The 144179-nt window shown below is 39.7% G+C and overlaps 1 protein-coding gene across 5 annotated transcripts; it reads right to left on the bottom strand.

Moving 5' to 3' along the window:
• Positions 1 to 28123: 28123 nt before the first annotated feature.
• trps1 (trichorhinophalangeal syndrome I) lies at positions 28124 to 130811 on the bottom strand. Of its 5 annotated transcripts, none has more exons than XM_057354849.1 (7): positions 130468 to 130811; positions 125296 to 125610; positions 102600 to 103453; positions 98695 to 99788; positions 91332 to 91953; positions 40012 to 40134; positions 28124 to 31766 (listed from the first exon to the last, which is right to left on the bottom strand). In XM_057354849.1, exons 2-7 carry the CDS (start codon positions 125306 to 125308, stop codon positions 30627 to 30629), a joined length of 3846 nt encoding a protein of 1281 aa, XP_057210832.1. In that variant the 5' UTR covers positions 125309 to 125610; positions 130468 to 130811; the 3' UTR covers positions 28124 to 30626. The 5 variants fall into 5 exon arrangements, with proteins under 5 accessions (XP_057210832.1, XP_057210835.1, XP_057210834.1 ...); XM_057354852.1 differs by lacking the exon at positions 130468 to 130811 and adding an exon at positions 130197 to 130399; XM_057354851.1 differs by lacking the exon at positions 130468 to 130811 and adding an exon at positions 129666 to 130170.
• Between the last annotated feature and the right edge of the window lie 13368 nt (positions 130812 to 144179).

Below are 144179 nucleotides of genomic sequence, written 5' to 3'. Positions count from 1 at the left end.
CCTTTCAGAGAAGCTGGCAGCGTAGAAACTACTGCCAGGTATCTCTCCATGGGTATAAAGAACCGTAGACCAGGGCTACAGGATTCAATTTGCATATCACCCTCCGCGTTCCAGCGGCGTGGTCTTCACGATGATTGTGTCTCACATTCAGTTGCACGACTGGTTCGTGAAGATTGATCTGAAAGATGCATACTTTCATATAGAGATCCTGCCACAACACAGGAAATTCCTGAGGTTCGCTTTCGGGGGCGAAGCCTGCCAGTATCGGGTTCTTCCATTCGGCCTTGCCTTGTCACCCCGCACATACACGAAATGCATGGATGCAGCTCTGGCTCCTCTGCGACTCCAGCGCATCCACATTTCCAATTACATAGACTGGCTGGTTTTAGCTCAGTCTCTGGAGCTAGCGCTTTGACATCGGGATGTCGTCCCAGCTCATCTCAAAGCTCTCGGGTTAAGACTCCACGCCACAAAGTGTTCTCTCCCCTACACAAAATACAACGTATTTGGGGATAATATGGGACTTGACCGTGATGCAGGCACAACTGTCTCCTGCACGTGTCGAATCTGTCCAGAGCACCCTGAGGAGCATCAGGCTAGGCCAGAAAGTGACAAATCATCACTTTCAAAGAGTTCTAAGTCTCATGGCGACGGTTTCCACAGTGATACCTCTGGGCCTCCTGCATATGAGACCGTTTCAGTTGTGGCTCACAGCCAGGGGGTTTCATCCAAGGGCCAACCCCCAGAGGCATATAAGGGTGACGCGCCAGTGGCTTCGCACCCTTTCTATGTGGTTCAGACCTCGGTTTGTGACTTTAGGTCCCACTCTCGGTCCGTGTTGTCGTCGCAAGATGCTAACGGCAGATTAGGGGTGGGTGCGGTCTTAGATGGCCGTCCAGCCCAAGGGATCTGGAGAGGTCATCTTCTCGATTGGCACATCAATTGCCTCGAAATAATGGCTGTATTTCGGGCCCTGAAATACTCCCTCCGGCAGTTACGAGGCTACCATGTCCTAGTGCGGGTGGACAACACTTCAGTAGTCTCGTACATAAATCACCAGGGCGGGCTGCGGTCGCGCCACATGAACAAACTGGCCAAGCAGATCCTGCCCTGGGCAGAGGGCAAATTCCTGTCCCTCAGAGCGATTCACATCCCGGGGCATATGAATGTGGGAGCAGACTTCCTGTCCAGACAAGCTGTGACAAACGGGGAATGGAAACTCCACCCCGAAGTAGTAAAACAAATTTGGGAAAGATTTTACGAAGCAGAGGTGGACCTCTTTGCTACGCAGGAGACAGCACAATGTCCCCTCTACTTCTCTCTGACTCATCCAGCTCCCCTGGGTCTGGACACTATGGTCCATACGTTGCCCAGACTGTGACTTTACGCATTTCCTCTGATAGCTCTGCTCCCGGGAGTCCTTGCGAAGGTCCGTCAACAGGGGTCTCGCCTCTTATTGATAGCTCCCCGTTGGCCAACCAGAATCTGGTTCTTGGACATAGTATCCCTCCTCGACGACCCGCCATGGGCGATCCTAGTCAGGAGAGATCTTTTGTCTCAGGTGCAGGGGACAGTGTTTCATCCCCGTCCCGAGCTCTGGAACCTCCATGCCTGGCCCCTGAAGGGCACCAGCTGAGAGGAGCTGGGCTTCCACCTGATGTAGTAGAGACTATTCTAAGTGCTAGGGCTCCCTCCACTAGAAGTAGCTACGCCCTTAGATGGAGCGTTTTTGACAGATGGTGCATCGCACACCATGCAGACCCAATTCACTGCCAGATTGTTTCAGTGTTTGAGTTTCTGCAAGAGAAACTGTCCTCAGGGACAAGCCCCGGTACTCTCAGGGTTTATGTGGCCGCCATTTCGGCCTGCAACGCCCTGATTGATGGGGTTTCTGTGGGAAAACACCCTTTAGTCACCCGCTTTATTCGTGGAGCGAGGTGGCTGATGCCTTCTTCTAGACAGACAGTCCCTTCATGGGACTTAGTGATAGTGCTCGAGGGTCTGGTTAGCGCCCCTTTCAAACCTATGGAGTCAGCGCATGTCAGGCTTCTGACCTTTAAAATGTTTTTTCTAATGGCAATCACCTCTCTTAAGAGAATCAGAGATTTACAGGCGCTCTCGACCTCGCCGTCCTGTTTAATTTTTGCCCCTGGGATGGTCAAAGCTATTCTGCATCCTCACCCTAGTTATCTGCCTAAAGTTCCGTTCTCCACTGTGCATCCAGTTGTTCTTGAGGCCTTCTGCCCACCGCCGTTCACGACGTCGGAGCAGGAACGATTACACCTACTGTGTCCAGTACGTGCTCTTCAGACTTACATCCACCGCACTAGCCAGTGGCGTAAATCAGAGCAGCTTTTCATATGCTATGGGAGCCGCAACAAAGGGGCGGCTGCCACCAAGCAAACAATGTCACATTGGGTGAGGGATACTATTGCTCTGGCCTATGAGGCGTGCGGTCAAGCTTCACCTCTAGGAGTCAGAGCTCATTCAACAATGGGGGTTTCATCTTCTATGGCCTTAGCAAGAGGTGTCCCCTTGCAGCAAGTGTGTGATGCGGCGGGCTGGTCCTCTCCGCACACATTTGTCAGATTTTATAGTCTGGATGTCCATGCTACTCCAGGCTCACGTGTCCTGGAGTCTACATCCCAGAGTCATATCTGAGGCCTCCTCTCGGATTGTGCACAAACGCCACTCAACCTTGGGGGGTCCAGACACTTCCAGTGCGGCGGCGTTGGTATTCTCGTTCCCATAGCGTTTGAAATGCAGCATCGAGTGTAGCTTTTGATAGGGAACATCTCGGGTTACTTGGCTGTAACCCTGTTCCCTGAAAAAGCGGGAACGAGATGCTGCGCCTCAATGCCGCACTGTAGGCGTGCCCGGACGTCCTTTCAGACAAAGTTGGAACCTGATGACGCTTCCGTGTTCACGCGTATTTATAACCTGCAGGTGCTGGTGTAATTAGCCACGTCACCTGCCGAGGTTATTTAAAGCCAAAAAAGTTTGGCGTGTGTGACACACGTGCTTCACAACCGGTCGAACAAAGACTGTTCACATAGCGTTTGAAACGCAGCATCTCGTTCCCACTTTTTCAGGGAACAGGGTAACAGCCAAGTAACCCGAGACGTTTTTGCCAATAAATGCCTTTAAAACTTAAGATATGCTAACTTAATATATCCAGTATACCGAAGAAACATGTGGAAAAATAATCTACAAATACAGAAGCAGCTAACTTTGCAAAACACAAAATTAATGTCACTGCCAATACTTTTGGCCATGACTATATTCCTTTAGTTTCACTTAAAAAAATCACTTTGACCAACCAATTGGTCTGCATTGCAGTTTGAAAAGTAACATGTTTTCCTTTTTGTCTCCCCTTGCATTAAAGAAACCTTCTGCACTCAATGAAACATATATTGCCTAAACACATCGACTGAATTCGCCATTACAGGAGCCATTCTTTTGCTGTTTTTGAAGCTTTGATTATGTGTTTTGGGTGTTTAACAATGGATGTTCATGTTTCTAGTTTCAAAAAACGCTTTATATTTCACATATTTCAAGTCTATTGTTCACCGCTGTCCCTCTTCTAACAAAAACGACTGGATTTCTTCCGGTCTATATAAAATCCCTCCTTCCAAAACGCTCTGATTGGTAAAGCTGACCAGGTCTGTTGTGATTGGTTCCCCGCTTAGAGCATGTGTCTGAAGATGTCCCACCCATACCATATCAGCGAGCTTACGCTTCTCAGGCTGTTAATTGGTCGGTCCCCCTCTCAGTGCACGTGTATTCATAAGCTTTGGCTTTTAGCAATAAACAGTAACAAATTGGGATCCAAGATGGCGTCCGTCCTGCTAGGTTTGCTTTCGTTGTACTCTGCTGCCAAATCTACTTTTAACAGCCAGACAAAACTATTTTAAAAGTTGTTACGTGCGTATATTTCTATAGGCTAAGTACTTAAAAGTGACCCTTGGAGTTTTAATTATGAAAAGTACTGCAGACAAAAGGAAAGAAAAGGAGATGACGCGTGCCTCACGTGTGTCTGATAGCATAAACTTCCACAACTATGTGTCTCCCGGTGAAACTCCCTTATCTACTCCGCTTCCAGAGAGCCCTGGTAAGCCCCCTTCAAAAAAGGGCAAAGCAGAACATGACGCTGTGATCGCCACTCTTTCTCAGCTGATTAATGATTGATCGGATGCCCTGGAGAAAATGGTGTGAGACAACGCTCTTAAGAATGAAGGTCTAAAAAAAGCGGTGGATATTGTATGTGCCGAGCTAAATGACATAAAGGGAAAGGTTGGCCTCTTCGAGACTAGAGCTCTGTGAGAAAAGAATAGCCCACCTGGAGAGATACTCTCACCGTTGGAACTTGCGTCTGTATGTTGTACCTGAAAAAGAAAAAGAAAATGTTTGAGCTGAATCCATCCGTATCCGTGTGTCCACCTTTCCAGTGGAAAGTAAAACTCTTCCAGATGGGATTGACACTGTTCATCGCATTTGGAAGAAACTTTCAAACACCCCAAGGCCTCGAGCGATCATCATCCAGTTTCCGTCACGTGTGCTGAGAGATGGTGTGTGGAGAGTGTCGAAATTGTCAGAGTTTCTGCGGGCAAACAGTCTTCGGTTTACTGAGGATCTTACTGCCTTTGACAGGGAAAAGAGGAAGCTGCTTTGGCCAATTATTGAAAAGGTCTGCAAGAAGGGGAAAGGGGCGTATTTCGTGGGCCACCGTGCATTCATCGAAGGGTCTGAAATTAACCCCGTGTAAGCTTGTTCTTTTCGTAATTTTATGAGACTTTTTTCAAGTTCTGTTTTTTTATATGGCACAGGACACTTTGGCGGCTGTAAACTTACTTGATTTAGCTTTGTTGTCAGCTGCATCTGCGCTTTCTACTTCAGTAAATTCTAGATTATTATTCTCTGTTCATTGTTAAGAGTTCTATTTGTATGTCAATTTCTGTTATTTCTCTTAATGCCAGGGGTTTAAGGGACATTACTAAGCGGAAAGCCCTGTTCTTGTATGCTAAATCCTTTAAGACTGATTTTGGTTTTTTTCAAGAGTCGCACTCCGTTGTTAGGGATACTGCGTTTTGGAAAAACCAGTGGAACAATGACATTTGGATGGCTCACGGTTCAGAGCATTCAGCTGGAGTTTTGATTTTGAAAAATCTTTTTGTTGGCGACATTTTGCACCATTTCAGTGATCCGAATGGGCATTTTTTTGCTTTTTGTCATCTGTTTGAACAATACTGTGGTAATATTAGTTAATATTTAAGGTTATAATGGCTCGGTTGAGAATGACTTGCTTTTTGAAGCGATAGAAGGGAAAATTCTACTGTGGCTTAATACATACATCTTCAGGTTTCTTTTTTTCAAGACCTAGAGCTTCTTAATGGAAACTTAATTCTTCTTTGCTTAAGTATGACCAATTGAGGGCGGGGGGGGTTATTTCTGATTAATTATTACTGGATCAAAGTGCAAAAAGAAAAAGAAGATAGTGTCAATTGGGAGCTTCTTAAACACAAAGTTAGCAGACATGTTAGAGATTTTGGTAGTCATTTGACTAAACTTAAAAGACAGGAAGAGAAGTTGGTTATATCTAAAATAACGTCTCTTTGTCATAAAATGCAGGAAGGTATGTCAGAAGCTGAGCAAATAGAACTTGCTGATTTGCAGATTAAGTTAGACACAATTTATAAATATAAGGCAGAGGGCTGTTTTATTCGCTCTAGAAGAAGATGGCTAGAGCAAGGAGAACAAAGTACAGCATGTTTTTTTAGAATGGAAAAGAATATTTCTAGAAATTTAACTATTAACTCCTTAAATGTTAATGGTACCCTTACATCTGACCCTAAAGAAATCAGCTCATTTTGTGCAAACTTCTATTCTACTCTACAATTCTAAATATTGCAAGAACTCAGCAGCATCTTTCTTCCAGTCTTTGGAGAATGTTAGGTTACTATCATATGAAAATAAAATAATCTGTGATGGTGATATATCTATTGATTAAGTAATTGAATCTATTGAGGCTCTTAAGAACAATAAGTCTCCCGGTACTGATGGGCTGACAGCCGAATTTTACAAAGAATTTGTTAAAGAGTTAGCACCTTTTTTGCTGAAGACTTATTTGGAAAGTATTACTTCGGAAACACTCCCACCTACCTTATCACAAGGGTTACTTACTTTAATACCTAAACCTAGGAAAGATATTCTCTTGATTGACAATTGGCGTCCAATTTGTTTGTTAAATTGTGATTATAAGATATTAGCTTTGTTACTGGCAAAAAGACTCAAATGTGTAATGTGCTCTATAATAGATGTAACTCAGTCAGGCTTTAGCGAAAGAGACACATTGCTAACAATATTCAGTAATTGTTAAAGTTAGGAAAAAGTTGAATTCTTGGCTCCAGAGAGATCTGTCCTTACGAGGAAGATCTCTCCTTGCCAAAGCTGAGGGTATTTCTAGATTGACTTACCCAGCTCTTTCTTTGCATGTCGACAAATCTATTTGTGTAGAGGTGGACAGGATGCTTTTTAATTTCTTATGGAAACACAATAGACATTACATTAAAAAATCTGTGGTCATAAACAGTTTTGATCAAGGGGGTCTTAATTTTCTTGATTTTGCTTCTCTCAATAATACTTTCATGATTAATTGGTTGAGGCAATTCTTGTATGAATCTGGATCCTTATGGAATGCAATTCCTAATTATGTTTTTTCTAAGGTTGGTGGTCTCCCCTTTTTGTTGGTGTGCAATTATAATTTCTCTAAATTGCCTGTTAAATTATCAAATTTCCATAAACAGGTGATTTTGGCCTGGCATTTAATCTACAAGCACAACTTTAGTCCCCACAGCTATTTTATTTGGAATAACCAAGATATACAGTACAAAAACAAATCTTTTTTTTTCAGATTGGTTTAACAACAATATTCTTTTGGTTTCTCAATTTATAAATTCAAAGGGTTACTTGCTTTCTTATTCTGAATTTCTTTCTAGATATCGTATACCCGTCACCCCACGCGACTTTGCTATAGTGTTGGATGCCATCCCCAGTGGAGTTATTACACTTTTAAAAAACTCAGCAGATTATTTACATTCTTCTATCTCTTGGAAAAATCCATATGAAACAGCAATAGGAAAGATTTGTTTTTTGTCCAGTCCCTCTCTCAGAAATAAAAAAATTAGGCAACTCTTTCAGAAAGAAATAATTACTGTCCCCTCTGTAATATTTTACTGGAGCAATTCTTTTGAAGATATCCGTTGGAAAAAAGTGTGGTCTTTACCAAACAAATATTTAATTACGAATAAGGTTAAAGAGATATATTTTAAATTGCTGCATCGGGTTTACCCTGTCAATCTTTATATTAAAAAAATGCTTCCTGGGGTCAATCCTCTCTGCTCCTTTTGTGGTGTGAAAGATGAGTCTGTTTGTCATCTCTTTTGGGATTGTATCCATGTAGTTACTTTTGGGAAAAAAATTTGTTTGTTTGCAAGTGCTTCTATCTTGGACAATTTTTCTTTGGAGTTTAAAGACATCTTATTTGGTTTTTATAAAGTTTTTTTATACATAAGTGCACATTTTTGTCCATTAAACCTTTATTTTTTGTAGAGATTTGAAATGTTATTTGGAAATAATAATAATGATAATAATCATTATTATGATTATTATTATATTTTATTTTATTTGACTATTATATTACTTTTTCCTCTTCGTTTGTTCTTTGTTTTTCTTTTTTTACTTATACTGTTTCTATTATCTGTTATGGTTGTTATTGTTTATTCTGTTTTGAGTTTAAACGAATAAAAGCGTACAAAATAATAATAATAATAATAAATAAACAGTAACAATGGCGTCAATTTCACTTCATCTGTTAAACACATGCGGATCGATCGAAGGATAACAGAGCTCTGCTAGTACATGTGCAAACGTCAATCTTTGTTAGAGATCGCAATTTTTTTCCTACTATGGCAAGGGAAATGACACCGGACCGATTGGGTCAGACCGGTTATATTAATTAACACTAATAACAGAAGCGTTAGTTTTGCCTTTTTATATTGGAACTAAGTTGGATAATAAAACAAGCAGAGTGACTAGGAAACATTTGCAAGCAGGACTTCAAAGCACACACACACACACACAATATCAGTGCATTACACAGAACAGCTTTCACAGCCGATGTTAAAGTCATGGAAGCTGTTATTTGACCATTGGTTATCTTAGAATGTGTGTAGCTGAATTCTTATTACCAGCTGTAGGACTGTGATGAAAGTGAAATGAATTAATTGCGCGGCTCAGTTAAATGTTTACAATCTCTGAAAACCAAACACTACTCCAGCGGCTCTTCTCTAAGGAAGGCCTCGCCCCTTTTTTGGCGTATTCCTTTGGGCAGAGGTTTTTCAAAAACTCGAAATAGTGACAACATTTACCAGCCATTCTCTGTAGTCCTTGAAAAGCGAATTCTGTTAAAGACAATATCTCGCTTGGCATTGAACTTTGAGCTTTATCTTTTTGCAGATATTGTTTATGCTCTAACAGCAACATTACAAACTAACTAAAGTTTGAAAATTGCCATCAAGGGGAATGGCCGCTTTAAAACTGTGAAAATGTTTGCGCCACTCTTGAAGTTAAATGTGAATGTGGTAGCAAGAATGCACGCAAAGTTCAATCAGGCAATTATACGCTGAAGCAAAGAGCCTTGAAAACTGAAGAAAGCAAACAACAAATTTAAAAGGCTGTATTTTTACTGAAATATAGCTGAAGACTATTCGTTGTTGGATTGCTCAAACAATAAACAATGAATAAACATGAGAATCTTGAATAATCAACAAATATATTACAAACCCGATTCCAAAAAAGTTGGGACACTGTACAAATTGTGAATAAAAAAGGAATGCAATAATTTACGAATCTCATAAACTTATATTTTATTCACAATAGAATATAGATAACATATCAAATGTTGAAAGTGAGACATTTTGAAATGTCATGCCAAATATTGGCTCATTTTGGATTTCATGAGAGCTACACATTCCAAAAAAGTTGGGACAGGTAGCAATAAGAGGCTGGAAAAGTTAAATGTACATATAAGGAACAGCTGGAGGACCAATTTGCAACTTATTAGGTCAATTGGCAACATGATTGGGTATAAAAAGAGCCTCTAAGAGTGGCAGTGTCTCTCAGAAGTCAAGATGGGCAGAGGATCACCAATTCCCCCAATGCTGCGGCGAAAAATAGTGGAGCAATATCAGAAAGGAGTTTCTCAGAGAAAAATTGCAAAGAGTTTGAAGTTATCATCATCTACAGTGCATAATATCATCCAAAGATTCAGAGAATCTGGAACAATCTCTGTGCATAAAGGTCAAGGCCGGAAAACCATACTGGATGCCCGTGATCTTCGGGCCCTTAGACGGCACTGCATCACATACAGGAATGATACTGTAATGGAAATCACAACATGGGCTCAGGAATACTTCCAGAAAACATTGTCGGTGAACACAATCCACCGAGCCATTCGCCGTTGCCGGCTAAAACTCTATAGGTCAAAAAAGAAGCCATATCTAAACATGATCCAGAAGCGCAGGCGTTTTCTCTGGGCCAAGGCTCATTTAAAATGGACTGTGGCAAAGTGGAAAACTGTTCTGTGGTCAGACGAATCAAAATTTGAAGTTCTTTTTGGAAAACTGGGACGCCGTGTCATCCGGACTAAAGAGGACAAGGACAACCCAAGTTATTATCAGCGCTCAGTTCAGAAGCCTGCATCTCTGATGGTATGGGGTTGCATGAGTGCGTGTAGCATGGGCAGCTTACACATCTGGAAAGGCACCATCAATGCTGAAAGGTATATCCAAGTTCTAGAACAACATATGCTCCCATCCAGACGTCGTCTCTTTCAGGGAAGACCTTGCATTTTTCAACATGACAATGCCAGACCACATACTGCATCAATTACAACATCATGGCTGCGTAGAAGAAGGATCCGGGTACTGAAATGGCCAGCCTGCAGTCCAGATCTTTCACCCATAGAAGACATTTGGCGCATCATAAAGAGGAAGATGCGACAAAGAAGACCTAAGACAGTCGAGCAACTAGAAGCCTGTATTAGACAAGAATGGGACAACATTCCTATTCCTAAACTTGAGCAACTTGTCTCCTCAGTCCCCAGACGTTTGCAGACTGTTATAAAAAGAAGAGGGGATGCCACACAGTGGTAAACATGGCCTTGTCCCAACTTTTTTGAGATGTGTTGATGCCATGAAATTTAAAATCAACTTATTTTTCCCTTAAAATGATACATTCTCTCAGTTTAAACATTTGATATGTCATCTATGTTGTATTCTGAATAAAATATTGAAATTTGAAACTTCCACATCATTGCATTCTGTTTTTATTCACAATTTGTACAGTGTCCCAACTTTTTTGGAATCGGGTTTGTACAATCTAAAATCTTACATTAAGCATTATGTGCATGTTTTTTATTTTACAGTAACAGATGACAATTTCATTTCATTTAACAAATACTGCAATTTAAGAGTAAACCAAAAACAGCACAAAATCTCACAACCACAGCAATTTCTTAACAAAACAGAAACTTTACTGTATACTTGACCCCCGCACTGTGCCCATCATCAAACTCTGTCAACAGACATCAAATGGTTCACAGAAGTAGTGAAACATACAGAAAGTTTTTAGTGACCTCTTTCATTTCACATAGCAGGTGGGAGGACGGTCAACCAAATCACTCTAATTTATTCCTCACTTAATGTCCTACTGCTTTAAGTGGATTTAATGAGCTCTACGGTATCTGATCACATGATCACTCCGTCCACCACACTCGATGCTGACTCTAAGCTCTCGACTTTTAATGCGATCTCACACGGAGCCGTCTAATCCTACCTGTGTGCATACCTCAAAGATGCCAACTCAGAACGCGGATGCTGAGCGGATGTGTGTTTTACAGGCAAAGATCAAGGAGGCACTCCACTAATTACGATTGCCTGCTGAGGGTGTGAAGGTGAGAAAGAAAAGCTAGGGTATAGAGTTGGGGTAGAGCGAGCTAGATGCTTATTGTGGGAGGAATGTCAACACTTGACCTCTGCATGGACAGCCATTACCTAGTGTTACACATTTTTGGAGCCATAACAAGCGTTTAAAAACTGTCCTGCTTGTAATAAGGATGGGTACTGTGGTTGTCAAAAATGCCTGACTTGGATAATGCCTCGAAAAACATGATTAGTTAAAACTGGATTACATTACACTACTACACAACAGCTCTAATTTTCCCCTCTGAGTTTACAGATTTCACAGAAAAATCACGTAGTGCACGATGGCAAAGACATTTTAACTGGCAATACGAGTATGTGAGTCCTGGTCTTGTAGGTTACAGTTTTAATTGGTTAAGTTCTCTGGGGTGCCTTCCTGGAAACAGATTTGACATTTGCTTTTCAGAGTTTGGCATTTCTGTTTGTGCAAATACAGTAATTGGAAGGAATTTACTACATTAGTAGTTGTGAAACAATAGTCGAGAAAGCCACTGCCCGAAATTCACTGAAAAACTCAGATTGCCCAAGTTACTGGCCTGTTGCTTTGTTTGTTACTGCATGTGTCAAATCGGTTTTCTCATTGGGGACGGATTAGGGAGGGGTGTCTGGACTGTTGTGGCACATGCAGCCCACAGTGGTAAATAAACTGACCGTGGGTGGTTCAGGGTTATTTGGGACGTAAACCCAGGGTTTACAATGCCCTTGGACAACATATTAAATGATTCAGCTAAGGACTTTTCAAACAAATTATAAAAAAACCCAATACATCAGCACTTACTCTATCGGCATCCAAAAAGTCTAACAGGTATGTCATCACGTGCATGCATCTTAAAGATGTTTATGCCAGATTTACTAACAGTTGCGGCAGCGCAAACGCTTCTTTTGTCGTAAAAAAAACTACTGTTGGTATTTACTAAAGACATGCAGCGAAAATTTGAGCTGAAAATGCCTGGACACAGCTGTTTTTGTGGCTGACTTTATTGCATATGCATGCAGCATTTGTAGGAGTTTCCTCTTCAGATGCAAACTTTATGGAAGGAGAGTAAATGAATTGCGCAATGCGATTTACTGAGGTTTGCACCAGTATTTGTGGCTTTATTTAACACCCAAAAAAGCATGTCTTAAATCCTGCACAAATTTTTGTTGCTCTTGGTAGCGTCGGTCCTAATGGGAATGAGATATTATTATTACATTATGTTTTTTAAAGTGCGTCTTGCAAGTAAATCACCTGCAGACATTTTCACTCCCATCTGCGCTTTGTTGAAATTGCGCTCTCAGGCCATTTTGCCCTGTTTAGTAAATCTGGCCCCTAAATTGTAAATGATCATAAAAAAACTTTGGAGATAACAAGTACCCTGTTCATGAAGATATGGTTATTGATATTCCCAACATACCTTCCCTTAAAGTAAGAACATTCACCCCTGACTGAAAAAAAACTATTTCTTTATGCTGTACAGAGGGGAGCGACTAAGGCAACCAATTAAATTTAGAGCAAATCAAAGTGCTGATCACCAAGGATTAGCTAGCTTGCTTTCTTGTTTCACTGTTGAAGATCTGTATCTAAATGGTAACAATGGCTTTGTTCAAACACTCAAATGTGTGAGCCCCATACAAGAAAGTTCCGCTAAACTGTAAGTTTAGCAAAAAATTTGTCTTTAATTTTAACAACGACTATCATTGTTTGGCATTAAACCATAGTAAAAGCAGGCAACTGAGCGAGTGCTTTTAATTCCCACCAGTTGGGCTTTAAAACATCTACAATAGAGAATCAGACAAAGTAGTCTAACCATTTTTGACCCTGTGACAAATGAGGTCAATTCAATAATTTTCATCCTTTTCATGTTTTCAGCATAATATAAACATACTCATACCGGAAAAGACCAAAGCCGAACAACACACATGTATTTAAAGAACCAAGACCCAGATAAGCAGAATAATTAGTTTTGGCAGAGACAGGAACTTCCTTTAAAATTACACAGTCTACCCCGATTGTTTATTTGTTGTGAAAATCCAATTCCAATTCAATTTTGAGCCTACTTAACTTTCATGAGCTTATTCTTATAAATGTTTTAAAAAAGTGTCTGAATTCGATGCACAGAATTCTAGATGAAAGACAAAAAAATAAACAGAATCTCAGTGGGGGAAATGACGGTGTAAACAAACCTATTCATGACAATCCTTATGTATGTGAGTGAATGGACGCAAACACACACACACACACAAAATAAATAAATGACTGTGTTTGTGTCTTAATAGGTAAGACAACGTAGTCTCTATCTAGTAATGCATTGACACATCAGTCAGGTTAGTGCATGAGGAGACTGAGATGAGACCTAGAGAGCAAACAGAGCTTTGCATTAAGCATTTAATTAAACTCCAGCCTGGTGACACCCTGCATTAGTCAGGCTGCCGAGATGCCACTGAGATAAATGAGGTGTGGATTTTTTAAACTTTGTTCATGATAACTTCTCATTAATACTGAGCATAATTAATGCTGGCATTCAGCGCACGAGATCCACTAATTATAGAGATGCCTCTTTACACACACCTGATGAAATATGTGCAGCAGAAGAAGAGTCAGAACTGCAAGGCATCATGGGTTGGCAAACGATCATGCATCTCATCTCTTCCAACACCAGGAGAATTATGTCTCAACGGCAAAAAGGATACGGTCATGTTTTGGGACAGTGATGTCTGTTGAAGAACAGTGCAAATACTGCCACGGGAAAAAAAATAGAAACCATTCCAAATCTTCATTTAAACGGCATTTTTAGCTGTATTGTGGCCATTCCTGTCATGATCCTGCCTCACCTTGTCATGCTTTTCTAGTCTTGTGGCAGGATCATGACAGTCCCACGTGTTTTGTGTAGTAGCGCATGGTCATTGTTTGTTTATGATGGCCATGTGCTCTCCTGTCTCGTCTCTTGACCCCGCCCCCTCGTTTAGCTTCCTGCCAGTGTTTCATTCCCCATACCTGCCTAGTGTAATTATCCCTTGTTAGTTCCCCTATTTAATGCCCTGGTGTTTGCTGTCCTGTGCGGTTTCGTTTGGTTTTGTAGATGTACTTACCTCATGTCCTGGTTCTTGAATCTCTAGTTTTGCCCATCTCCTGTTCGGCTTTCGGCAGAGGGATGACAACGTGCGGGTTTTCGCCTGGGACTTCCTGGCCACGCCATGGGGATGGACTTTAATGAGACAGAGCTCTTTAACTGCTCTTTAGCTCTTTAACTGCTGCCCTCGGAGACGGAGATGGGCTTCCACCTCATTGGCCTCTGTCCCGGGGGACTGTGCCATGGCCGTCTTGTCCTTGGGGGACTCAGCACCGTCCGTCCCGAACCCCGCAGATCCTGTTCCACCAACCAGTCTTCGTGGCAAGCGCGGGAGGAGGGAGTCATGGTGGTCGGCAACTGGTGGCTCCTGCTCTGAGCCAGCCATGCTCATCATGACAGTCCCACGTGTTTTGTGTGGAAGCGAATGGTCATTGCTTGTTTATGATGGCCATGTGCTCTCCATTCCCAACACCTGCCTAGTGTAATTATCCTTTGTTAGTTCCCCTATTTAATGCCCTGTTTGCTGTCCTGTGCTATTTCGTTTTGGTTGCTTTGTTTCGTTTCGTTGCATTACCTTGACTAACAAACATACTTACCTTGTGTCCTAGTTTTGAATACCCTGTCAAGTCTAGTTCCTGTAACGTGTTTAGTTTTCCTGTTGCTCTTGTGTTTTCCCCACTCATGGGAAGTCTTTGTTTTCAAGTTTATCTTTGTGCAGTTCTCATTTTACCCCCATTGTGAGCTTTTGTTTTGTTTAAATAAAGTTTAAGTTTTTGTACCCACTGCCTGCACTTGGGTTCTCCTCCTTGACGATCGTGACAATTCCAGTGCAGTGTCTGTTGAGTTTCAACAAAATCAAACCTCAGGAGTGACAAAGTCATCCAACAGCAATGAGAAAGACTGACAGCATGACAAGACACATGAAAACTGTGATTAAAACCAAGGTTGTCACATACAACTATTCACAAGGAAAAACTAAAATTAGAGATGCACCGATTGCAATTTTCTTTGCCGATTTCCGATTTTATTACAAGTGAAACCTGCCGATTCCGATTTTCTATCCACAAACTATAATTGACAGTATACTGTATATAAAACCATAATAACTTTTCTTCAATACACATTTTTTCTATTTTCATTGAATAAACGATTGAACATTACAATTTCCCCAAATTTCCCTAAATGCAGTTCTCCAAGCTCATTAAATTACAGAATCTTCTCTTTCCCAAACAACTCTTAAATTGAAGAACTCTGTGACTGAAAAGAAGTACAAATAATAAAATATAACTAAACATGTCACTTAATTTACCTTTTTCATTTTTGTACTCATCTCACAAAGGTCTAAGATAACTATAAAATACTTCAACTTTATTCTCGTCTGTTTCTGTTTATGAAACTAACATTGCTTTATTTCATTTTTTCTGAAATGTAAAATAAATTGTCTTTATCTTGTGTCTGTAGGATTAAAAGAAGTGGGTTGATTTTTGCTGCAACTTCAATAAAAAAGTTAAAATCTTATGAGTGAATTCTACTCTAAGCATGTATATGTATGTGCAGTTTTTTGTGTTAGTAAAGAACTCAATCAGATATATATCACATATATTGGTTGATTTATTCACTTTTTTATATTTTGGATTTTTAATAACAAGTAGAAGTCGTGTTGAATGTCATTTTACCTAGGTGAAATGACCACAGTTTTAACGTAAGACAAGGAATCAGGATGAATGGAATTTACGTTTGTTTTACACAGAGAAAACGACTTCAATATGAGTTTAGCATGATGCTAATAGCATCACTGTTAGCATACATACCCCATGTAGACGGAGCAGCGCGAGATGAACTACAGTCTGTACAGTACATGATGCGTGTGCACGCGCGTGCAGTCAGCGGATATGAGAGAAGCGCGTCAGTCAGCAGAGACTCGCGGTCCGGTGGACCCACATGCGAGTATAAACGAGCCGTGAAAGACAGAATGTGCGCGCGCACGTTTACATGTTTACTTGCGGCTTTGAGTGTACTGACGGCTGTGACGTTCTTGCCCGCATCACGAGCAACAGAAGATCGGCTTGGAATCGGCGAGACGTGAGACTGACCGGCCGGTCACCGGTCGGGCCGATCATAAGAAAAACCGGCCGATTCCGGTCTCTGGCCGGTCAATCGGTGCACCTCTAACTAAAATTGTATTTGAAAGGGTCTCTTAATTTTTTTCCACGGCTTTATGTCCTCAATAAGATATCTAGAGTCTTACTGTATCAAGATAGGTGTAAAAAGAATTACATTACAAATATAACTGATACATTTGCATTGACCATATAAAGACATTTCCTTAAAAAATGAATATTTCAATAACTGCAGCAATGACATTTCACTCACATTTGCTTCAAGTTGCATGTTTTTCAAGCATGAATGCAACAAGACCTTCTAATGTTTCAGAACAGACAAATGTAGAGGAATCATAAACTGCTTATAGCGCTCTGAACCACATGTTCAACCAGCATTACAAGCAAGCACTGTCTCGTCTCAAATGCAATAAGACCCTCTTAACATCTAGTTACAGTAACTCCACATTCAAAAAATGCTACTATTGTGTCTATTATACTAAATCACAATGTCAAAAAAGGTTGTGCGGTACAGCGATTTCACTACGTGTTAAAGTGCATCAGTGTCATGACGGACACAAGTGTTGCCACTTATAAAAACACAGCAATATTTAATAACCAAAATAAACAATTCATCCACCAAATAATAGTTGATTATCCTGCAATGATGCTAACAGCAAGCTACCTGATTTATAAAAGGACTCCGGTGGCCAAACCATACAGCAACTTTACAAGCACATCGATATAAAATTGTGCACTCACAGGTGTGCTTTTACAGTCCTTACACCATAGCGTCACAGGCTGCTCATCCAAACAGAATTTGGATTGAGAACGATCCGCTTCATAAAACGCTGTTATGCATGCCGGTCAGCCTCACTGCTGATGGACCTGCATAATTGACTATTGGCCAGTCAAGCCCAGTTATGCTCTAATGTGCATCGCCCTTGCATTGCAGTTGACACAAATTCAACATTCAAACTCAGTCCAGCATCTGCAGAGATGTTAGCAGGACGGTTTGATTTTATTAGTTTAATAATAAGTTGGACGGGGGAATTTTAACAAGCTTTATCCACACCCGCGCGTCTTCCTTTGGCCAATCTGATTTTAATTGTCAGCATATTTTGTGTGGCAGACCTGTTATGCTTAACAGAGAACAATTAGGGGAAGAGACCGCTATGACAAAACCTGCTACAGGATATTAACTACTTATTTCCGTGCAGCCCCACGACTGCAAATACAGTATGTCGCTTAATAACTTAATTACAGGACAAATTGCCGTTTGCTCCAGAAATGGTTTCGTTGTGAAACAACGTCCTGCGAAAGGATGAAACATAGCAGTGGAAATCAAAGTCAACGCTAGCAGATAAATGTATTTGGGACAGTGTCTGCTCTTTTACAACCAGACCCCAGAATTGTCAGCGTACTCTTTATTAGCTGAGCTCACAAATGTCAAATCTATATACTGTGCACTGTCACTAGTGCTTACCAGTCGTTTTTCACTGGCGTGCTTATGGCCTCTGGAATCCCAGATAAACAGGTCATCATCGCATCCGGGCCGCTTCTTTCATCTCTGAGGTCAAAGAGCTTATTACCTCTCCGAGAGGTTAATAAATAACAGTACTCAGAACGAAACAATAAATAAATAAATAGAAAAATACTGCCGGAGAATGACTAGCCCCCGCTCTCACAAAAAAAGTATGAATTGCTTTTCCCGCTCGTGACCTTCCGCAAAATTATTGCTGTCAGTGGCTAAGTGATAACTCCTTCAAATGGTTTTGTTTTAAAGAAAATCAAACCGTACATAATTTCTATGCTGGCTACCTTTCAATAAATGCATCGCCAGCTAGTGTTCCACCTCCAGCCTGGCTGTCTGACGCCTGTCATTCAGTGTCAGGAAGTTCAGGAGCCACACTCATAAATCATTAATGTCGGAGCCATGTGGCTGTTGTCACGCTGAGTTGTTCCCTCTAGGGAAAATATGGTCGCCGGTGACTCGTGATATTAGAGGAATTGGCATTCTTCATCGCAAGACCCGTATAGATGTGACCGTCAGACCCCATCTCAACTTCATATGGGCTGTTACTCAAAAAGAATGAGGTGCTAATTAGAAAATGCAGACTGAACGGCAGGGTGGAGAAATGAACTAAGGTTAACAGGACTCTTTGATATACAGTACTTGTATGAACATCATATAGTAGATGATAACCTTAGGGAATGAAATGAAAATGTTTCAGAACAGGCAAATTTAATGTATACAAAAACATTCCTGAACTTGTTGCTCTGCTTATGCTCATACTGTAGGTGATATTATTTCTGCTACTGATTTTATGAATTTGGTTAATATTTATAAACCTCAGGCACTGCTGTCAAGCTGTCTGGATTCTGACAATGCTGTTTCTATAGAGTATGTATTTTAGAGTATGTGGCATTGCCAGATAAAGGTCAAAAATCTATGCGGTCTTTAATTCCTGCCACTTTTTAGAGAACATACAGGCCTTACACAGACTTTTATTAAAGAAACTGTATCTTTCATCCAGATTTTCTGGGTGGGTACTATGGAGTGGTTCTGATAGCTGTATTTTAACATTCACATGTAGATCATTTGACTATTTCTTTACTGGAAATACAGACAGTATCAGAAAAATAGCCATTTAGGGTTAAGCGTACAGTATATATTGCTGCTGTCCTTCTGAAACCAAAACTTGAACTCAGTACATTCAAGATTTGTTCATTGTAAAGCAAACTGGGCTGAATGCCCCTTTTCCTTAAAACTGTAAAGTATTTTATGGTTTATTCCACTTGTATCTAACAGATATCGTGTCATCTTATTGCAGCCCCCAACAGCTCATCTTTTGATAGTGCCAAGAACAGCTAAACTAACTGAAAGAAAAACATTTTTTAGCTGGCGCCCAGGCTTTGAAATAACCTTCCTAGCAACATTCAAAGTCCAGATTACCTAAATCATCTGTTTAGTCAGGCTTCAGGCATCTAATACAGCTGAACTAAGTTGTTTGTTTTTTTCCATTCCTCTTTTCACATATTTGGACACCCATCCTGAGGTACACTACTCTAACTTCTGTCATGCCCTCCATCAATCTCAACACTGTGCCCCATCTGCCATCCCAGAGTCTCATTTAATGTCAGCCAGAGCTCGTCTCCATCATAAACTCTCTACATTGTTCCTATTGCGTTTCATAAAGTATTTTAGTAAGCATTTTTACAGTAACTCAGACACATAGTGAATAACATTTAATACGCACACATTTTTTAGAATATGTAACAAATGAGGTGGATTTCAAAAGGTTTGGGTCCTTCCTAGGTTTTCCCTAATCTACCTACACCTATACCTACATTAAAGCAGACATTATACATTTCTCTCATTTTGGCTTTGCATCATTATTATCAGTGGTTCATGTGACACAGAAATGGGATCCGTTTAACCTACAACAATCAATATGGCACCCCGTTGTTGCAGTTTTGACTGCTATGCACTTAGCTTGTTAAATATCATAAATAAAACATGTGGACAGCATTTCAAAACAAAAACAGCATTTTCCAACTCATCTAATGGCGATGTGGGCTTAAGAAAGGTTTTCTTGTCAATGTCACCGCTGGCTGCTCTCTGGGGGGGGTTTTGAAGACTCTGTTCTTTGTACTGTATACGTATTGTGAAAAGTGCTACACAAACAAATGTAATTCTAAAAGTAATCTGTAAAGAGAACAAAATCAGTGACTTTACCTTATTTACAACCTTTAAGAAGTGAATAATGGCATTTTACCATTTTTCAATTTTTTTTTCAATTTTACAATTAAGCAGTGACAGATAGTGTAGATACATTCATAATACGCTTGACTAATTCCTGATCATATTTATCGCATTCTGTTCTACCTCTCAAAACTTGACTGCCGATGACAATAGATGACAATAGCTGTACAAGCTGAACTAAATGAAGGGCACTGAATAAGGTGTAGGCCTACTGTGTATCAATGAGCGCTGGCACTTTGGAACGCCTGCGCAGCCATACAAAGTTCAGTCGAGTAGCCGTGTTTGGCCAAGATAAAAGCCTGTGCGCAGAGTACATAATCATCCCGTTATGATAAAGCCCATTGTTTACAATTGTCCATTGTGACTAAATTATAAAACGGCAGCAGATACAATATCTTCTCTTCACTTGAGGCGCAACAGTGAAGCATCACAAAGTTATTTCTGCTTATCGGTGAATGGGACAGTGTCCTCGCTGCTCATTGAAAGGTATGTTTTGACTCCATGCAAACTCAGATGATGGGAGAAGGTTATAGAGTTAGAAAATGTTTTTAGGGAACGGAAAGGCAGCAGCAAACATAAAGAAGAGTGCCAGAGCGGCATTACATTCTGTTGCATAAGTGCACTTCAGTGATGTTGCTGGCTTAAGACAAGATTCATTTATTAATTGGGGTTCTGAATAAACTTTATGCTAGATAATTGCCCACAATCCAAACCTACTGCGAGTTTAGTGTCAAAATGTGCCGCATGGCTGCAGAACAATCTTTAACATTTTGCTCAGAACAAGGAAGTGCTCCGGAACACAGGGCAGAAATATTAATCTTTATACAAAGTCAAAGGAATTGCTCACAATTCTGTCATCATCATCCTCATTCAAACCGGTATGACTTTAATTTCTCTGTGAAACACAAAAGAAGTAATTTTATTGGTGTACTGTTTTCACCCGTTTCCATGCAATAGCTTCAAAAGGATGCAAAAGATTCACTAAAGTATCTACAGTAAGTTGTCCATAACTTGTGTGCTCCAATCTCTATTCATTAAAACTGGATAAAAACACCAGTACATTGAGGACGAGTAAATGCGTACAGATAATCCTTAAAAGGTGCTAAGAGCTATTCCTTTGACTTTGAAACTGTCTGGAAAACCAAATAAACAGTAACTTTACAAATACAAAATGTCAATATAAGCATTTGAATCTGCTTAAATCAGCCGAACTCCATTTCTCCACCCCAGATGACCCGAGTGTCATGTTGGACAAAGATGTTTGATATTCAAGGAGTTTCCTCCATCTTTGACAGAATATTGTTTACATGCAAAGCAACCTCTTTTGGCTGATAGATAATCGAACTGTTCGCCAAGGGCACGGCACTGATGAAAACTAAGCAAGGGAAGGAAAATGCCTTTGCCAGTCATGAGCTGATTTGAGGCTTACACCAATCTAGATTTTTCTAGCCAGTGCAGCAGTCATAAAATGAAGGCAAGTATAAAGTAGTCAACTAGTAGCAAAAAATTGTGTATTAACAAAAACATGGGGACATATATTTACCTTATTTGAGCGTTGTGTGCACGCCCATGTGCCTTATGGCTCGTGTTCTCCTGAAAATCATTAACTTGCATCACATAAATCCTTTCATTTGAAAACTAATTATTTGTTACTGTAAGTATATCTCACATACTGAACAGCAAAAGCATGATGCTTTTCAACTATAAGACGATGGATTTGCTGTAGTTTCCTTAAACCACATTTTCATAGAGGAATAAAGGATTATATATGAAGATGAGTGTCTGAAATGTCTTCGCAGGATTTTTCACCAGAGACTTTTACATAGTATTGTATCTAACTCTATGAGCCCTGAGGTCATTCAAACCCACCAGCATCAAAGCCATCCTGCCATCAAACCCCTGACTATGAAGCCACTTCAATCGGAGTGGCAGTTATTCTGCCAGTATCCCACAGTTTGGAGAATGGACTAGCAGTGTGCAGAAAGGAGTCTTAAGAGGGTTGTCTTCAAAGACACTGTCCTCTGTCCTGTCTCTTCAACATCTAGCTACTGTTCAAGAACACTGAGGTCAGAGACCTTTCCTCGAGGTTTGGATGGCCTTTGACATTCAGGTTGAGTAAAGAAGTACTGGGACCAAACCTAGGACGAGCATTGGGGAAAAACAGTGAGCACAAACACTACAACATGAAACACACACAAATTCTTTAAAGTCACCGTCCATGTCTGATGGCCTTTGGACTAGCAAAATCTCTGAATAAACCTGCCTCATGATGAAAACGCAAGGCATTGGCAATTCATTTAAAAGATTAGTTTAGTAAAAGTGACAATCTAATTGCCAAACACATAACCAGGGGTGTATTCCTGAAAGCAGGGTTAACTTACCACCATCTTAACCCAAAACCTGCTTACCCTGATCATGTTTGTTCATGATAAGAGTTAGTTCAATCAACCTCCCGAAAGATACCCAGAGTTAACGCACGCTCACAGAAACAACATGAAGACATTGTCAATGGATCACAGAGTTCACGAGTCACCATGGATACGGCCGGGAAGCTTAAAGTTTTTGACTGTAAAACAACGTTATAAATCAGAGGTGTTTTCACAGAAGACTTAAATCTGCATCAGTGTATAAGTGTATATAGTGCGGGATAAAAATCATAAAATAAAATAATTTAAGTTATGTGTTTATAAAACTTTAAACGCTATAAATTAATTATTTAATTAAGTACAGTATATAAATATTATAAAATATATGTATAATATTATAGTATAAAATATTTTATACTATAATATTTAAAATATATACTCATCATGGCTATTTTTGTTACATAAACTGTAGATTTGTTGAGATGTTTGTAACTGTTATTTTAACGTGTCTACCGTGGTATTTTACCAAAATTGTGTTGTGTATATGTATTTGATCACATTGCTAATTTTGAAGGCAGTATTAAACCTTTTTTTTGTTCTTTCTCTGTATGTTCCTTAAAAAAATCTACCTTTATTTGGTTTTCTGAAAACTGACTATGCATTGTATCAGCTTTATTTGCAACAGTTGCTGATGTAATCATATTAATGGAGACTCTTTTAATTCTAGAAACTACATTGGTCATAATTTTGGAAAAATTTGTGTAATGCTTTTTAGTACACTACACTATGTATGATAATTAATTTGCAGCAGAGGATGAAGGTCTGCTGTGACAGAGGTAGAGGTTTAAAATGTTAGGCCCAGTCACATGTCCAATATATCATGCAACCTATATATACTGTATATCCCTTTCAAATACACATACATTTGTTTTTTTGTTTGTTTCTGTTGACTTTGTTTGCTAAAAGGCCATGGCTTTCCAAATGTTAAAAGAGGTGGAAACGGCCTATCCTGAAAGTCTAATTGTAATTTGGAGAAAGGCCTTTAAATTGTAACAATATCCTCAGATGAGGAACGATGCCACACAGAGAGCTGAAGTAGTAAAGGGTGATTTTAATGAGTCCAGGCAAACTGAGTACTGTTCAGGTATTCTTTGAGTAAACAGCCAAGGGAACAAAGTAATAATCCAACAAATAACATCCACGGAATTCACAGGCAAAATATAATCCAACAAATAGCACCCACAGAATAGGCTTGTGCAAGCTAATTCAAAGCGAGTCCAATGTAGCGCATAAATTAAGTCAGAATACAACTAGACTGGACAATTAACATGACAAAACACTGGGATTAAATAGAGTCCATGGGATGGGGTTCAGATGGAGTGTAATGATGATCGTCAGGTGCACGGTAATCAATGAGGTCAGAGGGGTGCAGTGCATGATGGGAAATGTAGTCCTGGGGTTAAAAGTCCGGTGACAGTGATCATGCGTGATGGGGAAGTGGCTTTTGTACAGGGGGCATGGCTGACGAAGGCGGGGCAAACGTTACATCAATACTAAACTGTAGGAGGAGGCTGAGGATCAGAAAGACAATTTTAAGGAATACAGTTAGTATGAAAAACCTTAAGTCTAAGTTTTTTATGTTTTTTCATGTAAATGGATATAAAATTATAATAAGAATTTAAATATGTGAACAGTATGCAATAGGTGATCCCATTGGGGGTCACCTAATAAAGCCTTGGAAACCTGCCAGCCTGGAAATCGAACTTGCAACCTTTGAGTTTTAAATCTGGCTCTCTAACCATTGGGCCACAACTATCTTTGACCCAATGCATCAAATATTGCCTAATAAGTGGACAAGAGTAATGATATGCAATTGCTCTGGAGTTAAAATACTTCACTATTAACATCCTTTAACTGTTGGAAATTGTAAGGTGTATATATTTATCCAGTGATATTTGGAGATGTTTTAATAAACCTAATTCAAAGTATATACAGTATTTAATATAAATACATAACGTTTAACAATAACAGCTCACATTATTTTATTTAAAGATTATTTCATTTTAAAAGGTTAATGATAAAGTTAATAACACAATTAGTTGTGAATGCTGAATTGCGATGGGTGAGATTGGAAATGTAATTGTAATATTGTATTATTGTAAAATTATAATATATTATAGGTAATCTGTGCTTCCACGCCCACTTGACACTCATTAAAAGCGCACACATGCGCAGACAACCCCTAAAGCTTAGTAAAATTTCCTTAAAATGAACTAACCCTGGAACATAACCTGCTCCGGAGCAGGTCAGCTTCAGGGAGTACGTTGCTATGGTTACTTACATACCCTGAAAGTTATCTCCGTTTTTGGAACCGAAAGTTGAGGTTATCAGCTAACTAACCCTTAAATTTACCTGGTATGTCACATAACCAGCTTTCTGGAATAACCCCCAGGGTCCAAATTTAACAGCAAATGCAAGTACATTTTGGGGGGCAAATAAACAAAGCACAGTTATTCAAGACCTACGTTGGTAACTTTACCAGGAACCGCAACATATCAGTGATAGTCTGAAACTGTGAATTTTAATTAGGAAGAAACCCTGTTGCAGTTAAAATGAGAGGACAATATCATTCAGCATATCGCTAATACTAAACATATGGACAATACGCTGTTTTGGTAAGAACAATTAAAATACAGTACTCTTTGAAGCAAGAGTACACGTGTTGTGTTTATTTATCAGCAACTGACAGGATAAACAACCACGAGCAGCTTATTTTATTATTATAAGTAGCTTCAGCAATAAACTCTCACATTATTCAGCTATTTTAAAATAAGGTTGTTTCTTACATGTTTGCTCATTCTGGGACAATATCCCCACAGATAAGTCCAGTTTGGTCACACGTTCCTGCAAGGTGTTTGACTGGTTGGACCAATTTGCCTCAAAGCAGCGCTGCACAAATGATTGGCGTATGATATCAAAGAACCGCGAAAGCTTGAATCACATGGAGCTGTCGAATCGCTCTTGCGGTACTTTTTCTATGCAACAAGACAAATACATTCAAACAACAACATAAATATACAATAAAACAAACAGCAAGATGGGTTACATAAAATTATAAAAAAGTAAAAATAAAATAAAAATATATATCCACATGCATGTATACGAATATATACACACACAAACATAAATACTATACAATCTTATAAGTACTACACCACAAAAGAGTCTTACAAGCAATTATATTTTTAGAGTTTCTTGCTCTCGCGGTATTGATTAGTATGCGCTGCACTGCATGATGTCGAACACATCTGACTATGGTCACTCGGTAGGCAATTGTCACGATTTGCGTGGACAGAACCCAAGCGCAGGCAACAAGGGGTTAACACCAAGGGAATATTTAATAAATAACAAAAACGAAACAAAAAACCCACGATGGGGTAAACTTAACAAAACAGGAAAATGAACAGGACGAAGACTGATATACACTAAACAACACTAAACATCACTGGACAAAACTAAACCAAAAACTTACTAAACTTGACGGAGAAACTAAACAGGAACATGAACATGAAAACCAAGAGCGCTCGGGAGACATAGAACGCAACACATGAGCACAGGACAAAGAAACATGAGGGCATTTTAAAGGGAAGACAAATGAGGGATAATGACACAGGTGGGAAACATTAGACACGGCAGGGATCAATACATGAAACGAGAGGGGCGGGGCCAATGACGAAACACGAGAAAGAAAGCACATGAGATGTCAAAACATAAACAACTCATGGCTTTCTCACAAAAAACCTAAGGGCTCCGTCCCGATCCTGCCACACGACTAGAAATAAAGAACCAGGAAGGCAGGACCATGACAGGCAATACTTGACTTGACAATGCATCTTCTTAAACTAAATCATGATGTATCTTTACATATTTTTGTGGGAAATAGAATTGGTGAATTGAATGAAATCAGAATTTTGATATTACATGCTTTAATACTTTTTTCTTGAACTTGGGTGAGCTTCTGTAGATTGCACACGCACCTCAAGACTATTAAATGATTGACCAGCCCCATTCTGCTCGCCTAATGGCTGGAATACACTACAAGACTTTTAAAATCTGAACAGATTTTTTTTTAAACTAGACATCATACAATTGCAGACTTTTTGAAAGTTAAAGATAGAAACACACTAAGAGATCAAACCTGCAGACTGGCACAGACTTTCTGCAACAAGTCCAGACTGAAAATATGGGCAAAATCTGAGCAAGTCTTGTAGTGTATTCTAGCCTTAAGCTTGATTGTGTGAACTCAGGTGTTAGACAAATAAATATATAAATAACAAATAAATAAATAGCCGCTAATAAGTGTTACACAGTGAGAACTTTAAAACATTTTATAAATAACACCATTTTAGTGTCTTTTACTCACAAAACAAAAAGTAGATACGAACATTCATACTTTTATTAGTACAGATGTAACAGGCTGTTTAAAATATAACACTTTGTAACATCTTTTTGCCATATTCCGTTCAGACTGTTCTGTTCAGCAATCTGTCCCTCACATTTATCCAGTGACGGGCTATTTATTTTCAGTTAAGAAAGGAGTAAGTTAAACTGAGAATGTGAAACATGAACTTACCTCACCTTAGCATTTAGACTTGTTATAGCAAAGCTCCCCTTTACCACAGGCGATGCTTTCAAGAGTAAAATTTACCAAGATTCTAAGAAAACACTTTCAGCTTCAGTTTTTATGTGCCTGTGATAAAAATGTTAGGCCTATTTTACTCCAAATATCTGTCACACTCTAACCCCTAATGACCCCTTAACAAAGCACATGAATTTAAAAAAAAATCTGATATTCTTTCACCTACTTTGCGTCAGACCTCCATCTCACTTCTAAAAGTTGAACTTTTAACATTCTGTACCATTCGATATGTAGTAAATGATGAATAGTGGCTGCCATGCTCTCCTGTGGCCCGGCCAAAGATCCGATGATGTAAGTGTTGATGCGTGCTGTGGGCTGAGGCATTCATCCATGTGAGGTCCCAAATGCAATGTAGAGAAAGGGTCCTTCTTGCTGCTTGGTTTCAATAAATTATTTTTTGCACTAAGAAGAAAGTTTTGAGTTCTACAACTTACAGTGTGATGTTACAGTACAATAAACTCAAAAATATTGAATTTGTCATGTCATGACCCCCTTAAATGTTAGGAACACAAGACTAGACTTTTAGTGAAGATGCATATGCAAACTATGCATTGTAGCCACATCAAATCAAATAAAAAATTCTTCTTATAAGTGCTAAAGACTGGCATCCTGCTTCCTACAGTCAACCTAGCCCTTACTGGCTGTATATAATGAGCCCTTAACCAACAGCTTTGTAGGACAAGAGAAAAAACAACTGGACAGCGATCAATAGTAGTTTCACACAGTGCTGTGAGAGGTCAGAGGTTTCATTTGGATTGTATGTCATGTGACTCGGAGAACGAACAATCATCTGACTTAAGTTCATCAAGCATCAAAAGGTTAGATCTAGCTTTCCACATTGAACAGGATAATCAATAGACCCGGGTATGTTTAGAGTAATGGTCACTCAAAGCATTTGAATTCGTGGATTGAAACAAATGAAATTGACTTTTTGTTAAATAAAATGAAGCTACGGTGCAGTTGTGAACACACAGGTTAATAGCAGTTTTCTGATTCAGTCATACTTAAATAAATGGATAAAAATAAAACTTTAATTTGTTTTATGCTACATAAGAAACATTCAGAAGACACAATAAGTGAAGATGCACACAGCAAATTGCTAAAATGTTTTATTTTATTAATTATCATTATTATTATCATTGTCATTATTATTATTCAAGTTTAGATGTAACAGACATCTTTGCCATCTTTGTTGAATCTTTTTTGCATGTAAAAACCTACCACACACAAAAACAAAAGGAAACAAAAAATAGTTAAGGTGACAGCTGAAAAAAATCCTAAATCATCATCTATGCACTTTAAATGCAGCAAGTGTAAAAACAATAACATTCTAAGAATAATGGTTAAAACATTTACATATTTATGCCCTTCGCAGTGACCTTGGCCAAACGAGCTTCCAGGCTCCATCAAATAGTCAATGTTTCAATATTGCCAAGACCTTCACAAAATAGGCAAGATCTCTTTCATTTATTATAATGCAGTACCTGTACTTAGCATGCTAATAACACATTTCATCTTCCTTCCTTTGCAATAAACAGAGTAACTGAAGTGCAAGCATTAACATTTTCAAATTAAAATGAAAATTGCCATTAAGAGAAAGAAAATACTAAAAAATAAAGAATTCCTTATGTTATTTAATACCCGACTGGATAAATGGTCTGGTGAAAAGCGACGATTTAAACAATATCAGTTATTTTTCAAGAGGCATTTGCAGTTAAGCAGCGTTGTAAGGCTAGTTTCAGAGAAACATACAGAAAGCAAATTGGAGACATTGAGCCTGAATCTCTCCCCAGTTTATATAAATAATGTCTGCATTAAATCAGACCAGGTCCAACTTATTGAACCCATGAAAGAGGCGTGTAGGACAAGTACAACAAAAATGCAGGCTAAAGTTGCAAACAAAACCAGAATCTGCCAAGGGAGTCCAAATAATTTCTGTAAAAACATGTTTTTCTTTCCCTCCATTAAAATAAAATGGAAAGCTGTAAAAAATATATAAACGTCTTTGTAATATGCCAAGCTGTTGACTTGATAAATAATGTCTGGAATTAGAGATTATTTCTGAGCTCATTATTATTTAAAAATAGACGTTTTTAAATTGTTTGGGTGGACGGTCGTCCACTCTAGATAATAATTCGCAAAAGAAGCATAGAGCAAAACACAGATGGGTGAAACTAGACTATAAATAATAATGTTATGTCTCTTTGAGACAACTGCTATTGAAAGGCACCAGAAACACCTGAAATTATTTCATCAACACTACACTTTGAACAAAAATTCAAAGGTGTTTCCAATTCCACTAATGCCGAGCACAGAAAATGTTCTGGGATTTAGAGGTGTCATAACATTTTGACTCACTGGATGCTATTTGTGTTTGTATTGTAGAGCTCTGGCTCTTAAAAATAACAAAATAAAGCACAGCCTGATTGGCTTCCCTTGAAGCATCAGAAGAGCAGAGAAACATACAGGAAGACTTCAGTCCAATACAACAAGCTACTTCATCAACTATGAAGCACAAGTACATGAAACAGAAAGAGACAATGCTTGGAATGAATAGTGCCCTTTGGTGGCCAAAGATAAAAAACGTAGTTCTTTTGTTTAATGTCCCACCTTTGGAGGAAAGGAAATGTAATAGGAAATGTATTTTGATGTCTTACTGTTTTCGTGGAAAAAAAAAGAGTTTACTATAACATGTGTTGCTTCATTACGTTGTTTGCTACATTTGCAAATGTAAACGTTTTTCAGAGCCGAGCTCAGGGCCCTTATTCAGATGCAATGTTGCATATCAACATTTCATGTAGAAAATACTTTGTACAATATCAGGCACTGATAATATGATTTACTATTAACAACCTAGAAAAAAATATTTTTTATTCCTTCCCAAACTTCTAGAGTAATAAGAATTGCATCCCAGCAACTAAGGCAGCAGCTTAAAAGTTTTGATGACTCGAGTTACGAAATCCTACCTCTGAAACCAAACAAACACGAAACCATAAGACATTTAGTATAATGTTAACTAGACAGAAAGACTTAACTAATGTTGTCTATTTCAGCCATACACATTCCCTGAGGATGCTGGATGTTTGTTTGAGGACGACGATCATTTATCCTGTTGCCATAGTGACAGACGGCTGCCACGTTTTTCCTATGTTGAGCCACACATGCAGAAACATCCTCATTGTTTTTCGTCAGGTAAGAGAACTTTCCATGAATGTGTGAATACACACCACAACAATGAAACAAACAAACAATAATTAAATTTGAGTAGATGTACCTTGCTTGCTGAACTGCCTTGTCGAAATTACTTATCTGGATTAAAGAAAATATATCTAGAGAGTAGCTACTTGTACCGATTTCTTCAAAAGCAGTTCAAAAGTTCTTAAATGGAACTCATTTTTGTCTGTATGAGAGAGAGAGCTCCCACAGAAATGCTATGCTGATTGAAGTTCCTTCCGTTGGTTGCTTAGGCACCATGATCCATCTTGGCACATTTTGAGCAAAAAGTTAAATGCATCCATGTCGTACATTGGTTTCTTATTGGGTCTCTTATTGGGTTTCCTCACTGCTCTAGTTGTACTAGGACTGCAAGTAAACTAGGCCATAAAGCTCATTGGTTGGAGGGGTTGCCGTTTGCCTCGGGGGCTGCCCGATGGAGGCCTCGCTGGATGTGTGTGGTGAAATCGTACTTATCAGTGCAAGCATGCAGGCAGATACTGCACTGGAATGGCCCACCATCGCCATGGCAACTCATGTGCAGAGCGTAGAGTACCTCGTCCAGGAAGACGATGCCACAGTGGGCACATTTGCTGGAGAGATCATCCTGTGTGGCCTGATCCACCTTTTCCGGTTTGGCGACTTGCGAAGCAGAACTGTCCTCGTCGACGTCTTCTTGCCGTTCCATCTCCTGTTCTGAGATGGGCGAGGCACGTTTCTCACCCGTGGCTGTTTCCTTGGCAACGAGGGCCCCGTTGGGTGTCGGACTGGGTTTGGAATGTTTGATGGCCAGATCGAGTGGAGTGTCGCTCTCGGGTCCAGCAGGGGGCGGTGGTGGAAAATGAGGCGGTAAAGTGAAGGTGGGGTAAGGCACAAAACTTTGGCACGGATTGGGTAGGCCGGCCACGTGGCCCAAGTAGTGGCCCGGGTTGCCTGGCACGGACATCTTGTACTTAGTCCAGAAACGCAACCAGTCCGCTTCATTTTGCAGGTCGCTGTGGAGGAACGGAAGGCTGAAGAAAGGGTATTGATACTTTTCGATAGGGCTCCCAGGGGGTGAGTAACTGGCCTGCTTGGACGGACGCATGTACTTCTCGATAGGGCTGCCCCGCTCTGAGCCACCCTTACCGTCCCCGCTCTGGGGTCCCGCACTAAGCCCGTTCCCCTCTGCCCCTCCGTCTGCAGGGCTTTTGTGCATATGCAGGGGAGGCATACGCTTGTGGATCTCCAGCGTCTGGTTGACGAGGAAGGCATGTGTGGATCGGGGACTAGGATGACTTTTGGGACCGGAGGGACCGTAAGCTTCGTACTTGCCCAGCTGAACTTGGGCCTCGGCACGTGACCCATCGGATCCTGGCTCCTCAGACCTTCTCTCTAAGGGGCTGCCGTTGAGACGTTCCTCGCTGTTCACGCGCTGCTGCTTGGACCCCACCTGCTCAGATGGTACGGGTTCAGGGTTGAGGCGCTTGCGTGTCCGTCGCCGGATGATCTGCTCACCGTTGTTTTGCTTGATAATGTTCAGCGGTCTGGGGGTCTGAAACAGAGACATGCAAATGTTCATTTTCTGCTAAACTGAAGTGATACAATTCAACAATATAATAAAACGTTGAACCATGGTTAAATTGTGTTTTTACTTTTTTATTGTCAATGACCGTGATATTAAAAACCACGATTATCAATACTGTGTTAATTCTACATGTATGATAATATCATAAATAATTCTGCACCCGATTAAAGTTACCACAACGATAACCATGAAGTGAAAAATCTGATACTGTGACAGCCCTATATGCAACACAAATGTTAAAACCACCAACACAAAAAAATAAGATTAAAAACAGGCTTGCGCTTTACCTACGGTAATACAAATTATGAAAGAGCAATCGTTCCGTGTAGTTAAATGTGTTTTGTCATTTTCCTTTATGTTAAATTACTTCCTACGTTCCCAGTTTAATATGCAGAGGAAAGCGAGCCATAGCCCGTCTTTCTGAAAAGTGTAAACAGCGGCGCTATCAAAACATTGCCCTGTTTGTTTGATCATCCTAACCGGCCAAACAGAGCAACACTGGCTCAACCAACAGTGTGAGTTCGACCGACCATATGAGATGAAGCATGTTTAAAAACCATTAAAAATCATCAACCATTAAACGGTCATTATTTCTGAAATTCTGTGTTGTGATGCTAGAAACGGAGTCCTTAAAGGGGTAGTTCACCCAAAAATGAAATGCAGAACACAAAATAGGGTATTATAAGGTATAATAAGAATATTGGTAACCAAACAACGGCGGTACCCATTCACTTTTATTTAACCAATGCAAGTGAATGGGTAGCGCCTTTGTTCGGTTACCAACGTAATATATAATAAAGTTGTATATAATACAATAATAAAGTTGTTCCAGACCTGTATAAATTCATTGTTCTGCGGAACACAAAGAAAGATATTTGGAAGAATGTTTGTAACCAATCAGTTCTGTGGCACACACTATGGTGGCCAATGGTGCCTCACAACTCTTTGCTTTCCCACATTCTTCAAAATATCTTCTTTTGCGTTCAGAAAAGCAAAGAAATGTATGCAGGTTTGAAACAACTTGCAGGTGAATAAATGATTACGGAATTGTATTTTTATTTTGCGTGAACTATCCCTTTAAAGTCCTTAAATAGGTCTTAAAAAACAGTAGTCAGAGACGCTATGTCAAAAATATCAGATTTGTGATCATTCGGCTGAAGTAGGACTGGTGGACTGTATATTTTTACTGCCTCGTTAAAAGGTCTCTGATCTAATATTGTGATTCGAGTGTAATGATTCATCCCTTCTGGGACGGTGTGGACACACTCCTGTAATTATGCCAGTTATCATCGTAATGTGCCATCAAAGACTATTAGTTACAGCTTTATTTTCACCGCACTACTGTAGCTTATCTCAAATTCAGTGCTTTCACAAATATAAATCGGTGTTAACCAGCGGAGTCCACTACTTTTGATCCCTTTGTACCTGTGATTTCAATAGACTGTGTTGGAAGAAACACCAGTAAAAGAGGCTCTCAGATGAGATGTCAGAACGTGACAGAAACCAATGGCTGAAACTGTTATCAACAGTGCTACTTTATGAGAATAAGCCTGAGGTAACAATATTTTCCTTCTCGTTTCTCATCACTGGCGTCCACGCTAAAATGGAAACTACTGTGGTTGGAGACATGTCAGATATGCATATTTCCTTTGGTGGCATATCTGTAACAGAAGGGAAAGAATGGTGCGTCTTGGCTTTCCGTCACTACCCATTTATCAAGACTTGTCTGTAATCTATTTTTCTAGAACGCCTCTGGTCGACCGGCACGAGAGGGAAAGGCTTCAGTGAGGTATGTATCTCATCTTGTCGTCTGCTGTCCTGCCAGACACAATCTTCGCTTTACTCGCTGCACAGCTCCCCCACGATTGACCCAGAGATAATTGGCAGATGATAAGCCACGCCCACCTCACCCCCGTGACCCCCCCATACTCAACAGCTCTATTATGTGCATCTACCACCAGTCTGTTTGTTGACTTTGAGCTGAAGACACATCAGGGGAATCATCACGTGCGGTTGCCTTTGTAGCGCCCAAATCCACCGAGGTGTTCCCGGTGCAATGCAATCCCTCTCAGAGAAGACAGTACCGAATAAAACAAGCTGCGTTTTAGGAAAATATTCTCTTGGACTCGTTTTTCCCTATAAAGATGGAAAAATAATCTATGCAAAAGTGAAGCGCCGACAAAGCTGCTCTAACCTAGCGTTTGGCTCTGTACCAAATGTTTAAGGGGAAGAAATAAGAGCTGCATATTTTGAAGAATGTTTGGCCACTGGGGGATTTGTTTCAAATCTGAAACAAATCTTACTGTGCTGCCCGAGTTCAGTTAATGCCCTGTGATGGATGGCGTTAAAATGCAAGCTCTGGCTCTTTGGAACATGTCGGGCTGTCTGTCTGGAGAGAGCGAGTGGATCAAAATCAGACAAAAAGAAAGACTGCCCTCTACTGCCGGACCGTGACAGGCCTCACTGAACACTCCACGGAGTGGAGAGTCCCTGCTTATCTGCCTATATTTTAGAGGTGTTATGATAAGAAAGAAATGGTGCTTGATTTTATTACGAAATGGTCACTTGGCTTATCGCAGATATGAGCAATATAATTTCTGTTTTAAGACTCAAACCAGAACACAGCATCGTGTTAGGGAAGCTGCTTTGAAACTATATATAGAATTGACTATAAAACTGTATAGAATTTGCTCAATTCAAAGATGTTAAACTAGAGTCAGGATAATCTTGATACATCTGATACATCTTGATATCTGATACACTACAGTAATAAAATGTTTATGGAGATTATTTACAGTAGAAGGCTATACTTAGTATACATTATAAACATTATTCCAATATGATGATCTTTACAGTAGAAATGTTAATAAAATGTTACGATTTTTTTACTCATTTCGATTTTTTGGCAGGCCAGCAAAGCACACGTGTATATTTCACTCACACCAAATGTCACATTTTTCTATGATCATGGGAACCCTGCATAAGTAATTCTCTAATCTCAAATCATGTTTTACATTTAACCTTGAACAGAGGTTACACAAATTAGAATGCATGCTAATTTATATGTCAGACTGTAATAAACAGCAGATTGTAAGATGTAAAATACTGTTTAGAAATATCCTAATGAAACGAGAATCTACAAGAATGAATCTGAAAAAAGGGCTGTGTAGACGGTTTCAGCGGCAACAACAAACAAATTTGTGTCCCAAACTTAACTTCCGGTAGACCTCTGCAAAGAATCATTAACTGTTGAGTAGTTTTAATTTAATTTAACACAATTAATATACAATAAAATATGAATAGAAATGTAATAGAAAAAAATGTATAGTGCTATAACAAACACAGACCAGAAGTGAACTTTGGGCCAGATGCCTGATGAAACTGTCTATAGGAGTGCTCATTTGATTATGGCTTTGTTGCTGGAAAAGAGTGTAGTGTTACTATAAAAACTAAATTAGTTTGTCATATACTATCACACTGTTGAAAATGTAGTTAGTTAGCAGCATTAATACTTGTAGTTTGTTAGTTCATGGAATTCTTGGTACAAAGAAAACTAGAACATAATTATTTTTATTAATCCCTACAATAGCCTTGAGGTGCCTTAAAGTTATGGTCAAAACTCTTAATACTGCTGATAATTTACTTTTTTCCTCGCTCAGCAACCTTGAGCATCTCAATTCATTTCACCTCATCCAGCTTTGATAGTCTACGCACCATGGAGCTAAAGAAGCACATATGAAAAAAACATTTTTTTAAATGCATGCAAGTCGACGTTGTTTCGACGGTGCGGTCCGTGAATAAAAATCTCGCTGCTATTACGAATTTACAAGCCTTTCTACCTATTCGTCTTTTTTATTCAGCAAAGTGGTCAGAGTTCACAAGCTGATAGACGCTTTTGGAGAATGGTCCAAATATTCCGTCTGGAACCCAAATAAAAGATCCCATTGGCGAATGTGAAGTTACAAACCGAGGCGGCCACCAGAGTTTTATGTCGGGCATTGATGCGCAGCTACGCGCATGTCGAGTCCTATTATTAGAAGATAAAATCGGAGAGACATTTATTATTGCAATGTGTTCCGGCATGAGGGACCCAGACCTCCATTTAGAGCAGTTTTATGAGGTGCTATTATGAAATGATTTCTGTACAGCGTATAAAAGTTTTTATTCAAAAGTATGAAAATACTTTTGGAAGCTAACTGCCAGCCCGAGATAAAGGACAAAATCCTCGCCGCTACGTTAGCGTGACATCACTTATAAGGGTCATCCTGAATTTTTATTAAACCAATGAACAAAACAACCATTAAGTCTGCACACATACACCACCCGCCTCCTCATTCTTCCCTCTCTCTCTGGAATTCAAGAATCAAACTAGCTGAGATGACTCAGCATTCAATAGCGAAAACCAAAAACAGAAACAACAGATGAACAAACGAATCCAGCAGCCAGTGTTTGGAGGGACCCTGAAGGCTAAACTTTCTCAGCGTCGTGTTTATTAGCTTCTAGTGAAGTGTGACGTGTACACAACCTGATGGTCCACTGCAGAAGCTACTTTATGGAAAAAGAACACAGGGAAGAGCCAAACAATGCAAACACACATGCCCAAAACATCATTCAGTGCTGGAATGTATGGGCAGAGTATTGTCAAAGATGAGCGTTGAGCTTGAACTAATGAAATACAGAGTTATGCTATTGCTGTTTTCTAGCAAAGCTGAGTAAAACAAAAAATTTGATTCATTTGTGTTGAAAATTTGTGTTTTTCTTGTGCTGTATGTATTCCTTACTTGTACAAAAAATAAAAAAAATACAGTACATAAAAAGTGCTTTAGCTTTTTTGGTTATGCCAACTGTAGCCAGCAAGAATAAACTGTTTCTATGGTTACAGTCCTCATTAAAGGTACAGTTTGTAAAAACTGCCGCTAGAGGGCGCATAATCAAAACAACAACAATGCTGTAGCTTGATGACACTGTGAAGGAGCGTGGAATGATGGGATCTGTTGTCTTCAACTCCACCGCTGATGGCCATCAATCAGACGGGAACGAGGAATCATGTTAGCAGATGAGGTAAAGTTTTATAATTGTTGCGAATAATTGTGGTCCATAAATAAGTGACTGCTCGAAACAAGCTAGTGGCTTGCTAGACGCTAGACACTACTTCCGCATTTGTCCACGACACTGTTGTCATGCGGTTTCTACGTTAATAAAGGTGGTAACAAAGGGTAACGCGGATATGACGCCATTGACAGGCGACTGCACAGCACCGTGTCACTGTTTAGAATGCCGATTTTCTCACGATTTACAAGTAGTTGGAAACATTTGAGTTATTGTAAGTACTGAGCTGAACAAAATATATAACACTAGCTTAGCGGTTTTTGGAAATTTTACTGCAAAATTGTTACAAACTGCACCTTTAACCACCAAGAAAAAACACACGAAAAAATTAACATTTCAATAATAAACTCCTTAAATTTTAAAGTAGTAATACAAAAATTATAAAACCACTCTTGTGCTTAAATGAAACACTGATAAATGAGAGGCTTTTACATACTTGACAATCAACATGATTGAATGAGCCCTAAAGCTGATGTACTGCTGGTAATCTAACAACATCACACGTCTGTCGACAATGTCTGTGCATGAATTATAATAGGAACGTGAAAAAAACGAAGCGAAATCTACCCAATAAACTGAGCAATTCAATAGTCCAAGTATCCTTTGTATATAATCAAACCAATTTTCATGAAAACCTTATTGTTCTCTCTATAAATAAGTGTGATTGGAACAAATCAGCTGTGGGTCTGATCGGGATTAGAGAAGTACCAACCAACAACCAGGGCTGCACAAAATAGCTAAAATAAGTTTATTAGGCTTATAAATGTGTTTATTTCTAAATTAGACAAACCATAATAACCATAAACCAGATAAACCATAAAGCACATATTTAAAACAATAAAAACCTAGTTAAAAATATCTTCACCAAAAAGTTTGTTAAAAATCACGGCAATGCTGCTGAAATTGATATCGGCAGAAAAATCAAGTCAAACATCGTAACTACACAGCCAAGCCCTACAAATAACTGAAGCCACCGGACAGATCACACAGCATCCCGTTATACGCCTTTAAATATCAGCGTGATCTTCGTTGTAAAGCTGTCAAAAATTTGTCCTGTATCCCTCAAAGTCACAGACACCCCCCCCTCCCCCCTGTTTCTCTGTCCCAGCAACACATGATAAAACTCCAACATAAATGTCAAAGTCGAAAAAACTTACACCGCAAGGAAACTTATTTACTCCAGACAGTGTTTAATGTGGGGCAGTAAATGGAGCATACAGTATTTCACAGGGCTGGGCTGTGAAGCGTCCATTAATTGCGGGCTCTCTGATGAAGCGGTGCGGACAGACATGCAGATGTGAGTGCCAGTACTGGGTACAGTTAGCACGACTCAGGACCACTTAAACCACCAGGTGGCATGGGCCCTGAAAGGACCTCTTGTGGTCCGAACGCTGCGATGTCTGACTGCCTTACTCCAATCGACCACACTGATTCAGTTAGCTCCCTGTATTCCAGCCCGTGCCACCCAGGTTCAGGTACTGATAGCCTGGGGCCACTGAGCCAAGAAAGCGGATCCAACATCGCATATCAGGACGAGAAAAAAATTGAACACTTCAGTCAGAGACTTGAACCAGATCTGAAGAAGTTTCATTAGAATGCAAAGATAGTAAAGGGATAGTTCATCCAAAAATGAAATTTGTCATTAGTTAGTCACCATTAAACTAGTATGTTTTTCTTTCTTGCAAACACAAAAAATGTTACGCACGATGTTCAGTTTGTTCTTTTCCATATAATGAAAAGTCAATGAAAGTGAATGGTGACTTGGCATATAGTGTTCATGTTGTAACTTTTATAATTCTTTTGGACCTTTTTTTAACTTGACAGCACCTAGTTACCATTCACATTCATTGTTTGGAAAAGAAAAACATGAGGGTGAGTAAACTGTTCCTTAAAGTCCAATAAGAGTCTGCGTGCTCGCACAATGCTCATCTTGTGTCTGGGGCATAATTCCTCACGTTGTTGAATCTGTTTACCCGCCATGTTCATCCAGACATCGTTTCAAAAGAAATAGTGGAACACGTTCAAGGTCACAAACCAAGCTTTAGGTATAGCTACAGATGGGCGGAGAAGGAATTAAATTCAATTGGGAGAGCTAAGAACTGTGAAGCTATAAAGCAAATCAAATTAGGTCCAGAAATGATTTATATTTCTGCGTAGCTCCTTTTCTTGAAATGCACGAGTTCTCCCAACAGACTAACATAACCCAAAAAATTATTTAAATAGGAACTGATCCCTGGGTTTATAAATTTGATCCAGTGCTAACACTCGATTTAATATATCTTTATAATTGTCAAACTGTTGAATAACTAGAAAGGCTGTGTAAAAGTATGATCATTATTTTCTTATCCTCGTATCGTTCCAAATGTGAAGGGTATTTTTTTTCAGTGAACTACAAATTTTGAAAAACAAAATAAAATTTTCTGTGTTCCATAAAAAAATACTACATACATGGTGACACTAAGGTGAGTAAAAAATGAATTTTTCGGGTTTTTGAAATTTTCATGAATTACTGGGTTGAAAGTAAAAGATATTTCATCATTTACTGGTCCCTAAACACCTGTGGCTTTCTTTCTTTCACAGAACACAAAAGAAGATATTTTGAATAATGCTGATTACCAACAACATTGGCCCCCATTGACTTTCATTGTATGGACACAAAACCCCTGAGACATTTCTCAAAATATAATAATATAATAGAAGAAAGAGTCATATACAGGTTTTGAATGACATGAGGGTGAATAAATGATGAGTTTTTTTTTTTGTGGACTATCCCTTTAAGGTTTGCCCGTGGCTATTGTGGCCGTCTCAGGTTTTAAGGTCAGGTGTTTGTGAGGACTGTGGGAAGTGGGGCACCAGCTGGTGCAAAATGACTTCCATAGGGCCATTAGCTGGCTGCAGGGCTGAGGAAGGCCAAAAGGGCTCTTCTCCCCTGGGGAACCTCCAGCATCCTCGCTTGACAGCACGGAAATGAAGCGGTCAAAGCGGAGTTGCTACACTGTCACCTCTACATTCATTTCAACTCTCAGATTCTGCGATTTCTGGGTGGGCTGGCGAGGTATTCTCGCTGTCCCTCGCGTTGTTGTTTTCATAGCTCCCTCCTTACCGAGTGCAGCTTCTGATACAGGCCACACGCGTTGCACACGTAGCCGCCGTTGGCATTCTTCCGCCACAGTGAGGTCTTGGTGGTCAGACAGTTGGCGCAGAAGACCCCCGAACCCCGTCGTCTCTGAAATCATAAAAAACAGAGAAAGGAAGCCAAAGTTAGTACAAAAAAAGGGGGATTCATGCTCGGCATGTAGTTAGAACGTGAACGTTTCCATCTATCATATTTCCGTGGATATTTATAGAAGACTTAAAAATATGTTTAAAGGGATATTTCAGGCAAGAAACAAAATTTCCACGGAGTCGTGTCGAGCAGTTCTTTGATCGATGGATGCACTTTTTGGAGCTTCAAAAAGTCGACGCCCATTCACTCCCATTCTACCGCTTGGAAGCAGAATGATACGTGGCATTCGACTGCATTATTCTTCTAGAAGAAAGTCACATTCAGTTAGGATGCCTTGAGGGCGAGTAAACATGGGGAAATGTTGTTTTGCCTGTGAAATATCGCTTTAAGTGCACCTTTTTAAAAAGTAACAATGATGCAAACTTCCATTTGAATGCAAAGAAAATCTGAAAATAAATAAATAATCCAGATGAATTATTCAATACCCGACCATCGCGACCCATTCCAAACGACAAGTACCTTTAAATATACGACTGGATCTCAAAATATCTGGTAGCTTGAAATATGGCACTCTACTGTGAGAGGAGAGAAAATAAACCGAACCACGAAGAAAAAGAAGAGAGATATAGCTACGTGAATCATCCACTGGGACAGACAGAACTACAAGTGTATCCCAAGAGTCACTCGGGGCGCACCGGGACCGATCTAGATTACGGCCCCTGTAAAACTCATTGAGCCTTATAGAACGTATGCGATTCATTTAGCCCAACATCAGACGGCTTGTGTAGGGTCCCCGTTTCTCCTGCCAGAAAAGTACAATGCTCCTAATTGTGCTCTAATACATTTAGAATGGAAAGCTTTCCGCCGACATAATTTTGGCTCGGCGTCCGGCGAGCTTTTTTGGCAGGGGATCGGGCACTTGATTCATCGGGTGTTTCACAACGTATCAGTAAAAAGTTTTGGGCCACAGCCAGCTTCCTATAGGGTAATTTTTCCGTCCAGATGCGCCATTGGAGGGCCCTGCATCAGCTAAACTAATTATGATCTCACCTTCGTTGATGCCTGCTCACTCTGCGATTCGACATCGGCCATTAATCATAGATACGGAGAAAATGAATGTGAAAAGAGAATGGGGGTACGGTAGCCCGCACGGTCGTAAAGATTAAAAATGATGGCAATAACTTAATGAGATGGAGCAATGTTTTCCGTGAGCCATCGGCAAATGCAAAGTCACTCTGACAACTGCCCTTTGTAGCCGGAGAGCATCGTTCTGGTGTGTACAGCGTTTCAGGCCAGAAGCATTGCTGTGAGGAGGGGGTGGTGCATGTCCTTACAGTACAAATAAAATGGAAGTACATCTCTCTGAACGATCACCCATCCTACATTGCAATCCCACAATACCTTGAGGCAAGATTATCTCGAAATCGAATTACGGTTAATTTACGTCAGGGTCTGCGCTTTCCTAAAACACTAAATCGAGAACGTATATATTTTCAGATCTCAATGGGGTTTTTGAGGACCACATGCTAGTCCTGACAGTTCAGACGTGATTGATTGATTTATTCTTTCCTATCCCGTTCTAGCGTTACAAGCCAAACAGAGTGTCCGTCATCAGCTATGTGGTTTTCTCTCGCCGGCCTTCTGGGCTTCGAAGCCAAATCACTCGCACGTGTTCACCGTGACAGGTCCACAGCCCCTCCAGTTCAGAACAGATGCGGGGAGTTAACACGTAAGACACAGAGCCTACACACAGTCTGGACACATCTGATAATTTGTCGTCTTGGTCACATCATTCATTTGTTCTGGGCCCCCAAAAATGTTTAGCTAACCTGAAAATATATATGTGGTTTTGTATACAGTGGGCTAAAAGTGGTCTTTCAAACCAAATCAATCAAAAACTAGAAGTAAAGGAGTTTGACTCTGGTGTCCACTGTCAACAGAAGCACTTATCAGTGTTAGTCAGTTAATCTCTCACATTTTGTACGAGAGAAAAGAAATAAAGCATGAAAATCGAATACGAAAGCAAAAAGGGCAACTGTACAAAAAATTTCAGACTTAAGATTTAGAGGCGAGACCCTTAAACACGTGGTGCTGTCCACTAGGGGTTGAGCGAACTAGTCGACTAATCGACATTAATGCTCTGACGCGACCTTTAAAGCTTGATGTCAACTAGTCGCGGGTCATGTGATTTTGACACTGTACCTTTAAGAAGAGGCTGTTTCAAGAGATCTGCGCCACGGGATGTCATTCCCACCCGCTTCAGCGGGATTCTGTCACACTCCCGTCAATAGTATATGTTATCTTGTCCTGCTTCCGCATGCATCATTAACAGTGTGTCCTGTTTTCGTCTGCAACATTCACGATTTGATCAAAAGCTCGCAGGCAAAGCCCAACTTTACATAGACTTCAGTGCGCTGTGCTTCTACATGCAGATCTTTTAATATTATAGGTTATTTTTGTTTCCCCATTTAATAAAACATGAAAGAAACAGAATAAATAAAAATGTTGCTCATATTGGCTGCTGTGTCACTGAGGTGCTCCGTTTGTAAGTCCGCAATGATAAAGCATCTGCTGCATTAGGCTAATAAATATATTGACGTTGTTCTCATAGTCATAGGCCGTCACAAACTCAACACATTTTTCTGTCTTGTCCGACACATTTTGTGTACTCTGGTGTACTACATCATAGCGGGAGCATAATTCCATAATTCTATAAAACCAGCAACAAGCATTTACAACTCAGCAGGTAACTGTCAATAACCGATATGTCAGACACAAACTAGATACAGTTATTACAACAATCGCTTACAATGACATCAGGTCAGAAGGACTCTTCCGAAACAATCCACAGAAAATATCAGAAAGAAAAACAAAACAAGCAAGCCATGATGGGCACAAGCTATAATGTTTACATTTTAAAAGTAGGGCGGGGTCATATGAGGTGGGAGTGGCAATAAGTCAGGTCTGGGAAGGGGGTGGGTTGAGGGTCTAGCGAGTTCAAATGTCAATTACACAGGAAAGCAAAGAAATAGCCTTCCTGTGTTCAACGGTGCACAATCCCAGACTTCCTTTTCAATTATCAACTGGGCTGTTCTGCCATCTGTAAAAACCAAAGCGTACCTTGCCCTGCCACGTTGTGCTTTTTTATATCTTTCTACATCTCATAAAAAGGACAAAAACGAAAAAGAAAATACACTGCAGCTGCTCGCCGAAGGAAAAGGAGGGGAGAAGAACCAGAGAAAGCCTTGATTGTCTTTGTTTTCCCCAAGTGTGGGCCGATTTTTCTCGCCTGCCACGTCTGGCTGTGCTGTGAGGTGATGCATTGTTTTTTTTCCGTGAGCTGGAGGGGCCGCAGAGAGCCCGGGCCCTGTCTGTTTCCTGGCCTGCTCCAGTTTATTACTGTATCTGTTGCTGTCTGGTATCCGTCATGGCCTTCGCTAGGTGCTATGCATTATCACGCAAACTGCTGTGATGGCGCTATCATTGCTTAAAACGCCACTAATCATAATCATAAGAGAAAAGATGGCTACCTTTCAGGATGAAAATTTCCATTTCAGGATCACTTTTCTCCATACACAAAGCAGGGGGCTGTGAAACAGGTATGCACACAGGTAGCAGGGTGGTTTAGGGACCTGCAGTAAACAACAAAATGGTTTTGCTTGTTTGCATTATGGGCCGTGATGAATGACCTTGCCTGCGCATGCTGTTTGTGTGTGATTGATTACGAATGCCCCGCGCCGGGTGCTCTGGGGAGTCGGGCTAATTCTGGTCCTGGTGCGAGGAATCCGAAGTAATTAGAGGCAGGAACTAATTACATCTATTTATCTAACAAGCATGTTCCCACAATCCCATAAAGCTCTCCATTAAGAGCTTTTAATCCCAGGTGAAAGAGGTGGGGTTCGAGAGTCACACCCTTCTGCTTCAAAATGAAAATTCTGCCATCATTTACTCACCTTCTTGTCATTTCAAACCTGTATGACTTCTTTCTTCTGCAGAACACAAATTAAGACATTTTGAAAAATGTTGGCACAGCCCTCCATTCACTTCTATTTTAACCAATGCAAGTGAAAGGGGGCCAGTTAACAACATTCTTCAAAATATCTTCTTTTGTGTTCTGCGGAAGAAATAAAATCATACAGGTTTGAAATGACAAGAGGGTGAATAAATGATGGCAGAATTTTCATTTTGAAGGTGAGCTACTCCTTTAAACCCATTCCTGTAATCTACAGCTGCTCTTGAAGGTTGTACCATTTACAGGATCCACCTATTGTCAATTTTGGCCAATAAACAATGTGCTGTCTATAAAAAATGTCTGTTTAAGCTGTGAAAATAATTGCTTTCAGCACTGGGAGATTTTGTAGAGCAGGTCTGGAACGTCATTCCCAGTTGGACAGCAAAATGACGTGTCTAAACGCAGACACGTTAAAATTTGACGTACTCGAAGACTGACATACATCATACATACAATATGTGAAAATGAGGGCTAAATAAGGTGTTTGGCACACCGTCTAGATGGGAATAAGAGAAAGAATTGCTAGTTTAAAGCGGCCATTTAGACGCAAAGCCACTGAAATGAAAATACATGTAATTCACTTAGGCAATCCGCAGGGTCTCTTACATTAAATAAACAATTATTTAATCAGCTGTGGGGAAATTAGGTGAACCCCTGCTGACAATTTCAATTTCAAATCCTGCATCAACAATTCAAGGCTCGGGCGGTATCATCGCCATGCCGGAGGCACACATCTGGATGCAATTGCGGACATATTGAACCATCAAGTCCGATCTTAGGTGGAGGTTATACCGGGCTTACGCAAATCCAGCGTCTCTCACTAAATTGCGGCCCTAATTGCATAATTCAGTTTGATAAATCAGGTCTAATATTTTCCTTGAAAGCTTCATTACTCATACAACCTTAAGAGGAGAGCCTGGGAGGTCACAGTTCGGTGTAATATTCCAATATCACGTTCCTGACTCTTCACTTTGCTTTTCATGTCAGGATTAATGTTAAAGCAAACAGAAAGATATCAAATTATCTAAAGTTAATCATAGAGATATATAGACACTTAATCGACCTTAAATAGGCATTTGGTATACAACATGTGTAAGTGTGACATCAAAAAAAAGTCAAAATACTGCTGATAAACAAAAATAAGAGAATTGTTTGCTTAATTAAAAACAAGAATTATCTAATGGTAATGCAATATTGTAACACAATACCTTCAAGGTCAAATGTTAAGATTATAACAGACAACCCCCGTGTGATCTATTACACAACTAACCTTCAACCATACATTCAACATTGGATCATTCTGAAATCTGGAACCTGCATGGGCATCTATCTACAACGTCAGATTCGACATGAGGGAAGAAATCGAGACAAACATCTTTCTGCTTCAACCTGCCGCAGCTGACCGCTTCCCTCGGCCCAAATTCTCAGCAGAACCCTCAGAGGAGCTGAGCTCCAGATTCTCCATTCAACGAGAGCCCTTCTGTTATCTCCATCCAAATCCCCATCCTCTCTTTGTCCTGCCCTGCGTCGAGCTGCGGCACTTCCCGCTGTTACACAAGACTATCTGAGCTCTTGGCATTCTCTCTGAATCGGATCGAATCAGAAGACATGATCAAAGACACGCAGGCCTCTGTGTGGAAGTGTGAAGCCATGATATCCATTTGCACTTGGAGGGCTTACGGTTGTAGTCGTGAGAGTAGCCTATTGTACTGAAGAAAAAAAATCAAAGGTCTCTGCTTTTTTTGCAAATAGAGGAAGGCTTTATGCGTTCTAGAATAATCTATTCCAAGGACCGAACAATGCTCGAGTCTCTCCTTACCGCTACAGAGCCATTAGGCCTTTTGACAGTATCGCTACACCCGTATCCCCTTATCTAGGTCTTCCTCAGATACGCGGTATCCTCTTCTGAGAAACCGTTCCTGTCTCGGTGACAGAAGAGGAAGTCCGGATCCGCCGCAGCCGGCCTCTAAACGTGTCATCTGTCACCTCTGTAAGGTCCTCTTCAATGCTGTTTGTGTCAGCTTGTCCTGGATGTCATAACATGGGGCCGGCTGACCCGAGACAATAGTAAAAGTGAGTGACAATGATGAGCAGGAAAGAGAGTTCAGGCATGACTTCACCGGCACACCTGCTCATGTGTCACAGAGGCCAGTGGGGTTATTGTCAGTCGCACAACACGCTGAGGGCAACCGGTGCCTTCTGATCTAGGAGCAGTTTCCTGCATTTAAATAAAACAACAATACAGACTATTCAGATGAGACAAAAATGATAAAACGTTTTTTGAAGGTATAGTTCACCCCAAAATTAAAATGATTTCTATAATGTCATTTCAAACCTGTTTAACTTTATTTCTACTCCAGAACACAAAATAATATATTATGAAGAATGTTGGTAACCAAACATCACTGAATCCCATTGACTTTCATTGTATAGACACAAAACCACCGAGACATTTCTCAAAATATCTTCTTTTGTGTTTCACAGAGGAAAGGAACACAAAAGATAAGAACAGAATGAGGGAGGATAAATGGCAACATTTCATCTTTTTTGGGTGAACTATCCCTTTACTGTATGTAAAGTTTGACCCTCCATCAGGTCTCATGCCATTCAATGTTCAATAATCCAATCTGACCGTTTAAAAAAAAAAACAATAAAAAACAATATGTACATTTCAAACTGGGTCGTAAGCTTTAATGAGCACCAGACTTTTTTTGCCACCGGTTACGAGTTACAAGCCAATTAACTCGAGTTGAAAAACATACCACAAGATAAATGGCGGGTGATAAAAATGTGACAGGCTGATTCTTACACAATCAGAATTTAATTGTAAGGTCTTTCCAAATATTTTCGATCTTCAAGCCTGAGGCAAACAATCTGATTTAAGGATGAAAAAACTCAGCTTCCTCAAACTATATCAAATATAAACTGTGGGAACTGCCACCAGCGAAATTCTGGCACACTTTGCTTTAATAGTGTGTTCTTTAATATTGTGTGAAAAAAAGACACCAAAACCTCCATTCACCTTGCCCTGGAGGAGAAACACGGGCTAGGGCACAAAGACATTTAAGTGTGGGAGAGAGATGGCGTATACTACATATCACTCGGCCCTGAATGCAAGCCGCTCTATATACTAACAATGACAGTCTTTTTTCCACTCAGCTAGTGTTTCCCTGTTGTAAATTCCACAGGAGCCTGTTGAGGTAAGCTGTGGGCTGCTGTACGTCTGTTGCTTCGCAATAAACAACAAGTTACGAGAATGCAAACGTCGCGAATCACCGCGGCTGAATACGAAAAGGTAAACCACACCGCGTGCGCCCACACAGAAGCATTCACACCTAGCGAATCACATATAAACAAAACCTGACGCTTTTCTGCCTTCCATTTACGGGCAATTAGGAAATCTAGAAAACACTTGAAAATACAACCAGAGCTTCAATTTCACTATCAGACGCTGAGCTTCAGAATAATTGCCCCCGTAACTGTGAAACCAATATTTTACTGTGCTCACAGAAAATATCAGATTCACAGGGACAACACTCACACGCTTTACCTCAGAGAAAATCCTGGCAACTGAAACACAGAGATTTCGATTGGTCCACTGCGTGGGATCAGATCAAGCGGTGACATCGTTTTGCCTGATAAACACAGTCAGATCTGGTCGTGACGGTTCGCTGGACCTAGATCAGAAATTCAGGATGGGTGGCAGGCATTAAGAAAAATATAAAAGCGAGTTTTGGAATACGATTATTTGGTTTTCTCTTAATGGAAGATGACTCTTTGGATGAACGGAAAGTATTGTAATCAGATCTGACACACAATTTGTGCATGTTCTCCAGATGTGCCCATGTTTCCATCATCGACTAGCCTATGTTATACAACCATGTTTAATAGGAAACATGTTAAATGAAAGAAAATAATACATTTCCATAAGGAACCACATTTTTCTAATCGCTTTTTAATTACTGGAATCACTTTTTATTCTCTCTTGCTAAACTTCACCTGACTTTCAAAACTCTACAGATGAAGCCCAAAAATATATAGTGAATTTCATAACAAAAAGGTGGTATATTGAATGAGGCTTATCTGCACTTTCACAGTTTACAATTGTAAATAACTTGTTTACAAAATATAAACCAATGCATTTATTGTGTAGGAGCGTTACAGTATATATACTTATGCACATATAGACTACATCAAAAACGTGAGCAACGCTGTTTCAGTTTTTAACACTACACGAACGTTTGAACAAATGTTCAGAGCATTTATAAGATTTTATAACATATGTAAGATTCAAAAATAAAAGAAGTAAAAATTAACATATTTGCATTATACTGTATATTATTATCCTAATATATAAAGTTCTCTGAATGATCTGTCAATGAGCGCTTTTCCACCATCGCACCGAACCGTTCTAAGCACAGTCTGAAACGATTACAGTTATGTTTCCATGTGAGCCTGGTTCGACACGGCACGATTACAAACTGTTCTCGGCCCGGAATTTTCGGCACGGTTGTCTAACCGTGCTAATGAATGTGCGCAGAGGCGTTATAGCTCAGTCTCTTGTGTTACCTAGGTAGCCCGTGACGTGTTTGTGTTTACATATTAAAAATTTCCGTTATCAGCCTGGCGGTGGAAAATGAAACCATTTATGTACCGGCTGGCATGGATCGGCGCGGAGTGGAGCGATTAAGCAACGAGAACGATTCGGCGCGATGGTGGAAAAGCGCTCTTCATCTCCATCCGTTTGATATGCAGTAGAATTATCAAACTTAAATCGGATTTACTTTTAGCTGAAACATACATTTTCATATAGCTAAATGTTATGTTGGCTACATGAACAGTGCAGATAAACATTCTTAATGACAACTTACATTGACAGGACTTCTAAAATCTGACAGGAAGTATTTTAGGGGTGCATCAAATAGTCAACCGAGCGAAATGTGTTCCTCTCTCTGGTCATGAGAAATTTAGAAACCATAACACTGCACTGTAACACTGCTTACAAAGTAAACAACTGAACAGCAGATATTTTTCACTATGCACAGAGTGACAGAAAAACAGAAGACAAACTCAAAGAGAATGGGGTTACGTATGAAAAAATGCTGTGGGAAGGCAACATCCCACACACCTAAAATTAGCAGGAACGTGACAAAATCCATGGGGCTCAAAACCCAGGCGAGATCCTCCATCATGTGCCCAGAAATCATTCACCCCCTCGGAGTACACAGGAAGGGACCATCAGCCAGCTACTAACACTAATGAAGCCTCCATGGAGCTTCCAGTGCCCATCAGCTCAAAAGACTAAACATTGACACTGGGCTCAGATAAAATGCTCCTGACTGGCACTACAATAAAGCAGCGATTGTAAACGGGAATTGTTTGTTAAAGACTGATACATGAAAATGTGACTGTACGTTTCAGAAAAACTGAATGAGCAAATATGCAAGAAATTCTAAGCCTTTTTTAATAATAACAAGCAATAGTCATTGACTACATATTATACAGTTCGCATTGCAGTTTTAATATCGTGGTCATTTTGATAAAAACGAAATGATGGCACGCTGTTGCCTGCACATGGAGGCTGTGTAATGTACTTTCATAAAGCGTGCTTCAAAGTACAGACTGAGCAGATTCATGGGCTGTAATTGCCTAGCAACCCTGGACATGTGAGCTCTCCAAATTAGCTCCTAAAGAGCTAATCGACTTCTGAGCTAGTTGAGCAAATTTCATTGTGCAAAATATGGATAATTGCTGGAATTTTCAGGGAGTTTGCACGCTAATGAATGGCACTTTGTTGTATTAAATCCAGGGCTAAACGAATGGAATATGGAAAAGACATATTGAGGGGCCAACACCTCCATCAGTCTGCGGGGAATGACTGGGGCTCACGAACCCAATCAGTCATAATAAAGCTCTGATTGAGAGAGAAGTTCTCAGGAGTTTGATTGCACGGAGAAACAGAAGGACGCCAAACCGCCCACAAAGACAGTTTCAACCGAGACGACGAAAAACAGCCCTGTAATCAGATTCTTCATGCAATGAGATTAATACAACGCACTCGCACATACTGTATTACACACAAAACAACTTCAGACTACAGTCTAAATAAGAGATGAAAGAAAGAACAAGAAGTCCAGTTTTACTTAGACAGTCATGTTCACCTTGACCCTGATGGTCTGATGAGCTCTGCTCATTTCCCAACACTGGACTCCTTCCCCATCACTGAGCTAATCAGAGCGGGCAGGTCACACAGACCAGCGTCCGCCTAACAGGCCAGCAAAGAAAATAATCTATTTTAGGATACAATTCTGGGCCTCCACAGTGAAAAATATATTTTATTTTCCTTTCAACCATTATGCTTTTACCGCAAAGCAATATTTCATTAAAAAACTATAAATGAAATCAAATCTAAAGTCTTTGAACGGGAAATAACTACCAAGGAAAATGTTTTTAAGGCTGTCAAACAAATTTACAGAATAAATGTGAAATGCTGATTAATCACAGACTGTATCAATATTTGCTACAAAAAGCATCAAAGACTTTATATTAATGTGGCAGATGAGTAAAGCACTGAATAGTTGCTTTAGAAGTTATACTGTGTGTTTTACTTCCATAAAAGCCTTTTAAAACAGATGCATTTTAAAATTGAGTTTTACTGGTATTTTATTTTGTTATTTATTTGTTTGAGTGGTGACCAAAAACACAGCACAAGCTACATATGGGCAATTCCAAAGTTATAAATTATCAAAAGTTATGAAATATAAATTGTGAGAGAATGTATTTATAACCAATATTGAACCATTTGTTTATATTTTACTCAACCATTGATGACAGAGACCAGACATCAGAAAAATATCAGTCTATGCCCAATTTTAAAGGGGTCATATGGCGGAAGTACGTGTCTTTGGTGTGTTATAAGTTGCCCATGCATGTATTAGACACGTAAATTGCACAAATGAAAGTGTGGGAACAAAAGATGCATTCTATCTAAGTGCGAATGCTCAACCAGACTTGCCTGAAACGCCTCGTGTAACCACACCCCGGCGAATCTACATAACTTCGTAACATGATTTGACTAAGACCGCCCAAATCTACACGTAGTTAAGGTGGCGTAATTGTAAATCTCATTGTATCGCCTGTCAGTACAATTGCTTTGGAACCTGATGTTCCAAATATGGTAAGAGGCGTTACATTTCCGTGAAATGCTTGCAGTATTCGACCAATCACTACGCACTGGTGAACTGGCCAATCATAGCACACCTCGCTTTTCAGAGCGATGAGCTTTGTTAAAAATCAGCGCGTTTCAGAGAGGCGGGTCAAAGAGGAGATACAAACATGCACGGTATGTGGAAAATACAATGTTTTTTAAACTTTAAATGGTGTATACACATTGCGTTACATCTAAAACAAACAATAATATTCGTTTTAGGCGTGCAATATGACTCTTTTAAAGGAGGGATAAATAAATGCATTATGGATGTGACAAAAAAGACGCATGTTTTTGAGAGACAACATACATTGTAGGGTTTCTGTGAACTAAAATGTGCAAACCAGAAAAAATAACAATGAAGAAGGGATGGCTCTTTAAAGACCACAAAATAGTCATTTTAATTTTCAGGTGCCCTTTTTATGAGAAATATGGACCGTTATGGATGTGACAATTCAATTTCCTGACATAGAAAGACATCAAAAGGGTATTTAAACTAAACCGCAACAAATTGACATCTGACCTATCACTATCAGTTGAACACCAGTTTTTGGTAAAAATTCAACTTTTTCATCTTAAAGTGATAGCTCACCCAAAAATGAAAAGTTTGTCATCGTTTACTCACTCTCATGTCATTTTAAACCAGTATGAACTGCTTTCTTTTGGAGAACACAAAAAAAGATATGTGAAGAATGTTAATCACTTTTGACGTGATTTTTTGTCGCTGTTGTTCGGTTACCAACATTCTTTAAAAAATCTTATTTTGTGTTCTGCAGAAGAAAGTTATACAGGATTGAAATGATAAGAGGGTGAGTAAATGATAGCATTTTGGGTGAACTATCCCTTTAAGGTTGACATTTGATATGGGCATGGCATTGCCCATATCTGAAATACTGTACCAATGCATTGCCAGGCAAACTGCAGAAGTCCCCCTCAACACGCCGTTTAAACCTACGGACATGATGAAACTCGCTGATTTATACAATTTTTCAACTCATAAACTGCATGCGTCTGACTGTTCCTCAGGATCCAGAGAGCTCTGTGTTTTCTAATGGGTGCAAGCAGTGCTGAGGTCCATTACCAATTCCATCTGGAAAAGTGTTGAAGTACAGGGCCCCCATCTGCCCTCAGGCAAATTGAATGACTTGCCTGTTTCCAATTTTCCCAAACTCTAATATCTAAAAGACACCAACATCCAACCTCTCTCTCTTATGGTGCAACCGGCCCTCATAATGACGAAACGACATGTTCAGCAGTTTTTTCCCTATGCCTATACCGCTTTTCTCTTGACCTTTGCTGCTAGGCCATTGTTAATTACCCCTCCATCCGCTTAAACGTGCTGGTTTGTGGACATTTAATTAACACGGCTACTGTAAGTCCCATCTAAGGGTGCGGACGCGTTTCGTGACAGGTCGATTTTAATGAAGTGTCGAAAGTCAAGCACATATATTCGAGAAAGGTGCATGTGTATGAGATCGGGCAGTATTACCATAGATGAGAGTCCTGACCCTCATGAATTCCGTAAATGAAATCCAATATCTATTACACAAAATAATTTTTATGTTTTTACCTTTTAAAATTGGTGTCATAAACCTGGCGCTGAATAAACAAGATATTGACCTTTTGCCAAGTTAAAAAGCATAGATAAATCTTACTCTTCCAATATGGCTGAGTGAACAAAGAGCCGGTGTGTAAATGGTTGTCAAGTCTTGTGTAGCGTGATACCGAGTAACTAATTTCACTCACTCACTCAAACAGATTCATAAGATGTGATTTCTGCAGTCAGAGGAAGCCAGCATGTATCATTAAGTGTCTCTTAGTGACAGTAACACTCGGTCTAATGTGGGCTGGGGGAACAGTCATTGTACGGTTGTTTCATTATTAGGGGCGAGTCACCCACCACTGCTTACTTTGTAGTGTGCACTCAGCTAGCATTCAAGGGATACTCCACCCAAAAATAAATTCTGTCATCACCCTCAAGTTGTTCCAAATCTGTATAAATTACTTTGTTCTGATGAACACAAAGAAAGATATTTGGAAAAATGTTAGCAACTGACATATCTGGGACATATTTGACTACCTTAGTAGGAAAAATGATTGTATCATTTTTTGTTCTGTTGAACACAAAATGAGATATTTTGAAGAATTTAGGAAAGCAAAAAGTTCTGGGGCACCTTTGACTACCATTTTTTTCCTACTATGGTAGTCAATGATGTCCCTATTAATGACAGTTGCTAACATTTTTCCAAATCTCTTTCTTTGCAGACAGACCAAGATTATGAATATTATTAAGAATATTTCCTACCATCAGATTGCAAAGTCATTGTTTCGTTGTAAAGGAGATGAATCCTGACCAAACTCTGTTTTTCTGCACTTATTCAGTATTATCCAAGGCTGAAGGGCATTACAGGAGACGGCCGTTCTGAAAGTATCACTCAGACCAAAACCAAGAGATGAGACAGCATCTGTGATCAATACACAAATTACAATTTCGTTCTTTTTCTCCCCTCTTGAACACGCTCCTCGGGGATGGGGCGCTTATTGCATACACGGGCTGCGGTGGCGGGTTCACAACAAACAGGCACAGGCTTGTGACCCGCCGTACGCCAGTGGCCGAGTGGATCGAAGCCTATCTAGCATGAGCAGTGATGAAAACTGCCATGTCGGGAACTGATTGAAGCAGAGTACACAATTCTTCTCACTGAAGTGCTGAATCAAAAGAATTACAGGACTGTATTCCTGCTGTAATTATTGAATTGCATCGGGTGACTCTTGATTTGAGACTAGAAGTATTGGGTTACTGATCTACTTCCGTAGGGTGTGTGAGGTGCTAGTGTGAGCTCCCCCGGGGCCCCTGGGAACGCTAAATGTCATCTAAACCTGTAGTGTGATTCCTCTGAATGGTTTATCTAGAAAAAAGAATAGATTGTATATGAGGAATCTGCTGCTATAATAGAAATATGGTTCAATATGGTTCACATCTGTATTACTTTACAAAGCAGGTAAATTCATTTGGATTGATTCGCTTACACACTGTATGAATTCTCATTCTAGACCACTCGGCAATGAAACTACTGTATCTAAAACTCACTGCTATCTTTAAGTGAAAAGTGTGCTTTCATACAAGGGTACTATAGTTTCCTAAAACTAGAACTATTAAACATTCCTGTTCATTAAAATAATTTTAAGGAAAATGTTAAATATTGATTTAAAAATAATATTAAAAAAACAAACAATATTATGACATTTTCCCTTGGCAATAAATTGAAAAAATATATAAAAAATAAATAAAAAATAAACTAAAATATAAATAATACATAATTAAACATCGGAAAAACAAAAATTAAAATAAAATAAACTTTAGAAAAACGAAAATTAAAATAAAATAAACTTAAACAAATTACAAATAAAACGAATTGCACATAAAAATAGTTAAAAATTAAAATAAAATTAACATGAAAAATAAAAGTTAATAATAATAATATAGTATATATATATATATATATATACTTATATTTTTAATTATTTAAAATTAATAAAACTTTTATATAACTCTGCTTTCATATAAATAAAAACTTATGATCGTTAACAACTATTTTAATACTAATGTGAAATAAAAAATAAATATTCAAATATCTATTTAAAATTATTTTTTTGGAAAAATAATAATAATTATAAATATAATAATAATATGAACTTTTCCCCTGGCAATAAACTGAAAAAGTAAAAAAAAGTTTAATTTCAGGCAATAAAATGAAAACTAAACTAAAACATAAATAATTAATAATTAAACATTAAGAAAAACTAAACTTAAAATAAATGAAACTTAAATAAATGACAAAAGCACATAATATAGCTAAAAATTTAACTAAACTAAAATAAATAAATAAACAAAAGCTAATAATATGCTATAATTATACTTATTTATCATTAATAAAACTATTATAAAACTGCAAAAAAATCATTGCAATCACTTCCAATCATTGGAAGTGTTTCGTTGTAGTTTAAATAGCCAGTAAATACACACCTGTGACCACAAATTCTATGTGAATACTTCAAACTGATACGCCTTTATTTACCCACATACTTAATTTTGTCTCATTCCTCTAGAGCCCCCCTTACCCGTGCTGAAATCAATGTGTCACACACCTTCAGTAGATTATTACTTCATTGTGTGGATTCAATAGACCCACCAAACTATCCTAAAAGCAAAAGTGACAAAATAGACTTGTACTTTGCCCACCGATATGTCCTAGGAAACGTTCCACTGAGCAATCTCTTGTTAGGGCCATCAACCTAAGTGGCTTACGTATATGAAGATCACTGGATTCTCCTCTCACCGATCAATACGACTACTAAGTGTTGTTCCTTTACACGCTTTCTTAACCTAACACCTCTTTATTCCCTTTACGATGTAAGCTCCATTTCAGAGATAATAAACCTGCTGACACGTTGCTAGAATGCATACTATGCAGAAGGTGTCGATCACAGACGCAATGGACCAATCAGGACATATGTCTCAGGTGCATTTCAGGTGTCATTGCAGCCGCTGTCACTGGTTAGATGTCGCGTGACATCACGGTACTCGCGGGACCCGGTTCACCTTTGTAACGAGAGCCTGTCAAAATGCCAAACTCAATCGATAAGAGAGTGAAAGGTCAGCGTGGCTGCTCTGAGCTGTATTCAATACTTAATTACAAGTGCTGACCTGCTGGACGAATTTGAATGGGTTTTTAAAGCTAAGCTAGAGGAATGTCTGACACATGAATAAGAATGACGCAAAACAAGCTGGTTTAAAGGGATACTTCACCAAAAATGAAAATTCTGTCATCATTTACTCACCTTCAGGTCCAAATCTGTATACATTTCTTTGTTCTGATGAACACATTTGGAAGAATGCTTATAACCAGACAGATTTTGCACCCCATTGACTACCATAGTAGGAAAAATTACAACTGGTAGTCAAAAGTGCCCCAGAACTGTTTGCTGTCCTACATTCCTCAAAATTCAACAGAACAAAAAAAATGATAAAGTAATTTTTCCTACTATGGGAGTCAATGGGGGGCAAAATCTGCCTGGTTATAAGCATTCTTCCAAATATCTTTCTCTGAGTTCATCAGAACAAAGAAATGTATACAGGTTTGGAACAACTCGAAGGTGAGTAAATGATGACAGAATTTTCATTTTTAGGTGAAGTATCCCTTTAACAGTCAAAAGGATTTTGTCAATTTTTTGCCATTTATTAGTTTAATACCTGTTATTTTGCTTGCCGTACTGTGTACTGTGAGCAATTACAAGCAGACAGTTTGCCAGACTGGGTAACATAAGCAATTACTTTTGGGCTATTTGTTGATGCTTGGCATGTGTAAGAGGTACATAGGGAAAGTCTTGTCCTACAACATCGAGAAGTGAGAAGTGCCGCTTGGCTCAGCACGGACTATCTTATAGACTTCTCCTCACCATTCAGAACGTACATTTCTTACAGAGAGAAAACAAGCGAACATTGGTAAAACCTGAAACCTTCAGTGCTGATGTCAGATCAGACAAAAGGCATGCCTCAGATTCAACAACAGATCACTCCAGAACATGGTCATGATGCACGAGCGCAAAGCAAAAAACGTAAAAATCAATTTAAGAGTTCAAGAGGCTACTGACCATGCAAGAGAAGGGAATAGAAATGGATTTTCTCACAGGTGGCCAACCTGACATTCGCCAGCACTGCGAAACTGTGAGTGAAGGAGTCGTGCTCTTAAAAGTGCCTCAGGAATACAAACACCTCTGCGTCAATGAAAATGATGTCATCACTGACGTACCCTTATGTTCTTACAAGTTTGGTTTTCGTCTGTGAGTTCTAATGAAAGACAGAAACACACCAACATGTTTTTACTGAATATTAACTGATAATCTTTCAAGATCTTTTCAATCAATTGGTTGATCCTGTTCACACAACCAGTCTGAATAATTCGATCCGGTTCTTAGGTTCAATTTACTGACTCAATGATCTGTTACAGAGGTTAACAGCTCACTTGAGAGGAAGATTATGAGTATATATAACAACTTCAATTTTAATCGGTTCCCCACTAAAAGCTATCATATGGCATCTAAAGACTGGAACTATAGTGCGTGTAGACCACCTCAAAATTTCTCCCTTAGTGTTCCACGAAAGAAAAAAATCATATAGGTTTTGAACAACATAAATGCAAATACATGACATTTTTGGGCGAACTATCCATTTAAAGGTCCAATGTGTAACTTTTAGGAGTATCTATTGACAGAAATGCAATATAATATACATAACTATGTCTTCAGAGGTGTATAAAGACCTTACATAATGAAGCGTTATGTTTTTATTACCTTAGAATGAGCTGTTTCTATCTACATACGCCGCGAGTCCCCTTACATGGAATTCGTCATGTTGTTTCTACAGTAGCCCTAAACGGACAAACCGCTCTACAGAACATGTTTCGTAAATACATTATCTCCTTCGGCAAAGAAGCGAAAACGTGACGACATTAGGTCTGTCAGCCGCCATAGTGCTTCGTAAGGGAAGGGGAGAGGTGGAGTGAGCCATTGGTTGCAAAAAACCTCACCGCTAGATGCTGCTAAATTTCATGCACTGGACCTTTAAATAGACAGAAAAACTTTTACTTAATAACCACCCTAAAGTAAGATGTAAAAACGAATAGCAAAATACCAAATTAATAAACGAACAAACAAAAGACTGAGGCAGTCTGGCAGAGAACAACAATCAATTCCACTTTTTTATCCCCTCTGATATATTCAATATTCTTCATGAGAATGAAGATGGTGCACAGGATGAGAAACCTCTCAAAAATGAGACCTGAGGGTTGCAGCTGCAGCAGTGCTATTTAAAAAGCATCGCATCACTGCGAGGTGGGCTTACCGGTCTCAGACATGGTAAAACCAGCCGATATTAATGTCCTATTCCTACACTCCCTACTCTGGGAAAACAACAGCGCTAATACAGCATACAAATGCACAGCAATGATGACAAATGATGTGCGAGCTGTGAGCTACGAGGGCATGGGCACATACGTGCTCAGTGTGGAGGTGAGAGGGGGCTGACGCAACAGGATCGGAGGTGACGCGCTTTTGTAAAAGGAAAGCTTTTATTGAACTAAAAATACAAATAGTTAAAGCAGTGTGTGTGGGCACACAATCAGGCGCTCCAGACATGTAGCAGATGCTTTCATCAGCGAGACGCAAGTTCCGGCTTCTCACTCCCCCTCTATCTATTTCCTGTGAGTCAGGCAAAACATGGAACAAATAAAGTGAAGGCCATAGTTTACTACAAGATGCTTTTTTCCTGCAAAACTGAGACTTTACATTCAAAGCATACACACCTGCGGAAGAAATTAAGGGACCATTCCAAATTTTCATTTCAAATCAGCATTTCTAGATGTATTGTGTCCATTCCAGTCCAGTGTCTGTTATATTTCAACAAAATCAAACCTCAGGAGTGACATAAAGCCATCCAACAGCAATGTGAAAGACTGACAGCATGACAAGATAAATGAAAACTGTGATAAAAATCCTTACGAGGTTAACACATAAAAAAATGATGTTTGAACTTTTCCCAAATACATGTACAAATGTTACTGCTGTATTGCTTGAAAGTGAATATTTTCTTTGCAGTATAAAGCATATTTTCTGTTATTTTGACCTGTTTCGCCAGTTTTTATTTTCTGCTAATAAATGCATATAGAAACATTATTTTTATTTGAAATGTTGGAGAAATATTGTTAGTAGCTTACAGAATGAAACAAAAATGATCATTTTACCCTAACACATACCTATAAATAGTCAATTAAAAAATATATATATATTCAGAAATGGTCTCTTCATTTTTTCTGTGGCTGTATCTTGCTTTTTTATGCAATTATGACGTTCGGAATAACAAAACACTGGTGCATTGGTTAAAACAAAGACTTTTGAATAAACACAACTGTCTGTAAATGTCTGGCGCAGCACACCTCACCTCCTCCATAATGACTCAGCGTTTCTGAGGCGGGGGAATCCCACACACAGCTTTCAATTACCTGTTTATTCTCATTTCCATTTTCCAATTCTGTAAAACTGCTAAACTACAATGATTCATTGCACATGTGCACGGAACAATTCACCCATACACACATGCAATGAAACCTGTGAAACCATCTCTCCCTGGGTGGTTAAACAACACATGCCACTTTCCCCACGACTCGGTCCAGCAGTTGATTGACTACGAAGCATTAACGGATTAGCAGGTGTGTGCTTTCAAAAGCTTTATACCCGCTAATTCCATGAAGCAATTGAAACACAGAATACTGAAGAGATGTGAAGCCTGCAGAGAACATCAGAATGGAGGTTGGTTTCAGCGGCACACCTCGCTTGAAAGAGTTGCGAATGCAGCTTGCTCGCATGAAAGATGATTGACAGCCAGACAGATACTTTTGCAAGCGGCATGCTAGTTAAATGCATCGTTTGGGACAATCATGAATCTGCATGGAAATCGCAGATTACCATGCTGATCACTCAAAGAAGCTAAAGCACATGTTGTGGAAGAATGCCAGTCGGAAGATCTGCCAGAGCAGAGAGCCGAGTTCCGCGGACCTCCAGGCGATGGTCAGAGGGGGGTAGAGAGCTGAACAGTGGATGGAATACAAGTGTGTTAAGAATCTTTTTTATCAGTGGCTCCCAGCCAAATGGCAAAATAAAAGAGAAAGGTGGAGTTTTGAGCACATTTATGCAACCAAAAAATGTGTCTGTGTAGGTGTGTAAGAGAGAGAGAGTTATGAACAGGCTCCAGTAAGGTAGAAAGGCTCTTTTCTCTCCTTGTCTGGAGACGGCATCTGACACAGGAAATGAACACAAACCCTGAGTGAATCAGCTGGTGCTCATGCCCACTCTCTGCTCTTCTGTTCCCACTAGAGAAGACAAGAACTCCGGTCCAAAATCTGGAGAGCTGTCTGACTGTCTGCTGCCTACATAATCAACTGTCTTCTACGACAGCAGACTATCCATCACAAAACCTCATGTAACGGTTTTGAACGCTGCATAAGCAATGGACTATGCAAAATTGTGCGGACAAAAAGCATAATTCACATTGATCTTAATAGAAGTTGACATTAGCATGTTGTTAACTTAACAACGATGCTTTGATAATGTTAAACTACATAGTACAAAAACAGAAAGAATAAAAAACAAGAAAAATATCGTTTTATTAAACAAGCGCCTGTTCTACACAATGAAAGCAAATGGAGACCAATATGATTTTTCATTTTTGGGTGAACTATCCTGTTAAAATGCCACCTCCATACAGGTCCCTCTTTAGATTTTGGAACAGGCCAATGGACTAAGAAAGACAGAAAGAAATGTATTTTTTTACAATAAGGTTGTATTTGCTAACATTAGTTAAAGCATTATCTAACAAGAACTAACAATGAACAACACCTGTACATAATTTATTAGTCTTAGTTCGTAGTAATTTCAGCATTTATTAAAATAAAACGTTAAGCTGTTAGAACATTCGTTTTTTATATTTTGAAGAATGTGGGGAACCAAATCTTTCTGGGGCACCATTGACTACACCCTAGTAGTTTCCTTCTTAGTAGTCAATAGTGCCCCAGAACCAGTTTGGTTACAAACATTCTTCCAAATTTCTTTCTTTCTTTTTGGCAGAATAACAAAATTTCTACAGGTTTGAAAAAACTTGAAGGTGAGTAACTTGACAGAAATTTCATTTTTTGGGTAAACTATTCCTATAACTTAAGTTTAACTTAAGAAAGATTTAATTGCTGAAAAACTATATAGTTCATGTTAGTAAATGCAGTTACTGATGTTAAAGGGGGCATGCAACTGTGTTTCATGCATTCTGACTTATTTACAATGTTAAAAATGCTGCCTTCTGTCAAAAAACAAGCTGGACGTGTGACGTAGTATTTCTGTGCTCGAGTTTTTATCGAACATGAAAATCCGTTTTGTGACAACTTTTCATAGTCCCTTATTAGGCAATTCTCCTGGAAAAGCACGCCGTCGGCAAGGCGAAAGAAATAGCCCGCCCACGCATCAACCGACGAGCGAGACTTGCATACATCAAGATTAGCTGCGCTGCATCAAGAAGATTGGCTGCACTGTGGCCCTGCAGTTGCAGCTCGTTACTCTTGCGATAGTGAGAGGTGTGTTTGTTTGTTCAAGGCATTTCAGTGATGGATGTTATATAAACGGTGGATATAACGCTGGATTTGGAGATCGTTTGAAACTGATAGATGGTGCGGTCCCAGCGCTAAAAGATGCCAGACATGAACCGCACGCAGTAAGTGAAACTGAGTCATATGTCTGTGTTTTGTTGGCAATGGGTGCGCACGTGCTTTAGTTCCACCCCCCACACATGCGTCGTATGTTGTCGGAAATAATCGTACTGCTGTATCTGTCTTTTACAAATGTGATCAAACTAAAGACTCTACGGATATTTGAAGGGTGCAATTCTCTTCTGTAAGGACTCAAGATTAACATGAGATTAACACGAGTTAAGGCCACTTTAACAAATACAACGTTATTGTAAAATATTTCTGTAAATTTTTCACTATAACTCTGTCAATCTGTGTGCTTCTTATTGCTTTATTCCCTGTCTCACTCTTTCAACCAAGAACTCTCTCTCACAAATCTCTCTCTCTTACTCTCCTCAAGCGTTCCTGAACTGGACATGGTCCAGGATTGGTAATAAAGTGCTAAGCAGAAGACAGGAAATACTGGAGAAGTCGAACAATGTTATGACAATGCTTATAACTTTTACAGTTGGGGCCCAGCTGCACATCTGCATAGCATCAGGCTCTCACCGGCCCAGACAAGAGGAAACCATTTTTACTCCTGGCATACAGCGCCTCCAAACAGATGTTATCACTTTACCAATAGCCTTGTTTTGTTGTCTTTTTTCTTTAACACAGAAATGAAGACAAACACGACACAAAACGTCCATTTTTCAAAAGAGGAAATGGGAGTTGTTGGCGTTTAGGAGGGTAGGTAGGGAGGGCGGCATGGAGAAACAGCATGATAGATTAATAATAGTTACCGTAATTGATTTAGCATGAAGGAATCCGCGGCAATCTCCAGAGGGGAGTCGAGTCGCCTTACAGCACGGCCTCACAGGAAGACGGGCTGTCGGAGGAGCGCAACATGCTAAGCGCACGTAGAGAACATGGACGTGTCTCCATGCTCAGGAGCAACTCAATAGCCTGTGAAATTAGACTAGTTGCCCCACAGGTAGCCACACGTGTGCTATGATATCAATGTTTTTGGATGTCTTTGACCACAAAGTGAACTTGAGTAACAGTTTTATTAACTGAAGGCAAGACCTTCTGTTAAACTGTCAATAGTTGTTTCGACAACACATCCAAACGTACATTCTATTGCTTTCATTTTCACAATGTAGATTTGAAGTAATCAGGAAATAGCTAAGCCAAAAGTCCCAATGCAACAGGGAAATAAAAAAACACACCTCCAGGCTAACGCAGGTGTAAACTCCGGTTTGCTTACGTCCCATGAGAACAACGCAGGCTTCCAACTTTCTGCAACTCTTTGGAAACAAAGTTAATTGTTCACAATTGGACGGCAAAATGCGGAAGTCTGCCTCGACTGGGGTATAGTTGTGCGTGTCTGCCCAAAAGAAAAGCAAAACAGCCTGGCTGTTGCCGTTATGCGATAATGAGCTTTTATTAGCATAGCATGCCTAATCACAACCGACACCACGGGCCCGTTTAAGAATCTTCTGTTGATTGTTTTGGAATAGCACTTTTTCACTCCCCACGCAATGGTGGATTTGCTCCAAATTCCAATTTAATCACAACAAACCGACACTGCGCATTCCTATCGCTTTCCCCTCGTGTTTTATTTATCATTAAAAACAGATCAAGCTTACAGTCGCCGGGGACTGGAGTTAATTCTCTGTGTGCTGGCCCTTGCTGCTTGCTCGGCTAAACCTTCCAATGGACCAACGTGAGGTACGAGAATTAATTTATACATTTATATAATAAACAATGTTTATTTCCAAAACACCCCAGGGCATGCTGGGAAAGATGCTAGTCAAGCTTATCCCAACCTATCTGACCTTAATTTACAACACCTCAACAAAACAGTGCTAGTGCTGATGCCAACCTGCTTTCATCCTTTTTCTCCTCATTAAAATGTCACTTAAATTCTGCATTTTGGATAACAACACATTCTGAAATTAGAATCTATAGACCACTTTGCAAAATGTAAACTATTTAATATTATATTTTTAAATCTATCTATAGACTGTTTTAGCGGCAACAACACAAACAAACGTTATGTGGCCCAAACCCTAACCCTAACTTCCTGTAGACCTCTCTGCAAAGAATCTATACAACAATTGAAACTACTGTTGAGTATTAAATAGTAGTTTCAATTTAATTTAATACAATTAATATACAATAAAATATTGCTATTAATTAATATTATTATACATTAAATAAATTGTTATATCACAGCCAAACACAGACCGGAAGTAAACTTCGGGCCAAGCGTGTGTGTCCAATGAAAGTGTTTATATTAGAAATTAAACATTTAATGTAATAATATTAATTTCTCTTTCAACTATTCAGTTTTCTTTTATTATTGTTATTATTTATTAGTAGTTTTATTTTGTTATTGTTTATTAATAAAATATCATTTATATTATATTTTATATTTATATTATATTAAAAGCAATACTGCGCAAGTAAAACTGCTGTTGAAAAACTGAAAACTAATTGGCTGATTTTATAAAAAGTTAATTTCAGACCCAACTCAAATTTGGCGAATCAAAGAAATTAAAGGGGTCATATGGCGGAAGTATGTGTTTTTCTGTGTTTTTGGTGTGTTATAAGTTGCCCATGCATGTATTAGACACGTAAAATTGCACAAATGAAAGTGTGGGAACAAAAGATGCATTCTATCTAAAAGCGAATGCTCACCCAGACTTGCCTGAAACGCCTCGTGTAACCACACCCGGCGAATCTACGTAACTTCGTAACATGATTTGACTAAGACCGCCCAAATCTACACGTAGTTAAGGTGGCGTAATTGTAAATCTCATTGTATCGCCTGTCAGTACAATTGCTTTGGAACCTGATGTTCCAAATATGGTAAGAGGCGTTACATTTCCGTGAAATGCTTGCAGTATTCGACCAATCACTAAGCACTGGTGAACTGGCCAATCATAGCACACCTCGCTTTTCAGAGCGATGAGCTTTGTTAAAAATCAGCGTGTTTCAGAGAGGCGGGGCAAAGAGGAGATACAAACATGCACAGCATGTGGAAAATACAACGTTTTTTAAACTTTAAATGGTGTATACACATTGCGTTACATCTAAAACAAACAATAATATTCGTTTTAGCCGTGCAATATGACTCCTTTAAATGTATCTGAATACTGATGTACAGCAACTACTGTGCTTTTGTCAACTACGCTTCATTATTGGGAATAAGACTTAAAAAAGCTCCACAATTCCCACAGGGGCGGGGCCAAAAATTGGCAGATTTCACACACGCCGCCTTACACACACATGAACAGCACAACAGTTTTATTCGGACGACAGTTTTTACAGCTCAATTTGAGAACAAGTGTTTCATTAGTAGAAAACAAAAAGCAGGCAGCCTCCCTCCGTTTGCAAGGAACTGCAGCCAAATCAAGAATTGGGGTTAAGTTCTGCATTGCTGTCCAAAAAAAGAACAAAAAAAAAACAACAAAGACAAAATAGGAAGAGGAATGAGAAGAGATACAGCTATGAAAGTAACAACTTTAAAGAACAATAGTTAAGATTTTAACTTCTGAATGTATGTGTTACTTGCCCATGTCAATATGATGCTTACTGTAAGTGTTGCTGTGCAGTTGCTAAGGTATTCTTAGTGATCATTAGTGAATTGCTATGTGGTTGCTAGGTGATTATTTTCTTGACCAAATCAAAAGATCCTACCATGAAGTCTATGATGAATCACAAAACCAATCTTGGTCTTGTTTGTTTTTTAGCGTTACCAACAAACCGAAACAATTCAGGCCATGATCTCAACCCGTCTCTGCGGTGAGGCACATTAAAGAGGTTAGATTGGGACGCTCGCGAGCGTGAGTTCTGTCAGTTCACACAGATCTGGATGTGACGGCGTCCTGGTGGAACCCCTGTAAACTACACAGAACATGAAAGGGTGTCTAGGTGACAATGCGCAGCTGTGTCGTGTGCGCACAAAGCTTCTCGGAAACCCCAGGAAGCGTTCACGCACTTATCAGTCTACGTTACCAGACCACTGTGAGAACTGCTTACAACATCTGGTGACGAGTGAGCGACATCTGTTTAACAAGAACCTCAGGAAATAAAAGAGGGTGTTAGTAAATGAATTGTGAAAGAGTGAAAGATCCGTAAACGAATCGGTGTGCGATAACAAATTCTGATTGGTGAGTAAAAACACAGAGAGAGAGAGCGCTAGCTAGCGAGTGAATGAGCGAGCGAGTCATTTTGTGGCCCCTGGTTTCTTAATAGAACAGTTCTTTTTCCCTGTCAGATTTCAAATTGGATAATGCTTCCCAACGTTTACTTCGACAGACTGGAAAAGAAAAGGAAAATGGGACAAAAAGAGAAAAATGAAGAGGAAAAAGGAGGAAGAAAAGAAGTAGTATGTAAGCCTATTAGCTTCCACCCATCTGTGGGCCGTACATTACCCTCAGCTGCCCCGCAGGCACCACATCTACACACGGGAGCTCAAAGAGAAAAAATGAGCCAGGCGGAACGGCAGAGCGCCAGCGTACAGTCTTTCCATTCAGCTTGGGCCTTCCGAATTTCCAGTCGGGGCTCGTACACACATGTATCATTTCTCTGCTGATTAGGGAAGAGGGATGGTTTCACATTGAAGAGTTTAAGTGCAACAGACTTCCAGCTGGAGAGCCGATAAGGGATGATATAAAAAATGCTGAAGCATGTATTTCCCTGCGTTTTAATCTTCTCCTTCTTGTAATGTAACACTGGCTGTGGGGCTTTGCCTTGAAGCTTTTATTTAAAACACATGTTCCCGGTTTCCCTCTTAAATAAGCCTCCCTTATCTCTCCATCAATCTACAGACACTGGCCGATTCATGCCGAGCGTGGCGGGGGCCAGGTTTTACATTCATGCGTGAGTGTGTGGGTGAGCGTTTGCGCTCACGTATTTATGCGTGTTTGTGTGCATACATGTACTCTATCCATCCATCTATCTGTCCATCTACCTATCTGTATCTATGTATTCATATATCTACACTGTAAAAATGATTTGTTGTTTTAACTTAAAAAATGAAGTTACCCAGCTAGTTAATTCAACTTAGAAATTGGTTAATATAACAATTTTGCATCAAATTCACATAATAATTAATATTTCACTTTGAATTAACTCAAAATTTTAAGGCAGCCAGGGAACTTAGTTTTTTAGGTTGAAACCACAAATCAATTTTTACAGTGTATATGCATCTATCTGTCCATCTATCCATCAAAAAGTATCAAAAAACGTATACATGTATATACATTATACTTATTGTACATGTGTGTGTGTTTTAATTGTGTTATTATTATATATTATAAAAAAGGACTGGGAGAATATGTGATCATACCTGTGGCTCACAGTAAAGAATCTACAATACACTAAGGCAACCTGAAAGTCTTCAGGAAAGAGAAGGAAAAAGAAAGAAACAAGCTCTAGGCAAGGAAAATAATTTCAGCTCTCTTCGTCAATTATTAATTTCTTCATTTTTCCTTCTGAACGTGTGAAGATGCTGTGGGAAAATGAAGGAAGGAAAGCAAGAAAGAAAGAAACAAAGAAAGGAGGAGGATTGTTACCTCGCTCAGTTTAAGACCACCTTTGCTGAAAAATGACTCATATCTAATACAGCTGCATTGTTCTGGTCATGAGTCACCAAAACACATATCAACTGTACAGTCATAATCTTCAATGAATCTTCCGGCACGGATGTTGTGTATTGCCTAAATAGTCAATCGTCATTCTGTATATCAGAACATCATTCATAGGTTGTTAGTCATATCAAGCACAAACTATCACAATAAAATCTACTCAACGGGCCATTCCAATCATTTTACATTTAAATGACATGTCAATGCATCCTCCGAAGAGACTGACAAAGCTTTCAAATCGGAAAATAAAATGTAATATATTCTGCTCACGAGGCTCAACAAAAGCGGCATTTCACTTAAATACCCATAATGCCGCTGGGTTCACGAGAACGAGAACTCGTTGAGTATCGAATAAAAGGGATCAACCAGTCAAGACGTTTCATTCCATATCTTCCCACACCTAACAAAAGCATCGAGTTTAACAAAAATAAACACATCGATACATCGATTTGAACGTACGACTCCGGAACATGAAGCGCTACAGTGGGCATTTTCATTTTGACAATGTTATGAGTGAATTTAAACACCTCCAGATCAGAGCGAGCGAAGAGAACAACCTCATCTGATTTCTGAGGGGAATGTAAACAGCGTTTTCAACAGCCTGCTCGGTCTGGTATCAATCACGTTCAGACTTCATGACTAAAGGCTGCTTTTCTGCGCTGATAAAATATGGCTGTAAGTTAATGTTGTGTGTGACAGTTGCGGTCAGAGTCTTCTGGGGGGAAAGATGGATAAGAAAAGAGAGACGGTAAAGAAGAGAGCAAGAAAGCAAGAAATAAACAGACAAGCAAAGTAAGATGTTTGCCACTTAATTGGACACAGATAACAGAGAGAGCGAGAGCAAGAGCGAGCGAGAGAGAAAGAAAGAGAGGGAGTAATGAAAGCAGGCTTAGTTTTGGCAATGCTCTGTGTCCACTTTGTGCCCAACACCACTGGCCAGATAATCCGCCCGTTGCCATGGCGCTGGCCTTGAGGACCGCCTTTATTTCCCTCCTACAGAATTTACCGCTTCGCATAGACAAAGACGCACTTCTCTATCCCTCACCATAATGATTCCTCGCTAGCAATACAGAAAACAACGGCAGGAACGAAGCCTCATCGACGGCTGGTGCTGTCGCTCGACCACGTGAATGAACACATCTTTACACGCTTTAAAAGCTCAAGGGTAAAAACAGTAACGGGAGTGTGGAGTGAGGGAGGATGCTGGGAGGGAAGGAAGTTGGTGTCAAGACAAAAGAGTGATCATGAGTTTTATTTAGCTAATTTATCTTTTACTCGGTTCTCAGTGTGTTACTGCATATGTTTTATATTTTCTCAATAGAGAGCTTAGAGAAAAATGCATTTCACTTCCACAAATTACTGCGGCACGCTCCTATTGGTGTGCGTTTGATAAGGAAAACATTGAATCTTTAAAGACCTTGTGAAAAGGTTTGATGAATCGAGAGTTTTTTCTATCTTGTGTTGACATATTGCCTATTTAAAATGGGCAAAAGCTTTTAGCTTTTACATCAGTCATCCCCATGATTTGCTACTTGCTATTGCCAGTTAGATTGTAAATGTGTAAGATTTGTAGAAACAGATCATCACAACATTCTGACCAACCAAACCAGGAAAACCACACACAAAAGATCTGCAATACATCCATAAAAGGTGGCTTCTGCAAGGCATCATACAGTAGTTTATCTTCTGATGCGGCACAAGTCTGTCCCCGAGGACCAGAAAAGCCTCATACTTTGTCTCTAAGGTGACCTGTGTTGCCCTACTCTCAAACAAGATCATAGATGAGCTGCTAGACTATGCCACACTGGTCCTGGGTCTCATGGGGCAAAGTGGGCACATGCCAAACCAATCCCGAAACAGACACTGAAGAGAAATATAAAACTAAGTCCATTTGCTAACTTAAAGTGAAAGTGACCTATTAGTCAGATATGGTGACCCATACCCGAAATGTGACCTCTGCATTTAACCCATAGTAGTGAACACACGCACAGCAAGTGGTGAACACACATACACCTGGAGCAGTGGGCAGCTATCACTGCAGCGCCCGGGGAGCAAGTAGGGGTAAGGTGCCTTGCTCAAGTGCACCTCAGTCGTTACCCGCCGGCCCTGAGAATCCAACCGGCAACCTTCTGGTCACGAGTCCGACTCTCTAACCATTAGGCCACAACTTCTAATTGTAACTAATTGCAATTCCAGCAATGCTGGGATGGCATGGTTCATCAGGTTTTGCACTAAATTGTGGAGTCCATGCCAGCTGAAGTGCATGAGACATAGCACATATAATTAATACAATTATGCCTGTTTTTTCCATTGAACATTTGACTTTGTTATGCAGATAATACAATTAAAGTATTAAACAGAGTATTGTATTTCTGCAGACTGACCCACTATAAAAAACCTCACTGTATAATACTATATTAGGACACAAACACGATTCCAAGAATCAGACTGTTTTGTATGCCAGACATGCATGAATAATAAATCTTCCGCATTGTACCATGCCCGGCGAAAAATCTTTCATTAATGATGTACACCTTTCTTTCTTACCTATTTCTTTCTCCGTAGGCAGTAAATAACCTATGCTTTTCAAACACAAGCCGTCCAGGGAGGACATCTGGTTTACTCGAGTACCTAGAAATAGCAGAAATGGCCCCTGTGGTGTTGTGTGAGGATCCACAGGGCAGCGACACAGCTGCTAATCAATAGCAGTCACAAGGTTTAAAAAGGCTACGAGTCACTTTGACCACAGAGTTCAGTCAAAATGGAACCTTTTGTTTGCGATTTATCAGTGGAAGGCATGCGTCTGTGACCTCCAGTCACTGTTCTGGGCAGGAGGGGAGACGAGAGAGGGACATCTGTGGGGAGTTAGCACTGAGAGAAAAGGAGACGAGGATTAAGCCAAATTTCATTCAGGATTTGGTACTTTCTAGGAGATCTTTCTCCCTCTTGTGGAGGGCGAAGAACTCGAGGAATACACTTTATGTTATGAGAGACAGAAAAGAAAGGAAGTCATTTTAATTCAGAGTAACAACATGCTTAATTAGTGTCTGTAAAATGGCAGTTGTTTTGGAAAGCTTCTGGAGGTATTTTTCATTCGCGAAAGGCAAGAGAGATAAAAGCACAGCTGGCAGGATGCCTGAGCCTTCTTTACTACAACAATGAAGTTAAAAATAAAAAATAAAAAACCAATGACCAGGAGGGGCCGCGCAAAACTAGACTTATTTTTTCCTGCCAGGTATCCCATTAACTGTGAGCATCTTTGTAACACACAACTATTTAACACAAACAATCCCACATGAATGTAATACATTACCTTGTATCGTAAAAATATAACGTTCAGAAAAGAACCAGACGCGCAAGCTAAAACAGCGAGCGGGAAATTCTTCTTGTGCAAATAGACTGCGGTAGTCCAGATCTACGGGCCAAGCTCAGCAAACACAGAGGAAGCTTAACATCTGTAGCCATGAACAACCTGTTTGTGAAAACACACAAATCCCTAATTAGGCCTCTATAAAAGTGAATATGAACACCATGTTGTCAAACTTTCAGTTTCCAAAGGCAGCCCGATCCAACAGCGAAGGAATGCTGAGAATTGTGCGCACATTTGTTCAGGAATGGCTTTTACAAGCTCTCTGAGAACTTCTGTTGGAGGGCATGAGTTCGTCTGCTGCACGTGTGGGACTCCCAAAACTCACTGCGACAAATGCGGTTCAGTGCCGCTCAAACCATTTGATATGCTTACCTGCATGCATACAAAAGTAAATATGACAGATATTTTTTAAAAGGTAGTCTTAAAAAATGTCAAATGTATGCTTCCAAAATCACAACTAAAACCACTGTCTACCCTTCACTGACATTCTCTACCTCTGACGTTCCCTCAGTCTTCTAAGGTGAGGGCACATGTTCTGCTTGGTCAGCCATGGGTGTTGCCACGTCACCGATCGGACTGCCAGTGTCATGGATTTGAGGGTTTCTATGGCAGCGGTGGTTAATTCCCCAGGCTCTGCATGGTCTCTTTCCCATCAGCCTGACACACACTGTCTCCCTCTCTTTGGAAAAAAGCTTTCGCCAGGCCCTTAGCCAAAAGCCTTGGAGATAAGCTGCTAATAGGAAACAATCTACAGCTAATGCACACATTCCTCGGTGAAAGCATCTTTTAATAACAAAAACATAGTGCTTCCCCTTTTCTGTCTCTTTCCTCTCTTCTCCTGTCTCCACGGCCCCTTTCTAAACAAAGCTGTGGAGCGAGATAGTGAAAGCACAGTGCTGGGCCATAATAAATGGATGATAAAAAATATTGCTTGAGAAGTTTCAGCTGTTTGACAATATTTGATATATATCTCCATATTTAGTTTTTTTTTACTGATATGGCTTACAAGATTTTTTTCTTACTCTTTTTTTCTTTACCTTTTTTAACTTACCTTTTATAACTTAAATTAAAGTCAATGCATATTTTCTAGTGTTTTACAGTAAGTAACCACATAAATGGTATTTAAATATATTATCACTTTCATTTTAAAGCACCGCTAGAATAATCAATAATAATACAATTAGTGCTGTCAAATCGATTAATCGCAATTAATAAATTCCAAAATAAATGTTTACGTTTATATAATATATTGTGTGTGTCGCGTGTATATTTATATGTATATATATATATATATATATATACACACACACACACACACGTGTATATACATGTATATATATATATTAATATTTATATTAGGGCTGTTAAATGACTTATTGAGATTAATCGCATCTAGAATGAAAGTTTGTGTTTGTTTACATAATGTATACTGTGGTTATTAATTTTGTATTTATAAACACATACATGCATATATTTAAGAAAAATATAAAAATCAATAAATGTTTACATATAATTTCAATTATACATAAACAAAAACATGTAAATATTCCAAAACGTTTATGCATGTATGTGTTTATAAATATAAATTAATATGCACAGTACACAGACATATATTATGTGTAAACAAACTTTTATTCTGAGTGCGATTAATCGTTTAACAACCCTAATTTATATATTTAAATAAATATTTGTTATATATTCACATGTATGTGTGTGCATTTAAACACAACACACAAACACATTTTATACAAACATTTTTTAATCAATTAGTCAAGTTGACAGGAATAAATAAAATCTATGTCATATTCATATCATAAAATACACATTTCAATAAACTATATATTCTGCACACTGAGATCTATTTTTGAATGATGACACAAAATAAGCAATTCAGATTGAGTAGGGCAAGTGTGTGATGCTCACTTTCAAATGTCATTCACCCAACAGTAAGGCATATGGAGAGGCAGCTGAGAGAAAAGGCACAGAGAAAGACAATCAGAGCGTGCTGCTACCTGAACAGAAATCAGAGTATAAAAGCGTAGGTGTGGCCCTCTGGCCCAGAGGCTCCGAGTGATTAAATGATTAGTGAGGGAAACGAGTGAAGAACAAGCTGCCATCTGCAACAAAATGGGCAGAAAGTTAGGCCCCCGGCACGCACACACACACACTTCACGCTGACTTGTTTGTTTGATGCCCTGCTACCGCTTTTTTCCTGCAGATACTGGGTGGGATCCCATGAGCTCCGCCACGCAGCGTGAGAACGAGCGGAAATAACGCGAGCTAGAACGGCGAGATTTCCCTGATCTCCATCGCGATCAGTGATTCGGCTAACAGATGTGCTGACAAATATGAGTGAGAACGAGAAGAAAAGGTCCTGTAAATCAGAGCCGGCCCGCTGTGGCTCCATCTTGCTGTGATTATAGCTGCAGTCATGTCTGACGTTGTAATTGCGACTGGCTGCGAGCTGTTTACGGGTATGGAATGGCACATATGGACTTCCCCCTTTCATTTTAGGGCTGCTGTACATTCTCCTGATTGTGTCTCCTCCTCTCCAGCGTTCATTCCATCACTGACACCATTCGTGTAGCCGAGCCCTTGATGGACGACTGTGCTGTGTGAGATCTGTTGCCTGGCAACACCTGTAAACAATCGGAATGTTTTCATTTTGTTTATTCAAATCATGTGGAAAACGATTTGTAATTGAGCCAAATCCGATCGTGTTTGCTGTGAACGTTTTGGATGTGCTGTCAAATCGTTATATCTAAGGGTGGGAATTTTATTAACTTTTATTAATAAATCACATTTTTCCAGGTATCAAAAATTAAAAGCTGTATGAAAGCTAAAAAAAAACGAGGAGAATAGTGAAAGAATGGTGAGGTAATTTAAAGCTCCAATCTGTAACCTTTGACTCTATTTCACCACCTCTGTTTACAAATAAAACTGCAGGATCCTTCACATTTTTGCTTGATGGTACAATGACATTTCCCACTTAAGGCTGAAGTATAGTTCCCTTTTTTAGGCGAACGCGAGGGACAGCGTACAGTGCGCGTGACGCAAATTTCATCATCAGAATAGTATGCCACAGGCTTAAAGCGTACAAACTGCTTAACCTATAAATTAATAATCTTACTGTCGTGATTTCTTAGTGACAGTTTTGTTTGTAGCTTTAAAATATATAAGATCTGATTTTTATTGCACGATTATTACAGCCAAAATAATTTATACTGACGAAATTGTTTTCACCTTTCAATCCAAATACCAAACAAAGTGAAAACAAACAATTTCCCTCCCTCACAATGACTGCATTTATGTCTCTTAATGATGCATAACAGCTAGCGTTAACGCTTATGCTTGCTAACATTTTGTCACGCTCACCTCAAACGTCACCTGTGCTGAGCAACATGACAAATGACACGGACGCATAATCCTACAATCCTTTTTCAGCAAAGCGCACAACCTACCGAAAAGTTTACGTGCATTATAAATAGATGAGGCTTGTGTTCTGCTCTCGATTGTTTTTAATCAGAATTCCATCAAGCTAAATGCTTTGGGTTTCTTTCGACTCTCGAATGGCTCAGAAGTCTTTGCAGTTTAAAGTGGCTATTCCCAGCCTGGAACAGTGCTTTCCCTGTCTGTCTCTCTGTGGATAAATCTCTTTAGTAAATAGCTCCAAGGCTCCACTAAGAAATATAGTATGGATCAAAGAAGCCATGTCTTCCTGTATAAAAAGCCCAGGCCACAAGCTTGCTTGTTTGTCCAAAACAATTAAGGTCGTTATGAGGGGGTTCCTGACAAATAGCTACCAGCTGATAGTGCTTTGCAAACTCTGGAGGAGGTCGGTGGGGTGCGCGTGGGAGGGACCGGGGGCCCAGACCCAAAGACAGGTTTCCAAATAAATGATTGGTCAGGGTCCAAAGCCCGTCTAATCTTGGCCAATTGCTCCTTAATTATGTAAGGTGCTGCCAATTTGAACTGTCGAGAAAATCAGGATCACCGCGCATTCATCTCTCCCCTAAGTTCTGACTGGGTCTGGTCATTATTCGGGCGGATCTCGTTTTCACACATGGAACCAATATGCAAGCCAGATGTTGATTTGCAGTTGGGTACAGAGCACAACAACTCATCTACACGCAACGGCAGTCCACGTCGGGCTGCTGTCTCACACCCTAGACGGGTGGCACAGGAGAAGAAAAAGGAATAAAGGAGGGAGTGATTGATGAAAAAAGAAAATTCTGGTAAATCCACTGTCAGGTCAACGACTTTTGTCATGCATAGTTAAAACAGATGTCTTATTGCAGTCGGCTGGCTCTGAATTTAGACCTCAGTGTTCAAACATGCAAACCAACAGAGCTTTGGTCACCAAATCAAAAGCGCTTTTCACATAAACATTCAAATTATGTACTACTTTTTTTCAGCTCCCTCTGTTCTTCTCTAGGTCATAAATAGCTCAGATTCTGGTTTCAGGCCCCGCCTGCATTATTAGGGCCACCTGGCTGGTTTTGGCAAAGCTCAATGAGTAAACCGGGTCTTTTGAATGACACACCGCATATGCAATTGCTTCCTCATTATATGCAGATACGATCTTTGGTGACCTACTGCCAATCCAAATTTAGAGCTGTTCTTATTCTGAACGAGTTCAAGGTTTAAATAATGATCCGTTCACAATAGGCGGGTGGTGGAAAGGTTTTTCTTTTTCCAGTGATGACCACAGGCTGTCACAAATTTAAAGGGACAGTTCACCCAAAAATGAAAATTCTGTCATCATTTAGTCAGAATCTGTCTGGTTATAAGAATTCTTCTAAATATCTTTCTCTGTGTTCATCAGAACAAAGAATTTATACCGATTTGGAACTACTCAAAGGTGAGTAAATGATGACAGAATTTTCATTTTGGGGTGAAGTATCCCTTTAAGATGGATGCCTTGCTGCCCATACAGTCAATAAACTTACAGCCAGCTTTTGTAAAATACAGTAAAAAGACTTGAGGTCTTTGCACATACAATCCGAAATTTTCGTATATGTTATTTCGTATTCGTCATCCTAAAAATTTGTCACGGACAGAAACCTTGCACACTGAGTCCGATGCGTATTTATTAATCCGTTGCGGAAAAAAAATGGCAAAACAATTCAAAATGAAGTCTTCAAGCGGTGATGATGATTTTGTTGTCCTCCCTCTTCTTAAAAAGAGAAAAATAAAGAGGAAATATTGGGTCCATCCAGTCCTGAGGTTGCGTAACGAGGAAGGAGAGTTCCACCTCCTTATCATGGAACTGCGGGATTATCCTGACCGATTTAAAATTTACTTCAGGATGTCAGTTGCTCAGTTTGATGCTTTGCTAGACCACCAATTTCCGTGAACCAATTGATCCTGAACAGAGACTGGCAGTATGTCTAAGGTGTGGATACACACACACACGCCGCGGCGCACTCTCACCAAACTGTGGCATCGGACAAGTTTTACATTAGGGACAATAGCCAAAACACCTTTGAAAACGATTCCTACAGATGCGAAAAATGCAGAAAATCGAACCCGGTCCAAATTTTTTTATGACGGACGAAAATATCGGAGGCAGTGTGTAAATGTGATTGACACAACGTAAGGTCGTATTTATTTTTTCACGTGCAGAAGTTTCGTATGAAAATTTCGGACTCAATGTGCAATGGACTTTATAAGGTTTTAAACCAACACTAGTCATGCCTATTTATCTAAAAAACATTCGAGCAATTTAGTCATAGCAATGCCGTTATTATAGTAACCACAAAGCCTATTTTTCTATTTCACCATTTTTAAGAGCTACACTGTAAAACTTTCCTGTAATTTCGCCGCAGGTTTGCCAGTAACTTACTGTAGATTTAATGTACAATTTTGTTTTAAGCATAAACATACCTAGTTTATATATATTTCTTTCATAATACAAAACTAAATATCTTGGGTCACTTTTCTTGTTATGTAAATGCGTCGTAATTTAAAAAGTTTTAAATACTTTTTACAGAAAACAAGAGAAAAATTCTTAGGAAGAATGTTATTTTTTTGCAGTGTTGCTGTGCTAATTCCAGTCTCTTCTTGACTTACCGCATGCTCTTCTTTTGAATCTCAAAAGTCAAAGTGTTTTAATTTTGATTAAAGTAATTGAAAACAGTACTAATTGGAAAGTATATTACGTAGTAATTAAATCTACAGTAAGTTACTGGCAAACCTGCTGCAAAAACTACAGCAAAGTTTTACAGTGTAGTGTTTAAAATAATAAATGATACATTATTCATTAACTTCTAACAACTGTCATTCAAATACATTTCTACTTTTCGCAAAACCAAGTCCAGCATGTGTTAGTTTTAGGACACAGCCATTATATCTGCACACCCCATCAGTAATCCATGTGGTTTTTCCAAGCACAACTGAGCCTACGTTAGACGTAAAACCTTTCAAAAACCATAGTCAGTGAGCTTTGAGTGTTAACGGATAGAGACGGCTCGCAGCTGAATAACGGGTTTCTTATACAACATCTGATGAAACGTACTTGCGGTTGTCTTTCTGTGCTCGTCTAAAATGGAATAAGAGAAAGTTGTTCAGAAACGCCAGTTATTGCTGCATTATTCAAGGTGGGAGATGATGAAACGTGATGGTGGGTTGGTTTACGGGGGCTCCTGCCATGGGAAACGACTGGAATCAAGACAGACGAGACGCAGATCACAGAATGCCCCCCCCCCACCCCACACACAACCCCTCCCTTTCTGCCCGAAACCAGATGTTTGAACGCAGAGGGATATTCACATCTGACCATTTCATCCCCCTCCAACTCAACCATCTTTACACATGATTTGAATGTGCCCACAAGACGGCATACAAACGGCAACAAACGCAATGGAACACATCACGGGCACGTCATGAGCCCATTGAATTTAATGAGCGATTCATAATAAAAACAACAAATTACACAATTAAAGCATAAAAATAACTGCAGCTGAAATTCTGTCCCTGAACAAATTACTCTTGTCAACGACGTATTGGGCGTGCTTGTGTTTTGCATGGCGTCTACCAAGCTGGATACCGTTACACCCTTTCATTTAAAATTTCATTTGGCCTCAAATGCAAATAACGACGTTATGGGGGTAGGGTCAGATTTGGGGAGGGGGGCATGGCAAATTTTATTATCGCTGACATTTATTGTCAAGGTTTGGTGAATGAAAGCAGACGTGGGTGGTAAGAATGCAGGTTTCCGGCACGCCACTACTTAACAAGGTGATTCGGTGCAGCTGTGGATTGAACGTGCTGTCACATATGACAAACTTAAGACAAAGCATGTTTGGATGTGATATTTCATTTAAATGATTCGCTTAACATCAGAAGGTTTGTATAACAATGCATGCATGAAAGCTTAACACATGTCTTCAATGGAATCCACGGATAATGTGTGTCATCTCAGAATTTGTGTTGTCTCAAAATGTTCAGCTGTAATACACTTTGAATTGATATTAAATTTTATACTTTTCATTTTAGATTTTATAATAAATATTAGCATGACTAATTGTGTATGCATACAGTAGAGGATCATGTAAAGTAGACCACAAGCTCGCGTTTGACTTGATGGCAAAATGTTCCTTATTTAAATAAACAAAAAACAAATTCATAACATTCACACTTAAGACATTTTTGAGTAAAATCAATTTAAAATTTTAGACAAAGAGGCAAAAAAAGTAGCATCATTGACTATAAGGGAGGACATCTTTACACTATATAAGTAGTTTTTATGCTTTAAAGGTATAGTTCACCCAAAAAAGGCAATTTTGACAACATTAACACAAACTAAGATTTAAAAAAGTATTCATTTAGAAAATATATTTTGAAGAATTTTGGTAACCGAACCACGGCAGTACCCATTGACTTCCATTGTATAGACGCAAAACCAATGCAAGTAGATTGATACCGCTGTTCATCAAAATATCTTTTGTGTTCTGCTGAAGAAAGAAGGGTTTAAAATGACAAGATAATGAGTAAATGATGACAGAATTTTCATTTTTGGGTGAACTATCCCTTTATGTCATTCACGTTGTGCATGTGGTGTGTCTGGTACAGGTACTGTGCAAATATACGTCAAGCGACTGATCGTAACAAAACGTTCAGTGTACTTGAATAAGTGCCATTCAGACTCGAGGTCAATAAATTAACCGGTCATTGAAAAAGGTTAAAAAATGCTGTGGAAATTCACATGCCGCATTGGAACGAACGCCTCTGAACAAACATGTTGAACGCAGCTGGCCGTGAGTGAAAGGACTTGATTTAGGATGCTGGAGAGGGATGTAATCACGGCAGACAGACACATGAGTGAATTACCTCCGATTATGTCTTGCCTCAACTTTAAACACAATCTGACCATTATGGGCCCATGGAACAGCAAACTTTGCTCACAACCTCGCCATCCTTTCCATTCTACCTCTTACCCAGGCCTGCCAAAACCCCAGAAACAGGGTGAATACACATATACACACACTCTGCTCGCCCCTGCGTGGTCTGGTCTGGCGTGGCCGGCTGACTGCACAAGGGTGTCAGTTTGTTTCTGCAGCAGTCAAATTTCCCATCATTCCATAGACAAAAATAAACAGGGGCTGTTGAAACGGCTCAGTGTGTTCGGCCCCCTCAGACAGTGAGGTCATCTGCAGACTCTAGACAGCAGCAGGTAGTTACACCCCCCCAGCTCCCTTCCTCTCCTTGCCCATAAAATGTGGCACTCTGTTACAAAACTTGCCTGCAAGTTGCAGAGGAAGGTTTTCCACTTCCTGTCCAAACGCTAATACTACTAGCAAGGGCGTTCGAGAACACCAATCGACGGTGTCGAGGCAGAAACGCAGACGTGCGTCTTTCAAGGAAAAACAAACACGTTCACTGAGAACTGAAATACACTGAAAAGAGAAATAATGGGACAGGAGTTTCAATATGTTCTGTGTAAGCAGACCATTCAACCAATTCAGTGGAACATTCAGCGATACACACAAACATGCAGTCAGAGCCAACTGGAGGTGTGGAATGGTGTTATAACAGATTGTTGTTTGCTGGGTTGGAGGTCTTGTGACATTTCCAGAGAGCAGGTGAGAAGTGCATTATCCTCAGATCATTCATACACAAGCCTTCAAGCCTAACCTTACTGCAACACTCTCTACAAAGGTAACATGACCGATAAAAGCCCACTGATGACTATTACAAAGAATGAGAGTGCAGAAAATATGTGCACTGCAAAAAATGACCAAGTATGAAAAAATATATAATACTATATATAAAAATATAGTATATGCCACCATTCAAAACTTTAGGACACTATTAATTCCTTTTAGAGAAAAACTAATCTAAGCAATAATGTGATGATGAGATTTATGTTATGACTAGAGAAAACAGAAACAAATCAAAGTTATATCATATTTTAGTGTCTTTAACGGGGATGTGCGACTTCTTTTTCGAACATGAAAATCCATTTCGTAACAACATTTCTTAGTCTCTTATTAGACCATTCTCCAAGAAAAGCACATCCACGTGTCAACCTGCGAGAGCCAGATGAAAGAGCACACCCACACATCAACCGAGGAGATTGGGAGAAGGAGCATGCGCACATGTCAACCAGCTGGAGCAAGAGAGAGAGAGCACTGCGTTGGTGAAGTTCATGCCGGACATGAACCGCAATCGGTAAGTGAAACCGAGTCATATGTCTGTGTTTTGTTGGCAATGGGTTCGCACATGCTTTAGTTCCGAGATTCGAGATCACAAAATACATTTCAGTCAAATAATCCTAAACTTTTGAAAGGTTGTTGTCAACTCTAGCATAGATGTGTCCTATGCTGCAACACAGCTAAAATTCAGAAAACAAACTGTTAAAAATATATTACTTTCTTTTATTAAAGCTGCCATAACACGCACACTGTCTGACAATCTCATATTAATCTTGAGTACCTATAGAGTAGTATTGTATTCTTTGTATCTTTGAAGAGTATTTGGTTGGATCACATTTATAAAAGATAGATACAGCTGTACGATTATTTCCAGAAAAATACGACGTCCTGGGGGTGTGCGGGGGGAGGAACTAAATCCCGAGCACACAATAGCCTGCCCTACATCACTGCATTATCCCTGCATAACTACTGATTCACTATAAGTTTGTGTTGTTTATGCACGTACTCGCCGATTGCCAACCAAACAGACATATGACTTAGTTTGACTTACCGCATACTGTTCATGTCCGGCATCTCTTAACGCTGGGACCGCTCCATCTATCAGTTTCAAACGATCTGCAAATCCAGCATTATATCCAGCGTTTATATAACATTCATCACTGAAATGCAGTGAACAAAAAAACACACCTAAACTTCACTATCGCAAGAGTAACAAACTGCACCTGCAGGCCCACAGCGCAGCCAATCTTGACGCAGTGCAGCCAATCTTGATGGTAAGCGGGTCTCGCTCGTCGGTTGGCGCGTGGGCGGGCTCTATCTTTCGCTTTGCCGTGCTTTTCTGGGAGAATTGCCAAATAAAAGGAATAGGATCCCTGTTACGAAAACTTTCCGAAACAAGTTGGAGTGCTGGGGGAGTATATCGAGCACAGAAATACTACATCACACGTCCAACTCGTTTTTTGACAAGTTGACCATGTTAAGCATGAGATGCCTGCATGTTTAACATTGTAAATAAGTCAGAATGCATGAAACACCGTTGTATCCCCCCTTTAATATTTATAATATAAAACAGCATAAGAGAGATTCATTTAATTTATTTTTATTTTTGCTGTCACACAATAAGACACATATGTGGTTTATTTGCCACACAACCAATATATATTATAAATATATCAATCCGTTCCCAAAAAAGCAAAAGAAACAGACAGAAGACCAGTGCAATTTAACTCATCTTAGAAAAATATTATCTTTGTTTTTTGTACCACTGAGGTCTATAGGCACAGCTTGTTCCCGGTCTGTGATTATTCTCCTCTGGCCAGTATATTTCCAAAGGACTGTCAATCCATTGCATCTCAACCGGAGCTCTGATCTACTCAGCACTGTCCAATGAGGAAATTATCTTTTAACCGGCAGTGCCGCTGATACAGCTAAAAGAATGTTCAAATAATGAGATGCCAGGAAGAATCTGTGATTAGCACTCACTGATCTATATAAGCCATTACTTATTATCACCAAAGGAAAATAACCTCGGCCATCTTTTGGACACCCGAGGAGACATCCTGAAAGGGCAACCTACCCATAATCCTGCCAAGCTTCCATTCCGCATTAACAACTGGGCAACAGAGCTCCGCCATGAAGTCAGAAGGACACTGTGCTGCATTGGAAAACGCATTGTGTATTTCAAGAATATGTATGAGCGTTAAGAAAGAAAGAATCTAAATGAATTTCAACTGGACGGACTAGAGACAGAAACACAAACAACACTAGTGTGCTGGAAATGTATTCTCTGTGGCAACATTAAATTGCAACCTCTCATGTGCCCTCTAGCTGCTACCCAACAATTCTGTGGTATTAAATACAGCAGTGTAACTGCGATCTGTATGCCAGGCTGGTCTGGAGATTCTCCTGTATCTTGTGGTATGTTCTCTAAATGGACAAATGAAAAAAACACATGTTCTGGCTACCCACGCTGAAGCCCAGATGTACACTGCCAAGAGTGCTAGAGGTCATTGAGGAGGGCAGGTACTGCTTATCATTTCCTGGGCGAAGGGGTGAGATTACAACCCCTATAAGTTTGTAAATGTCATCAGAAATTACAGACATATGATTCTGATGATCAGCAAAAACGCCAAGTCATCTTTCTCCTATTTTCTTCCTTCAACAGGAAACACAGTCGCTGCTCAGGTGGAACCACATCTGCGTAATATTCCTCCTCAGCTTTGGCTACACAGCATTACAAAAGGAGATGGAAATGAGAAAAAGAAAAGCCTATAAAAAATGAAACACATTAAGAAAAAATACCAATGGTAATTCAATACATAGGATTCCCGGGAACATACAGTGCGGCTTATCAAAGCAGCTGTCACTGAATATAATTTGAGGCAGCGGGTGGAAATGTAAACGATGGCAAACCTAATGAATTTCATTTCAGGCTTGCCCAAAGTAGACGTACTGTTTATCACAATTCTGTCTCCTCGTAATGACTCATTTACGCTGTTTGCACTCGCTCGCACTTTTCAAGCCAGAGAACCATGCGTAGTAAATTGAGTGGCGTGGTTCAAGAATTTGAGGTATATTTGTAACGTAATAAAAACACAAATGGAGAACGTAATACAAAGGGATTTCACATCTCCGTAGAGCTAAACAAAACATACAAAAAATACAGGTGCTTATATTAAATGACAGATATTGTCAGCTATTAAAGGGACAGTTCACGCAAAAATACAAATTCTGTCATTTACTCACCCTCAAGTTGTTTCAAATCTGAATTTCTTTGCTGTGATGAACACAGAGAAAGATATTTGGAAGAATGCTTGTAACCAAACAGCTCTTGGTAACCACTGACTACCATTGTAGGAAAAATGACAATGGTAGTCAAAAGTGGCCCAGAACTGTTTGCTTTCCTATATTCTTCAAAATATCTTATTTTGTATTCACAACAAAGCCATTTCGGTAAGGCTTTCCTTAAAGCCTTTAGGTATAATGCATTATTTAAGGGTTATTAAACGGTATGATGCATTATTATTGTTCATAATGTGTGTTGTAATACATTAAATGTTGTTGTAAAGAACTATAACCAAAATAAAAATGCGTAAAAGTGTAACAATGAATTGATAAGTGCTATAATGTATGAACTGTAGTTACCTTTACTTTTTAATTATTCATGAGACATTATAAGGTCCATAACAAGGCATAAAATAATACATTAAAACTACTTTTATAATGCATTATACATATATGCTTTAAGTAAGTAAGTGTTAGCGCAAATTTTCCTACTACGGCAGTTAATGGTGGACAAGAACTGTTCAGTTACAAGCATTCTTCCAAATATCTTTCTCTGTGTTCTTTAAAACAAAGAAATGTATACAGATTTGGAATAACTTGATGGTGAGTAAATGAAGATAGTCATTTTTGAGTGAACTGTTCCTTTAACCCCCCCCAAAGGTTGAGGAAAGGTTGAAAAAAAACATGTTCGTATAATTGTTAAAGCAAACCTTTTGTGCACAATACAGATGTATTGGTTCTGACCTCCCTCTCCTGCCCCCACATGTCTCTTTAAACATTCTGAACTGCATTACATTTGCGTCATCAGCGACATATTGCCTGTAAAGTTCAGAAACAACTTTCACAACTCTGACATCGAACTGACTCTGAACTACACATAACCTGACACACTCAATCATTTATTTGACACCCTAAGTATCATTATAAACAGTATGTATATACAGAGAGAGAGTGAGAGAGGCAAAGTACAGATCCAGGAGAACCAAACAAAATGATCCATACTAAAACTAAGACATTAAGTTCAGTACAATCCTCTGCCCTCTACACAATGTTCAGTGCTTCTCTGCTAAGCTACAATCCTTCTTTGACACTCAGTAGGTAATCGAGCATTCAGAGGCATGTGGATACACCCTGCTTGGGGAAATGAATTGCTGGTTCTTTTGGTTTTGTGCACAAGTTTATCTCTGTGCTCTCAGCAGTGCAGGTGCTGGAAGACCTGACTTAGAGAAAAGAATTGTATTTTTGGGGATCGGCAAGGGAGGATCATCTCACCTGGTGGGGTTGTTAAACCTGGGGGGCTGAAGACAGTATGTCTGGCAAGCGGGCTGAGATAGGCGACACGTCTGAATGTTCTACTACTGCATTTGCAAGAAACGGTTGCAGTGTCAGCACAATATCAGATAAATTCCTTACCTTGCAGAAATACGGTAAGGGAGAGGAACCATCTGTCTGACGAATGGTACATCTAACTCTCCTGACCCATGCCACTTTGACTCCAAAGCTCTCCAGACCCAACACTGCCACCTAACTTTATGTGATTCAATGAACAGATCTTAACCCCAGCATATTTTTTTATTTTGCCAAATTTTGTCAATGCATTTTATACTTAGTCTGTCTGTCTTTGCAACTGGCCTGAATGAGAGTCTGCATGTTTGCTGTGTACCCGTACCATCTCCAAACTCTTAAAGCCCGGCACCTGACACTCCCTGATTCAGCACACTAATAGGTAAGCTAGCCGTCTCTACAAATCAAAGCTAATCAGCAGTTAGCCAGACTTTCCCTTTTCTTTGCACCGTTCCCTCTCCCGCGGACAATCCGTGAGGCATATTAAACATGCACCAAGTGCCTGCCTGAACTTATTTGAACTGCAGCCCAAGGAAGACTGTGGGACAGGTTCAAGACATGTAAAAAAAAAAGTGAAAGGGAGGGAGTTAAAATCTGAATGTCACCTTCCTCAAATGCTCGGCTAATCCGACACTGCGTACAAATTAAACGGCACATTGTATTAGTTAAGGAACAAAAAGGGGCTCCTGTCTCTTTGATGTGGGCCAGGCGGCGCTGGACGCTGGAATCCACAGCCGGCCTGGTGTCAGATTGGGATCAAACGCAGCTAGAGTCACATCTAAATAGGAATCTGGAATGGAAAACGCAGAGAGGAGGGAAAGGGTTGCAGGGAAGGTGACCACACATGAAGACCAAACGTTTGCTTCACACATATGCCCATACTCTCTCCATCTCTCTCTCTCTCTCTCACACACACACACACACACACACACACACGCGCGCACGCGCGCACGCGCACACGCACACACACACAAAAGCAGATTACAAGCCATGCACAAGACTTTTAGGGTTCCTGCTGAAAGAAGAACTACTTTATTTTTAGTATTAAAATGCTACTATAATTTTACATGTGATGATTATTAGCAATGTGGCTTCTAGCACACCTTTCTAGCTCTTTAAAGCTAGTGTGTGTACTGTATATTTTTCATTTAAATGTTAAAACACTTTTATCCCAGCAGAGACAATCATAAGTAAGAATTCTGGGAAATAGTTATTATTACTAAAATATTAGAAATGTATTCATTAGTAATTATTATTTAGCTTTTTTCTAATTAAATCAATATATAAAAATATGAAAAACATATATAAAAACATAATATATAAACCTATCTGCCACATGGGATAGCAAAATAATATTGTGTAATAAATAAATGGATAATTCGTATTAAATACATAATATAAAATGAAATAACCCCTTTTAAATTAAGTAACTCATTTTTTCCAATGCCATTTGGCAGAATGCCATAATAGTTTATTTTGATAAACAAGTTTTTCAAATCAATTTATTTTGGTTTTACTTTTTCAATATTTAGTATTCTTAATCTGCTGGCTCCTTTGCAAAAACAATAAATGAAAGTACAGGAAAGTTAGCCCAAGGCAGATCAAATCAAAAACTATTCTTGAGATCTTCACGCAACATTAGCATTCAGTGCAATTCAGTGCTTTTCTCACTATAAAGTAAAGTCGGCGGGTTAAGTTTGGAAAGTGTAACCAGGAAAGAATCCCACTTGGACACCAACGCACAAAAAGAGAATTGTGGGAGTAAGTTCAGTGTGATCTACAGGTTTGTGTCTCAAGGCTTAGTTACATAAAACAATAGGACTATCTTTACAGATACTAAGTGCAACAAGCAACATAAAAGCATAACCACATGATTAAACTTCACACACAAAACACACATCCCTTTACTCCAGGGGTTGTGTAACGCCAGTGCTAAACACGCAGTGGGAATATCAAACTGGAGCAATTAACGTGACCCTCAACTGGCATGAGGTCAACTGCAAAAAACGGTGTCCCTTTTGAACATAACCCCAAACAATGATCGTAAGGCTGGGGTGCAGCCACAGTGCCCCGGGAGGGGGGTTAATTGCTGACCGCTGGAAAGGCTGGGGAAGGCGCCAGTGGGCAGTGCAGGAGAACTCTGGACCGGGGGTAATGAGCTCTAACATTAGGCGACACTGGAGACGCCAGCGGTTCAAACCCTGCCGCAGCAAGAGAACGCATCTCTCTGTGGACACGCTGCATCTTTAAGAATGGTAGCTGATTGTAAAAGCTATGCTGGCCTCTTACAGGGATAGTTCACCCATAAATAAAAATTCTGAAAATCATTTATTCACCCTCATGTGGAACACAAAAGAAGATATTTTGAGAAATGTCTCGTTTTGTGCCCATATAATGGAAGTCAATGGGGTCCCAAATTGTTTGCTTGCCAACATTCTTCAAAATATCTTCTTTTGCTACCTTGAAGACAATGGTTTGTGCATTTCATAAGATGCAAAAGTCTGTAATGATCAGTCCAATGACACATACAGCAACGATCCAAAAGTTAATCCGGCTTTATTGCTCAGTGTTTATTCCTCAGTGATTCATCAATAAGGGAAAATGATGCTCCGAAATTACAGTCGATATTTTAATCATTGGAGAATCTGAGCACCTCAATGATTCATAATTGGCTAAAAGCAAAAAACCTCGGGCTTCCTCTGATACACCCCAGCTTCTCATTTTAAAGATGATTTAAATAATGACACAAGGCTCATTTCACAGGGCAGTCTAAAGGTGAGGTCAAAAGTACATGTGGTACGTTCAATAAACTCAAAATAATTTCGGGCCCAGTTGTGGTAACTGAGTCACATAGTGGCAAGCTACAAAAATATGATATCATTTTAAGAGGTCAAACAACATCCAGAACTGTATTTTATAAACGGTAGAGTTTATAAGATTTCAAATGTTTAGATTTGTATTTTTTATTTGTAGTGGTGGGAATATAAAACAGGAACTGTACGAAATGGAAATGTCAGTCCTTTCTCTTCAGAATTTCTAAATGTGTTTCACATAAGACAGCAGGCCACATTTTACGTCACTAAATAGGTATCTAATATCAAATGTCCAACAAAAAGGAAGAGCGCCATAAAAGAGGTGGAAAGAAACCCAAAACAAACAGCTCTCAGGTTTCCAAGGCACCTCCAAAGCCAAGCCCCTCCATCGCAGTTATCTGGTTGTTCATGCCACGGTTGCAGCTAATCCCTAATTCACTCGAATCGAATCGATCTTGAAGTCCGAGTGCTGAAACAGGTTTGTGTGTGCCTTGGCTCCAGACAGGGTTCTTCAGGTTCTTTAGTAAAGGACCCCTCCCTGACTGAGCCTGGTTTCATAATAAGACAGATGACTCACACGCCAAGTCATGGTAACTCAAAAAATATTGTGACGGACTTCAGAGCCCTTCTGAGTCCTATTAAGCCTAAGCAGTCCCAAAAAATGTTCTGATTCAACATTTCCTGAAGGCTAAAGCGAGGCCTCCACCTCCACACCCCGAAGCTTTCACACACTCGCCGACACGCCCAGCCTAATGACTTAACCACCGACCGTGACACGCCCGACCTTCTCTCCTGCCAACCATTTTCCAGAGAGGAGCGAGCGAGCGCCAGAGATGTACTGCTTTGCAGACCGATTCCCGTCGCCTTCCTTCAAAACAAAAAACAAAAACCTTTTCTTTTGAGCCAACGGGTTACATCAGACAGTGATTCTTTTTGGACGGGAGACGCACAGGAAGCAACGATTCCCAGAAGGGGCGCCTGTTGCTCAGAACTCGTCGTTGAAGGGCCCGACTTTAAATGTAGTCAAACACGGAGGCTAGAAAGCGGAAATTATGTCTGAGTTGCATGAGAGTCGCTCCTTCCCCTGGCTGTCAGTCGGCGTGGAGATCAAAGAGGAACGGCAAGCTTTCACGCGCGCATAAATATACAGAACATGTCGCTGAGCTGTTGAATCCACATTAATGTATATACAATGGTACGACCTTGGTTTTCACAAAGTCATTTAAACGCAGTCCAATTCTGCTCGAAATGTCAGGCGGTGAATATATTACATAAAAGAACCTTTATGGAACACATGTTTTTTGTAGCTGTGCATCTTTAAGCAGTCCCGGCCTGTCATATTTCTCCTGCTCACCTTTAAAAAAAGCCTAAAATAGCCCTGATCGGTAGTCATATAACACGCACACTTAATACATTATACATCCTAATTTTTATACACACAAAACATATGCTTTCGTGCAGTTTAAGCTACTGTATCAGATTCACCATGTTATTGGATTGATGTGCCTGACAGAGACCGTGGCATATGGCAAAAGCCGAGGGCAGGAAACTCAGATGTATTGTTACACAGATAAGATACACACTTTCATTACACACGTGTCTTTGTGTTACGCTCAACATAAAAATCCATATCAAGGCATGTCTTCATTTTCTGACATTGACACAAAGGGAAATAGACAAGACAGGATTTGCGTATCCTGAAGGAAAAATCGATCCTAGCAAGACAGCCAAAATTGTGGGGACCAATCACAATTCAGTATGCACATAGCTGTAACAACGCAGACCAATAGTATGCAATTAGTACGATGACATTATATTAGCAGGTTGCATTTTTGAATGAAACAAAAACATTTCATCAACGCAAAAATCTAAAGCTGCCATGCATTACTTTTTAGTTAATAATAACCAAAAATCTGTTATTGGATAAGTATATAAACGGTAAGCATATAGACCACTTTGGAAGATGTAAACAACACATCTTTAATGTGTTTGTGTAGTGTTTTTTTAACACTACATTTGAACAAAATACAACCAACCGAACATTTATAACCAATTAAAAATAATAAACTAATATCTTTAAAATGTAATTATAAATATAAGATTTAAACGCAATAAAAAATGAACCCGGAATTGCTTTTGGACCAGTGTTTACTACTAATGAAGTGGTCTATAATAATGATTTAAATGGTGTTGGGTACGAAGTAACAGGAAATGTCAGTTTTACATCATTTAACTTCCCACGGAAAGGGACCTGCAATTTCAAACAGCGATGGCAGCATGGAGGAAAAAGTTACAGATTGCAGCTTGAAGCTTACATTAGGGGGCATTTTTACATATAAAAGTTACATTTCCTTTAAAAATAAATCTAAAGATGGATTACGGTACATGATTTTAGCTCTGACTTTGGCCCCAATTTGCAGCGGGTACAAGTCGGTGTTAGTTATAATCATTCTGCAGATTTTGGGCATGTGGACTTGACAGATTTCACAGAAAACCACGTAGTGTGTGATGGCTACAGATTTAGATTTTTACCCTCAGCCTGTTCAGAACGGCACTGGTAGTGTGTGAATCTCAGTCAATTACTGTGTGATGCCCAGTTTTTCTGAAGCCAATTACAAAGTCGACAAGTGTGTGGTGCATAGTATTTTTAAATCTTCAGATTTTAAATCTAATCCAGCCTTTGGACTGAACAGATCTAAAAACAAGATTGATGGAGTCTATGTTAAGCGGCTGAATTAAGTGTTTAATATGATCCTTAACAAAAAATACAGTACATCAATACAGTACTCCCTTGCAAGCACATTAAAGGCTAATTTACTCTGCACCAAAAACACCAAAAAAGCCGAATCTTTTAAACATTCTCAAGTTGACAATTGGATTTCGATTGCTGAGAAACATTACTGACATTGTTAAACTGTCCAAACAAACACCAAGAGGCTTTACCACACTGATCCAGCCACTGAAGTTGGAATTTGTTGAAACCGTGGACTGGCTTTCATAAATAAAGTAACAAGACCTCTTATGTAAGATATTTAAATGAAACATCACACCAGGTCAGACAAGGTAGAGAGAAGATGGCTGAACTCATGGAAACACGGTCAAACATTGATGTGTTCACTGTGCTGTGAACTCTTTGTGTACAGCGCACACAGTATGGCTCCAACTCCATGTCACAGTAAACAGGTTTGGGTCTGGTTGGAGGTCTTGTTACATTATTTATTGATGCGCCCTCGTAGTTCCTATAACATCTTTCCTTCGAATCGTAGCAAACAGTCTGCTACCCTAAAGCTCAGAGCAGGTATACGTTCCAGTTTCGCTTTGTTTGTCTCTCTGTGTTGAGGACCGAGATGGCTCTGTTGTTGTGTCTGCAGCTCTCTGGGTAACTACCTCAATTCGTTTGGCCGGGCTACCAGTGTTACGCGGAGCCGCTGTGGGTCCCTGCACATACTGACTTCATTAAAACTCAAGTAAGGATGATCACACACAGACAGACACTCGCACAAACAACCTAAGCTCAGGGGGATGAACAAAGATACCACCCGAGCAGACGGCTCAGGATGACGGGCAGAGAGAGGCAACTGATAACTCTTGGCAGTCGTGAACAGCACTCCTCCGTCTTAAAGGTGCTGTAAGTGATGCTTTTATGGAACCCACTTCAGAAAATATCCTTATTACCCGACACATCTCACCGAATTCGACGGGAGGCAGGAGATTTTGAGGCTGTCTGCCTGTCTGTCATTCTGCACATTTTCAAAATGCCACATTTTTGGTAAGAAATAACCTCTAAAAAAATATGTTTTCAATTCAGGCATCATGTTCAGCTTCAGTGTTGGTTGGTAGTCGAGTAAAAATTTGCTAGCCTCACTTTTGACAACCTCTCCATCTCTGACGACAATGCTCTTAAGGACAGTGTTATTAGGGCGGGCCTTGGAAGAATGGCACGTGGCCAATTTCGTAAAAGTTCCACTTTCACTTTCAGCACCTTTAAACTCCAACCATTGTGTTCCCGTTTGAATAACTTCATTATCTGAAAAAAGACAATATGTACAACGCTAACAATTAAAAGTACCTAAGTCCATTTCTTACCCGTAAAAGTGACTGAGACTCTTCCTTGGCACTCTTGCCCTCTGTAGAGGCTGGGTACTGCCCAGTTTTCTCTCCGCCGCTTGGTGGCGTCCCAGGAAGGTAACTTTTTGCATTTGTGCTGAGGCTGTACAGCAGCCCCGATGAGTCCCTAAGCATGGCCGCCCCCTTCTGCTGCTGGTCTTTGACCCCGGCTGCCACTGCGTTCAGCAAACCCAGCGTTGCCTGAGGGAACGGGGCCGGGCTGCCTCTCAGAATCTCCCCTGCACGTTCTTTAGGCACCCATACGAGACTCTGCACATGCTGCTCCCCACCTCGGACTCCACCGCCTAGAGCATCAACCCAGGCCTTCTCTTTCTCGTCCTGGGTCTCACTCTTCATGCCGTCTAAGCCCGGTGGCGGCTCGGCTCTGCTGGCCTCTGGAGGCACCAGGCTATAGAGTTTCAGATCACCTTTGCTCTCCTCTTTGATGCGGAGGGTTGAAGGGGCAGAGCAGCCGTTGGCAGGAGCGGAGGCGGGGTCAACGGAGTCCTGGCAGTGGGCGGAGTTGAAGTGGTCCAGCAGTGCTGTGGTGTCTGTGGCAGTGAAGCTACAATGGCGGCAACGGCAGCAGCCGTGAACCCTCCTGCAAACACAAAGAAGAAGAGTCATTTTCATAATTTTTGCATTCATCGTGGAGCGAATCAGACTGTAAGTAGTAGCACATCACACTTGTTTGACCTATTACCCTGGCGTTTGTCTTCTAAGGAGCCATCTACGACAGTGTTCCAAACCTTTTTTGTCTTATGTACCCCCACAGCCTCATCACAAAGCCTCAAGTACCCCTTTATCAAAACAAACCAGCAATGCGTTCCTTTTAAAGCAAAAATGTACACCTCCCTGGTGTCCTTACACACTATATGTGCACATATATTCTACTATGATTGTCAAACACACAAATGAACACAATTTATCTTCTCTTCTTTCCTCAACCAGGAAAATCTACGAAGATGAGTTATTTTAATCTATTGGCGGCAAGCAATACTTTGGGTTTTATAGTTTTAACAAAGCAAAAGACAAAAGACTAATCCGCATTTTAAGCATACGTACTTTGTCCTTATCTGACATCTCTCTCCCCCCTAAGCTTGGTCTAAATCTCTTTAATATTACATAATTACAGCTTTGTCAGACATTTGTATTTGCATAAGGGCTCTTTGTTCTTCTCCAAACAAAAAAGAAAGCAAAACCATATTAAATTCCTTCAAACCCTTATGTAAATGAATGTGATTTTGCCCCCAAGAAAACCAATGATTTCCCATAAGCATGTACTTCCTGTTTGAAATCGACCAGTGTCAGACAAAGTGACAAAGTGTACGGGTAAGTGTGCCCCCACCCAAAAGACTATGTTTATTTTACACGCATGGCTAGATGTGCTTGGACAATGGCCATTCATTGATGGCTTTGGATTTTTAACTGTACGTCAGCTGAGTATTTACATTGCATGAGAGGTTACAAAAGCAAAAAAGTCCTTTGTGCTTCAAGTTCAAGGGCAAATTAAGCTAATACCCTGCATCAATATCATCTGTAAATAAACATCACAGAACAATACAAAACAGTGATATACAAATGCAGATAACTTAGATACTGTGTCTGAGTTCATAATTTCTAAAATAATCTCACTAAAAGCACAACAGATGCTGAATTAGCTACAAAACGCTAAAAAAGGCTTTCTGATTTTGTTTTGTTGATGTAGATCAATTAAATAAATGTAAAAAAATCATGCAATTACCCACATTTTAAATACACAGTTATGTGAAATATCTGAACAACAAGATTAAAAGCTACTATCATTGTGCTAACAAAAAGAGAATTAAATAAAATATAATATAGCAAAAAGTAGTATTTAAAATGAAAAATATCAACAAGAAAAAAGTGGATACATGTCTGTTGTCCAGTAAACAGCCCCTTGCAACCACTGAGTCTTACACCAAGATGGATAAAAAGAGAGAGAAGGCAAAAAGAGACAAGGCAAAAGAGAGCAAAACAACCAGATGCCATCTCTGCCCTTTCGGCACCAAACGGGGGACAGAAAGGAAAAGTGCTTTTCATCATTGCTGCTGCATGACTTTCCCAGCATGCAGTGCTGTAATTTGTTCCGCTTAAGCACACGGAGACAGGCGCAGATCAAACACTGGTGCATTCCAGCAACCGGTGTGCTGTGACAAGGTGTACAATCCAATGCATTCACCCCTGATTACCAACAACACAATCTCAAAACAAACCCAACAACAACATATACAGTATACACATAGAAAGACATTTAAAGTGTAGGTTAGACTCGTTTAAAGAAAAGTTTACACCTTATAGAAATAAACAGAGTGACAAGCATATAACCTTTGCTTAAGTTGTTTTATGAAGACTAAGCGTTACCGTAAGCGACAGGCACACAGATACATCCAATTACCATTAATCTGTAACAGATAAAAACTAGCTACTTCAATGTCCCCCGATCTCAAGTACAACTGCTTTCCAACAAAGCATGGTCTGCTTCCAACACAAATCATCTTCTTTGGTCACTGACACGGAGTATAAATATGTTTGTTAAGCCCCGTAACCCAGAACTGATCTTCTGGAATGAGCTTCCGCAGTTCACAACAGTTTTTAGATTTAGTTTTTAATAGAGTAGCTAACACTTGAATGAATTTTAGCCTGTTGAAGCCTTGTACTGATAAATATACAAACTTAAAAATGAGCAAAATAAACTTACCAATTGACATTAGATAATGCACAATGAACTAACATGAACAAGTGTCCTGGAATTAGCTAACATTAACAAACCCTATAATAAATGCAGAAAAAATATACTGCTCATAGTTCATGTTAGATAATGCTCTTAATATTACTAATATTAACAAATACAATCTCATTGCAAAGTGTGACCACATTTTAATTTCTCACAAGTTGCATTGCCCATGTCACAATCGAATAAAAACGTCTGCTTTACAATAAAATGCAAATTGATATTGGAAGCAGATCATTTGAGAGTTTTTAAACTAATGTAGCCTATTTTATGCCAGGAAAAGCTTCTTATTTTCTTCTGCAAATACGTTTAGGGAAAAACAGTGAAGATGTTTTCTATCCAGCGTATCCGCCACGATTGATTTTATTTTGTTTTATATTTACTTTTTTATTATAAAAATAATTATTATTTTAGTTTATATATAAAACTATAGTGGTCTAAAGTAGTTAATTTGTGAAAGAACACTGTAATAATATTCTTAGTTGGGTTCTAATTAGAATCAACATCATAAACATCATAAAAATAAACCTTAGCAAGTATGTAAGTGTATAACTAGGGCAATTATGATGGTTTCTATTAAATCTATTAAAAACTAAATCTATTAAAAACTAAAAATACTAAGAGATATGGTAAATGTTTCTAAGACAGTTAAGTCTATGTACGTACAGTCTAAAAAAGGAAACTCTAAAAAAAGAAAGTTTAGTTTTAATAAAAATGATGTTGAAAAACACCTGAATCTTGCAATTACACACATTTAATCATGTGGTCTTATTAAATAAAACAAGCCAACAAATGATCTTGTGTCAACATTCATCTGCAGGCCTATATGAGCATCATGTAACCATTAAAATCTGGGTAATCACAAACCATCGTATGCGTTTTTGTGTGCAAGTGCTTGTACCGACCAAATCGAAATGTTACCTGCCCTCCGACGCTATCATTTCCTCAACGCTTTTAATTGAATTGCAATCACAGGCTCTTGACTAAATTTCCTTACTTCTCTCCTACTTCATTTTGCAAAGCATCCAAACAGCATCATCGAAAACACTTGAAAACACGTATGACATAAACGAGAAGCAATATCGATGTCAATAACGCTACAGAATGGCAGTAATTTGCTCTTGTGGAAATGAAAAGCCCTTTAGCTATGCACCAACACACCCGCTCAATACCTTCATTTTACGGGACACGGAGCTCCCTGAATCACATCGGCTACCACCCCAATCCCCATGACATCACACAGGAAATGGAAAATTGGGAACAGCGCAGCCTGCCGCTTGCCTGACTGCCTTTCTCAGGGGACCGAGGGGTGACAGAAGAAAAAGATGGAAGAAAATCGCAATGGGAGAGTGAAAGTGAGTCCGTCAGCTGTTTCGGTCTCTAAAATGGGTGATGAGAGTGAGCAAACTAGGAGCCCAGTTAGCAGCATCAGCTGGAGACGGGAGGATCCTGGGAGATGTTCAAGACTGCGCCATATGATGACATCGTGACTACACTACCACCCCTCATGTCTCTCTTCTTTACAAAATAGGCATTTACAAAACACCCTTAGCATGAACCCTTTTGGGAAAATACTTTAAAAATCAGATCTTATGCATTGCTATCCATCACACACTACATCCAAGCTTTTTCTACTGCGTATGTGCCCTTAAGGTTGAAGTGTGTCGTTTCTGGGCCACTAATGGCACCAAACAAAATTGCATTTCTTGCCCGGCTAGGTCAGACAAAACAACACCAGCTAAATAAATGGTGCAAGTTTAAAGCAAGACTACCTTTTATTTATTCTGAGCAATGGGAGACGGTGGGGTTGGGTGTGAGGGGAGAACCTGTTTAAAAACAGTTATTATGTTTGCAATTCTGTTAGATACACAAAAATGACACTCTTTAGCCTTAAAAGCAATCAACTGACTGAATCAAAATAAAACAAAGCATCTGAAGTATCCACCGCAGCCTATTCTCACTACTACAGCTCCCGCACGTAAAAAGGTCTCTTCTTCCAGAGCGGAGGGCAGCGTGAAATATTGAGTGTGCTGTGGATCGGGTGGGCATGAGGTGTGGGAGGCTACGGCATCGATATCAGGTTCGCATTCGTAGTGGGTGGGTTGCTGTTTTGAGACTAGAGGGCAGGATTCTGCTCATAAATCTACACTATAGCGAGGTATTCAGGAGAGACATACTGGAAATATTATGTATCAGCGATTCGACAGACCACACAATCGTTCGCACGCATACATGGAGGTCGCCGAGCGCTTCCACACAACCACAAGATGAAACTGGATACCATGACACAGATGTTCATACAATAACATGGAAGACACATGCATGCGGTAGCATACATACTAAAATCTAGTCTGGTTCAAGCGTATGTGATATTCTCATGTTGCCCATAAAGCCGGTGTGCAAAATATATAAGTTAAAAAACTAAATATGACATTCTAAGTCTTTCTCTCTCTCACACACACATCTGAGCTAAGAAGCAGGGGCTCTCCGGGGAGAACAGACAGGTCTGATTTCGTCTCTCTCCTCGCTGGGTTCCAGGCTGTGGGCTCTGAATACAAACACTGCCTTATTCAGAAGGGCCGCACGCACAAGCTGGAAACAGTCGGCCCGGCTCTGCTCCACATCCACCTGAAACAACCAGCCCCGGGCAGCTGAATCACGATGGACGTCACTCACGGCTCGAACACACAAAAAACCTTCACACATGATCCTTACGGGACAGGTGCGTGTGTGAGGCCTAGAAATCTCACGTTTCCTGACGTACGCGCCAATTTGAGAAATTTCGCCAGGATCTTTGACAAGCTAGACTGGGTCATTTATCGCTGGAGTGCGTGCAAACCTGTGCAATTTCGGAAAGACGTTAACAAATAAAAAGACTGTCACATAGCTATTTTTGACCATCTTATACATGTAGTATAAATTACCAAGGCAAGATCATAAAAAATACTAGAACTGAATGTTTTTATGAGGATTGGTTCCAATAACAGTTCTGGAAAGAAAAATAGATGATGTGCGCATCATGGCCACCTTAAACATTGCTGTTGTCATGGCGATCTGAAGGTCTCTTATTTCCTGCAATTAAACAGTCTGTGTAAACGCACCTTTTCAAAGTTTATGTGCCACATCTGTGTGGCCTTCGCTGTTAAAAATGTAAAAAATGAACACATCACATGATACACAAACCAGCTAAACACAAGGCACAGGTTTACGACGATGCAGATTAAGACTGCATAATTCCTAAATGGCAAAAATGAGCATAGAAATGCTATTTAATTCTGATTCATTATGACTATTCTCTCGTCTGAAATTGTAAAGATTTGATTGTTGAGTGTAATGAATGGAATAGCAATTGTTTTCCAATCACTGCCTATTATTTCCTCCTCTAAGTAAAAACAATATTAAATAGATTTAAAGAACCAGAGTTCCCCCATAAAATAATTACAGTTTTTTTTTGTGGGTGAACTACTTTTTTCTGGAAGAGGAAATATATTTTAAACTTTACATTTTAAAGTGTTTTATTCATTAGATTAAATCTTATAACTCTGAAAACCTAAAACAGATTGTATGCTTTAAATTCACTACTCAGTTAACTTCTTAGCAATGCACTATTTGTAATATCCAAAACAAAAATGAATCTATTGTACATCCTATGCCCCAAAATAATTTAGGGCCTTGTTGGCATTCATCTGATTGTTTTTCATGTAAACATAAGTAGTAAAACGCAGGGAAAAAATTTGGCACATAATACAGCACAATACAGTATATTCTAATGTCAACCATATGTGGAATTGAGGTGGCTTGGTGTATTTACACAACATGTATATTAGATTTAGCAAAGTGCCTTTCTGTTCCTCTTCTACTGTGCCAAACTCAAGCGGACATATGGATTTCGGTGGTGCAGTAAACCAATTTTGATCAATAAATTCAAAACAGCACATGTAGACATGTCTGTAAACTCTGGCAGAAAATGGAGATTAATTGAGATCTTATGTGAAGGTAAAGCACAGCCATCCTCATCTGCATTGACAGTATATACCACACAGCTGGTTAAAACAGTATATTCTGGAGAGGTGTAGCTGATTCCCGCATGAACTACACACAAACACAAACACACACAAACGGACATATGCGTGCACGTGCACACACACACTCAAACAAACATAAAATACACTCACTTGTGCACCTGGCTGCAAGGCAAGCTAAATCAAAACCAAAGGGGAACCGCTGTAGGAAAAGATACTCCCTGACGTTTAGCATTTTCAGTTTATTCAGCTGTGTTGCTTGACTTCAAGTAAGGTGCAAAAAGGAAAACCTGTAACCTATCAGTATGAGAGCAAAACTGCTAACACAGAAACAGTTTTTTTTTGCAACTGGGAAATACAAGCTTGCTGGTTATAACAACAGCTGCATACACTGTCCAGTAAGAGTATAATAGTAAAATAAATAAAAACAATAAAATATGCATATAAATATCAGACCTTAGAAAACAAATTGACTAATTGAAATTATGTAATGTATTCCTCTAAATAATTATTATCACTGCTAAATAAGTTACAAACTAAATTTAAAAACTTCATGTAGTATTACCTGTAGTGACGAAAGATCTCCTCCTCCACTTCGGTAAAGAAATGGCACTTAGTGCAGGCGTACTCTCCAGGCTGGTCCCGCCCCGGCCCAACCCCTCCATCCCCTGATCCCTCCACCTCTGGTTTGACTTCCAGTAAGTTGTGTGGGACATGGGCGCTGTCATAGTGCAACAGAAGCAAGTCAATATCAGTTGAGGTGAATGGGCACTGGTCACACAAGTGGGTGACGGACGCTCTGGGGGCCGGTGGGGACGGGGACGCGTTCCCCCCGGCTGTTAGCTGCAGCAGCAGAAGAGCGCAGTGCGAGCACGTGCTCTTACGGCAAGCGAAGGGGTAGGAGATCTCCCCCAGGTGCTTCTCGGGAGTGCAAAGCCCACGCGGGCAGAAGGGGCAATGCTTGATGGTGCACTTGTGAATGCTGTGGGCTCGCTGGTAGTGATGCAGGAGCGGAGCAACGACGATCACATCCGGACCGTGAGTCATCGAGTAACGGAAGTCACAGAACTGGCAGTTGTAACTAGTCACCACCGTTTCTGGATCGCCTGCTCCACCGGTCTTTCCGCTCTGGTGTTCCTTTTTCCGCAGATGGGAGTCTCCCACTTTTTTGTCCGTGTCTCCCGGACTTCCCACCCTGACGGCCCCCTGACCGTGTTTTTTCTCATAGTGCTCCAGAAGTGTGGAGCTGCTGACGGCTTCGCAACTAAAGCTGCAGTACTTGCACCAGTAATACGCTGCTGGGGTGTCACCTCCCGTATGGGTGGGGGAGTCTGACGCCCTGATTGGCACAGAGTATCCGGCCACGGTGTCATCCTCCGCCCTCACTGCCACCCGATCTGTCCACTTCCCTTGCTCGTCCGTTCCTATGCGTGGCATGCCGTTCCCCTTCCTCTCAGAGGACTTCTCCTCCGGGCTGGGGTTGGACGGAGGTGGACTCTTCATCTTGTTAGGGTGGGTGGCCAGGAAATGCTGCTCTAGGTCCACCGAGGAGCTTCCCATGTAGGTGAAGTTACAGAACTTACAGCGGAAGTACTTGGTGTTGCCTTGACAGTCCTGCGTCTTCCTCCCGATTCCGATGAAGGTACCTGCTAACGTCACCTGTGAACGGAGGACAGGGGAAGGAGGGGGCAGATTGAATGGAAAACAAAGAGAGGAAACGAGATCAAAAAGAGAAAACAGAACAATCGTATGTGAATTACAGAGAAATAGAGGTCTGATTTTGTAAAATGACAACAGACTTTCAATAACCCTCAGAAAAGAGGCAGCAGTTATCATCACCACACAAAGGCTAATCAAATGTTCTGCCTTTATTACATTTCAGTGCTGAGATTTCAAAAAGCCTCCAGTGAGCAGACTGGGAACATGTGAAACCTGTTGAAAAGTCTAGAACGCAACCATGCAGGGAAAAACCCGTCTTTACAGATTAATTATATCCAGGCATTGAGAATACAGAACACAATAGCTTTGCTTCTGAATATAAAAAACAGAACCGTGACAAGATGAAAATAATGGAAACGATAAAACAAAGAATTTCAATAGCACACAAACTATCTGGCTAAAAATCATTTTAAATAGTTCATTTAACAAAACACAAATCATACATGCAGCAGGGTCTAAAACTAACACTTGCTCAAATAAGAGTAAAAATTACTGTGACTGGTTTTGACAGCAACAAAAATCTGAGTTTTTCAGCTGCTTGGCAAAAACTTCATTTTGAGCTCTGCATGCAAACCCAAGATCTACGACTTAACAGCGTGCATTAGACAACTAGCCTATAGACAAAAGCTTGGCATATGGAATATTTAGCTGGCAGTGACAGAGACAGGAGAAAGAGAGAGAAAGAGAGAGAGGGGTCCTGGGCTGCATACGCACTGGGGGAAATTCAACGTCATGCACCAGACAAAACAGTCAAGGAATGTCACACAGTGTAGACAGCCCTTCTCCCCCGAGCACCCCCTGAGCTGTATGTTCAAGCAATGATTAAATAAACACCCGCTGCTCAACGTCATACACGCCTGACTGTAATTCTACACATGCATATTATAGATACAAAGTGGACTAATTTGAAGTCTCAGCTGGTTGCTCCGAATCATCTGTCGGAGATACTGCATTTAAGATGAGTGCACTTATCCCACAGATGATGAAAGCTGCCTCTTAATACAGCTTTCCAAATTTATAACAGGGTAAAACCTCTAATTGCCGTAACCAATATTATCATCTCTTCTACAACAATAAAACGTATAAAGCCTTTTAAATTTACAAGAAAATTCAAGCCTAAGATCTGCGGAGTATATTCGAGCTGTACAATTTTGAAGAAAAATTGTAAAACCTATTTGAAATATATTAAAATATTTAAAACTGAAAATTATGCATGCGTTTCATATTTGTTTATATTCTTTCTGAACGTTGATCATTTGCTCACAAGAACCGAATGAACTCACGCAAACATTTGCATGCAGACCTAAAACTTTGACTATAACTTTTTAAGTGTTACAATTATTCAGTTATTGCAAACCTTTGTGATATGCATATTTCGATATGCACGTTTACAAATAATGATAATTATTATTATTATTATCAGAGATATTTCACTTTTACATTATAGTATTAAAATTTTTAAATGAGTATTAAAAATAAATTGACATTAAAAAATAATAAACTTATTTAAAAAAAGTATTTAAAAACTAGTGTTAAAAATGATATTCTTTACTCGGTTTTTCATTTTATTTGACCCATGTAGAATTATAAGTAAACTTTTAAAAAGAAAAAATTAACTAAGACATAGACAATTCCTCACTTGATAGACAGACTGACAGATCCATAGATAGAACAACATATGCTGAAAGAAACACAAGCAGGCACTGTTTCACAAGGGCACTGATGAAAGCCATTACCTCCAGCTGGTAAAACGGTCAAAAATCACTCCTGCTCTGGCTAAAACTAAAAGCTTCCAAATGTGGCTCATTTAGGAAAAAACTTGAATACGTCATTCAAACTGTAAACATGACATTGTTAAGGTGAAGAGTGAAAGCGTGCTGAAAGTTGGGCAGATAAATGACAATGACATCTGTTCATTACCCATCATTTAAAATAAATCGACTCCCGTGTTTTCACTGGCTCTCCTCGTCGGCTTCCCTACGCTTTTCTCCCTCCTCTTACATTGGGAAAATGAGAAATAGCAGTCGTCAATATTACAGCATGGAAAATTCCACTAGGGACGAATTCTGAATAGAATCATTATTCAAACTTTTTCCCCGAAGAATTTATACGGTATTACGACAATTTGCAGACATGCTGATGTCGAATTGAAAAGATTGCAGTCGGTTTTATTAAAAGAAAAAAATCAGGGACGCTAAGCTGTGCCGACTGCTCAACACATGCGCTGTTCTTTTGATTGAGTACATGCACATGTGCAGAGCAGGTAACTGTTCACAATGGTCTATTTAAACATGATCCGCTGAAGCGAGACCATCGATAAATCAGCCAAAAGTCACAAAACAAAGCCAGATACAGTGCGCTAGCATGATCCAGACTAATTTCCTTCCATATTTTTTGTTTGTTTGTTATAAATCAGAAATCACCTTGGTGACATTACAAACGTTTCGATCTCAGCTGAGCAGTTTGATTGCTTATTCATGACGTGATTTGCAAACACACACATGAACAAATACGGATACAGAAAGCGCTTGTCAAATTTCGACATTAATTCAGCTGATGTTCATTAGTGTGCGAGTTTGTGTGTGTGAGCGTGACTTTGCATGCGTCACATTCAGTAACCAATGTTTTGTGGTTTTGCTTCTGTGACATAAATTTCAGTTTCACATCTGCATGCGCATGCCCTTTTTTTAAGCCCTAATGACCGTGTCTGACTGCGTGTCTGGGACGGACTCGAGGCGGGTTCGTAATTACCTGTACGTCATAGGTGCCATTGAGTACGGAGGACCGGGGCGACCCTGCTTCTGCCACAGAGCCGCTCTGAGCTGATTGGCCAAGGAGCCGTACCGAGTCTTTGGGCTGAGATTGGGCGGCGAACTGCACCATGTTATGAAGGGCGAGGATCTTATTGTCCAGCTCAGTGTCCTGTCGCGTCCGGTTGTGCAGGCCCAGGTGGTACTTACGAAAGTGTTTGATTAGGTCCGTGGGGTCGTTTCCATAGTAACCGTACCCACAGATGTTGCACTTAAAGTCCTGTAGCTTGGGTGAGGTGGGTGGAGGAGCTCCAGTCTCGGCTCCCAGCGGGCTAGAGGCCTCCTCCACTCCCCCTATAGGCCTTTGGGGATGAAGCATAACGGGAGGGATATTGGAACCCTCTAGACTCGCTCCATGAGGGCTGACAGAGCCCATCAATGCCTGTGGGCTGCGGTCTAAGTCCTTCTCCTCTCCATTACTGGTGCAGCCCTGTACGATAACGCAGCCTAACCGGGCGGTGGACCTCAGGCCATTCAGGTCGTTCTCGCCGTCTTCAGCCTCAATCTGCAGCGGGTCCCCTTTTTCTTCTGGATCAGAGTGCATTGGGGAAGCAGTAGAGTCTAGCAGCCTGGTCTCGGCTGCCTGCTTGTGGCTGGAGAAATCGGGCCTGTCTGGTTTGATGGGGCCAGGGGACGACGGCTCCTCACGCTCCTCGTTTACCGACCCGTCGGGCTCAGAAGCCTGACTCTCGCCGTTTCCAGTTTCCGGGCCTGTGGCCTCGGCCGCCACGGCCTCTCCGTCCTCTTCCTCGCCACCGAAGCTTCTCAAAGGGGGATTCTTTTTCCGCACCATATCTGGAACCCAACAGAGAAGAAGACCAATGTTAGTAACGCATCATTACTCAAACAACACGCTCGCTGTCTGCTCACATGTTAAAAACATTTCTGGAGTCCACGGCGCACATTTGGCTCATAAAAGCAACTCTATAAATGCCTCTGGATTGTCTTTGATTCTCAAAAATCATTTTTCAGAAGATGAACAGCCTTAGAAACAGGTCTAATCTTCGAGCTCGATCCATAAACAGCAACGAGGTTCTAATATCAGTGACTGTGTCGGCGCCAGGCCTTTGTTGATGATATTTTAATGAATACAATCTGTGTGCATGTGTCACTGATGTGGCTTATGCATACACATTTTAATCAGTTAACAAAATCAAAGATGATAGGGAGAGAGTAAAAATATGGGATTTATAAAGTGATTCATGGTGAAAGATTTCCATCAGTGCTCAATGAGGTCATGAGTGTTTGTTCACATCAGACAGAGAACCTAAAATCGCACTTATAATACCCTATTATCAAGACCCTGCTTCATCATAAACTTCATAAAGTAAACTTAAACAACAGATTCATGACTAAACATTAAAGGGGTCAAATGGCGAGAACACATGTTTTTCTGTGTCTTTGGTGTGTTATAAGTTGCTCATGCATGTATTAGACACGTAAAATTGCAAAAGTTAAAGTGTCAGAACAAAAGATGCATTCTATCTAAAAGCGAATGCTCACCCAGACCTGCCTGAAACACCTCATGTAACCACACCCCCACAAATCTACGTCAGTTAGTGGTATGAGTTGACTAAGACCGCCCAAATGTATACGCAAGTAAGGTGGGCGTACCTGTCAGTACAATTGCTTTGGAACCTGATGTTCCAAATATGGTAAGAGGCGTCACATTTCCGTCACACACTTGCAGTATTCGACCAATCACTACGCACTGGTTAACTGGCCAATCGTAGCACACCTCGCTTTTCAGAGCGATGAGCTTTGTAAAAAATCCACGTGTTTCAGAGAGGCGGGGCAAAGAGGAGATACAAACATGCACGGTATGTGGAAAATACAGCATTTTTAAACCTTAAATCGTGTATACACATTAAATTACATCTAAAACAAACGATAATGTTCGTTTTAGCCATGTCATATGACCCCTTTAACATGCAAGTGTGTCTACAGTATGCGAGTATAGTTTGGGGACTGTTAAAAAGCAGAAAGGCCTAGCTAAAATAACATCTGAGGAACAAGAAAATACAATTCAGAAGTGATTTAAAAAAAATGTAAAACTAGGCAAAAATATGTCATACACAGTTATTTTTATTACAGGCAGCTATGGTTTCTCATGATCTAGTCTAACAAAACAGGGCCATGTCTTATTCTGACAAACCATTCAGACCAATTTCCTCACTTATTCTGCTAAATGAATGCATATTAAATAAAGCCATTCATGCTTTGCAAAGTTGCCACACCTTAACCAGAGCAAAGTTAATAAAAGCCTACAGAAAATCTAATCTGAACCACCACCTCACGATCCCTGGCATATCACCCACAGACAAATCTGAGCAAATCTGAGACATCCCAGAATCTAAACAAACAAGGGCGATGAGAAATGCACATCCGGTTATGTTTCTTCAAAACATATGTTATCCCCAAACATAGCACTTTGCAAAAAAAACCGAATTCAAATATCACCAACAAGCTTGACTGACAACAAATATGCAATCTTAATATTAATCTGTCATGAAACAGCATCATTACAGTGTTGCATTGAGTAAAGTAAACACAGATTACGCGGACTAGATGTTTAATGACATGATCAAAAAATGACCAAATGAAAATGACACAAATCATAATTATTACTCCATACTGAAAGAAATAAAGTAAAGGGGTAGTCGAAGCAAAAATGAAAATTCTGTCATCATTTATTCACCTTCTTGTCGTATGAAACCTGTATGACCTTTTTTTCTTTCGTAGAACACAGAAGAAGATATTTTGAAGAAAGTTGGTAACCGAACCGTGCCGGCACCCATTTACTTTACTTCTATTGTATGAATAGTGAATGGGTGCCAGTTATCAACATTCTTCAGAATATCATCTTTTGTGTTCTGCTGAAGAAAAAAATCTAACAGGTTTGAAATAACAAGAGGGTGAGTAAATGATGACAGAATTTTTCTTTTCACTTTAAGTGCCCAAGCAAGATAATAACGTAATAAATAATCTGTTAGGCGCAACAGTGCACAAAACAACTTCTACCAACTATTTTAAGGAACAAAGGTACAGCAAGGTATCAGGAATATCTTAACCAACATAACATTTTAGAGCGCCAAACTTTAATACCCGATACAGAGCACAATTACATTAAAACTTCAGGAGAAGAAGTGAGACATTACCATTCCAATCCACCATTAAAAAGTATTTTATAACTCCCAGGCATTTGCTGCACTCATGCAGCAGTCAATCCAAATCACTAGCTCCGTTTCCACCTGCACAATTCCTTTTCTATATTAAACGGCTCCACTTCTGCTATTGTGCCTACTCACTTAATAAAGTATAATATGCTTTCTGAAGACGACAGGACGATCAATTTTCTTAATTAAAAAATGTGGTGAGGGGGTAAATCGACAGCAGCCTCTGTCTGAATGCAGAGAAGATCAGGTCTGTCCCTCGGGCGCTCTGCAAAACTGCACAGTTTAATGACAAAAGTCAGAATTCAATCGTGGGGCACAGATGATAAGCTTTGATATGCGCACGTGACTACAACTACCTCAGCACTTGTGAGCGAGTAAACCAAGTTAGTAAATGTGGACCGGCTGAGGTGTTAGAAACCACAGTGTGAATGTGCTGCCAACTGATGGCATGTGATTTAAAAAGATTATGTTTTGACTTTTTTTATCAGAGATGAAAATCTACCTGTTGACAAGCATTTTGTCATAGTGACGGAAATTTGAGATGCAACTTCCTGCAATGATGTTGAACTGACAAGAAACACACATTGTATTTAACAAACTTACAAGAAATCTAAATGTTTGTGTCCAAACAAAAAATGTGTCATTGACATTGTGTGTGCAAGATTTATTTATCAGCAGTTATTAATATTCAGACCGAAAAATTGTTAAATCACAATATTAAATTCACACTGTTAGCTGAAAAACATACAAACCGAAATATTTCTACAACTGTCAATGACTGCTGAGCTTTCTATGCACGGATCCTGTGTTGCCTGGACAATATGTAAGAAATTAAATACGGATAAACTTCCCGAAACGGCTCGATACATGCAAACACTTTTATTCTACGAATATATTATGATATCACGACAATCCATAATGAAGTACAAATGAAAACCAGTGTGGTCTGTGACAGGGACTCGGCATCGGTCTAAATGAATACAAAATCCACTAACATCACACAGTGAAAGACAACACTGGCCGGCTTCCTTTTGGCCCAGCTCTATGGAATCAAAAGGCCCGGCCGCATACACACAAGGGGCAATGTGACTCCAAATATGTCATCTTCATTGTCAAACTCATTTATGAGATCGTGTTTCAAACAAAACAAATAGAGGGGATTTCCTACGCAAGCCTGTCCCAATCCGGTCAGCTGAATTTTTAGTGTTGGATTTATCTCACGGCAGGAAGACACCAGGCTGGGTCCACGGGTTCCAGACGATGTCCAGGTGGCTAAAGTTAAACCCTGCGGGGCTTTTAGCGCTGTGGTGGAAATCAATCTAAGAGTTTAAGTCCACATGCCTTTGTAGCATTTATTTTTTGTGTGGATTCATTAAAGTTGTTTTGATTAAGATTGTCTGTGCTGTGGAAGTTAATAGTGAGGTGTTGCATAGTTAAAGATTAGAATTTAATGTGTCTCTTTAAACACACCCACACATACAAAGACACGCTGGGAAGATAATAAAACCCTTCCGTTCTCATGCTATTTCTGCAATGTTCAATAAGATGATTCAGTTTGTCTGGATCTATGGCAGAGGTGAAGTGTGCTTTATAAAGCCTGCGTTAATTTAAACTTCTAGATTTTCTAAACCTGAAGCTTTGAATGAAAAAGGTAAAAGGAATTGCCTCTCAAAACTTTATTTTATGAAGTAATTTTTTTTGTGGACCACCCATGGGATAATTTTGAAGGATCTTCTCACAACAGTATAAAATTCAAAAGTCCTTTTTTGTTGATAACATTGCTCTGAATCAAAAACGGAATCAATCTTTTTTAATATACTTTTTCTTCCGTAGATCTGATTCACTTTCAGCTGATTCACTGATTCAACTTAGCAATTCGTTTACAATTGAGTTCTAGAGTTCTTACGGACTCACTATCCAGTTGTGGTAGTTCACAGTGAACTGTTCACTAGAAAAGATTTCAGACTAATGATTTTCATTTCAACCTGTTTCTCACCCAAAGCAGTTGCATGACTTAAAGTTGGACCTAAAATGAAAATTCTGTCATCATTTACTCACCCTCAGATTGTTCCAAACCTTTTTTTGGTCTGCTAAACACAAAGAACGATATTTGAAAGAATGTCAGTAACCAAACAGATCTCATCCCTCCTGCTATAGGGAAAATAAATCCTATGGGAGTCAATGGGGGATGAGATTTGTTTGGTTACTGACATTCTTCCAAATATCTTTCTTTGTGTTTAGCAGAACAAAAACATTTATACATGTTTGGAACAATCTGAGGGTGAGTAAATGATGACAGAATTTTCATTTTTGGGTGATCTATCTCAGACCGTAGTCAAATGTAGGCCTCTTTTTATAGTGCTTATAATGATTGCATATCTTTAAGACACAGTCAGTATGAATGAACTATCCTTAAATTAAAATAGCTGCATAAACAATATACTGGTGCCATAACTTAACTATAACTTATTTACAACAATAACTAAAAAAAACGTAACTATAGAATATAGCTTTACAAAAATATAAAACAGTATAACATATATTATACATACATTATATTTTTTATTTAAAAAAAAAACAGTATAACAAACAAAGTTTGAGTCAAAATCCCACAGACAATAAAAATGCTATGCTTTAGTTACAACTAAAAACCAACAACTACTCAAGCAGTTTTGTTATGCTCCCAGACTTGCGTCCCATCTCAATCTTTCATGGTGAATCTAGCTGTAATCCTCTCTACCTCACAATCCCAGGAGGATCAGATGAGAGCGGAGATTCACATACACACAGCTGGAAGACCCCATGGAGCTCTGCAGTCCGGGTCACTCCGAGCTCTCCACCCAGAGAGTCTGTTTATTAAAAATACATTACCCAAACCACCCCTCATAATTCAAGCCTGCGCTTTCAATCCGCTGGGGGTGGATCTGAGCAGTCTTAAATATCAGCTCCTATACACACACGCATGCTGACGCTTGCTTTATTTACAGGCATTGCAAATTGAAGCAACAGACAGGTAAAGGAAAGGAAATATACGCTGTAATTACTTTGTCATGCCTAGAAAACAAGTGCAGAGAAAGTAATTTGTAACTGACTTTTATGCTACAAATGTTAAACTTTACCGAATAAACAGATCTTAAAATATTTTAGCTTGCGGGTACTCAGGATTGTCAATATTCAGCTTTCTGGCACTATAAACCTATTCAGAATTAGAAACCTTAAAAAAAACAAAGAACGAAAAAATGTCACTTTAAAACAAAACAGGCCTGACTTTCCACCCTAACAATAGTATATTCACCAGCACACATGGCAATTAGCCACGACTCGAATCCGTCAAGCATACCATGTGTGTGCGGTCACGTCTAAGAGCATGAAAGCGTTCCCCCAGCAATCCCACAATCCCACCTTGCGCCGCCCCCTTTATTATTCCTCTATGATGTCACTGCCGCAGACTTTTGCGGCAAGAAAGGACTTGAAGGACCCCGATTCGTCTTCCAGTGGAGTTTAATCTCGTTTGTAACATTAGGAACAAATCACATTACTGTCTGCGGAGCAGTTTCAAGCATGTGGAGGGTCTATGGAAAACACATATGCGAGATGCTAGATATACGGAGAGCAATTAATTATCATTAAAGCAAAATGTCAAGAGGAGGAACTGGGCCATGAGTCAGTCCTCCTCCCCACCCGACATCTCCCACATACAACCTTCTCCAAATTGACTGATACACAAACTCCCATACATGTACCATGTAGCTGGGGGTCACGTTAATCTGACCTGTCTAAACTATGGCAAAGCAATGATTGCCTCTAAAACAAGATAACTACCAAGCTGTGACACTGAGTCAATTGCATCTAAGTGCTCGTTTTTTCTTCGTTAGTGGCGGGATGTTTTTCAGTAACCTAAGTCCAAATATGTAGATTTTCTTGCCTTATAATCAGGAGAAAAAGATAAAAAACAAGAAATTCTATTAATCTTCTTGTTTAATACAATTGAATTAACTTAATTTGCGCTGCAGCAGGTTCATCCTTCCATTTGCAAAAATTCTCCCATGTGATCTATAACAGCCAATGTAGCACAAAGACATTCCCATAGAAACAGAGAGAAAGAAAAGCCTCTCGCTGAATGAGAAAGTGAGTGAGGATGCAACAGGCAGTGAGGGACGGCAGTGCTGCTGCTCTGTGTTCACAGAATCAGAAAATACAACAGCCATCAGGGCCCTTACTGAATGCCAACATACATATGCATTTTACTTAGAACAAACAAACAAAAAATAAGTAAATAAATACAAAGAAAGAAAGAGAGAAAAAAGAGAGAAATATTTTTTTAAATCATCAATAAACTTAAAAGCATTTTTTTTAGGCCGGTAGTTGTTATTTATCTTTGCCCTAATATTTTTAAGACATACATATTGTCTTACATAAGAAGACACCATATTGTTCCTCTCCCCCCAAAAAATCAAATAATTACAAAATTTAATTTAAAGTAATTTTAAGCAGTTGATTTGTTAAAGGCGGGATAACATGCTATGTCATGCGTTCTGACTTCTTTACACTGTTGAACGTGCTGGCTTCTCATTATTAACATGGTCAACTTTTAAAAAAACGAGTTGGACGTGTGCTGTAGTATTTCTGTGCTTGATACACTCCCCCAGCACTCAAAATTTTTTATAAGTCTGGGGTTGTTGTTCCTTTTATTGGGCAATTCTCCCGGAAAAGCACGCCCACGGCAAGGCGAAAGAAATAGCCCGTCCACGCACCAACATACGAGCGATAGGAAGACCCGCTTATCAAGATTGGCTGCGCTGTGTCAAGATTGGCTGCGCTGTGGGCCTACAGCTGCAGCTCGTTACTCTTGCAATAATGAGAGTAGTTGAGGTGTGTTTGTTTGTTTACAGCATTTCAGTGATGGATGTTATATAAACGGTGGATATAACGCTGGATCTGGAGATCGTTTGAAACTGATAGATGGCGCGGTCCCAGTGGTAAAACATGCCAGACATGAACTGCACGTGGTAAGTCATAATACTCCATTCACACAGACCGCTGATCCCAGAAAATTGCCATAAAATTGCCATAAAATTGCCAGAGTGTCTTCTGTGTGAACACAAACACATCCCGGATTGATCCGAAAAGTGATTCAGGAAAGGGGACCTAGTAACATTAACGGAAAGCGCCCTGTGTGAACAAAAGGCTGTGCTGATGACACGCATCTATAATAAATGGTAAATAATTTGGCTATGAACACAAATATAGTCAAGCGAGTAATTTAAGTTCGTTAGTTAATCGAAAACTAAAAAATACTATTCATCTTTAGTGAAATCATGGATGAATGCAAGAGTCATAATCACCAAACTTAAGCTCAGGTACAAGAATAGCATTTTCTGCTTCTAAACGCAGTTTAAACTTGAAATTACTTTTATCAAAACTATTAACACGAAAATACACAGCGCTTCAATAACCCTGATCGCTTACCAACCTTTAAAACACGGCTGTGTGCACCTGCAGTGCTCGTGCTGCACTGCCGAGAAGCCCGTGAGTCTTTCTGTGCAAACATCGGCATGAGATTGTTTTTCTCAACTAAAACATTGTAAACAATATAAACTTAATAATACCGACCTAAGGGTGGCTTGCACCAACAAGGATTAGGCTTAAATCTAGATAAAATTGAGGTTTATTTAATAATTCTGTTGCACCAAACTGTAAACCTTGTTTAAAAATAATCAGGTTAATATTTAAGATATCATTTGATCCAGGTTTTAATTTTACAGTAAACCTAGATTAACTTTAATTCTGTTAAAATGTGCAGGAAAAGGATCAGAAACAATTACATAAGCGTCATGTCATGTTTCAGTGATGTGTTTATTGTAAATAAAAATAAATAAAACACCTCAGCACGAGTGAGGGCACGGCGGTTTGATAGGGTGGTCCGCTGTGAAGCGTCAAGTTCAAGATGCCCTGCTTTCTTATCCAACATATACAAGCACAACGTCTGTGATTAAACGGAACAGACCGACATCCGGAGAAGAGTATTTTAGCGGTATTGTGGGCATCCTTTCTAAATTGTGGTCCGATCCCGAACAGGCTCACCTCAGCCGGCGGTGCTGCCGCAAACAGCCCCAGAATACAACAGAGGACAACCCCCTGAAACACAATCGCCTACCGGGGGCATTCACGGCAGTGTCGACAGTCTCTTATGTCTGCTGCAGTCGCGAGCTGCAGGATAATGATGCGGCTCAACTTTCATATTTATTTTGTACGCTGTCATACCCCTCAAGGCTTGTGAAATGTGTTTATGGATGATCAAATTTCAAGGATTTTAAGAATTTTTGGTCTTCGAAAAAATAACCAAATAAAGACAAGACAAAAACAAACCTTAAAATGTAAATTGTTTATATATTTTATGTGAAGATCTGGCAAACCTGTTACCTTAGCGAAGGGCTCTCGAGGGAGGCTAGCCCCGTGTCATATGTGCAAAAGTGAGGACTTGTTTCACTGTGATTTTTATTTAGAGCGACCAAGCAACAAACATGCAACATTGTGCAGCGCCTGGTTGTGGAAAAACACAGTCGCTTCCTTCGGATTCTGATATTAGGAATGCGTGGTTGAAGTTTACTTTTAAGTACATTCCTGCTCACGTGGGTGAAACATTGAGCATTTGTTTGCGTCATTTCACCATGGATTCCTTTGTGAACAAGGCGCTGGATTTGTGGAGAGACTCAAATTAAAAAGCAGTGCTGTGCAGTCAATATTGGATCTGACACGAATGGCACAGCAATCTTATACGAGTTAAACATATTTGTACTATGCGTCACTATTGCTTTGTTAGAGATCGCTTGATATGTCCTGATAATGTGTAACCTAACGTTACGTGTCTAACCAAATTCACAGAAGGCTCCAACTAAGTTTACTACGCAAACTGCTATCCAATCATAGCAGTGGGCATTTACATCAAAGTCTTCAATGTGGCACGGCCATTTAAACCGAGCGTTTGACGAGACGGCCTCAAAACCTGGCTAGAAAATAGCCTATTACTTTAGAATGTAAAAACCATGCGAACGTCGTAAGTAGACCTCATACAACAGTATAAAACAATAAACAAGCCCAGTTCAGGACACCTTTAAGTCATATGCCTGTGTTTTGTTGGCAATCGGTGCGTACGTGCATAATGTAAACAACACGAAGGGATAATGCGATGATGTATTGTGTGCTCGTGCTGTAGTTCCGTCCCCCTGCCTGCCTCCAATCAGTTCGTCTTTTTCCAGAAATAATCGTACAGCTGTATCTCTCTTTTATAAATGTGATCAAACTAAATACTCTTTGAAGATACGACGTATGCAATATTACTGTATAGGTACTCAAGATTAATATGAGATTGGCAGAAACTGCGTGTGTTATCCCATCTTTAAGGCAAGAGTATATTTTTGTTCATTAATCTATATTACTTAAAAAAAGAAATCACAAAAAGGCACAATTTGACACTGTTCAATAGGGGTGTAACAATAGCTGAGCTCATGATTCGATTCAATTCCATACTTGGTTCACGATTACAATTCACAATATTTGTGAACATTTAAAAATATGAAACTGACACTTTTTTCCCAAAACATTAAACATTTTCAGTAACATTTGTTATTTTGTAAAATAATTGATAACATTAAATGTTTAATTGAACCATCTGTATGTAAACTAATAAAAATTTAATTGATCTATCACTGAAAAATAAAACTGAATTTTAAAAATATGAAAAAATATTTTATAAAAAAATATATTGCCATAGCTCGACATACATATCCTAATAGCTCTACAATACATATCTTCATTTTTTGTATTGCGATACTTCGATTTTGTTACCTCCCTACTGTTCAATGGGTTTTGTGTGATTTAAAAGGTTACAAAATCTAAAAACACAGGGACAAACACAGCAATGGTCTAAGTCAAGTGACAGTTTCATCTTCTGGTCACAATGGACCTGGGGCTCATCCCTACAGTTTAACCCTCAACAGATGGGGATTATCCATTTAGAAATGCTTGTATACACCACATTTCAGTTTTTGGCAACATGTTTGTTGCATTCCTTGCTACTTCTAATCAAACGGCAAATACAATACATTTCTGCATATCGCACACAAATGAAGGTTATCACCATGGCAACCACATCTCTTTTGATTATTTTATCTTTTCAGGTTCTCTTAAGCAGCTAGTCAACAAGAGGAAGCAAAATCAAGAGACAGATTCCACACTGAAGAGTTGAATATCACACAAAAAAGTGCAAAATATAAAGAAGCTCTCGCAAGAGATTCAAGCTTTAATGTAAACTAAAAGTGAGGAGACATCTTTAGAGATCGAAATAAATCAACAGGCCTGCCAGAAGACGGGGCTTTCTTCACAGGGTGCTTGAGTGAGTGTGTGTGTGTGTGTGTGTGTGTGCGTGCGTGCGTGCGTGCGTGCGTGCGTGCGTGTGTGTGTGCGTGCGTGTGCGCATGTGTGTGTGGAACAGAATACTAATCTCCTCCCATCCACAAAGTGAGAGGAAGACAAAAAAAAACATGCAGACACTGCCACTGCAACACTAAGGGCTTTGAAGGAGTTGTGGTCTGCCAAAATCTGTCACAGTACAGATGTCCGGGAACACCAATCTGTCCTATGCCCAATATTCCACTGACTTTGAAATATCAGCATCCAGGCAAAATGAAAAATCAGAGCAAAGAGCTCTTGTAGAGAAGACTATGGTGTTCCTCCTCCTCATTAAAACTCCAAGGAGAGAGCCAGGCTTTAAGGCTCCTGAGCCCCAAGGGAAGAAAAACAAAGATGAAATTGTAGAAGACTGATGCATGTCAGGTAGCAAATTATGCCAGGAAGCCAGTGGTGTGTACTGTACCAAATCAATACTGAATCCTAAGTGAAAAAAAGATATAAAAATGAAAAGTCTGTCATCATTTACTCACCATTTTGTCATTTCAAACCTGTATGACTTTCTACCCTCCACAGAACACAGAAGATATTTTGAAGAATGTTGGTAACCAAACAGCATGTCAATGCAATGCAAGTCAAAGGGTACCGTCGTGGTTCGATTATCAACATTCCTCAAACTATCTTCTTTTGTGTTCTGCAGAAGAAAGTTAATCATACAGGTTTGATATGACAAGAGGGTGAGCATTTTTTGGTTACTATTCCTTTAAAGCTTTGAGTACTTACAAAAAGCATGCTGTACCTCATTATACCTATATCTTCTTTTCATTTCCATTGCATTACACACAAGCTTTGAAGCTCACAGACCTGCAAGTCATAATTTCATTCTTGCGCGTTTGCGTTGGAACCGTAATGCCGAAAAACATCAAATAGTGAAGTAGGCTATGTAGCAGCAGATGCTAAACCCGCAATAACTCATAATCAACTCTCTGACAGGAAGTCCCCTCACCTTCAGCCATATGCTGTTTCACTATGAGAGGGGGACAGAGCGAGTGTGTGTGTGAAGAACAGAGGAGGGGTTGGCATGTCAAAAATAAAGAGCTTTTCCCATAATTCTCTTCTCCCCCTTTTCTCCTTCCATGAGGCGACTTGTGAAAGGGTGATGGGCTCAATGAGAAGGGCCCGTGACTAAGTGCCTCTCTGACTTTTTTCGTTCTTACGTGGCATGTCAACGGTACACAATGCGACCAACACATCTCCCCCCCTCATGTTTATGCATGAGAACTCATTCACATCAAAGAGGCAACACCAAAAACTGTTGCCTGTGGCAATGCTAGTCGTTTTCAACCCCCCATCATCCACCGCTATGTTTCTTTCTTAAGCATCAGACATCTAACCGTAGATGGTGTTTACCTGTGGCACTTGTCCAAACCACACGTCATAACTTAATATTAAAAGTCTGACACACTTTGTGATGTCTTTAATGCTGTGATATACAGCACATACTAGAACATTACATCCTTTGAATCGGTGTAAAGCCCGCAATCTGACTCGCATTTACAATTTTCCAGTCACGTGCGACCTCACAATCGGCTTGTTCACAACTACCTGCTTAATTTTCAAGACTCAAAAGCTTCTGGGCAGTGTCGTAATCACACCAGAACAGAGAAAGAACTTTCTGGCACCCTTTTCCCAACCCCTATCCTGTGCACAATCAGCCTTCCAGTCAGGGATCGGGGAGGGGGTGGAGCGAGGCCCCCGTCTGAATGACCTGGTCTCTGTGCACTCAATCAGCGCACGCTAGAACCGGAGACAACAGAGAACAACTGCTTCCCTTAAGCTTCCTGTGATCACAGGCCCCGAGCTGCCAGAGAGGGGCAGGGATCACGCGCTCTAGAGAGAACTGCAGATAACAGGCTTCCGCCAATGCCGTCGTGTGAGAGAGCGAGTGCGAGCGTATCAAGAGAGAGAGAGGAAAGAGTTGCAGATGGGAAGAAAGTCCTTTTGGAAGCTGAAGGACTTGAGGAACGGCGGCAGAAGTTTTAAAAGTTTTGGAAATGATGCTTTGAATGTTTCGCACATGCTTGGGTCATTTCAAAATTTGATTGCTAAAAATCAAAAGAGAATCAATTATATTTTGTATACAGAAGGTAAAAGCCTATTTGCATTGATAATTCATGACAAATAAACCTCGTTCACCTCTAATTCTCATTACTGTAATGCAAAAGAAATCTTGTTCTTTTTACTGTAATGCTGGAAATGGCGATTCATATAAATAGTTGGGTATTAATTCATCATATTATTTTCATGGCATTGCCATTACAGTTTTTTTTTATTATAGTATTACTGTAATGAGAGTCACCCTTGTGAACAGACATAAACTGGAAGTAAAACATCCAGTCAGACTAGAATAATAGTGCTTAAATAGTGCACAATGCAAACAATCTGAAAAACAAACTTAATTTTCTTTAGCTAAAAATTTCTAACGTGGATGTGTCAGATTCCTCTAGATAACCCAAGAATGTCAAGAAATTAAAGGGGAATTCAATATATAAATACAACATATAACTGCAGCTCATAATGAAAAGTCCCACTGCATGTGAGATACTTCAAGCAGTGCTAGAGTCCGCATCTAAAAATATATGTGTTAAGCAACAGGAAAAGCCAGACGTGATTGTTCATTGCACAACGTGCTACCCAGAGGCTGATGAGAAATAATTTCTGCTTGGGTTCCTCTGCTCTACCCCTGCTCTCCGCTTTTCACACTCCTCTGTTTATGGAGTAGCAGAAACACCTCCTGCTCTGTGATGTCGTTCAACATTCCCATGAAGGACCTGCAGACAGTTAAATCTGCCCTGCAGGCAAAACAATAGCTTTAATTTCCTTCTCTGCGCTTCTTCTGAGGTTTTTACGAGCTGACATCCCCCCGATGTCCAACCCAGGAGGAAACAGCTGAACGCAGCCCACCAACATGGAGTCCATCTTAGAGATAAGACATGTAGAGATTTCAGACAAGATGGGATGATGATTGAATGCTCAACAATAGAAGACGTGATGAAAAGTTCAAAATAAAGTTGATTTTAATCCTTTCCTGCAATTATATATTTTTTACTATTCAAAGCAAGCCATTGCAGCTACAGTACGAAACCGACAGTAAACCACAGCCTGAGATGCATTTCCCCTCTGAAAAAAAGCAAAAAATGTTGCGACACATCTCAGGATTCTCTACAGATGCTCAACGATCGCATTACGTGTCTCTATTCATTATAAAATACATGATTTTCTACAAAAAAAAGCTGTGATACTCTTGAAGTCAATAAAAAACAGGGCTTTTACTAGATTGCAATTTTATATGGAATACCAACATATGCAAGATTAGTAATTGAATAATTATTCACACTAAATGAATGCATTAAAATGACAGACCTAAAAAAACCACAGATCCCGGAGACAGTATAATCACACGCCCTTAACAAATATCATTATTATTAGTGTGGGACACCAATGAGGAACCTTAAAGGTATAGTTCACCCAAAAATGAAAAAGTGTTCAGCATTTATTTACCCTCATGTCATTTCAAACCTGTATGACTTTCTTTCTTCTACAAAACACAGAAGAAGATATTTTGAAGAATGTTGGTAACCAAACAGCATAGGCCCTCATTGACTTCCATTGTCTGGACACAAAACCACTGAAACATTTCTCAAAATGTCTTCTTTTGTGTTTCCCAGAAGAAAGAGTCACATCATCGTTGTCCTTGCAAAACCTCAGATGTCCAAATACACTGTTTTTCAGGAAATTATAAAAACACTGTACTTTTTTAATGATTAAATACTGTGTTGCCAAAGTTGACAAGCACTTTTTAATACTTTTTATTGGTTAGATATTTGCAAAACCCAGTGACAAACATAGAGGGGGACTACTAGAATGATTTATGGCAAACAAATTAAATCAACATATATAGAGATACAAGGTTTTAAAAGGACAGCAGCGATATACAGATTTTAAATGAAAACTTCTGAGGAAGCTGAGGAAAGCCACTGTAAGAAAACCTGTTATCGCCATCACTTTCAACCACTTGAGGCAGATTGTGGTGATTAGTCAACGTTATGCAAGTTTGTGATGTATGTCACCACCCACCCTGTATCTCCTGAAATTTTGCTTATACTCTAATCATGCACGGAAGCGCTCGCTAAATATAGCAATGGTGCTTTAAACCTTCTGCAAAGTTACAAAAGCTGTTGACACTACTCATCAAGGCGAAGGTTGGGCCTTTGAACACATGCAGCTCAAAAACAGCCCTTTGTCAAAGACTGTATACAGTGGCAATATTCTGTATTAGTTAGCCTGCTACTTGCTCCGCCCTTGACAGATGTACACAAACTAGGTTACCTAGGACACTTTTCCCTGCCTAGGCAAATCCATTTTAGCTTCGTCACCATTGCCAAGACTAAAAAAGCCTAACATTCTCTACTGTGTGTACAGTGTGAAAAATGAAGTAGGCCAATATAATGTGCGGTATTTTTTATGCGCAGGGAAGCAGTTCAACCACACTGGTTGTACAAGATTCCTCTATTTGCTTTGTACGATTATTCTCCTTTCACACACTATATAGCCCTGGGACTGATTAGTCATAAGAGCTTCGATAGAAGCAACCGCACCCTCTGATACCGTCTCTGATCCTTATGCAAAGATCTACCTGCCCGTCCCTCTTATCACTGCAACACGTTCTCCTGTCCTATTCTTCACATTATATGCTTTCTGAAGCAGAACAAATGTTCACTCCATGCTTGTATTACGTACTGTTGTTACACTAATTTTTGCTTATTATTAGTGTGAAAACGAACCGCAACGTCTCGTAAAAACAAATCGGAAGCAGAATTTCCCTGAAGGGCCAAAAATGACTGCATTAAACTCAAACGTCACCTCATTTGGCCTCTTGAGCTATTTGGACTATTAGAAGAGCAGCTGAAGTAAGCTGAGGACAGAGATGGAACCTGGCCCCATAAACTTTGATACCTCAGACAGTGAAGTCACCGCTATCTATAACACAAACTGTCCATCACGCTGCTTCAGAAGCGGGCCAGATATCGCTGGACTCGTTGATCATGCTCTGCTCACTCCTGGGATTTGAGCAGTGGTGCTCACGTGTGAAAGACTATAGAGTCAATGCTGGGTGCTTGTAACCCCTGCCTCGAATGTGGGCTGTGGCTTTGACTCCGAGGCCGTGAAACGTTCCCCATCAGCAATATTTTTCTGAGAGAAAAGGTCAGGTAATGATGCCTGTGTGCTCCTGCCTGCGTTTGGGTAATTGTTCACCTATATATAATAGAATATAACATGTAAAAGCTTGTGCATATAAGTGCATGTGAGTGCATGTTAGCGTCTGTTTGCTTTTTTGCTTCTGTACGATAACCCTCACTTTGAGTAGAGGACTCAGGTATGGCTCACCCACTAAACATCAACGATATAGACGGATCGGATTGTGACGCCAACGGGAGCACCAGGTCATTCACTCAACAGCCTTGTATACAACACACAGGTCAAAACACGCACACGTATGGCATAGATAAACTATACAGAAAATCTAAGTGCCACTTAGAGGTAAAGAGGTGACAGAGTGTTGGATTTAATTTTACATCAGGATCCAGAAAAGATCAAATAATGTACAAATGATGTTAAAAAAATCTTTTGAGTTCCGATTTGAAACCAAAAAGATGCAAAAACAAGTGCCCTACACTGTATCTAAGTTTAGGGTTGCAGCACGCAGGTGGTGTGGGCGACAAGAAGAAACTTAGCGTCGTATTGTTTTTACATTCTTTCCACCCTGGTGTCACTGGCTCGGTCCTCTGCCGTCCAACTGTCCACTTAAATCTTCTCCCCGTGCTGCAATTGGCAGAGCCCAGCCGAAGAAGCTCTAAAAGTCGTTTGGCTCCAGCTCGGCCCGGCCTGACCGCCTTCAAGTCAAGCGGCCCCGACGTATAAATAAGAACAATATCAGATAAGTCTTGCAGGAAGCCTATAAACATTTACATTCTCTTTCAAGTGCTGTTTATGGATATTTTATCTCCTATCTGGAAGTTAAGGACATGGTGAAAAAAGCCTGGGACCTGGGGCGGAATCCGAAGCGAGTGGTGAATCAAAAAGGCAGCAGGCCCTGACAGCGACCCAGGTCCATTGACCATAATAGGTGTTGAGAGTGGCGGCCTCCACAGATGAGGAACCAGCTCTCGGGTCTGTTCCTCGGCCCTGCCAGAAGAGTTATGGGCCGGTGCGGGTAGCGACGGGGAGGGAAGGGATGCCTGGTAAGCTACTAATTCTATATCTTCCCCTGACAAAGATGAAGTGCAGCCAGCAGGGTTCAGGCAGGGAGAGAGCTAGCGGGACTCTGGATGTTGTGTTTAACAGAGTGGACCAACTCCTGCCTGTCTGTCCTCCAGGCTGATGCCTATCATAGGCCGAGGTCAGAAAGATCTGACCACAAACATCTAGCGGCTAGTTTGTAAGCCTGAGAGATATTCAAACTATTTCGTGTTTACTTTTAAGTCTGTATTTATTTCCTATAAAGTTTATAATAAAGCTCATATCCATGCCCACGTGGAATTTATGACCATAAAACTTCTACACAATGAGAATGTCTGTCATTCACAAAGTATACAAACTCCACCCTTGTTTGTTTATTCAATATTTTAGCTAATTCGGCTACGCTAACCTTCATTAAAAACATTTAATGCTCCACTAGACAGCACTGAAAGAAGATCGTGTCTGGCCTGCTCGCAAGGTCTGATGAAGTACCACCTAACCCTATCTTCAATCTTTGATCATAAAACACACAGTCTAGACATTTAACATCAAACATATTTCAAAGAACAGGTTAAACTTTAGTACAGACCGAGCGAGGCAAATCAGAGCCCAGAGGGCAACGGTGAACAACAACCCTGCCACTCTGGATGCCCTCACCTTTCCCACAACATGAAACCAAGACAAGCTCCCACATTCACCTGGAACGCTTCTAATCTGCAAAATAATGCCGCTCTAACAGCGAGGTGCATCCATGCCTGACATGACGCCTTTTGTCTCCTCCTGTGTTGTGACAACACTTACATTTGTAAACTGCCCCGCTTGTAGAGGATAAACATCTGATAGCCACAAGAGAAGGGGGCTGGGCAGTGTAACAAGCCTCTGGGACTTCCTCTAAACAAATGGAGGGATCTTTTGAAGGCTCCTGTTTGTGTTTGCCAAAGACGCGGCCGGGACACTAGGCTCCTGTCAATGGCCTCCAGCTGCTATTCAAGTAGGTTAAATCTGCCCACCGGGGCTTCAATACAGGGTCCTAAGAGAGAGAACTGCAAATGTTGAAGTCATTGGCAGATTAAGGTAGACGCATTGAGTCTAGAGGAGGTAATGTAAGTAATACAAGTAGCATGGAATAAGTCATGACGGTTGACTATGCCTATACGTTTAGTCAACCCTCAGACTAGTCTGAAAATATGAAAATATGTTGATCTGCATCTAACACTCAACCCTAAGTCATGTCTACACCACAGCAGTTACGCTACACAACTGCACAAGGTAGAATCTGGGCTCTGAACCAAAAGTGTAATATTGCTGTGCATTGACGCTGAGCAGACATCACTCAATGTGTGAACAATGTGGTCAGGAGCACTCTGTCAAAGCTGCTCATTGGATTGGCAATTACTTTTTTTAAAAAAGAGCAAGGCGTGGTGAAGAAAAACAGCAGATTAATCATGCTGTTAGCGATGAAGATGAAGACGTTGATTAATGCAGTTTGGCTTTTTAAACAAACAACTCCTGAGTGTGTGGTGCGCTCAGCATTACCCTTTAATTTCGAGAGGGTTGACTGCAGAAGTTTTGTTTTTGCAGCTTCGCAGCAGCCCTCGACCCCTTTTTCTTGACCCCCTTTCTCCCCCTCCGACACCATATGAAGCACAGCCTCTGTGAAAAAAACAACAGGCCTGCACTCAACCATTCCCTCCTTTTTTAACACCGATGGAATAAATTGCTTCCTTATTGTGCTTTCCGCCAGCGGTCCGGGATCATTTTTGTGCTCTCAATCTAATTAGATTAGTTTGGTGCTAGTTCGGGGTTATTGCAAGAAGGCGCCGCGCGATAGAAAGAGGATCGGGCTAATTGGAAGGCGGCTGCGGGTGGATCCTCGCCGTTCACCAGGAGGGTCGCTGCTAGTTTTTCCGCCTCGGCCCTCTCTCATTACCGCCGTTTTGCGCTGGTCTCAAAAGTCAGATTTTGTATTCTTACGGGTAGAGAGTCAAACTACGGAGAGAGCAGGAGTCTCATTAAGCCCGCTCACGACTGACACCTCTCAGTCCACAGGGGCTCGGTTGTTGTTTATTTAGCAGGGCTGAAACACATGCAGATGTGGAACCTCCATTGCAGTGTGTGCAGACGCTTCAGGCACTCAATTCCACTTTTAAAAAATAACTGTACAGTCAAACTCTTAAAGAACTCATGACATATGTATAAAAAGTTTCCAAATGTGCTCGCACCTGCAAAAGCGAGTGTTTTTCTTTGTGACGTGACATCACTCAAATGCAACAAAAGCAGGTTATCCAAAAAAAAAACATGGAGGTTTGAGCACAGCACGGCTGATTAAAGTATCGCTGCGTCAACTGCTGAAAGATTTCTATATGCGCTGCAAACCCACGAAACGGTGGAGCCCGAGTGATCAGACTTTTAAATGAACATTATGAAAACATTTGGCCGTATGCCTCTCTCTGCACGCTGGCACACCATACATCACGCAGGCACCTACTGGAGAACTATGCAGGGCGCTAAAATTTCCCCACTATAACTCAACGAAAATATACAAAGCATGGTAGAAGTAATAAGCATAAGCCCTAACTCACAACATAAATCCTTGTTTATACCCAAAAACAGGCATTGCAAGTCAAAGAGATGTCCAGCGTATAACAGCTGAACCTCTATTGCAGATATTATATGTTCGGATATTATATGTTCGGATATTATATGTGCAGATATTATATGTTCGAATGCAATTAAAAGTCGTCATTCTGAAAATATATGTTGTAACACGTGCACCGTGCAAGCTGCTTAATGTGTAATTGTACCTAAATCACAGAATCATCAGCAGGCCTAAATAACTCATGAATTCGCATTTATGGGTTTAGTCTGGGCCGTACGCACAGTTTCAAAGCAAATAGATTTATATATAGCAGAATGGGGCGGGTACGAATGAATACGGGGTCTTTAAAGACTGTAGCGGTCTCATGCAAACAGTGCAGATTAAAGCTAAATAAACTGAATAAAGTCACATCTGAAAAGAGAAGACTAACAAACATTACAACTGCTGGGTAAATATTAATACAACACAGCTGAGAATCCCAATACCTCCTAAATTATTTTAAATAATACAAAATATTTAAAAAAAAACTGTATTCAAAAACCACAATTAATTTCCTTTTTAAAAGATGTTCACTAATTTATTCATATTTCTTTTGACATACAAAACAAAAAGGTTTTCCATGTTTTACATCAAAATGTAAAAAAGACATCCGACAAATTAAAAAAATAATAATAATTAAGCAGACGAACAAATGCTCTACAGCCCAGTAAGCCCCAGCAGGAGCCCCTGGGCCCCTCAAGTGACCCTTGACCTAGAAGCCTGTGTCTGAGTTCTGAGTTTAAGATCTGTGGGGTTAATCTTGCCATTCAGTCTCACCCTCCCCATCTGATCCTACAAGACCTACCAAAATCCATCAAGCCCCAAAACAATTTGCAATCCCTGTGCGGTGTGTGTTCGCACAAGCAGGTTTTCCCCTAAAAACCAGCCTGGAGAAGACGGCATATGTTTAACATTACGCAAATCTGCTGAAACGGCAGGGCACGCGAGAGAAACCTCCAGTGCGGCAGTGTTCACAGAGGCAGGATCTCTAATCACAGCTTGTTACAGGTCGTTTATTATATATATATCTGCATGTGAGAAAACAGTCGGCTGACACACTCTCACATTACCTCGTTTAAGAACAACTACTGTTCACAACACGGGCCACAAAGAATGTGGCCCTTCTCAGACGTTCCGATTATTGCATTTCTGCGTTCGCTTTAGGAGCTCATGAGTAAAGACCGAAATTCACGCTTTACACAGTCAGCAAGCCATCTATAGTCAAAACCTTAAATGAGAAGCAGTGCTAGAGATATTTATGAATATATTTATACTTAACACTTAATGTCTGAAAACTGCATAATGATTATGAGAATTAAGGATGTAATTAAAAAACAAGCAGCGTAAAACAAACTATAAAACAAACAAGCCAACGAATGCAGACACAAAACCTCCGCAACCTCAAACATACCAAAAAAGTAAAGGAAAACTGACCGTTTACGTGGGCTCACCAACAAACATTAAAAATTTAAATATATATAGGCATGCACAAATAGACGACAATTATCAAACCAAATCCATATTCATACAATTTTAATCAACATCGCAGACAAACCTCCATCAAGTGAGTCTGTCAAATCCAGCATTCTGGAATCGCTGTGGCCGAGAAGAATACCAGACCACAACATCACCTGGTCCACAAATGTATAACTTGAAAAAAAGCCCCACGGAGTAGAAAAATAAGACTGCTTGTGTGGCCTCTCTTCTTACCCCAGAGAAAACCACAAATACTCAACAAAAAAAAGTTGAGGGAAAGAAAGTCAGTAAATTCTACTGTTCCACGTAATAAACGGCGAAGCAGGGGATGACGGCCTTACAGAAGATCAAAGCGGGTTAACAGCTTGAGCTATCTAGCTGTCTAGATTACTGCTCGGAACTACAGGAAGAGCGGGTTAAAAGTTACCATAAATAAAGTTCAAAATGCTAGATGGCCCTAACACAACACCGTCAAAACCTGAAACCATCTGAAAGGAAGCGTTTCACAAAAGCAAAGACCCTCGCCGTTAATCACACGTATTAGTTTGGCAGACGTGCTACGCTGACTTGCATCTGAATGAAAACGCAACGCAATAGTCCCTGCATTTTATTCTGCGCACAATCGCACACATACGTACCTCCGTTAAGCATTGGGTTATAGCATTATCACACTCAGTTCCAACAGGGAGGCAGATAACAGTTGGCAGAGTATCCAAAGGCGCTTCCCTGAGGAGTCCTTTTCCTCTGAGGTATCCTTTATTCCACATCCATTCTGGCCTAGGAATCATTCCATTTTCTCCTGCGGCGTTCACCGAGTTTACTAGCCTTGCGTCGTCTTCATACGTGCCGTTTATGAAGCGTGCCGTCCTGTACTTCCTCTTCTCAGAAGACCTCACAGGTGCAGATGATCCTGGGTGCGAAGGGTGACCACACCACACGGCTCTTCGTGATCACTGCAAAAAAAACAGATGCGCAGTTCAGAGATGAGAACGTTCTCAGTCTAAACTGCTCGGTGCAGTAAAAGTCAGCGCTTACTTTTACGACAGGAAATCAAGCATAAAACCTCAATGACAATCGGGACAACATTTGCTGCAAATATTAGCTAAAAAAGCATCTTTCAAGTAAAACAAACTACATGTGTTTAAAAACAAACGATTTTGCTTCAAAAACAATACAAGAGAAAAGAGTCATTACCGCAGGATCTACCGTAAGACCTGGAATCTTGGGAAAAAATCAAACGCCGTAACAGCAACATGAACACCGCAATACACAAAGAGCCGGGAGAAATCCTGTCATGTACTCAGGCGGTCTAACAACAGGTTTCATGAATGGGAGCTCTGACAGTACAGGCCCTCTGGCCGACCAAATTGGAAACAGGAAAACAAACATTCACAAGTAAAAGCCCCCCTCCCCCACACGAACCATTTCTTCGACCCGTTCTGTTCGACCTGTCTCAGGTTAGCAAGAGTCAACTTCACCAGACCACACAGACAGAGAACGTTCAGCCACCATGAGGTGGAAAGGAAAAAATAGACAAATAAAGAAAAACGAAAACCTGTTTGCGAGGTAAGAGAACACACACCGCGACAGTAAGGGAAAGAGAGAAAGAAAAGAAGGCTAAACTGACTCATCAACGTTCCAGAGGGGCCGGTGAGAGGAGCTCGCAGGAGGAACGGCGGACGGACTAAACTGGGCACGGTCAGAGTGGAAAGGAAGTGGGCAACTGCTGGAGGATTTGACACGAAAACTTTCAGATAGTAGCAAAAGAAGAACAGCGCGAGAAGGATGGAGCTATTAAACTGACAAGAGCCGTGTTCATTTAAAATAAATATGTACTGATTTACTAACTAGGTTTTGACAGAGACAAATTTATCCAACACGTATTAAAAGCTAATCCAACGTCACAATCTGACAAAATCTCAACACATCCAACCAGAAAGTTTTATGGCACACATTCCTACACGAGCACCAGATCTATTTTTGTTCATGAGTAAGAATGAAGATTCAGGGGAACTTTTTTCATTTCTTGCAGTGCAACCTACAGTACCCCTCTACTGGGAATACGGAGAGTTTTCAGTCACCACCAAACTTTACCAGATGTATAACCACTAAAATATTACACGCCACATAATTAGCCTAACAAGTGATGTCAAACTGCTTTGACAGAGTCAGAGTGGTAACCTAAACTGTTGCTTATCTGTGGGAGTTGTTAAATAGACTTCACGGAAGAGTCGTGTGTGCAAGTCAAGGTTTGAGAGTTATAAGAAAATTCTAATTATATTATTACATTTACATTTAGTCATTTAGCAGACGCTTTTATCCAAAGCGACTTACAGATGAGGGAAACAATGGAAGCAATTAGAACAACATAAGGACAACAAAAAGCATAAGTGCAATAAAAGAAAATTGGTCTCATATAGCCTATTATTAATAAATACAACAGAAGCTGAAGATGTAATTCATTACAGGATTAAAGAGCTTGCTATGACACAACAGGTCAAAGGTCTGTGTTTTATTCCCACAGAGACAGACAGGGTGTGAGAAAAAAAATTCTTGCAAAAGAAGAAATGCTTACATTCCAAGCACTTAATTCATACAGCATCCAAGGTGACTACCTCTTACCTTAAAATCATGACAATATTGGGGGGGTTGTAAGTTTTCACAATATACATACTAAACTACACATCCGGAGCGACATAACAAGGTCTTTTAGTCTCTTCGAAAACAACCAAAAACAGAATGAAAAGCACACGAGACAAAAAAGCGACCGCTATGATCTGTGGCTTTTTAATTCCAGAAAAAAATATGGAGGAAAAAATTCTATTCATGTGCAAGCTAAATCGAATATGTAATAAAAGCTTTTATGATTTCAAATGATCAAGGGCCGTCTCTCTATAAACCTTGGCATTTCATCAGGCAGTTACAAAAAAATCTTAAGTTTCTTGTCTCTATATTTCTAACCACCAGTGAAAGTCTCGGCACCAAAAAACAAGAAGGAATTTCTATAAAGTCATTCATGTGTCATTTCAAAACACGAGCAGCGACGAAGGTTCGAAGACTGTTGCTTGCTCACACGGAGGATAAAAAATCCTGAAAGAAATGTTTTCTTTTTAAAAAGTAAGATTCAGATGAATGAAAAGTTTTGACCATGTCACTTTTTAAAAACAATTTAAATTGTTTTCATTACTGAACTCTTAAGATTAGTTTATGAAAGCTTGTGTTAACTTTGGAGTAATACACAAGTAACTTACGCAGCCGTAAACACAAAAAGCAAATAAGCGTTTCAATCAACAAAAGAAAACAAAAAAAAACATATTCATGTAGTAGTCAAACTAATTATATTTCCTTACAAGCAAACACCTGGATTTAGTATGCTAACGTGATTCATTCTCTATCACTGTCACTAAAAAAGTCCTCTGCAATTTATTTTCTCTACATGCTCTTTATTCAACGGCACCAACGCCACATGAATCTGCCGCAGGGACACAAGTGGCGAATCTCAAAGCGGCAAGAAGTTAGCCCAAAAGAAGTTGTGCAAACTCAGAAGCCACGAAGAACAAATGGAAGACCCCCACTGCTGCTTTCTCCCTCCACCGAGGCCCAAATTCATTTGTCAGCCGTAAAGTTCCTGACTATACAGCTCTGATCTATTGCTTCTCTCCAAAGGGCTCACAGATGTGGAGTCATTTACATTTCAAATACACCTCAAGCTTTTCAATCACTTCAAACGCGCCTTATCAGACAACTCATGTGGATCTTATTCTTCTGTTTAGACTGAGAACCGAATCTGGTAAACTGCTGAATGAATAGCTAGAACGGATTCGAATATATGAATGTTTATGACGCACGAGGAATTAAATAATATTCCAGGCAGATGGGGAGAATTTTTTTCTTCTGATGTCTAGATTAAGTTATGTATTACAACTATTTGGTGTACAAAAATAAAGTCGAAAAATGCATGTTTTTAAAAAAAACAAAAACAGCAAAAATCTGCACAAAAACATTATTGTGATTATGACTGCAAACCTGATGGTGACAGAGATTATGTTCTCTGTTGACTGTATCTGAAACTCTGTTTACAGTTGTGAGTTTCTGTTCTGTTTTCTAAATGATGAGCCGCATTTGCTCTCACAGGCTTTGTCATTAAGAAACTTTTACCGATAAAAAACCAAATGCTTTCAGAAGAAGAGGGAACATATCATTTCCAGACTGCCTGAATGTGGCAGGTTTCTGAGTTTACAGGAAACATTGCAACTCATCTACTGGAACCAACATGGGATTTTGTATCACAACAATCAGATGCAGGTTCCGCCTCAGTACAGCACATTTAAGTGAAGTGTGGGTGAATTTTATCTGATAGTTTTAAGATAAATACTTGTTTCCACCCACTTAAACTTACTAATAACATTGTAAGGTGAAAGTGATTGTAAAACCAAATTACCTGGCAACCTTGCCACAGATGCAGAACTGTAAAACTTTGCAATAACCGGTAACAACTTAAAATCCAAACACTTTACAAGACAGAAATATTTACATACACAACTTGCTATATATATAACTAGACAGGCATATAAATAACTTGCGTCTACATTAAAAAACTGATAAATACGTTTACACAAGTCTAGGTTTGCACATTTAAAAAAAGATAAAGATAAAAAATACTGGGTATGAAAGTTGACAGGAAGTAGGGGTTTTAAACTTTAAAGTCTCCAAGTCCATATTTAGAGTTTTTTAAATGCCTTTACATTCTGTGCTTAAGCTTTTTGGAAAGTGATAAGCTCCATCACGCCACTTTGGTCACGCCACAAGAAACTTTGTGAACTACAGCCCCCACAAACACCTAAGTGCGAAAGTTTTCCAAACAGTTGGTAAAACAAATACACAGTTTTTCATGAGTCCTGCATTTACTAAACAACATTCAAACACTCGCGCAAAACGAGAAAGTGATATTCGTATATTCAGAATTAACTCATTACCGCTATTCATAAACTTTTCCTCAGAAACTTACAGCAGGTCTCCATCGCCTCGAAGAAACGTCCAAACGATGAAATCTTTTCGCAAACTGCCATCGAATAAAACCGCAAAATAGCGATAAAAGGTCTACAGACTATCATGTAAACAACCTGCGACTCTTTGTATGTGGAAAATGAAGTGTAACGTTCAGCACGTTGCCATGCCTACGCGTTTTCTTATCGCACATCAGTTACGGAAAGTTTTCGAAGTTTGTGTGGAAAGCGCCGTACAGCTTTAAGCGTCATTTACGCAAAAACAGTAGCCTACACACGAATGAAACTTTATGTAACTTTAGTAATGAACCGTATATCTGCTTCTGTCCCTACTGCCACGACTGGGTTTCCCATAAACAATGCAAACAAACACGCTGCGACGTTAAAATCCACATTAATACAGATTTCACAGCTTCGATGACACAGACAGAAAACCGTATTTCTACATTCTGGATATTAGCTTGCGCAAAACGCATTGCAAAACACAACGAAATGACTTTCGCGAAAATGGGAAGGAAAAGTAATCCAAAAACCTCGTGTTTTTTCTCTCCGTCTCTCTGAACGTGACCCCACTACTGGGAGCTAACAAGTCGCCAATTTCAATATCCAATTCTGCCTCAAAACCCAAATGCCACGCCGAAATCCGAGGAGCCAGCTCTTATTTTCATTGCAAAGTAGCGCTCAACTGATTCATCAACATTACATAACATTCACCCCCTAAAAGCCATCAGCATTCAGGAACTACAGCTAAAAATCACATCTCTCGCCGTGATCGCAATGCTCATTGATTCGCTTTCGCCTTACCTGTTGATTAAATAGCAATAGTCTTTGCAGTCTGAAAGATGGTGGAGCTTTGGCGTGAGCCATGAACCGTCTTTGTGTTGTTTGTTTGTTGATCTCGGGGAATGATTTCTTTTTACAGGGATGTAAGATTGCGAACTGCTCCTGTACACGTGAAATCTTGGGTGACTGTGTTTAATAGTAAAAACGCTGTCTGGGGTTGAAAAAAGGAGGTTGGATTTTGCAGTGGTCTCAGTTCTTTATCAGAAATGTTATCGCTTGTCAGGACCTCAGACTCCAACCATTACGTCAGTTTCAAGACACCAACACTATTAATATCAAGAAGCCCTTGCGGAGGAAAGCGCCACCCTAGAGCGCGCTCTCTTAAAGGGACAGTGACTGCTTAAAAAAGCTCCAGCGCCACCGTGCAACTTCACCGTAGAATTCTGATCTGAAGGAACACACTGCGATAAGTCGTCCACAGTATAGGTGAGAATATTGCTCCTTTTTTACAATTTAATAAACCTCCACAGAAGGATCTCAAAACCGTCTCAGTACTAAGGAATGTAGAAGAACTGAAACCAAATAAGTGAAATGAAACATTTTATTGACAGGTAGTAATTTCAGCCTGCAGTGATTAGCAGAACACAACATATCTTTTTGATAACTTTGATGGAAGTTTGACAAGAAATACTTTCATGTCCTGTGGTGTGGCATGCTATACTCCCATCTAAAAAAATTTGAAACGTTACTTTAAAAATAAAATATTTTATTGCACTCCATAAGCATTTAAAATAAACTAGTGAAGGCAAAAAAATGTTCATAAAAATAAATAAACCAAAAAGAATTATGTTTTTATATCCCAATTTAATGTTATGTCCTATCCATGTATTAGCACGTATGGTTGTGTGATCATAATACAATCTATAACTATAACTAACAAAACATAACTATAGGCTATAAAAACTAGCATGTATTGATGTGTATATACCCATAACATTGAATATGTAATATTTTTAATTTTTAAAATGGGTCTAGGTGCTTTACTTGTACTGACAGCATCTAACTCAGCATTTTAAATTTCTCTTTTTCTCGTCCATGACAAACCATAAATCCAACGGTCCATAATTACAAGTCCTGTCCGCAATAACAAGATGATTCAGGCTGAACCAACCACTTGTTGTCAAACACATACATTCCAAACAAAACACTAAACAAACCAGCAGCATTCTGTCCGAAAGATTATCAATCATCATTGTTTTTACTGTATATTATTTGGTATTTTATTTATTTATCATTTTAAAAATATACATAGTACACAACATCCATTGTTAAGGTTTAGTAACATCAATTTGTGACCACTAAAACATATGCCTGATTTGTGGATTTAAGACATCAAATACTCATGAATTCTGGAAAAGTTTATGAGTAGTGGGATTAGAAAAAAAAATACATAAATATGAAATTAAATGGCCTGCCTTACAGAGTGATTATTTATGTTTTGTTTGTTATTTTTTTACTTTCTCAACAAGTGTATTTTTATTTCATTCAAATGAATGAAATGTAAATTTAGAGGTGAGTAAATTATGTATTTTTATTTTAAGTATTATGTATGTATTTTTTTCTTTGAACTATTTTATGTAATTTTATTTACTATTAAAATATAATACAAATATTTTCTACTCAAGACTCGCTAATCAAATGTTAAAAAGCAAAGTCAGTCAACAGAATTTTTTTTGCTGTCAACATTTCAATGTTGTTTCCTGGATATTAACACAAACTTTTTCATTTCTTCCATGCTCACAGCAGTAACTGTGGGTCTGCCATGTGAAGACAGATCCAGGGACATTCCACTTCCTGATTCACAATCTATATATTTAAAAAAAAAAAGCTTACATATTACATATGCTCACCAAATCATTAATTATTTTGCATGTTTCCATGAGTCAGAGAATACTGACACGCCGCTAAACTTCATTCAGATTCAATGTAAACATGCATATTTTGGGGACTTTATATGTGGTCCCTGTAACCTCTTACCAGCATGAAGGACTGATAGAAGCTGCTTAGAGATGAAACCTGAGAAGTGAAGTCAACGTTGTTTATTTCTTGTACAGATATCATGCCACAAGGTGGACGTCACTGAAATATTTTTAGTGCTGGTGGTTGCATTCTGCTAAACTTATTACATACTGCAGAAGTTGGCTCCAACTGTCCCCTATCTCAGCATGATACTGTTGCAGTATAGCCTTTCCTCTATCCATGCTAACAGCCAGACTCATCATGTGTGTATTTAGAACATCTCGCGCAAGAGATCGCCCTCCGTTGAGCCACCGACCGCCTCCTGCAGTATGGGTTTTACAATGAAACATACAGCTATACTCTCTGTATCCATATTCACAGCTTTTAAGAATGACGACATCAGCTGTGTCCAACAGTAGGCACATCTGAAGACGATTTAGGCACTGTACTGACTTGTGTATTTCACTTAAAACACTAATCCGAGTAAAGTGCAGAAATAGCCAAACTTCAGTCCTCGGATCTGGTTAGTGACTGTTTTTGCATGGTACTAAACATTATGTACTAAGTGCCTGCATATTTAGCGTTGCCTCTTTTTAGTATTTTATAATAATTATAGTATTCGTGTGCTTATAGCATTTTTAAAGAAAGATAGATTAAGTAATTAAGTAAGCTTTGGTTTTGTGCCATGTAAAGTATTAAGTATGTTCAGGTTTTTATAATGAAATTTAACAATCAATGCTTTTTAAATTTCTCATCAATTTCTTGTTAAACTTGTTTGATAACATCTAAAAAATGTTGTTTTTGTTGTCATATATTGCAGGTCAAAAATACCAGATTAAAAAAATTTTAAACACTTTTAATTATTAGTGCAACTAAATGTCTTGACAATACTGAGATGAGATCAGGTTTTCATTGTTGTTTTTATTCTTTTAGACCACTAACAAAAATCAAATTAGAAATATTTATATTTATTTATTTGCATGGGCTTGTGCATCACAATCCCTAAATCCATCTCCTGTGGGTGATAGAAATGTGGCACAAATGTGATTCAAAAACGGGCAGTTTTCAATTTTAACGTTCAGTTCAACCATGGAGCGTAAATGGAATTTGCAGAGTGTAACTTCTGAATAAAAGGGAAATTTGAAAGGGAAGAACAGCTCAAGGTGATTCTTTCACATTACTGTTTCACTCAAAGGAGCAAAATAAGCAATTCATGGAAGGCCAGAATAAAAACAATTTTATACTTGAGTACAACATTTCTGCATGAATAATTACTTTATTTTCGGCACTCACACAAAAACAAAAATAAAAGATGAGCAATAAACACTTTTGCGGTGTCAAGAGCTGCTGCTTGCGTGTCACTAGAGCTTTTTTTTTATTGGTGAAGCCGGTCTGATTGAAATGAGCTTAGCAGAGAGTAAACCATGTGGAGATTTAAGCTATTCATATAGATGAAAAACGAAACCTCCGAAGACCCTCCACCATCACAAGACTAGACAGAGATAAACAACAACAAGAAGAAAAAAATAGACAGGAGTGTTTTCTACATATCAGCATTCATTGTGTGTGAACACCAATTAAATCACAAGCTAATAATGAGGAAAGTTCAGAGGTTAGAGCATTTTTACAAATAAAACTCAGCAAGATAAGTAATAATATAAAGTGTGTGACAAACTGTATTTTTCAAAATAATTATGACATTTTTAAGCAAATGGGGAAACTTCTGCACATATAAATATATTTTCAGGTAAACATGTTATAATTTTAATGGGATTTCTATGCAGAAAAATCTAAATGGAATATAGTCACATTTAAGTTAGTGGTGTGACTTGCATTTAAGAAACCAGCTCTCCTCACAATGTAAGATAGTAAAGCCTTTTTAAAATTAAGTCATAATTATAGTTTTAGTGCCAGTGGAGTGACAGCTTCCCAGGCAAGCCTTTGCATAAAATGACTAAACATTATTATTATTATTATTACCTAAATGAGTAATTAATTATTCTAGGTTCTCCATATTGATCAACCATTTCAAACAAAACTGTATTAAAGCTAGATCTAGCATTAGCAAAAATTAGTACCCAAGCTAATCCTCCCCTTTAGTAAGTCAGAAATAGAGACAGCCTGTAATATTCCTTTAAGAGGAGTTCTCCCTTAAGTGGCCTTTCTCCCCACTGCTTTTGCTTCATGATCCTAAAGTGCCATCCATATTACTGGCAGGTCTACGTGGCTTCACTCTGGTGGTTCTTCTTTCAAATATGTCCTAATGTAAACCTACGTGACTTCAACCATTTTCAGTGTGCACTGGAGTACTCTCTCTCCCTATTTCTTCATTTCTGTCTCTTTCAACCCACAAAACTTCACCAGAGATGGTACCTTCCTTACACACACGCGCACACACACACACGCACGCAAGCACGTACACACACTGTGTCTTGCATAGAGAATAACAGAGGATACTAATGGATTCCGCAGCACTTTAAGTGATGAAAAGTGGCAGTGCATTGAAGGTTCATTCCAGCTGGAAAGAAGATGAGCAAGACTTCAAAAGAAAGCACTAAGATAAATATTCCAAGAGCTTTAGATCTATAACTGATTGGGTACTATGGAACACATCAGGTTATCACCAATCTCTGCACATGAAGGTTTTAAACACCATTTCTCTTTGATTAGCTAGCAGCTCTATGGATTCTATAATGTTATTGAGCCATCTATGTACGTCTGCCCTGCAATGGATGCTGGCAGGGCTCCTTATCCGATACAATCTGTGACAGCCTTCTTCTCTATATCTTATCTTATCTATATACACAGTGCATGGTACACTTACAGTATACGATTTCATCTTGATCATTTAAAATGTGGTTTTGATACAAAAATGCATTGGAAGATATAGGAAAAAAGGGCAGTGTGAATTACAGTAAGCTTTATTTATATTTCACATCAAATAGTAAACATTAAAAGGTTATATTTATTCTTCATTCACGTTTTTTCCACTTTCCACATCTCAGATGCGATATATAAATATAAAAAATAAATGTATATAATTGTTTTATTTTTTTATGTAATAATATAATTTCCCCTCTCATAAATTGCTTTGCTTTAAAAACCTAAGGTGGCACATGTATTTCTCAATCAATGCATGACATTTCTTTACTAAAGCTGGTTGTAGCACATTCCCCAGATATTACACAATAAAAAACCCAGTTCCTGTCTTTAGTATTGTGGGTCATTATTTCTGTGCCCTGTTCGTCTATATACCGTGCCGGTTTTGCAAACACCCCATCATCCCCATTGAGCAATAACGTCCTCATTTGCAGACTGTAGAAAGTAGACCCGCTGCTTTAGTGCTACCTCTGATTGTTCTGCCTGTAAGAAAAATGACTAAAAAGTGTGAAAAAAATGTGTTTACAGTAAACTTTTTTCTGCACACCAATGGAGCAAGCGACTGGTTAAGCTGCAGGTGACTCATCATATTCCAGCGTGCTAATGGTACAGACATCCAGCCAGATGCATTTATCACACACGCTGCACCCTCCCTTTAATCATGTAAGACGACAATAAATTACACGTTCATACAACGGCAACAGATTAAATAAAATGCATTAGCCAAGGAATTTGTTCGAGTGAATTAATCTTGCCCTCTTTTTAACTGTTGCTGATTTGATGTAATTCTGGCAATGATTTACATTAAGTATACAGCACACTGAATGCAAGGAAATTAAAACTAAGATGACAGAGAGAGAGACTGCAAAAAAGAAGGTGAGGCACCATACAGGGCGATTCAGTCAAGGACAGCCCTGGTCGATTCATTTTTGGCAAGCTACCAATAATAATAAACCAGTATGTGCACAGTGCTGCATTCATTGAACTGGTGAATCTGAATAACATGAAATAACATCACATCCAATAAGGCTTATCAGATACCTGTTCTGGGTTATGAATGTATTGTATTTTCTGGTGATAAAATGATGAGGCGGAAGGAAAGACACCAAGAGGCGGAATACTGTAATGACATCTGATTGTGATGAGACATGAAAATGCAACTGAGAGTCTGAGTCATTTCCTTCTGGTCATTGTGGTGGTCGTCATACTTAAACATGGATTTCTTTCAATAATTGCTTCCTGTTTATGTATCTGTCTCATACCGTCGAGCAGTAAGGGCTAGTCCACACAGGAAGTTGTCTCATTTAATCAAAGGTTTGAGTCACAAATAATGTTTTGTCGTTTTGAGGACCCAGTTAAGAAATGTACTATTATTATTATTGTTAATAATACGAATAATAAGTATTATTATCATTAATAATAACTACTATTAACATTATTATTATAATTATGAATATAATATGAATATAGTTAATATTAATATAATTAGTCATATTGTTATTGTTATTATATTACTAATAACGCTATTATTATTACTTTTATTGTTATGTATTTTTATTATATTATTATTTAAAAGCTGTAAATTCTACTACTCAACTTAATTTTAGAATTATATGTACTGGGTAGTGAACATACAAAAAGTAGATAATAATTGTTAAAACAATAGTTTGATCTTTTAATTGTTTATCAATACACGTGTTGATGATTTATGGTATTTGCGTACGTGTGACATTCAAAACGTTAAAAATAACATAAAACTACCCAGAGAAAGATTTATTACAGAAGAAAGTGAGACAACTAGCTCCTGCCTCCCCCAAATACTGTTGGGTGAGACAGACATAAGAAAGAGAAGATCGTGATCGTGTTCAATCTTAACATCTCCACAACAGGACAGAATTTAGCCTGACGCCCTCTGCTTAGCAAAGCATCATAGCATCACGTTCTGTCCGTGCTGAATCGTTTCCACCGCAGATCATCACAGCACATTACGTCCCGTTAGAATCCCGATCGTCTACGGAGCCAAACGTCTGCGCTAATGTAAAAAAATATGCTTTTAGCTGCCGGCTGTACAGGATGGAGCCGAGAAGGGAACTGGAGGGGTGTCTTAAGTAGCTGCCAGGCCAGCGATGCGGGACCCTTTCCAACAGTAACCGAGTTACAGAGGTGATCTGGGACAACTGATACGCCCTCTGATAATTCTCAGCATTATGGGCCATTTCCCACTCCAATTGCTCTCTGTGAGTGAGAAGAGAGGAGACTTATGTCAAACAAAGATGGAAGAAAGCGAAGAGCCATTTGGGTTACATAGACATACATTTGAAAGTTTTTAGTTTAAAAATGAATTGCTTATAGAAGAACTAACATAAAGAAATATGTTTTTCTTCGATGTCTAAAATTATTTAAAAATAAGTCTTTAACCACCATTCTGGTAAAATAAACTGTCATGAAAAGATGTTTAATCATTATCAAAACCCAAAAATTGTCATAGATGTCCAGACATGCATTTGCATACTTTTTTCTGCATATCTGATTCAAACTTCATTATGTTCAAGTCAAAGATACAGATGTTTTCTATTCGTTTTTATGTTTACAAAAGGTTTAAAATTCATTGTAATCAAATTTCCAGAGATGCATTTCAGTTGCAAAATTTCGCAGTTATATTTTCATTCCGGAAATATATTTTATGCTACACACAATATAAGGGCCAAAAACCAAAGCTGTCCACCATGTGCTATATCTTCCCTCTGATTTCTCTGTATTGCTTTCTTTCTAAACCTTTGTGTTATTACATAAAGTCACTGGGGAATGTGCTGACAACAACCAATATGTATATTTGTCCGAAAATGACTTTTCTGCTACTGAACACATAGATTCGATTTCATCACTAGTAAAAATAAAAACTGCAAACATAGATCAGGCAAAACAAACCGTAACTGTCTGGGAAAAAAGTGCATGGCCCAAACAGCAATAGCACTTACTCTGTCCGCAGCTTTCTATCACCTGTGAACATTTTCCTTTCTTTCTGGAGAGATTATCACCCCTCTGATCAGAGGACAAAAGCTACTGCACATATTCTTCATTGGAGCAATTTGGCTGGGTATTTAGCAGGACAACATTTAGCAAGACAGCTCACTCTCTGTCTTGTTTTTCGCGCATCATCACCTGGATTATTTCTCCTTCCCATTTAATTTGATTGAAAGTATCGGTTGTCTATGGACTGTCGTGATTTACTCCCAACTGCTAACCCCAATCTACTTTTTGCGTAACCTGTTATTGGCTGAACCCCACCAGCCAGGTGATTGATTTGTCCGATAGCCTACCCGGTCAGCGCTCTCAGTTTTAACTCTCCTCTCAATGGCCAGAGATTTCCCCGGGGCCAGTTTCTGACTCTCTGGCTTGCCCCTTGAATATCCCTCATTGCTGTAATTGAAACAGGTTTTCTTGGCCTGCCTCCATTAAATTATGTCTGAGTGAATTTTCTTTGTTCTTTGATCCTTGCAATTAGCTCCAGGACTTCATGTCCTGTCAAGAGGTGGAGAGAATGATTTGATATCTCACTCTGCCTTCGTGCAAGCCTCTGTCGGTCTGGGCCATTTTTTATCTCAACTTGTGCTTGCATCATTCTCTCTGCGGTTTGAAAGGCAATGAGAAAGAATCTAAACATGGCCCCATTTTCCAGGCAGGGCGATTGAAAGAAACATCATCTTTATTCTGACGGGATGGTATCCAGTATCAATCACAAGCCACGTTCAAGAAACTGCTATCATCAGTGTTATATACTGTAATGAACCACACGAGCGGCCCATCGCATTGATGAGAGAGATCCGTTTTCTGGACATTGTGTACCACAATACAGGAACCATGGTTTGAGCATGGAACATGTGCCATGGATCTGCTGGCAGACATCAAAAAGACAATGTAATCTATCGCAGAAAAAGAACTCGCGGAAACGTCTCCTGCACAGCTGTAGAGGGTGGGCGTGCAGCCAAGCGAAATATGCGGACCTGCCAAAGTGAATTACGCCCATGAAACAGGGGATTGTCTCCGCTGGTCCCGTTTGTTACTTGGTCAGAGCATAATTGATTTGAGGGGGAGAACCTGATTGTTTCGAAAAACACTCACTTCCGAAATGAATCACAAATTTACCATTTCATGGGGTAACGTGTCCCACGTTGAGGAGTCCATGTAATATTTGTGATAAGGAAGGATTCACATACTGATTCGAATGTTTTTTTTTATGTAAGTGAACTTACTTGAGGTTGGTTGCCAGAGCTCCAAAACTTTTAGCACATCCAAAAGCACATCTTTTCTTGATGTATGGGCGTTTCCTGGGGCGATGTGTACAGGCGGCTGCCAGACAGGCCATTCGCTCTGAGGAAGCGGCGCATCTGACAAACCCCACTGACTTATCTCCACTATGGCTCTTCCCCTCCCTTCAAAACACTGCAGATGGATTTTCTGTTTTAAGAGCTGTGGTCACAGCAAGGCAATGCAGGCACGCAGAGCCCGGCCGCCAGTCACGTCTCAGAGCGGGGACGGCCCTGCTCGCAAACACTCTCCGTTTTTCGAGACCCTGCTGGAAAACTGTACATGGCTAATTAAATAGAACAGAGGGAGGAGATGGCAAAACCTCATCAAACGCGGGCCGTTCAAAGTCGGGGAACAAGTATTAAAATGTAAAAGACCAGAGCGAGGTGGGTATGTCCGCACATGAAATGAGAACAGAAAATAACAACGGCAATGAAAAAAACGGGCGATATTTGTTTTCCATAAACGCGAAGCCTTCTTCGCACGCCCGCCGGTCACAGCCGTAGCTATTCCCAGCTAATGTCTTTTACAGCGTGCTTCTCGCTGGCCCGTTTGAACCTGCATTGTTATGGGCTGGCAGGCCGCAGGCTTCATGAGAAAGCAGGGGAGCCCTGGGCCGACTGATGTCTCTGTGGTCAGCCTGTCTGACCGTGACGTTCTCTTTTTTTAGATTTATGACTGGGCTGACTCAAACTTGGCGCGCGATGATAACCCACAACTTTCCAGCCCGAGGCGACAGAGCTGACCACTACAACGTCGGTCAGTCACAACAGACCCAATGGTAGTCATTCAGCGTCCTACTGGTGTACTCAACACAGTCAGTGTTGTAATAATTACAGTCCGACTGTTGCTCAGGGCTGGAGGATGATAAAGTTATAAAGGTCCCCAAATGATTTTTTTTATTCACTTATAGTTGTCGTCAAAGTTCTTTCAGCGGCACGCTGTAAACTCACTCATCTTGGAAAGATGAGCTTTGTTTGCTTTGCGTACAAGAACACGGAGCGTAGAAACTGAAGCCACAGCACAAATAACTCATTATAATCTTCAGAACACTATGATTCAAATTCTGGAATGCATAACCTTGATGTGACTCTCAAATCACCAAAATACATCACTGTTCTTCACAGAAATCAAAGTTAACTCTCCACACACAAAGGAAGTTGTCCACAATACCCAAAAGACCACTGCAAACTTGTTTCTCAACATCACATTTTGCACTATACAATTTTGAGCAAAAGTAACCTGTGATTCAATTTTAAGCTTCAACGATTCACTAAATTGACACTAATAGAAGCAAATAATCTGTATGTGGTATTAATAAGGCAGATCTTTGAAATCTGACAGGTATCTGATTGTGCCTGCAAAAAACATTCCTTATCATCCATATCCCTGATTAACAAGAGTTCTCTGGGCTTGTTTGGAAAATCATCTTGCGATGAAATGGATTATGAATAGCCCTGATCTACATTCAGCATGTGAAGAATGAGTGTTCAGGTCTGGTTACCGGTAAAGAGTAATGAACTGTACATACCAGCGGAGCAGGAGGGTGCCCCAGGGAAACTTTCACGGAGGGATGGGTTGCAGAAAAAAGCAGATGACAGTGTTTCACTGAGGAAAATATGCTTGTTGATTGCAAAATAATCCAGAGCAGATGAAGCGGCAAATTTTCAACTCCTTTAGCATTTATCAAACACAAAGCAATGTGTCTTAAGCCTTTCTGCCGTCCCACACACCCCCAATGCTCCAGCAGGGGGATTCACCTGCAGTTATGAGCCACATTAGATCAGTCCAAAAACTTTTAAGCAACACAATTGCCAGCTTAAGTATGGTTTTTTCAACATTTTTCTTCACAGAAAAGATTATTGGGTTACACTTTAAACATTGTCAAGATACAAAGACACGTTAAACAAGGCACAATGTGAACAGTAATGCACCGCCTGTATACCGTGTCCATTACACAACCCCGACCGTCTAATATCCATAGGCTGAAACACGCTTTCCTTAAAGCCATTAATATCCACATCAGGTTCGTGTCATCTTTTATCATTTCAGCTACCAAGGGATCAATAGCCCCAGCTAAACAGTCTGTGAACTTGAGTGACTGTGGACTTAAATAAATGAATCAATCGATAACAAACAAGATATCGATCTGCCAAACCGCTTATGATTCAGTCCACATCCCAGAGCCCATTTTGAATGACTAATGAATCAGTACAGCAAGTTACTCGGTCATGACTAAACAATCTGAATCATAAATTTACAGTGCTACAGCATGTAATAAGACAACATCGTATCGGAGGAAACGCACCCAAAATGTTTTGAAATAAGTTTTTTTAACAGGCATGCTGTGCACTCTATTCCCTCTTTCATACAAATCAATATACTCCATTGGAATAAAAGTAAGTAAAGTATGAGCGCCTGTTATGTTATCAAGTTTTATGTATTATATAATTATGGCATTTAAAATGAATCGTATATCAGGTAGGAGGAGTTACCTGTCAAAGGAAGGTGGTGTAAATTTGTGCATCAATGTTTGTTCATGCACACTACCACAATAAGCACTTTAAAATCACACCACATTTCCCTGCAAGCTGTCGTTTTCAGCAGGGCCTGTACCACAACATTTTGATATGAATTAAAGGACCAGTGTGTAAGATTAAGGAGGATCAATTGATTGAAATGCAATATAATATACTGTACATGACTATGTCTTCAGAGGTGTATAAAGACCTTTACTTTTTTATGTTGTAATGAGCTATTTCTATCTACATACACCTCCTTACAAGGAATTTGCCATGTGTTTCTTCAGTAGCCCTAAACGGACAAACGCTACGAATTCCAGCCGTTGGTTGCAATTCGAACCTCACCACTAGATGCCGCTCAATTTCACAGACTGGTCCTTTAAACATAACTAATTCGAACCTCTTTCATGTACCTTTTTTATTTTCCCAAATGCTTAAATATTTAAAAATACAAAAGCTGTTTTTTTCTTGGTGAGCCAAACATATATAAATCATTACAGTCTATCAACAACAATGAATTGGGTTTATGTGTGTGTTTAGTGTTTTTGAAAGAATCTACACCTCTGAACAGCTTTTAAAAGAAAAATTCCTTACCAAAACATACAGGATTTCAACTGAGAGTTGATGATTTGGAGAATAATACAACACCGGAAGGTGCTGTAAGACAAAGTGGTTCAGAAATGTACAAGGTAAGTTTCAGGTCACAGATAAATAAAATATGATTTAAAGCATTTTTCGGCAATGCATAAACAATGGGAACAGAGCTATTCTGCATTAGCTGCATGTTAACAAGCTGCCACCAAAATTATGCTTAAGTACGTGCTTGAACGCAATGTTTTTAAAATTCACATCTGAGGTGTGAATGTGTGTGATTTATGTCTCAGAACAAAACGTGATAGTCTCTTCAAGTTATAATCAAAAATCTTCATTTCCTCTGAAATCACAAACCGCTTTTCTAAAAATGAAATTCTAGAGGGAACTCGTGGCTCTAAAATGCTAATTCTCTTCCAGGCCTCGAAACTGAATAGCACATTATTAATATTTACTGGCATAATGGCAGAAAGCTTTTTAGCAGATACACTGACTGACGAACTAAAAAATGTTATAAAAACGTACACAATGTGACACACCATCTGATTGGCCCCAAATGTAGAGAGATTACCCAGATAGTTTCATACCTCATTGTAAACTATCAAAAGACAATTCATCTGTCCATCAGCCTTCACCAAAAGCTGCTTTCCATTATAAACCGGGCTTGTTATATTTACAGATAAACATATTCTCATCCTTTGAGCTAAATTGCTTCTTTTCATCTTCAGATGTATATGTATATTTCAGGGCTGACGGTGATGAATGGTTCAGCGAGGCATTTGTAACTCACGGGAGCGCGTGGCTTTCTAACTGCGTGAGGCCGGGGCCTCTTCAGAGGAAATTCCAACAAGGTTCACAAACTGTCATTAAGTTCATCCATCTCTGTCCATTCGCTGCGACCCGCTGTCACAAACACTCACGACAACAATGCCAATGTGGTTTTGCCATAAAACCGGGAAAAAACAAGAGAGAGGAAGAAAGGGAGGGAGAGCGAGAGAGATAGAGAAAAAGGCAAAGCGGGCCTCGAATTACAGGCCCTGAGCTAAACTGATTGTGCTTGGATCTAAAGGGAGCTTGAGGCCAAACTTCATCTTTAACTTATTATGTATCCAAATGGAAAACCACAACTCAGAATGCCAACGTTGTGCTCTGACATTTGCTTCTGTCTTTATTTACATTCTAACTTTGACGCAGAAAAAGAAATCTTTTCGCAGGCGATCCGCTTCACCGCATACAGTTTAAACGTAAAGAGCTGAGCTCCAGAAATCAATAACAGCCATTTATAAAATAACTAAACTACGGTTTTACACCGAGTTTGGCATTTGCTATGAGCACAACATCATAACCAATTCATTTTTTTCATATCTTGATCAATATGAGGAGTTTTAGATAATGCATCTCAAATCTAACTTC

Source organism: Triplophysa rosa, linkage group LG16 (assembly GCF_024868665.1).
Source record: "Triplophysa rosa linkage group LG16, Trosa_1v2, whole genome shotgun sequence".
NCBI lineage: Eukaryota > Metazoa > Chordata > Actinopteri > Cypriniformes > Nemacheilidae > Triplophysa > Triplophysa rosa.
Note: the sequence above shows the minus strand (reverse complement) of the source record. Positions and strands in the feature narration are given on the sequence as shown.

Excerpts from the sequence above, each read along its gene's own strand:
- trps1 (XM_057354849.1), bottom strand. Across the intron at positions 99,789-102,599 it reads ATGGCACCTATGACGTACAG|GTGACGTTAGCAGGTACCTT; the intron begins GTAATTACGAAC and ends CTCCGTTCACAG. Across the intron at positions 91,954-98,694 it reads GAGATCTTTCGTCACTACAG|GAGGGTTCACGGCTGCTGCC; the intron begins GTAATACTACAT and ends TTGTGTTTGCAG.